We start from the raw sequence: 105120 nt of genomic DNA, 5'->3' as shown, positions 1-105120 counted from the left end.
TTCTTTCTTTCTTTCCTTCTTTCTTTCTTTCTTTCTTTCTTTCTTTCTTTCTTTCTTTCTTTCTTTCTTTCTTTCTTTCTTGTTGTATTTTATACAGTCTATGGGCTGAACAAGCTCCGAGCTCTGACTTCCTGTTACAGACCGGATGGCGTTGTGACGTATAAAAAACACTGAAAACTGAAACGGCTGGTTTCAGCACACATTTACAGAAAGGTGGAGAAATCAGAACAGGGGCAGAATGGAGTCTTTGACTGTTCAGGGGCTTTGTAGACAGGGACACAGATTTCAGGTAGAGAACCATTAAAAAGTCCATGTTGCATGATATGTCACCTTGAAGATCAAACGGACTTGTTTCAGAGTGATCATCATTTCCCACAGTTCTTAAATCTGAAGGAGAGTTTCCCTGCCCTCTGTAGATACAGCAGAGGTAACACTAAGCTACTCGGTAGATTAACCCAAACAGAGATGGTCATCAACACACATTTTAAACGCTGGCTCGGCCCCTCAAAGATGTTCGTTAAAAGGGCGACAATAAACCCCACAAACCATAACCAGATCACCCCGAAAATGGCCATAATGGTTAGAAAGGCCCTTCGCTTTGATTGGTCGACTCGCTCCTTGCCCTGCCTCCTGTCCCCAGGCCCTGAGCGAATCAAAACACAGAGAACAGACAGGCTGCAGAAAGAAACGACAGCTAAAGAGAGGAGCATGATGCTCACAAATAAGGGAACGGGTGTGCCCGGATAGAACATTGCTGTTGTCACCCCCCATGCAAAGCACAGAAACCAAACACACCCGACGATGATGTTCCTGATCCGGATCACGCGTGCCGTTCTCAGCCCCATGTAGGTGTGGGGGTGAACTACAGCCAGGTATCGCTCCACACAGGTCAGGACGTGGAACAGGGTCTCCCCACTGTAAGGGATGGCCACAATGATAATGCTCACTCTGTGCATCTCTTCAAACCGACTGTAGAAGCTGAACAGTAAGATGGCTGTTGAAAGAACGTTGAGTGTCTCCATCACGGCCAGGTGGAAGGTGAAGACGTCACAGTGGCTTGCTGCTGTCAGGGAACCCTGCTGCCGCCATCTTTGGTAAGCCAGGTAGAGGATGAGGACAGAGAGAGGAGTGACGACGATGGCTCTGATGACGTTGAAGGCAGCGTCACTCGATTTAATATCTGACATGGTCATACACGTGCTGAATACTAAACTGAGAAGGGAACCGTCGGGGGACGAGGAGTTACCCGACATTTCTAATGTTTGAAGATGGAGACCTGATGAAGACAGAAAGACAAAGAATTGTGCTCAAAGAAAGACATATTTTAGAGCTACTAGGGGGGAATTGATACGATTTTATCAATGTCAATGTCGATTCTGCTTATCAATCCAATGCCTTATCAATTCTCCTAACGATTCCTGAGGATTGTTTTGAGGGGGACCAAAAGGAACCATTTTATTGTTTCCAAAATGATGTCTGCACAAGACTGAACATGAACATATTCAACTTGGACATACTGAACAATAGGTCAGGGGGCGGAGCCACACAGTTTTGACTTGGGGGGCCAAACTGGGGCGCTGACTGTTGAAGGGTTGGCCTTACCTCAAACCTAGGAGGGTTACCTCCAATAATCACATCGACTTTAACTTCTTTTTATAAAATAATTTAACAAATGTTACATTTTTGTAGATTTCTAAGATTAACATTAAAAATGTAACTGGACAGAGTGTCAACATTTCAATCTGCTGAACTCTTTAAGGACTCAAAATGAAGATGATTGTTTAAAAAGTCAAAGCATCAACAAAAACAATATTCAAATCCACAGAAACTCCTGTCTCTGCAGCTCGCTGAAACACAACAGCTGATCTGAATATAAGTAATGCCTCTGACATGACAAACAGCCAATCATGTTCAAGAATTTCAGGGTGGATAATACGTTTTCAGAGGTGGACATGGCCACCTCCTGGCTCCGCCACTGCAATAGGTTGACCTCATTCTCGGCCGCCTGGAGGAAGGAGGTGTTTTACCCGCTCTCAGTGCCTCATTTTTGGCCATGTGAACTGGACTTAGCTCCTGGAGCCTGGAGGAAAATACTTTGAGTTTGGAGAGGAAAACGCTTTTCCTCCAGGGGTCATCGCAGAGGTATTTTACCCACTCTCAGTGCCTCATTTTCAGCAACGTGAGTCAGGACGTGGCCCCTGGAGCCTGAAGGAGCTCTGCGACGCCACGTCACGCCACGTCACGCCACGCCACATCACGCCACGTCACGCCACATCACGCCACGTCACGTCACGTCACGCCACATCACGCCACGCCAGATCACGCCAGATCACGCCACGTCACGCCACGTCACGCCATATCACGCCGTGCCACGCCACGCCACGTCACGCCACGTCATGTCATGTTACGCCACGCCACGTCACGTCACGCCACGTCACGCCACGCCACATCACGCCACGTCACGCCACGCCACGTCACGCCACATCACGCCACGCCACGCCAGATCACGGCACCCGTCATGCCACGTCACGTCACGTCATGTCACGCCACGCCACGTTACGTCACGCCACGTCAGGTCACGTCATATCACGCCGTGCCATGCCATGCCACGCCACGCCACGTCCCGTCACGCCACGTCCCGTCACGCCACGTCACGTCACGTCACGTCATGTCACGCCACGCCACGTCATGTCACGCTACGTCACGTCACGTCATATCACGCCGTGCCATGCCATGCCACGCCACGTCCCGTCACGCCACGCCACACCACGTCACGCCACGTCACATCACGCCACGCCAGATCACGCCACGTCACGCCACGCCATGTCATGTCACGCCACATCACGCCACGCCACGTCACGCCACATCACGCCACGTCACGTCACGCCACGTCACGTCACGCCACGTCACGCCACATCTCGCCACGCCACGTCATGTGACGTCGTGCTGGGAAATGAATCGTTAAGAAGAATCGATAACATTTGAGGTGTATGATTCTGATGGAATTGATCAATTGGAACCGGTTCTAAGTCGGATCCGGTTTTCGATTCCCACCCCTAGGAGCTCCATGAGAGATCACGAGCTTTATGAAACAACATGTAAATCTTTTAAAACTTTAAAACCTTTTATTCTTGCAGGAGGGTTTAGATTTTATTTATGACATGCAGCATTTTAACATGAACAAATTTGGATATGAAATATTAAAGGATGTATTTCTTAGTAGGACTGACACTTTGATCAGAGCAGCAATCAAACACAGTGTGACTACACTGACATGTACAAGTAGCACCCAAATGTTGGAAGAGTTTTTGTTCTAAATATTAAAATTCTGACCTGAAGTAACGGGAGCACACAAGCGGTTCTAAGTTAACTTGGCGTCAAGGTGCTTCAATAAAAATCTCATAAATCAGAAAGAAATGTATTTTTATTTAGTCAAACTAAACTTTAGCAGGAAACCCAAATGTTGAAGTTCTGAATGAAACACTCACCTGGTCAGCAGGGATTGTTTGGTGGTTGTTCTTCTCTGACGTCTCCAGACTCACTGCCTCTTGTTCCCCTGTTTCTATTCCAGATATAATATTAAACTCCTGTGTGTGTGTGGGTGGGTTATCGCTCATGCTCATGTGTCAGATTGATTGATGAGAGCAGGAGCGGTTTTGCATGTTGTATAACACATAAAACAACAAGTCCAAAAATCACAAAATGCAAATTTTCTTTCCAGTTTCTTGTCAACACGATCATCTGTCATAACCTGTTTAGATTGGAGTGATGGACTTCAGAAGTCACCCATGTTGATGAAGGGTTAGTCATGAGGCTGTCACTGTCACATTGGGAAAAACGTGAAGGAAGACCCATGTGCAGAATTACAAAGATTTAATCAACAAAAGAACAGAAAGGCAAAAGTTCAACAAAACCAAACAACTGAATCCAAAAGGTCCATCAATCCATCCATCCATCCATCCATCCATCCATCCATCCATCCATCCATCCATCATCCATCAATCCATCAATCCATCAATCCATCAATCAATCTTTATTTGTATAGCGCCAAATCACAACAAACGTTATCTCAAGACGCTTTTACAAACAGAGGAGGTCTAGACCACACTATGTCAAATTATGAACAGAGACCCAACACCAAGACAGGGTAAGACTCAGTCTGACCCCACCTTAATCCATCATGAGCATTGCACATCGCAGTATTTAGCTAGTTACAGTGGAGAGGACAAACTTCCTTTAACAGGCAGAAACCTCCAGCAGGACCAGACTCATGTTAGACAGCCATCATGCCTCGACTGAGTTGGGTCTGGAAAGACAGATAGAGGGGAGTAAGAGAGAGAGGTGATAGTGATGAGACGAGTCGTAGAAGCTGTTGCCGCTGGAGTCCAGCACGTCCGTATCAGCTGGAGTCCAGATCGTCCACAGCAGGAGGACGTCTACGGCAGCTCAGAGGAATCTACGAGACAATGGAGCTCAGGGACTCCAGAAAGGTCTATGGTTAGTAACTTTAATGGGACAGGCAGAGTTAAAGTAAGTGATGAGGGGGTTGGGGGGAAGAAGGTGAGCTAGGATCCCAGTGTGTCAGTGTGCCAGTTCCCCCGGCAGTCTAGGCCTATAGCAGCATGACAAAAGCTGGTCCAAGCCTGATCCAGCTCTAACTATAAGCTTTATCAAAAAGGAAAGGAAATCAATCCATCCATCCATCCATCCATCCATCCATCCATCCATCCATCCATCCATCCATCCATCCATCCATCCATCCATCCATCCATCCATTATCTTGACCGCTTATCCCGTTAGGGGGAGCCTATCCCAGCAGGCTTCGGGTGGAAGGCATGGTACACCCTGGACACAGGGCTAACACACAGAGACAGACAACCATTCACGCACACACTCACACCTACGGGCAATTCAGAGTGATCAATTAACCTGGTGAGCATGTTTTTGGACTGTGGGAGGAAGCCGGAGTACCCGGAGAGAACCCACGCATGCACGGGGAGAACATGCAAACTCCACACAGAAAGGCACCTGCCTGGCTGGGGATTTGAACCAGGAACATCCTAGCTGTGAGGCAACAGCGCTGTCCACTGAGCGGGGCTGTTAGTGCTGGTGTTAGTTCATTAGGTGATATTCGCCTTGAGGCTCATTTGCATAGAAAGAGGCCTGTTTTTGCTCCAACTGAACGCATAACGGCTCATTTAAATGTAAGCAAACAACACTGTCACACAGCGACACCACAGTTTGTGGAGCATTTAATCCTTTTGTGTTTCCTTTGTGAATCAGATGATGTCTCTGTGGCTCGTTTGCACAGGTTAATAAGCGAGCGCAAAAGCTGTGTAATCCTTAGCGAACCAGCCCCTGATGTGCTGTTTGTGCGCCTGGTGGAGTTCTTGATGGATGTGGTTGTTTCATGAGATCTGCAACCTTTAAAAGCCCTGCAACCACTTCAAAATGAGATTAAATTATGTGCCCTTAATCTGCTAATATAAAATAAGGATGCATATCAACTCAATCTAACAAACATGCAATCAAGTGAAAAATGGTGCACCAAAATGCTATCAGTCCATACTAGGCGTGGGAATGGATAAGATTTTATCAATGAACTATCAACGATTCTGCTTGGAGTTAGGGTTAGGGTTAAGGTTGAGGTTAGGGGTTATGGTTAAATTAAGGGTGAGGGTTAGGGTTAGGGTTAGGGTTAGGGTTAGGATTAGGGTTAGGGTTAGGATTAGGGTTAGGGTTAGGGTTAGGATTAGGGTTAGGATTAGGGTTAGGGTTAGGATTGGGGTTAGGGTTAGGATTAGGATTAGGGTTAGGATTGAGGTTAGGGTTAGGATTAGAGTTAGGATTGGGGTTGGGATTGGGGTTAGGATTAGGGTTAGGATTGGGGTTAGGGTTAGGGTTAGGGTTAGGGTTAGGATTGGGGTTAGGGTTAGGGTTAGGGTTAGGATTAGGGTTAGGATTGAGGTTAGGGTTAGGATTAGAGTTAGGATTGGGGTTGGGATTGGGGTTAGGATTAGGGTTAGGATTGAGGTTAGGGTTAGGGTTAGGATTGGGGTTAGGATTAGGGTTAGGGTTAGGATTAGGGTTAGGATTAGGGTTAGGATTAGGGTTAGGATTAGGGTTAGGATTGGGGTTAGGGTTAGGGTTAGGATTAGGGTTAGGGTTAGGGTTAGGGTTAGGATGGGGTTAGGGTTAGGGTTAGGGTTAGGATTAGGGTTAGGATTGAGGTTAGGGTTAGGATTAGAGTTAGGATTGGGGTTAGGGTTAGGATTAGGGTTAGGATTGGGGTTGGGATTGGGGATAGGATTGGGGTTAGGGTTAGGATTAGGGTTAGGATTAGGGTTAAGATTGAGGTTAGGGTTAGGGTTAGGATTGGGGTTAGGATTAGGGTTAGGGTTAGGATTGAGGTTAGGGTTAGGGTTAGGATTGAGGTTAGGGTTAGGATTGGGGTTGGGATTGGGGATAGGATTGGGGTTAGGGTTAGGATTAGGGTTAGGATTAGGGTTAGGATTGGGGTTAGGGTTAGGATTAGAGTTAGGATTGGGGTTGGGATTGGGGATAGGGTTAGGACGGTTAGGGTTAGGGCTAAAAGACCCCGGAACTCTTGGTCCAAATGCCCCTTTTGTGGGCTACAGGAGTCTCCAATGTGGGACAGTCTTTGGTTGCAGCCCTTGATTTGGGGACACAGCCACGGTGACCTGTCGACCCTTTCAGGGGAAGGTGTGGTCGTCAAATGTGCAAAAGCAGGAAAATGTGAAGCATCACATTTCTTGTGAGGGAACAGTAGCTGGACAAGAATTTTTGGGCACAGGAACCACCGAGTTCTGAAAGCAAATCAACAGTTTCCCTTCTCTCTGTGGATACAGCAGAGGCAGCAACACACAGCTGGGTAGGTTATAAATATCTGGAATATCAGTGGCACGACTAAACAAGACTCGATGACGATGCGTCCCTAATGACGGGGGAAAGGCTTAAAAAGTGGGCATGAAGCTTCTTTGAGCATCCTCTCCTGGGTATACCTCTTTACCTGTCAGGTCTGGTATGTTGGTCACACTGGTGCATTGGACGTCCATATTGAAGATGACAAAAGATATTAAGATGCATCTTATATGCCTGATTTTTTATTCAGGGGTTATAGAAGAATTATGTTATATATGTTGGTTTGGGACATCAGAATCATGGGAGAATCAATATTGCAGTTTCAAGTTATGTGGTTGTGAAGGAACAACAATTGTTTGGACGAATCAATGCACAGTGTTTCTAAGAGAGATTCAAAATCAACAAGATTTTCAGGATATTTTATTTATTTCTGCAGGGCACAGCAAAATCAATTTTAATATGCACAAGACATGATTACATTTTTAAAAAACTGTTGAAGCTAAGACATTTAAAGACAAAGACATCCAAACAAGATGCAGAATAATCCTGTTAACATTTGCAAACATTAAGAACATACAACAGTCCAATATTTGTCAGCTCATTTTAATGACATTATCCCACACATCTACACAACTACAACCTAATATCATCTACACACTGCTGGTATGCTCAATCCTTTGAACACATTTGTTTCACTGAAGTGTATTAAATATTTTAACCCTTGTTGTGAAAGCAAAGTGACAGCTTCCCTGCTCTGTGTAGAAACAGCAGAGGTAACACCAAACCACTGGGCAGATTAAACCAGAATAAGGATACCACCATGACACATTTAACGTCACTTCTTTCAGGAAGTATGGCACTAAGAACATAGGAAACAATAACCCCACCCAACCACAACCACTGCACCACCAGTATGGCTGTAATGGTGAAGAAGGCCCTTTGCTTTGATTGGTCAACCCGCCCCCTGTCCCGACCTCCATCCCCAGGACCAGGACGAATCAGAACACAGAGAACAGAGAGACAGCAGAAGGACAGCACAATCAGGCACAAGGCAAAGGGGACCAGAAACAGGATGGGGAACTTATTGTCCATGTATGTACCAACTAAGCCACTACTCAAGGAAGACAGGATCCAAACACACCCAATGCTGATGTTTCTGATCCTGACTCCACGCGAACTTCTAAAACGCATATAGATGATGGGGTGAACAGCAGCCAGGTATTGTTCCAGACAGGTCAGGACATTAATATAGTTCTCTCCATACCAAGTAATGCAAAGGAAATAGAATCCCACTGAGAGCATCCTTGGGTTAGTTGTCATAGCCGATATGTAAAAGCCTGCAGACAACAGCCAGATCAACTCAAAAGCAGCCAGGTGGTAGGTGAAGATGTCAGAGTGGCTTGCTGTTTTGAAGGAGCGTTGCTGCCTCCATTTTTGTGCACCCAGATAGAAGACTAAGATGTAGGGAGTAATGTGAAGAGACACTTTGCTGACATTGTAAGCAGTGCCGACAATGAATGAAAGTTTGGAGTGGATGCAGTCATCCTGTACTGAATCATAAGAGGAGTTGTTTGACATATCAGCCGTGTGCAGGTCCGGATCTGAGGGAGAGGAAAGATAGAGGATGAGGAACCGTGCTGTAAAACAACCTTTGAAAGTTAAGCAACTGGTTCAATGTTCAAACCCTTTTACATATGACTTGGACATTGTCTTGCTTTGAGCTGTGTCCATGTTGGTGTGCAGAATTTTAATGCAAACACACTGATGTCAGTGTTTTATTTAACTGTTCTAATACTTCCATTAGCAAGTTAACAGCTGTTGATAAGCATAACCCAGAGGAACATGTTACTGCTCAAGGTTTTCTCTTCTAAGTCTCTGAAGAGAAAATTGAGATTCTCACTTCAGCCTCATTCAAGTTTCAAATTGTTCTCATTGTTTCTCCTAAAACTCACTAGGAGAAATAGTTGAGACCATGACATGAGTCTTATTTGAGACTTCACTGAGAGATCTCATTAATGGATCATTTTCTTCTCTTTTTTTAAATATATTTTTTGCCTTTATTTGACAGGACAGCTGAAGACAGACAGGAAATGTGGGGAGTAGTGAGCGGGGGAAGACATGCAAGAAATCGCCAACAGGCCGGGAATCAAACCGGTGACCCCTGAAACGAGGACTGTAGCCTCTGTATGTGGGGCGCTTAGACCGCTAGGCCACCAGCGCCCTAAAGAATCCTCCCCTTTAATTATAATAATCTGGATAAATCTGGTCGGCCCTTTTGCGGCCCATATTTTAAATAAAGGGTCGGTCATACCTGGAGATATGAAATCTCTATCTTTAGCAGTTTCTCTCAAATCCACTAAATCTTTGTGAAGTGGTTTTGTTCCACACAGACTTGTAAAGGAAGGACCATACTGTGAAGTCAGAGAAGAGATCATTTCACATCTAAAGTCCTGATCTGAAGTGGTTCAAATGTTTTATTAATAATAATAATAATAATACATTTTATTTAGAAGTGCCTTTCTAAGCACTCAAGGTCACCTTACAGACAGATTAAAACACAATAAATAAAAACAACATGATAAAATAAATAAAAACAAGCAGTTACACCAGGTTAAAAATGAGACAGTGCAATTAGCCAGGGAATGCAGTTTGAAACAGATGAGTTTTAAGTTTGGATTTGAAGAGGGGTAGTGAGTCGGAGTTACGGATGTCCGGTGGGAGTGAGTTCCAGAGTTGGGGAGCAGAGCGACTGAAAGCTCTGCTCCCCATGGTGCTGAGACGGGCAGGGGGCACAGAGAGGTGGAGGGAGGAGGGAGCTATTTTAATGAGGATTTTAAGTTTGTGGACAATTACATTGAAATGTTAATTTTGCAGGGCTCTATAAATGTTCCTGAAAAGATGAGCTCAGGCTCTTTCTTTGCTCCATCTGAGCTCAACTTGAGACACAAAAACTGAGTCTGACTAAAACAAATGGATGAGGTTAGACTGAGAGAGCTCCCTGATTTCTCCACCTGAGCTCAAAAGGAGTCACAACACCTGAGAAATACCTGAGAACCATTTCAGATTCAGACCAGATCTCCTTTAGAACTGAAAGGGAGACTAAGCTGAGACTTAGTCTCTGGAGGCAAGAATGAGAAACAGGAGACATAAGCTATAGTCTCATTTTGCTTTCAAACAGATCTCCTTGTTGTCTAGGAGACAGAAATGAAACACTTTTGAGATCTCCTCTCTAAATTTATTATCCTATGGGAAAAGCAAAGTAGAGTCAGAGTGAGTCAGGTACAAGATGGAAAAGGAAGGAACCACTGCAAACAACGGCAAATCAATCTGCAAGGGCGCAACATCTCTGCACTACATTTTGAAGGTTATAAGACTGACAACAACTACTCTCACTAGATCTACGTTTGAACTTGTCTCAATGCATCATCTGAACATCAAGAAGTTATGAATGAACACTCACCTGGTCAGCAGTGTTTGGTAGTGATGCTCCTTCTACAGTGTTAACAGGTTGAATGGTGCCTCCTCACTGGTTTCAGGTCCCACTAAACATTTATACTGATGTGTTTGTGATTGTGGTTTGTACATGATGTTCATGTGTCAGAGTGATGGAGGGAAGCAGGAGCTGTTTTGCATGTTGGATAATATCTCTGATGGCTCAGGTCAATCAATCTCAGGAGGCAAATATTCCCTTCACTTTATTTATTCAGTCCATCTAATCATCCACACACACCTGTGTGAGGGGAGAATAACTCACACAGGATGACAGATTTAACATTTCTGTTCTCACAGTTTGTGGAGATTAACATGACGACTAAAAAAAGCACACCTTACAGATTCAACTCACAAAGTTTAAAGAAATTAAAAACATTGAAGCAAGCGAAGTCCTGAGTCTCAAAACTGGAAACTTGCACCAAATCTCTCAGAGTCAAACACAAGTTTGGACAACAGGAGAGAACAAATGGTGACAATCTATAAACTGTGTGTTTGGCTGTCTTCAGGATTCCCCACAGGACAGGACATCTGATCATAAATCATATTGAACATGTTTGAGTCTACAGTCTGAAATCTACGGTGGCCCTGAGAGCTCACAGCACTGCAACTGAAGAAAACACATGCAAAAAGACAAAACACAAGCAAGCTAAGAAAACATCTTCATCAATTTGACAACACATGCAGCATTTAGAAAACAGGCTGCAAAGACCACAGCACAACAGAAGTGTTTCCAGAGGACACTTAAAGGTGATGCACACATACGGACATGCTTGTAGTTTAACAGCAGATCACTGCAATAGGCTGAATCATGCGGTCACATTGTTAAAATAAATCAAGAACACTTACTTTTTAATCTCATTTTCCAACAACACTGACATTAAAGAGAACCTTAATATCGCTGTGACTCAACAACAAGTGTGTCCGGACGTGTGCATCACTTTTAAGTGTCCTCTGGAAACACTTCTGTTGTGCTGTGGTCTTTGCAGCGTGTTTTCTAAATGCTGCATGTGTTGTCAAATTGATGAAGATGTTTTCTTCATTTGCTTGTGTTTTGTCTTTTTGCATGTGTTTTCTTAAGTTGCAATGCTGTGAGCTCTCAGGGCCACCGTAGAAATCAGCCTGGGCGTGAAATTCCTACAGACAGATGGAGGGAGGTAAAATCACCTTTAAGGTACCTCACCTTTCAGGACTATCTCTTGAAATATGTCCCTTTACATCATTTCATTGACATTACTTTAACTCTTGTTGTGAAAGCAAAGTGACAGTTTCCCTGCTCTGTGTAGAAACAGCAGAGGTAACACCAAACCACACGGCAGATTGAACACGAAAGCACATGTCACTACCAGACATCTGACGTCCATGCTCACATGTGTTGAGCTGTTGATACTATAGGAAACAAGAACCCCACCCAACCAAAACCACAGCACCACCAGTATGGCTGTAATGGTGAAGAAGGCCCTTTGCTTTGATTGGTCAACCCGCCCCCTGTCCCGGCCTCCATCCCCAGGACCAGGACGAATCAGAACACAGAGAACAGAGAGACTGCAGAAGGACACCACAATCAGGCACAAGGCAAAGGGGACCAGAAACAGGATGGGGAACTTAGTGGTAAAGTCTCTATATGAGAGGCTACTACATGCCAAGGACAGGAGCCAAACACACCCAATGCTGATGTTTCTGATCCTGACCCCATGGGCGTTCCTTAACTTCATGTAGACAATGGGGTGAACAGCAGCCAGGTATCGTTCCACACAGGTCAGGACATGGAAAAAGTTCTCTCCATCCCAAGTGATGTTCAGGAGACAAAAGGCGAATAGCTTTATCTGTCTGGTGCCAGTGTGCAGAGTCCATATAAAAATGCCTGAAGCCAAAATCCAGACCAATCGGAGAGCAGTGGCGTGGTAGGTGATGATGTCAGAGTGGCTCGCAGTTGAGAAGGAATGTTGCTGCCTCCATTGTTGGAGACCCAGATAGAGAACCAAAGTGTAGGGGGGAATAATGAAGGCTACTTCAATCACAGTTATTACAATGCTGACCACAAGAACAGACTCATCGCACTTCTCAGGTGTTGAATTAAAAGAGGAGTTGTTTGACATTTCACCCGTTTGCAGGTTCAGACCTGAGAGAGAGAAGAAAGTAAGGAAATGAGATAAACTGTGCTGTAAGACAACATCTGGAAAAGGTCTAAGATGGAAGATGAGAGGAGCACTACGATGGTAGATCAGTCTGCAAGAGGGCAAGAGTTCCTGCTCCACATGTCATTACAATCTGTCCAAAAGCTTTCAAGTCAAGTCTCAATATACATCTGAACATCAAGAAGTTATGAATGAACACTCACCTGGTCAGCAGTGTTTGGTAGTGATGCTCCTTCTACAGTGTTAACAGGTTGAATGGTGACTCCTCACTGGTTTCAGGTCCCACTAAACATTAACACTTCTGTGTTTGTGATTGTGGTTTGTACATGGTGTTCATGTGTCAGAGTGATGGAGGGAAGCAGGAGCTGTTTTGCATGTTGGATAATATTTCTGATGGCTCAGGTCAATCAATCTCAGGAGGCAAATATTCCCTTCACTTTATTTATTCAGTCCATGTGATCGTCCACACACACCTGTGTGAGGGGAAAATAACTCACACAGGATGAAGAATAACTTCAGGAATATTAACTTTATAGCATACACACAAACACAAAACAACATGTCTGTGTTTAAAATATATTTCTTTGGTTGATTTCTTTGAATTCATTTCATCCTTATCTTTGGATTGTCACATACAGTTGTTCAGTTTGTCTTTCATGAACATTGGAATACATTTCTGATTAAAGAGACACTTCAGTGCAAAAATAGGTCGAAGAACAAAATAATTTACATGATTTTGGGTTGAAGTAATGAGTCCCTGACCCCTAGACTGAATGGCTCATGTTAACGGCCCCATAACACCATATTCCTGCAGAGCCCCCCCAGGGACACAGTCCTAGGCCTTCTTCAAGTCCACAGTAAACATGGGGCTGGATTGCCAAACTCCCATGCCCTAAAAAGCTGGTCCACTACATTTAATTACCAGAAAACAAATGACTGAGGAACTACTTGCTGGCAAAGACCTACGTGTGCCAAAGTCATTACTAATTAAACCGTTTCAACCTCTTCAAATACCCTACCCTACCCTACCCTACCCTACCCCACCCTACCCTACCCCACCCTACCCTACCCCACCCTACCCCACCCTACCCTACCCTACCCTACCCTACCCTACCCCACCCTACCCTACCCCACCCTACCCCACCCTACCCTACCCTACCCTACCCTACCCCACCCTACCCTACCCTACCCTACCCTACCCTACCCTACCCTACCCTACCCCACCCTACCCCACCCCACCCCACCCTACCCCACCCTACCCTACCCCACCCTACACCACCCTACCCTACCCCACCCTACCCTACCCTACCCCACCCTACCCTACCCCACCCTACCCCACCCTACCCTACCCTGCACTACCCTACCCCACCCTGCCCTACCCTACCCCACCCTGCCCTACCCTGCCCTACCCTACCCCACCCTGCCCTACCCTGCCCTGCCCTACCTTACCCTGCCCTACCCTACCCCACCCTGCCCTGCCCTACCCTACCCTACCCCACCCTGCCCTACCCTGCCCTGCCCTACCTTACCCTGCCCTACCCCACCCTGCCCTACCCCACCCTGCCCTACCCTACCCTACCCCACCCTGCCCTACCCCACCCTGCCCTGCCCTACCCCACCCTGCCCTACCCTACCCTACCCTGCCCTGCCCTACCCTACCCTACCCTACCCCACCCTGCCCTACCCTACCCTACCCTGCCCTGCCCTACCTTACCCTGCCCTACCCCACCATGCCCTACCCTACCCCACCCTGCCCTACCCTACCCTACCCTGCCCTGCCGTACCTTACTCTGCCCTACCCCACCCTGCCCTACCCTACCCCACCCTACCCTACCCTGCCCTACCCTACCCTACCCCACCCTGCCCTACCCTACCCTACCCCACCCTGCCCTACCCTACCCTACCCCACCCTGCCCTACCCTGCCCTGCCCTACCTTACCCTGCCCTACCCCACCACACATGATGAAGAATAACTTCAGGAATATTAACTTTATAGCATACACACAAACACAAAACAACATGTCTGTGTTTAAAATATATTTCTTTGGTTGATTTCTTTGAATTCATTTCATCCTTATCTTTGGATTGTCACATACAGTTGTTCAGTTTGTCTTTCATGAACATTGGAATACATTTCTGATTAAAGAGACACTTCAGTGCAAAAAAAGGTCGAAGAACAAAATAATTTACATGATTTTGGGTTGAAGTAATTCGTCTCCTTAGTTTAAAATGATTGTTTAAACACATCTCTGTATTATTTCAGTCATTAAGTGTCTTCAGTTTAGAGGACATGGGAAAGCGTTTTCCAGTTACTTTGTCAACTGTGTAAAAATGTCAGTCATTTTTTGAGTGAGAAGACAAACAAAATGCTGATTCAACTTTTAGATATTTGAGAACTTGGTTTGTCATTGTTCTCCTGACATGATGCAGCCGGTTGTGTACACACAAGCAAGATTAAACAGCAAATATATTCCAGGCCTCCCAGTTAAACTTCTCACCAATGATCTGAGCTACACGAGGGTTCATGATGTGAAGCAGCACGCATGACAGGATTCAAACGACCCATTAGTTAACCTGCTGCTCATGCAAATCTACCCCCCCTGTGTCTGCATGTTTATGTTGTTTTAAGCTGTTTGGACAAGAAAAAATCACTCAAAGTTTTGACTTTAAAGATCTATATATTTATTTAAATACATTTAAACACGTCAAACACAAACATTTAACAAAATAAAAGGAATATTGTACATAATCCATCATCATGAGTCAAGAGCCTGAAGAACAGAGGACTCAGAGGAGGGAAAGAAAAGCTCTAATATTTAAAAACATCAAAGCAAGCGAAGTCCTTAGTGTCAAAACTGGAAACATGCACCAAATCTCTCAGGGTCAAACACAAGTTCGGACAACAGGCGAGAACAGTTGGTGACAATCCACAAAGTGTGTGTTTGGCTGTCTTCAGGATTCCCCACAGGACAGGATATGTGATCATAAATTACTACAGGACAACTGCCTCTAAAACAACCCTTGCAATCAACATGATTAACTCTGAACTCTAAACACCAAGGAGTAGGCATGGCCCTTGTGTTGATTGTTTTTGGAATGTTACGTCTGCATGTACAGTTATGTTTGTATGTCTACTGTTAAATGTAATGTTGGAACCTGCAGCTGTACTGAAAACAAATTCCACCAGCTTGGCTGTGTGGTCATTAAAAGAATCAATCAATCAATCAATCAATCAATCAATCAATCAATCAATCAATCAATCAATCAATCAATCAATCAAATCACACTGAACATGTTCGATTCTACTATTTGAAATCAGCCTGGACGTGAGCTTCCTACAGACAGATGAAGGGAAGTAAAATCACCTTTAAGGTACTTCACACTTCAGAGATATATCTGGCGAGTTAAACTTACAGCAAAAATGAGTCAGTGAATATGAGACCTCATGTCGTCGCTCTGTCGTGTTTAGAGCGTGATAGTTTTCCTGCTCGTTGTAGGAACAGCAGAGGAAGCACCAGAGAGCTGGGGAGGAAGAACCAGACTAAACACCATCCTATCATACATAAATAAACTTGGCCTACTGTTGATATAAAACTCAACACAGTGAAAAGCAGATTGCTTAAAAATGTAAAGAACAGAGCTCCTGTTATAGCCGTGACGGTGATAAAAGCCCTGCGCTTGGATCGGTTAACCCGCCCCCCTTTACCGCCGACTTCTCCTGGCACTGGACGAAGAAGGACTCGGAGAACAGAGAGGCTGCAGAAACAGGTGACACTTAAGGTGAGGAGAAAGCACGTGAAATCTGAGATCACAGTGGAAACAACACCTAAGTTTGGTACAAATGGGACTGTAAAGCTAACTAGCCAAACACATCCAATGCTGATGTTTCTGATCCGGACCCCGCCTGACTGTTTCAGCCCCAGGTAGATGACAGGGTGAACAACAGCCAGGTAACGCTCCACACAGGTCAGGACATGAAAGAGGGTCTGCGCAGGCTGGATAATGTACCATAATTTCATCCCAATCGCCAGGGTAATTGAATGAGAAGTGTAGATTCCATGACAGTAGAAGCAAGACCCCGAGAAAGCAAAGAGCTCTATGGTCACCATGTTGAAGGTGAAGATGTCAGAGTGGCTCGACGTTTCTGACGAGGCACCAGAACGCCGTTTCCTCCATCGTTGGAAACCAATGTGCAAGACGAGAATGAAGAGAGGGAGGTAAAGGAATTTACCGACAAAGACGGCTGTGAAGAGAGCTTGGCATGTTTGGAATGATGACCAGCCACCAACGGAAAGGTTGTAGGATGAATTGACTGACATGTCTCTCTGAACGGATGACTGAAAAGAGAAGAACAAGAGAGACAGTCAGGATAAGATAACAGAACATGAATTTGTCAATCAACTTGCTGTTGTGAGGGAACGTTGCCTAACCCTAACCCTCCACTGTTGGAGACCCGAGATGACGAAGGCTACTTCAATCAAAGTTATCACAATGCCAACCACAGGAACAGACTTATTACACTCATCAGGTGTTGATTAAATCTGTGCAGATGTGCTGTAAGACAACATCTGGAAAAGGTCTAAGATGGAAGATGAGAGGAGCACTACGATGGTAGATCAGTCTGAAAGAGTTCCTGCTCCACATGTCATTACAATCTGTCCAAAAGCTTTAAAGTCAAGTCTCAATATACATCTGAACATCAAGAAGTTATGAATGAACACTCACCTGGTCAGCAGTGTTTGGTAGTGATGCTCCTTCTACAGTGTTAACAGGTTGAATGGTGACTCCTCACTGGTTTCAGGTCCCACTAAACATGAACACTTCTGTGTTTGTGATTGTGGTTTGTACATGATGTTCATGTGTCAGAGTGATGGAGGGAAGCAGGAGCTGTTTTGCATGTTGGATGATATTTCTGATGGCTCAGGTCAATCAATCTCAGGAGGCAAATATTCCCTTCAGTTTATTTATTCAGTCCATCTAATCGTCCACACACACCTGTGTGAGGGGAGAATAACTCACACAGGATGAAGAATAACTTCAGGAATATTAACTTTATAGCATACACACAAACACAAAACAACATTTCTGTGTTTAAAATGTATTTCTTTGGTTGATTTCTTTGAATTTATTTCATCCTTATCTTTGGATTGTCACTAACAGTTGTTCAGTTTGTCTTTCATGAACATTGGAATACATTTCTGATTAAAGAGACACTTCAGTGCAAAAAATAGGTCGAAGAACAAAATAATTTACATGATTTTGGGTTGAAGTAATGAGTCCCTGACCCCTAGACTGAATGGCTCATGTTAACGGCCCCATAACGCCATATTTCTGCAGAGCCCCCCCAGGGACACAGTCCTAGGCCTTCTTCAAGTCCACAGTAAACATGGGGCTGGATTGACAAACTCCCATGCCCTAAAAAGCTGGTCCACTACATTTAATTACCAGAAAACAAATGACTGAGGAACTACTTGCTGGCAAAGACCTACGTGTGCCAAAGTCATTACTAATTAAACCGTTTCAACCTCTTCAAATACCCTACCCTACCCCACCCCACCCTGCCCTGTCCTACCCTATCCCGCCCTGCCCTGCCATACCCTGACCTGCCCTGCCCTACCCTACCCCACCCTGCCCTGCCCTACCCTATTCTGCCCTACCCTGCCCTGCCCTGCCATACCCTGCCCTGCCCTGCCCTGCCCTGCCCTGCCCTGCCCTGCCCTGCCCTGCCCTGCCCTGCCCTGCCCTGCCATGCCATGCCCTGCCCTGCCCTACCCTACCCTACCCTGCCCCCCAACAGTGCTAATAAGGTGGCTTATGTACAGATAATAGAATTACACAGAGCTCCTATCTCGTGAAATCTGGGTCTCCTCATAGTCCACTGCCCGGGTGTTCCAACACTTATCTCGCCCTTGTATTTTGAAATCAAAAACACAGTTTCCCTGCCCTCTGCAGGAACAGCAGAGGTAACACCAAACTACTGGGCAGGTTTGAATAGAATGCACACGTTATCACCACACATTTAACCTCCTGGCTCAACAATGATGACTGGCGTAGAACATAGGTAACAAAGCACACTAGGAACCAAAACCACAGAACTACAGTTATAGCCAAAATGGTGAAGAATGCCCTCTTCTTGGCCTGATCACCCTGCACCTTATTCTTCCCCCCGTCCCCAGGCCCGGGACGTTTAAGGACACACAGAGCAGACAGACTGCAGAAAGACACAACAACCAAAGAAGATACCAAAGGACCAAGAATGGGGATAACAACAGAAGAGGGAAAGTAGAAAGCTATTGCAGAGGACCAAAGGACGAAGATCAGCCAAGAACACCAGATGCTGATGTTTCTGATCCAGACCCCACGTCCATTTTTATGCAGCATGTAGATTATGGGGTGCACAACAGCCAAGTATCGCTCCACACAGGTCAGGATGTGAAAGAAGTTCTCTCCGAACCAAGTGATGGATTGCAGAAACGTTCCTGTGGTTTGGAAACCAATATAAAAAAAGACTAAACCCAAAACCCAGATCAACTCCAAGGCAGCGACGTGGTAGGTGATGATGTCAGAGTGGCTTTCTGTTGCAAAGGAGCGCTTCTTTCTCCAGCGTTGGAGCCCCAGACCCAGGATGAGGATGGACAGCGGGAGATGGAGGAGGGTCCTGATGACGTAGAGGGCAGTGCCGATGGACAGACTAAGTGTGGAGATTGAACAAGGACTGAGGTCTGAACTCTGGGAGGAGTTGTCAGGGGAAGAGACGTTGACTGACGTATTCATTGTCTGCAGGTGGAAACCTAAAGGGGGAGAAGAAGAACATGAACCAAACTGGTGATCTACACTCCACATCATGAGCGCTCGTCCAGTTTGTCCACCCCTTTTGTGGTTGGTTTGACTGATTCAATATGTTGGGACCAGGGCTCTAAATTAACACCCGCCAACCTGCCAAATGCGGGTGAAAATTCATTTTGGCAGGTATTAAAAATAACTCACTAGCCAGCTTGGCCGGTGATAAATGAGGCACTTTACCATCTATTTCACGGGACACGGGAGCGCCATTTCTACGGGAACGCAACCATCGAGGCTTCCGTACTTGGGAGGTGGGCGTGGTTTCATCTACACTGGGTTGGAAAAACGAAAGACGCCAGTACAAAAACAAATACAAGTACAAACAAGACGTAACTGAATTAAACTTTAAGCATTTGAAATAGGTTGGGTTCGTTTTCTTAGAAAGATGATTGATGACAGGACTTACCATGAAGACTACATTTAATTACCAGAAAACAAATGACTGAGGAACTACTTGCTGGCAAAGACCTACGTGTGCCAAAGTCATTACTAATTAAACCGTTTCAACCTCTTCAAATACCCTACCCTACCCTACCCCACCCTGCCCTACCCTGCCCTGCCCTGCCCTACCCTGCCCTGCCCTGCCCTACCCTGCCCTACCCTGCCCTGCCCTACCCTGCCCTGCCCTGCCCTGCCCTGCCCTACCCTGCCCTGCCCTACCCTACCCTTCCCTACCCCACCCTGCCCTACCCTGCCCTGCCCTACCCTACCCCGCCCTACCCTGCCCTGCCCTACCCTGCCCTGCCATACCCTGCCCTGCCCTGCCCTACCCCACCCTGCCCTACCCTACCCCACCCTGCCCTACCCTTCCCTACCCCACCCTGCCCTGCCCTACCCCGCCCTGCCCTACCCTGCCCTGCCCTACCCTGCCCCACCCTGCCCTGCCCTGCCCTACCCTACCCTTCCCTACCCCACCCTGCCCTACCCTGCCCTGCCCTACCCTGCCCTGCCCTGCCCTACCCTACCCTACCCTTCCCTACCCCACCCTGCCCTACCCTGCCCTACCCTACCCTGCCCTGCCCTGCCCTACCCTGCCCTGCCATACCCTGACCTGCCCTGCCCTACCCTACCCCACCCTGCTCTGCCCTACCCTGCCCTACCCTGCCCTACCCTACCCTGCCCTACCCTGCCCTGCCCTACACTGCCCTGCCCTGCCCTACCCTACCCTACCCTTCCCTACCCCACCCTGCCCTACCCTACCCCGCCCTGCCCTACCCTGCCCTGCCCTACCCTGCCCTGCCCTGCCCTGCCCTACCCTTCCCTACCCGACCCCGCCCTACCCTGCCCTGCCCTACCCTACCCCGCCCTGCCCTGCCCTGCCCTGCCCTACCCTGCCCTGCCCTGCCATACCCTGACCTGCCCTGCCCTACCCTACCCCGCCCTGCCCTACCCTGCCCTGCCATACCCTGACCTGCCCTGCCCTGCCCTGCCCTGCCCTACCCTACCCTACCCTGCCCTGCCCTGCCCTGCCCTGCCCTACCCTACCCTGCCCCCCAACAGTGCTAATAAGTTGGCTTATGTACAGATAATAGAATAGACGCCAGTACAAAAACAAATACAAGTACAAACAAGACGGAACTGAATTAAACTTTAAGCATTTGAAATAGGTTGGGTTTGTTTTGTTAGAAAGATGATTGATGACAGGACTTACAATGAAGACGATTGTTTTACTCCTGATTAGGGGTGAGCCCGACTAAGGATTTACTTAGTGGAATCTGATTCATCAGATTTTGCCCGTAGTGGATGAATAGTGGAATGTTTGTTGTTTTTCCTTATTGACCCAAAGTCTGCATGATGGTGACCGCATGACAATATTACACATAACCCTTTACAATTAAGAGACTCAGAGCTTAAAGTAAAAGGGACAACAGAATATTATAAGTATAAAACTTTGAGTTTTTAAATCTATATTACAAAAACAACGAGGTGATGAAGGAGAGAAAACTCAAATAAGACCACCATCAGTTAAACATGGAACAACGCTCCACTATAGAGAAAGGAATCAGGAGATATTTAAACAGTGTTCACACAGCAGAGAGCAGCACTGCAGAGGGTAGTCTGTCCAACTCAAACCTGAACCAGCTAAAGGGTTTTTAAATCTCTTAACAGAACCTTTTAAAACAGTCTTTCATCTCGTCTTTGTCCGCTTGAGTCTTTTCAAACTGTACGTGAGGAAAACCATCGTGTGTACGGGCAGAAGTGCGCTCCTGTCTTTGTTGACTGTAAATCCTGTCTTTGAGAATATCCTCTCTGATGGTGTGGAGGTGGATGGGATGCTGTGGATTGTTTCTGAGGCTTCAGACAGCTTTGGGGTATCCCTCCTGGTTCTTTTGGCCCCGTACAGTTTTTGTGTGGTCCGGTAATCCTTGATCTCACAGCCCTCTTCATGAAGCTGCTCCTCATCTTCATCACTAGTTTTTAAGGATCAACTGAAGTTTTATTTCCTGACATTTTGAGCTGCCATGAACGTAGAAAGATTTAAAGACCAGCTGAGGTACGTCTGCTCCACAGGTCCTGCTAAATGGGAGAGTCCACCTTTAATTACCAGGGGAGATTTAATGACCACTTTAAGGAGATTTAACACTTCAAGAGCTGTTCTCAAAATTACATTCAATAAGTCTATATTTATATAAAATAGGATATATGAGACACTATTTTTACAGGAAACAGGAAAATAATGTAACATTAGACATTGAGCACCCCCATGGTTTGAATGGAATGATCCACGTTTCATATGCAAATATTCAACTATGAGATTGGCAGTCGACTAAGACTCGTTAGAACCAATCGTCCAATATTCCACTATTTGGGGTCACTCCTACTCCTGATTATTTCATTGAATGGATGGCGTGTGTGTGTGTGTGTGTGTGTGTGTGTGTGTGTGTGTGTGTGTGTGTGTGTGTGGCAGCTGACTATTTCAGAACGAAGAACATTCATTCACATGAGATCGGCAGGTCTGGGGTTATTAATAATTAATGTAGCGCTCCGGTTTGCCTTGTGTGTAATTACCCACAAGCCATTTCTTGCCCAGGCTACGTGATACAAAACGACCACAGTTGAAGTTGATTGAAAACAAATTGGAGGTTAACCTGTGTGCGTTCTACGATATTGAATATTTTCCATCATCTGCATGAGACACAGGCGCAGGTCCGTCTGTGTCTGTGCTGCCGCTCCCCCCTTACAGTGTCAGGCTGGGGTCTGAAGCGCAGCTTGTTTTGAAAGCGGCCACATGTTGTTTTTTTTATAGCGATCTTTAGGTCTGACATTTTCCCCCTGAATGTGAAGAATCTCTTTATTAAAGCCTCTAAAAGTTCCATATCCCGGATCAATAAGTTTGTTTTTAATGGAAGGATTTTTAAATCAAATGTTTAAACTTCAGCTGGAGTTCAGATTTCAAACCCACGTTGTTGACTGCTGCAGAGATTTCATCCAGACGTGTTTTTTCTGATGGGATAAAGGAACTGATTTAGATGGGGCTCTGAGTCACCGTGATGAGTGCCTGGACCATATTTTCTCAACTTTGGTGAAATGACGTGAAATAGGCGACCCCGTCCACAGAGAACATATCCTAGATTACCTGCCGGTCCTCTGGGAATGTTCTCATTAAAGGGGAAGAGCTCACCGGCACTTATTGTGGCTACCAGGAGCACTAGTGTACTGTAACTCATACGACCCCACTTCAAAAACACTGAAATATCCCTTTAAGATATTCCTTCGTGAATGAAATGTGTTGAGCTGATAGTGACATTACAGTGAGAATCATTGGATTACCAAAGTCTGTAAGAGTCAGAATGTGGGGATGATTAAAGTCAGTTCAGTTTACTTCAATCTGTACTAAACTCTGGAGCTTCAGCTCCTTCAGATATCAATGAACTCCTACCTTATCAGAAGTGTTCGGTGTTAGTCGTCCTCCTTCGACGGCAGCAGAAGACTCAATGACAGCTCTTCACTGGTTCCTTGTCCACATTCAAATGATCCAGGAGTTATTAATGATCTGTTGGAGCAGAAGCCACTTTGCATGTTATAGAGCGTATTCGTGATAGCTCTGGTCAATTAATCACAGGAGGCAAATTATCCTTCAACAGTCCACACAGCTTCCTTGTTTTTATGCAAAAACTTAACATCAAAATAAAGATTTCACATTCATTATTATTGGGATAATCTAATCCACTGAGTTTACCAAAGTGCTGCACAATAAAATAAGATCAAGCAAATAAGACGCTTTAAAAAATACTTGAAATCACTGTAAGAAGAAATAAAAATAAGAATGAAGAAGAAACAGTGACCACACAACTCTCATGCTGGGTTAAAATCCAAATAAGAACAATTAAAATATTAACAATTTAATGTATTTATTCACATTTCGACATATTAGCATGTGTCGTTATATGGAGCACTGGATATTTCTACTTTTCCACCAAATAAGTAGACAAATACATTTTAAAAAACCTCAGAGCTTTTACACTGAGATTTAAAAACCTTCACAGATTTAAAGACTGAAGAAATCAAACCGATGGGAAGTCACCTGCTTCCTTTTTTTTTTTTCTTTAATCTTTATTCAACCAGATAAAACCCTTTGAGATCAGGATCTCTTTCACAAGGGTGACCTGGCCAAGAGGTCAGCAGAACAGTTACAAGAAAATGACAGTACAAGTTAAAACATACAGTTTATAGATGCATAGTGTTTTACAGTAGGAATAAGAGGTGTGGAGGCTGTAACAAAACAACAAACAATAACTTAAGGTTTAAAACACAGGCCCTGTTCAGTGCTCTCACGCTGTCTGTCCCTCAGGATAGAACAGAAGGCTCCAAGTGTAAGAGGTTCAGAGAGGTTCAGGTTAGTCTGTAGAGCGCTCCATGCCATGGGGGCAGCACAGCTGAAAGCTCTTTTTCCAGATTCAGTCCTTACCTGAGGAACAGATAAAACAAGAGTAGTGTTGGAACGCAAAGTTTTGGGACCGATTTTTCTCTAGAGTGCACAGATAGTGAGGAATCAAGCCTCAAAGAGCCGTATAGATCAGGGTCAGACAGGGTTTGGATCTGTGTGCACTCAGAGAAGGAACATTTGATTTCACATACAAATCACAACGGTGGGTGAGACGACTACAGCCAGGGACAAATCTCAGTGCAGAATGAAAAACGGTGTCCAAAGACTGGAGACATTTAGAGACATAAAGCACGTCCTCGTAGTCAAGAACTGATAAGAAGGTCGCTGTCACTACCCATAGGAAAATACATTTAGAGAGGAGATCTCAAAGTGTTTCATTTCTGTCTCCTAGACAACAATGAGATCTGTTTGAAAGCACAATGAGACTATAGCTTATGTCTCCTGTTTCTCATTCTTGCCTCCAGAGACTAAGTCTCAGCTTAGTCTCCCTTTCAGTTCCAAAGGAGATCTGGTCAGAATCTGAAATGGTTCTCAGGTATTTCTCAGGTGTTGTGACTCCTTTTGAGCTCAGGTGGAGAAATCAGGGAGCTCTCTCAATCTAACCTCATCCATTTGTTTTAGTCAGACTCAGTTTTTGTGTCTCAAGTTGAGCTCAGATGGAGCAAAGAAAGAGCCTGAGCTCATCTTTTCATCAACATTTATAGAGCCCTGCAAAATTAACATTTCAGTGTAATTATCCACAAACTTACAATTCTCATTAAAACATTTGAACCACTTCAAGATCAGATATTTAGATGTGAAATGATCTCTTCTCTGACTTCACAGTCTGGTCCTTCCTTTACAAGTCTGTGTGGAACAAAACCACTTCACTAAGATTTAGTGGATTTGAGAGAAACTGCAACAGTTAGAGATTTCATATCTCCAGGTCTGACCGACCCTTTATTTAAAATATGGGCCGCAAAAGGGCCGACCAGATTTATCCAGATTATTACAATTAAAGGAGGGGCAGATTCTTTCCTGCATGTCTTCCCCCGCTCACTACTCCCCACATTTCCTGTCTCTCTTCAGCTGTCCTGTCAAATAAAGGCCAAAAATATATTTAAAACAAGAGAAGAAAATGATCCATTAATGAGATCTCTCATTTAAGTCTCAAATAAGACTCATGTCATGGTCTCAACTAATTCTCCTAGTGGATTTTAGGAGAAACTAATGAGAACAATTTGAAACTTGAACGAGGCTGAAGAGAGAATCTCAATTTTGTCTCCAGAGACTTAGAAGAGAAAACCTCGAGCAGTAAAATGTTCTTTCTGACCCTGAGAGAGAAGCAGGATCTGTTTCTAAAAAAGAACCCAAGCCTCACACCAAGTTTAGTATTCAAATTATTAATATGGGCTTTAAATGAAATCTCCTGATCTAGGATCAAACCCAAGTACTTGTCATTTAAAACCCGCTCTATAGGATCTCCTTTGGATGTAACAGTATTTGTAGTGGTCTGTGGTAGCCCCTTTGTGTGAGAGAAAACCATGAGCTTGGTTTTATCTGTATTTAAAACCAGTTTTAGATCATTCAGACGAGACTGGATAACATTAAAAGCAGCCTGTAAAGACTCAAAAGCCTGAGTAAATGAGGTTGAACAGCAATAAATAATGGTGTCATCTGCATAAAAATGATACACTGCATTTGACAAGTTGTTACAGAGATTGTTTATGTACAGTCATGGCCAAAAGTTTTGAGAATGACACAACTATTAACTTTCACAAAGTCTGCTGATTCAGTTTTTATAATGGTAATTTGCATATACTCCAGAATGTTAGGAGTGATCAGCTCAACTGCAAATAATTGCAAAGTCCCTCTTTGCCTTGAAAATGAACTCTATCACCAAAAACACATTTCCACTGCATTTCAGCCCTGCCACAAAAGGACCAGCTAACATCATTTCAATGACACACAGGTGTCACACACATTAACACAGGTGTGGGTGTTGATGAGGACGAGGCTGGCGATCAATCTGTCATGATTGAGTGACTGGACACTTTAAAAGGAAGATGGTGCATGACACCATTGTTCCTCATCTGTTAGCCATGGTTACCTGCAAGGAAACACGTGCAGCCATCATTGCATTGCACAAAAAGGGCCTAACAGGGAAGTTTAGAGCAGCGAGTAAGATTGCACCTCAGTCAACCGTCTATCCAATTATCAAGAACTTCAAGGAGAGAGGTTCAATTGTCGCCAATCAGGCTCCAGGGTGCCCAAGAAAGTCCAGCAAGCGCCAGGACCGTCTCCTGAAGGCGTTACAGCTGCGGGATCGGGCCACCACCAGTGCAGAGCTTGCTCAGGAATGGCAGCAGGCAGGTGTGAGTGCATCTGCACGCACAGTGAGGCCAAGACTTTTGGAGGAAGGCCTGGTGTCAAGGAGGGCAGCAAAGAAGCCACTTCTCTCCAGTAAAAACATCAGGGACAGACTGATATTCTGCAGAAGGTACAGGGACTGGACTGCTGAGGACTGGGGTAAAGTCATTTTCTCTGATGAATCCCCTTTCCCATTGTTTGGGGCATCTGGAGGAAGGCTTGTTCGGAGAAGACGAGGTGAGCGCTACCATCAGTCCTGTCTCTTGCCAACAGTGAAGCATCCTGAGACCATTCATGTGTGGGGTTGCTTTTCGGTCAAGGGAGTGGGCTCTCTCACAATCTTGCCTAAAAACACAGCCATGAATAAAGAATGGTACCAGAACGTCCTCCGAGAGCAACTTCTCCCAACCATCCAAGGGCAGTTTGGTGATGAAGAATGCCTTTTCCAGCATGATGGAGCACCTTGCCATAAAGCAAAAGTCAGAACAAAATGGCTCGGGGAACAAAACATTAAGATTTTTGGCCCTTGGCCAGGAAACTCCCCAGATCTTAATCCCATTGAGAACTTGTGGTCAATCCTTGAGAGGCGGGTGGACAATCAAAAACCCACAAATTCTGACAAACTCCAAGCATTGATTATGCAAGAATGGACTGCCATCAGTCAGGATTTGGTCCAGAAGTTGATTGACAGCATGCCAGGGAGAACTGCAGAGGTCTTGAAAAAGAAGGGTCAACACTGCAAATATTGACTTATTGCATGAATTCTGTGTAATTCTCAATAAAAGCTTTTGATATTTATGAAATGCTTCTAATTGTATTTCATTATACCATAGAAACATCTGACAAAAACACCTAAAAACCCTGAAGCAGCAGACTTTGTGAAAATGTAATATTTGTGTCATTCTCAAAACTTTTGGCCATGACTGTAGATTGGAAATAAAATGGGTCCCAGCACTGAACCTTGGGGCACCCCTTTTGGTAATGTCCAGAAAAGAAGAGGTAGTCCCAGCCAGTAGTTTTTCAGCACCAGTTTTGAAATTCACTGCTTCATTTATCTTTCCTCTTCGTGGTGGACGTATGACGGGATTAAAATCCCCCAGTAATAAACCTGCTGCTTATGCAAACCTGAGTAGCTGTGTGCTCGCTTAGTTTCCACATGTGTACGTGCCATCAACACATAAACATAGTGCACACTCCTAAAGAGGCCCCAGTTTAACTTCTCACCAATGAACTGAGCCACAGGGTTCATGATGTGAAGCAGCACGTATGACAGGATTCAAATGACCCATTAGTTAACCTGCTGCTTATGCAAATCTAGCTGTGTGCTCTCTGACTTCATGTGTCTGCATGTTTGTGTTGTTTTAAAATGTTTGGACAAGAAAATTCACTCAAAGTGTTGTCCTTTAAAGAGATATATGTTTATTTAAATCCAATTCAAACATGTCAAACACAAACATTTAACAAAATCAAAGGAATAAAACATGTGTACATAATCCACCATCTTTAGTCAAGAGCCTGAAGAACAGAGGACTCAGAGGAGGGACAGAAAAGCTCTAATCAAAGCTCAAATATTTCATTTCAGCTTAAATATAAAGGCACTTAGAGGAAAATGATAATAATAATAATACATTCTATTTATGGGCAGATTTCAGGACACTCTTTTTGCACAATGTAATGATGAAATGCAATAAAAGGCCCGTGTTACGTGTTAATGTAGTTCTAAAAAGGAGGGTTTTTAGGCTGGAATTAGTGTTCTCAACATATTACAAGTTAAAGCCTTCAGCCCGATCTAAAACATGATTATTTACAATCAATCAATCTTTATTTGTATCGTGCCAAATCACAACAAACGTTATCTCAAGACGCTTTTACAAACAGAGCAGGTCTAGACCACTCTATGTCAAATTATGAACAGAGACCCAACACCAAGACAGGATCAGACTCAGTCTGACCCCACCTTAATCCACCATGAGCATTGCACCTCACAGTATTTAGCTAGTTACAGTGGAGAGGACAAACTTCCTTTAACAGGCAGAAACCTCCAGCAGGACCAGACTCATGTTAGACACACATCTGCTGAGACCGTGTTGGAGAGAGGGATAGAGGGGAGGAAGAGAAAGAGGTGATAGTGATGAGACAAGTAGTAGAAGCTGCAACAGCTTCTACTCGTCTCATCACTATCACCTCTTTCTGAGTCCGGAGCTCAGAACGTCCGCAGCAGGAGGAACCTACGAGACAAGGGAGCTCAGGGACTCCAGAAAGGTCTATGGTTAGTAACTTTAATGGGACAGGAAGAGTTAAAGTAAGTGATGAAGGGGTTGAGCTAGGATCCCAGTGTGTCAGTCTAAGCCTATAGCAGCATAACAAAAGCTGGTCCAAGCCTGATCCAGCTCTAACTATAAGCTTTATCAAAAAGGAAAGTTTGAAGCCTACTCTTAAAAGTAGAGAGGGTGTCTGCCTCCCAGACCCTGACTGGTAGATGATTCCAAAGGAGAGGGGCCTGATAACTGAAGGTTCTACCTCCCATACTACTTTTAGAGACTTTAGGTACAACTAGCAAGCCTGCATGTTGGGAGCGTAGAGTTCTAGAGGGGTAATAGGACACTATGAGCTCTTTAAGATACGAGGGTGCCTGATTTTTAAGAGCTTTGTAGGTTAAAAGAAGGATTTTAAATTCTATTCTACATTTTATTGGGAGTCAGTGTAGAGAAGCTAACACTGGAGAGATGTGCTCAAGCTGCAGCGTTTTGAACTAGCTGAAGAATCTTTAGAGACTTATTGGGGCAGCCTGATAAGAGGGAGTTATAGTAATCTAACCTGGAGGTAACAAATGCATGGACTAGTTTTTCTGCGTTGCTCTGAGACAGGATGTGTCTAATTCTAGAAATATTGCGCTGACCTTGAGGTTTGTTGAATTTGGGAGTTGAAGGATACATCTTCATCAAATAGGACTCCTAGATTCCTAACAGACAAAGTTAGTCTCCTCTTTGTTCAATCCTTTGAGCTGCTTTTATTCTATTTTTTATTTTGAATCTTCAGCATCAGTTTTTCACGATGCAGGAATTTAAAACACCCAGTAAAGATTGTAAATTAAACGGCCTGCTGTGTTTCATACAACTCAAACACAGACCTCAAGTCGTCGCACTGTTGTGTTTAGAGCGTGATAGCTTCCCTGCTCGTTGTAGGAACAGCAGAGGAAGCACCAGACTGCTGGGGACGGTGAACCAGATCACACTCCATGTAAGTATACACTGATAATCTTGATTCTCTGGCATTCCAGCAACAGTTAAAACCAAACTGTACAAAAAGGTGAAGAACAGAGCTCCCGTTATAGCCGTGACGGTGATAAAAGCCCTGTACTTGGATCGGTCAACCCGCCCCACGTTACCGCCGACTTCTCCTGGCACTGGACGAAGAAGGACCCGGAGAACAGAGAGGCTGCAGAAACAGGTGACACTTAAGGCGAGGAGAAAGAACGTGAACTCTAAGATTATAATGGCAGAACCAAAACAGCCCTGAAGAACTGGGGCTGTACAGCTAACTAGCCAAACACATCCAATGCTGATGTTTCTGATCCGGACCCCGCCTGACTGTTTCAGCCCCAGGTAGATGACAGGGTGAACAACAGCCAGGTAACGCTCCACACAGGTCAGGACATGAAAGAGGATCTGTGCAGGCTCGCTAACGGTCCATAATTTCATCCCAATCTTCAAGTTAATACACTGTAAAGTGTAGATTCCATAACAGTAGAAGCAAGACCCCGAGAAAGCGATGAGCTCTATGGTCGCCATGTTGAAGGTGAAGATGTCAGAGTGGCTCGACGTTTCTGACGAGGCTCCAGAACGCCGTTTCCTCCATCGCTGGAAACCGATGTGCAAGACGAGAACGAAGAGAGGGAGGTAAAGGATGCGGATGGTGAAGGCGACTGTGAAGAGAGCTTGGCATGTTTCCAAAGATGGCCACTGACCAACAACGTTGCAGGATGAATTGACCGACATGTCTCTCTGAAGGGATGACTGAAAAGAGAAGAAGAAGACGGACAGTCAGGATAAGATAACAGAACATGAATTTGTCAATCAACTTGCTGTTGTGAGGGAACTTTGCCTAACCCTAATTAGGGGTGGGAATCGAAAACCGGATCAGACTTAGAACCGGTTCCAACACCACAACGGTACACCTCAAATGTTAACGATTCTTCTTAACGATTCATTTCCCAGCACGACAACACGTCACGTCGCGATACGTTGCATTACTTCACACACTCTGCGACGCAGAGCTCCTTCAACCATGAGGAAAGTCTTTTCCTCCAGGCTCCAGGGGCTACATCCGGACTCACGCGGCCGAAAATAAGGCACTGAGAGCGGGTAAAATACCACCGCGATGACCCCCGGAGGACAGGTGTTTTTTCTCTCTAAATTCAAAGTCTTTTCCTCCAGGCTCGAGGGGCTACGTCCTGACTCAGGCGGCTGATAATGAGGCACTGAGAGTGGGTAAAATACCTCTGTGATGACCCCCAGAGGAAAAGCGTTTTCCTCTCCAAATTCAAAGTATTTTCCTCCAGGCTCCAGGAGCTAAGTCCGGTTCACACGGCCGAAAATGAGGCACCGAGAGCGGGTAAAATACCTCCTCCATGACCCCTGGAGGAAAAGCGTTTTTCCTCTCTAAATTCAAAGTCTTTTCCTCCAGGCGGCCGAGAATGAGGTCAACCTATTGCAGTGGCGGAGCCAGGAGGTGGCCATGGCCACCTCTGAAAACTGATTGGCCACCCTGAAGTTCTTGAACATGATTGGCTGTTTGTCATGTCAGAGGCATTACTTATATTCAGATCAGCTGTTGTGTTTCAGCGAGCTGCAGAGACAGGAGTTTCTGTGGATTTGAATATTGTTTTTGTTGATGCTTTGACTTTTAAAACAATCATCTTCATTTTGAGTCCTTAAAGAGTTCAGCAGATTTAAATGTTGACACTCTCGAGTCACATTTTTAATGTTAATGTTAGAAATCTACAAAAATGTAACATTTGTTAAATTATTTTATAAAAAGAAGTTAAAGTAGATGTGATTATTGGAGGTAACCCTCTTTGGTTTGGGGTAAGGCCAACCCTTCAACAGTAAGTGCCCCAGTTTGGCCCCCCAAGTCAAAACTGTGTGGCTCCGCCCCCTGACCTATTGTTCAGTATGTCCAAGTTGAATATGTTCGTGTTCAGTCTTGTGCAGACATTATTTTGGAAACAATAAAATGGTTCTTTTTGGTGCTGAAGACTGAGTAGAACTATTTTTTTACCCCTCATAAAAATACTCAGGAGTCGTTAGGAGGACTGATAAGGAATTGGATTGATAAGCAGAATCGACATTGACAATGATAAAATCTTATCACTCCCCCCTCCCCCTAACCCTAACCCTCCATTATTGGAGACCTGAGATGACGAAGGCTACTTCAATCAAAGTTATCACAATGCCAACCACAGGAACAGACTCATTACACTCATCAGGTGTTGATTAAATCTGTGCAGATGTGCTGTAAGACAACATCTGGAAAAGGTCTAAGATGGAAGATGAGAGGAGCACTACGATGGTAGATCAGTCTGAAAGAGTTCCTGCTCCACATGTCATTACAATCTGTCCAAAAGCTTTCAAGTCAAGTCTCAATATACATCTGAACATCAAGAAGTTATGAATGAACACTCACCTGGTCAGCAGTGTTTGGTAGTGATGCTCCTTCTACAGTGTTAACAGGTTGAATGGTGACTCCTCACTGGTTTGATTGTGGTTTGTACATGATGTTCATGTGTCAGAGTGATGGAGGGAAGCAGGAGCTGTTTTGCATGTTGGATGATATTTCTGATGGCTCAGGTCAATCGATCTCAGGAGGCAAATATTCCCTTCTTATTTATTCAGGAGAATAACTCACACAGGATGAAAGGTTTAACATTTCTATTCTCACGGTTTGTGGAGATTAACACTCCAACCAAAAAAAGCACACCTTACAGATTCAACTCACAAAATTTAAATAAATTAAAAACATTAAAGCAAGTGAAGTCCTGAATCTCAAAACTGGAAACTCGCACCAAATCTCTCAGGGTCAAACACAAGTTTGGACAACAGGAGAGAACAATTAGTGACAATCCATAAACTGTGTGTTCGGCTGTCTTCAGGATAGAAGACTTCCGGTAGACATAAATACATCACGCCGGCCCCTGTCCAATCAGAACCCCTCCCAACCCCCAGACCTTAAGAGGAATAAAGAAGATTAAACATGTTTTCCATGTAAACACGAAGCAGAATACTTTGATTCAGAATTATTTACTTCTGAATAATTAATTCCAAATTAAAGAACATCATGTAACCGAGGCCACTGACAGTTTGTAAGAACTCCTTTCTTCTTGTTTCTGATGTAGTGAAACATCACCCAGATTCAGTCTTTGCTTTACAGCTTGGTAGTTTTCCTACTCTGTGCAGGAACAGCAGAGGTAGCACTAGACTGCTAGGCAGGCTGCAAAAGCCCAAAGACCACATCGCTATACAATTATCCCTGGAAACCCATGATGTATGTTTCACTGCAGTGTTGAACACTGTGGATGAGAATCTTAATATTAAAGCCCCAAATATGATCGTGATAGTCTGAAAAGCTCTTTTCTTAGAGGGGTCAACCCGATCCTTATTCCCCCCTGCGTCTCCTGGTCCAGGGTGAATCAGAACACAGAGTATAGACAGGCTGCAGAAGCAGACGACAATAAAAGAGAGGATTAAGAAAATGATTTCTAAACTAGTCTTGGTGTCTCGGTTTGGTACATAAAGGGATCCAAAACAAATCAGCCAAACACACCCGATGATGATGTTTCTGATCCGGACCACACCGGACTGTCTCAGCCGGAGATAGGTGATGGGGTAAACAACAGCCAGGTATCGCTCCACACAGGTGAAGATGTGGAAGAAGTTCTGCCCGGGCAAGATCAAGGCCCACAAGTACATTCCCACAGAAACTATAATGAAATGATTTCTTAATAAACCATAAATATAGAAGCAAGAGCCCAAGACCCCGATCATCTCCATGGTGACCATGTTGTAGGTGAAGACGTCAGAGTGGCTCGTCTGTTCTGAGCGCTGTTTCCTCCATCGACTGAAGCCCACGTACAAGACGAGGATGAAGAGCGGGAGGAGGAGGATGTAGCAGACGAAGAGGGCAGTGAAGACGCCAAAGCATTCCTGGTCCTTAAACCAGTCATTAAAGTGGAAGTCTGAAGACGAGTTTCCTGCCATGTCTCTGTGGATGACTGTGTGGACATGAAGAGAAGATAACAACAGAGAGGGAGAAACAGGGTCAATGTGAGATACAGAACATGGACACACCCCTGACCCTTGGAAAGGGTCAACAGGATCTATTGTTTGAGGAAGATTTCACACCACTATGGCTGCTTACAGTATCAAGTATGCTGCAATAATAACTAGTCATTATTGTCTTAATAATAATAATTATTACTATTATTATTAATGGTAATAGTGGTAGTAGTAGTAGTGGTAATAGCAGTAGTTGTAACAGTGGTGGTAGTAGTAGGAGTGGTAGTGGTAATAGTAGTAGTAGTAATAGAGGCAGTAGTAGTTGTTGTAGCAGTAGTAATAGTAGTAGTAGTAGTAGTAGTAGTTGTAGTAGTAGTAGTAGTAGTAGTAGTAATAGCAGTAGTAGTAGTAGTAATAGTAGTAGTACTAATAGTAGTAGTGGTAATAGTGGCAGTAGTAGTAGTAGTAGTAGTAATAGTAGTAGTAGTGGTAATAGTGGCGGTAGTAGTTGTAGTAATAGCAGTAGTAGTAGTAGTAGTAGTAGTAGTAATAGTAGTAGTAGTAGTAGTAGTTGTAGTAGTACTAATAGTAGTAGTGGTAATTAGGGCAGTAGTAGTAGTAGTAATAGTAGTAGTAGTGGTAATAGTGGCGGTAGTATTTGTAGTAATAGCAGTAGTAGTAGTAGTAGTAGTAGTAGTAATTGTGGCAGTAGTAGTTGTAGTATTAGGAGTAGTAGTAGTGTTAGCAGTAGTGGTAATAGTGGAAGTAGTGGTAGTAGTAGTAACAGTGGTGGTAGTAGTAGGAGTAGTAGTGGTAATAGTAGTAGTAGAACTAGCAGTAGTGGTATTAGTGTCAGTAGTAGTAATAGCAGCAGTAGTAGTAGTAATAGTGGTAGTAGTAGTAATAGCAGCAGCATTAGTAGTAGTAGTAGTAGTAATAGTGGTAGTAGTAGTAATAGCAGCAGTAGTAGTAGTAGAAGTAGTAGTGTTAGCAGTAGTAATAGCAGCAGCAGTAGTAGTAATAGTGGTAGTAGTAGTAATAGCAGCAGCATTAGTAGTAGTAGTAGTAGTAATAGTGGCAGTAGTAGTAATAGCAGTAGTAGTAGTAGTAGTAGTGTTAGCAGTAGTAATAGCAGCAGCAGTAGTAGTAGTAGTTATAGTTGTAGTAGTAGTGGTAATAGTAGTAGTAGTATTGTTGGTAGAAATGGTAATAGTGTTAGAAGTAGTTATAGTGGTAGTAGTGGTAATAGTGTTAGAAGTAGTTATAGTGGTAGTCATGCAGTCATCATTATCTATTATCCATCTATCTATTATATTCTGTTACTTGGGCTTTTATTTTGAAATATTTCACTTTGGAAAATAAAAAAATTTAATAAGAAACAAGCAAAAAAAATATTTTCAGCAATTTTTCAGTTTTCTTTTCTTCACTTTGGACCAATTATTTAAAAACATGAAAGAACTGTTTTTATTAATCATGTTAACTAGAGAAATGAAAAGGGGGTGTTACCTTGTTGCTTGTTAGGTTATATCCAGTCTGGCATAAAACTTTAGGTTCACACTCAGACAACATGAAGAATTAAAAATGATGGTCTGTTCAATCTAAACATTTAACAGAAAATAAAACCCATCGTTGATTGGTCTGAAGTTATTAATCAAATTAAAACATATTAAAATCATATTTGAAGTTATCACCCACCGTGTCAGCAGCTGGTGTTTCTAATGGTCCTTCATCAGAGTCCCCAACACCACTGACTGCCCTTCACTGTGATCCAGATATTTATGTGATTTAATGCTGGTGGGATTGTGTTTGTGTGAGTGTGTGTGTGCTTGTTGTATGATTTGTTACACTGACACATGCATCATAATGTTTTTTGCACATGCAAATCTGTGCTGTTTTCAGGACACCAGACCACAGTCCCAGTGAGGACATTTCACCATCTTTTATTGAGCCTATGTTATTTATACTCATCTGTTGAAGGGGTAACCATTGATTGAAGGAAATAAAATGACTTCTTCCACCTTTTTATTCGTATTTATTTCATGTTTTATTGAATGTTGTCACAAACACACTTTCCAGATGGCCTGCCTGAGCATGAGTAAACATCGTTGATGCACTGCACGAAATAATAAATGACTGTGAAAGACACACGATCTCATCATTAGCATGACCATTAGCTGCTATTACCTTTAAAAACACATTACACCTGTTTTGCATGAGTTCCTTATTCTTGTCATCAGTATACACGACACCACCGCAGAAAGATTTACTACTTTCTATGAGTCTGTGAAGGGTGTCAGTGACAGATGTTAGCTTAGTCCCTGATAGTCGTTAGCCTAGGACAGGAGACAGGATGGAGCTTTAAAGGTGACATATCACGCTTTTTTCATCAACATATATTGGTCTAAGAGGTCCCCAAAACATGTCTTTAAAGTTTATGCTCAAAAAAACACTTTGAAATCAGATTCTGGTCTGCCTGAAAAGTCCTCTTCTTCATTCCTCATCAGAACACTCTGTTTTCCCTCTGACCACGCCCCCTCAGGAAGTGGATGTGCCTCGGCTCTCCAGCACGTTGATCTAATGTTTACATGTTGGCTGAATATACACGGCTGCTCAGAGATCGCGTTACTTCAACCCTCTGAATCTGATCCTGACGGAGAGGCGCCTGCAGCAGGACCTTTCTGAACCATTGGTCACAGATTTAGTGTTTCTTGTTGTTTTATTTGTCAGTATGTAGACGTGTGTCTTGGTACACAGCTACGAACATTTAGCTATGTGGCTATGCTAACTAGCGCTAGCACTTATCCATGATAAATAAAAATCATCCACTAGATCTTCAAATCTGCAGACGTGGGGAGTAAAACCGACCTCTACCAGAAAGGCAGCAGGACCTTTTATGAAGGATTGGTCACAGATTTAGTGTTTCTTGTTGTTTTATTTGTCAGTATGTCGACGTGTGTCTTGGTACACAGCTACAGCTACAGCTATGAACATATAGCTATGTGGCTATGCTAATTAGCGCTAGCACTTATCCATGACAAATAAAAATCATCCACTAGATCTTCAAATCTGCAGACGTGGGGAGTAAAAGCGACCTTTGTGTTTATTAAGACAGCCTACAACTAGCATGCCTCCCTCCTAAGCTCCTTGTTAGCACACATGTGTGCAGGGAATGAAAAACGGAGGAGGGATTCAGTATTATTTTATACAGTCTATGGGCTGAACAAGCTCCGAGCTCTGACTCCACAGACAGGATATTGTTGTTACGTAACAAAAACACTGAAGTCTGAAATGGCTGGTTTCACACACATTTACAGAAAGGTGGAGAAATCAGAACAGGGGCAGAATGGATTTTTTTCATTCTCGGGGGGTTTGTAGACAGGGACACAGATTTCAGGTAAAGAACCATTAAAAAGTCCATTTTGCATGATATGTCACCTTTAACCGTTTCGTGAAAGCACAACAGTACAGCAGATCCAGTTATATGATACAGGAGACGGGTGGGTGTGTATGATTTCACTGAAGGATATTAAAAATATGAGCACCAACAATAAACGATAATCACAATCATTACACTGAAACAGACACACAGGCATTAAGAACTACAAAATAAAACAGGAAGCACAATAGAGGTGATGGTTACTTTATTTGTACCTGTAGGTAGATTTTGTTTCCAGTGAGTCAGCCTCATATTTTGAATTGAATAAAACACACAAGACATGGATCACTAATACAAGAGGAAGACATAGGATAACCTATAACTAGGGAGGAACCAAGGCATGAAACACAGAACTAAACAAGATGAACTCATGACGAGGAAACAGTGACAACAGCCCACGATGCTCTATTAACCACCAACACGAATCAGTCGGTCCTGTCTTAGTTGAACGTGTTTGAGAACTCTTCTCTATCCTTTCTGTTCACTGCTTACACCTCAGCCTGTTCCAGTCCTCTGCTTGCAGCCTGGCAGTTTCCCTGCTCTGTGCAGGAACAGCAGAGGGAGCACTAGACTGCTTGGCAGAGAGAGCCAGGCAGCAGACCATGTCATGAAACAATCATCACTCGTGCTTATTGCTGATAAAACATTCAGTATAAAATAAACCAAAATAAGGAAAGACCTCAGCAGAAGAACTCCCGTTATGGCCAGGATGGTGTGGAAAGCCCTCTGCCTTGCCGGGTCAACCCCTTCCCTCGGCCCTGGATGAATCAAAACATGAAGAACGGAGAGACTGCAGAAACAGACGACGGCGGAGGAGAGGAGCATGGTGATGAGATTCAAGACGAAAGCCGCCCAAACGGTCTGTGCTACGATAAGCGAAGCAAAGCAGATCATCCAAACGCCCCCGATGCTGACGTTTCTAATCCGGACCCCGCCGGACTGCTTCAGCCCCATGTAGGTGACGGGGTGAACGACGGCCAGGTAGCGCTCCACACAGGTGAGGGCGTGAAACAGAGTCTGTCCAGGTGCGATGATGGACAAAATGTAAAACCCCACAATCAGCAGAGTCAGGCGATCAGAGAAGGAGCCGTAACAGTAGAGGGACATCCCCGAGACGGCGACCAGCTCCACGCCGACCATGTTGAACGTGATGATGTCAGAGTGGCTTATCATCTCCGCTGTAGGGTTGGAGCGCTGCTTCCTCCACCGCTGGGAGCCCACACACAAGACGTGGATACAGAGAGGAAGGAGGAAGAGGACGGAGCAGGCGAAGAAGGACGCAAAGACCAATTTGCATCCTCGGGTTTGAAGATGATCGACGGAGGAGTTGGAGAATAAATGGACGAACATGTTTGTCTTCATGGACGACTGCATGAAGAGTAAAAAACAGAGGAAATGAAAATACGTCTTTTAAAAATGCAAACAAAGACTCTGATCTCTGAATTCAATTTATCAAGTGTTTTAAATAGTCAGCAACAAATTCAGAAGCTTTTAACTCACCTCCATGACGCCGACGCTGTTACTGTGTGTCCTTCAGGATCAGGGATATCTGCTGTCTGCTCTGACACGTATGTCCTACAGTGTGAGTTTGTGTGCATTGATTCATACGCTAAAAAGATGCAGGACTTCGGAGGCTTTTGCATATTGCAAATCATCTGCTGAGTGTGACATGGAGCGTAAACTGCAGCAGGCGAGTCGTGTTCATGGCGTTACTTTGACACAGCTGAGAGGTTATTCAAGTTTCATGTTACACTGAGGCGTCCAATAACAGCGTGGCGTCTCGAAAACGATGCCGTCAAATACTTCACGTCTCCATGTCAGCCTTAATAATGTTCTTTTTGTTAAATTGTGTTAACAAAGGGCTTAATGAGTCTAAGAGAGATCCCTCACACACGTGATGATGTGACAGTGGGACAGTCCTAAGCCCTCACGGACTCAGCGGGAACGCAACTCAAAGTCGGTGAGTGTGTGAGTGGACGTCGAGACGGAACTCCTGTGGAGAAGGGTTCCATGTGAACATGTTCGCGTCGGGGAGGCGAATCCCCGCCTGTCTCTCCCCTTTCAGAGTCGGGATGCGTTCCCTCAGGCTCAAGGGGCCACGTCTGGACTCATGCGGCCGAAAATGAGGCACAGAGAGCGGGTAAAATACCTCTGCACTGACCCCGAAGGAAAAGTGTTTTTCCTCTTCACATTTAAAGTCTTTTCCTCCAGGCTCGAGGGTCCACGTCCTGACTCACACGCCCGAAAATGAGGCACCTGGAGCGGGTAAAACACCTCCGTGATGACCCCCAGAGGAAAAGCGTTTCTCCTCTCCAAATTCAAAGTATTTTCCTCCAGGCTCCAGGGGCCACATCGTGACTCACACGGCCGAGAATGAACCACCGAGAGTGGGTAAAATATCTCCCCGATGACCCCCAGAGGAAAAGCATTTTTCCTCCAGGCTCCAGGGGCCACATCGTGACTCACACGGCCGAGAATGAACCACCGAGAGTGGGTAAAATATCTCCCCGATGACCCCCAGAGGAAAAGCATTTTTCCTCCAGGCTCCTGGGGCCACATCGGGACTCACACGGCCCAGAATGAGCCACCGAGAGCGGGTAAAATAACTCTGCGATGACCCCCAGAGGAGAAGCGTTTCTCCTCTCCAAATTCAAAGTGTTTTCCTCCGGGCTCCAGGGTCCACTTCTGGACTCACGCGGCCGAGAATGAGGTCAACCTATTGTTAGGTATGTTCAAGTTGAATATGTTCATGTTCAGTCTTGTGCAGACATCATTTTGGACAAAATTAAATGGTTCCTTTTGGTTTGGAAGACTGTGTAGAACTACTTTTTCTCCCCCTCAAAAAAATATTCAGGAATCGTTAGGAGAGCTGATAAGGAATTGGATTGATAAGCAGAATTGACATTGATAACATCTTATCATTTCCCACCCCTACCTGAAACACGAGGTAAAACTACAAACAACTACAGAGAATTATATCGTACAAAGACATGGGGGTCATGGGGGACTAAAACATACATTAGTGTCGCTAACAAACCTTTTGTAACATCGTCCTCTAAACTCATGGAGCGATCTGCATCCAAAGGTCGGACTACACACACATGCAAAAATGTAATCGTCCTGTTCACATGCTCTCCCCACACTCACGCAGCTCAATATGAAAATATATTTGGATCAGACTCCAGAGTGAAGCAGTCAGACGGTTTGGTGACACCGAGAAGGACGAGTTCAACAGACTTCCTCTGAGGTTGGTGCTTTAATCTGTTAAAATATATCAGAGAAGTGAACTTACACTGAAAGTGAACTTGTGCTTCTGTATCCAGGAATCTTTAATGTTTGGTGACTGATATTAAGTCTTTTATCTCTCTTTGAGAACTCACAGATGAGGATAGTTTGACACTAGGGGTGGGAATTGATAAGATTTTATCAATGTCAATGCCATTGGCGTTTCTGCTTATCAATCCAATCCCTTATCGATCCTCCTAACGATTCCTGAGGGGTTTTTTTGAGGGGGAGAAAAAGTAGTTCTACAGTCTTCAGCACCAAAACAAACCATTTTATTTTTTCCAAAATTATGTCTGCGCAAGACTGAACATGAACATATTCAACTTGAACATACTGAACAATAGGTTGACCTCATTTTCGGGCGCGTGAGTCCGGCGTGGTCCCTCGAGCCTGGAGGAAAAGACTTTGAATTTGGAGAGGAAAAACACTTTTCCTCCAGGGGTCATCCCGGAGGTTTTTTACCCACTCTCGGTGCCTCATTTTCGGGCGCGTGATACCGGACGTGGTCCCTGGAGCCTGGAGGAAAAGACTGAATTTGGATTGGAAAAACGCTTTTCCTCCAGGGATCATCGCGGAGGTTTTTTACCCGCTCTCGGTGCCTCATTTTCAGCTGTGTGAGTCCGGCGTGGCCCCTGGAGCCTGGAGGAAAAGACTTTGAATTTGGAGGGGAAAAACGCTTTTCCTCCAGGGGTCATCACAGAGGTATTTTACCTGCTCTGTGTCCCCCATTTTCGGGCGCGTGAGTCCGGACATGGTCCCTGGAGCCTGGAGGAAAAGACTTTGAATTTGGAGAGGAAAAACACTTTTCCTCCAGGGGTCATCCCGGAGGTTTTTTACCCACTCTCGGTGCCTCATTTTCGGGCGCGTGATACCGGACGTGGTCCCTCGAGCCTGGAGGAAAAGACTGAATTTGGATTGGAAAAACGCTTTTCCTCCAGGGATCATCGCGGAGGTTTTTTACCCGCTCTCGGTGCCTCATTTTCAGCTGTGTGAGTCCGGCGTGGCCCCTGGAGCCTGGAGGAAAAGACTTTGAATTTGGAGGGGAAAAACGCTTTTCCTCCAGGGGTCATCACAGAGGTATTTTACCTGCTCTGGGTCCCCCATTTTCAGGCGCGTGAGTCCGGACATGGTCCCTGGAGCATGGAGGAAAAGACTGAATTTGGAGAGGAAAAACACTTTTCCTCCAGGGGTCATCGCGGAGGTTTTTTACCCACTCTCGGTGCCTCATTTTCTGGCGCGTGATACCGGACGTGGTCCCTCGAGCCTGGAGGAAAATACTTTGAATTTGGAGAGGAAAAACGCTTTTCCTCCAGGGATCATCGGGGAGGTTTTTTACCCGCTCTCGGTGCCTCATTTTCAGGCGCGTGAGTCCGGACGTAGCCCCTGGAGCCTTAGGGAACGCATCCCGACTCCCAAAGGGGAGAGGTAGGCGGGAGTTCGCCGCCCCGACGTGAACATGTTCACATGGAACCCTTCTCCACTTCGGCCCGAGGTGTACAATTCCAATGGAATTGATCCATTGGAACCGGTTCTAAGTCGGATCCAGTTTGTTATTCCCACCCCTATTTGACATACAAGATTACTTCTGAAATTATAATTTTAAGATTTTGAGAACATCAACTGAAAATTTGACTTCTTAGAAATGAGCCTTAACAGTTGAGAGAATAAACTGATTTGATTTTAACACTGTGCCTCCTCTCTTACCTTCTCTTTCTCCCCTCCTTTCCTTTTCAAGCACGATGCATTCAGTCCTTTCTCTGAACTCCTCTGCCGGTCCTGATCTCCCTCCTCATCACTCCTCCAATCTGCTCTTTCATCTTATATTGGCATGCCTCAGCTCCAGAGCGAACACGTACCACCTCGTCGCCCTCTGCATCGCCTACTCCCTTCACCTCCCTCTCCTGGTCTTTGTTCTCTACCTGGGACTCAAACACCGGCGGGGGCAGAAGTCGAGCCACTCTGACGTCTTCACCTATCACTCCATCGCCATGCAGCTGACTGAGTTCCTGGGTCTTGTGATGCTTTGTTGTGGCAGATACACAGACAACCTGCTGGTTATGTATTCAGGGATGTTAATCGGCATGGTGACGTTACCTGGAAAGGCTTTGTTCCATCTCCTGACCTGTGTGGAGCGCTATCTGGCCGTCGTTCACCCCATCGCCTACCTTGGACTGAGACAGGCCGGCAGGGCGAGGATCGCCTACATCAGCATTGCATGTGTTTGGCTTCTCAGCCTCGTCTGTGTGCCTGTAACTTTCCACATCGAGTATTTGGCCATCAATATCGTGGCTTTCATATATTTGGGATTCTACTTAATCATAATCTCCTACTGCAGTGTTTCGGTCCTCTGTGTTCTGAAGCGGCCTGGGCCTGGGGGAGTGGGTGGGAACAGGGACCAATCAAAGCAGAGGGCTTTCTACACCATCGTGGTTATAATGGGGGTGCTGATGCTAAGGTTTGGGGGAAATCTGATTTACAATGTGATTTATGTTCTTCATGGTGCTGGTGACCAGTGTGTGTTGTTGACATTTATGTTCTGGTTAGATATGCCCAGCAACTTGGTGTTACCTCTGCTGTTTCTACACCGAGCAGGAAAATTAAAGTTTAGGAAATCAGGATGACAGCTGAGACTGACTTCGGACTTCTATCAGATCCGTCTCTGAATCCTCTGAATGTTCTCATTAAAGAGGAAGAGGCACTCATTGTGGCTAACAGGAGCAATAGTGTACTGTAACTCATATGAGAAAAAAACCCTGGAATATCCCTTTAATGTTGTATCAGATTTCCATTACATAATATTGGATAACTTTTGGAATACTTAGAGGGAAATGATGATGGAAATGATTCAGACACAAAGATGTACATGTTATTATAACACAGGTGAGCTGAGCTGAATGACAATATTCATTTGTGTACCAAACTCATTGTATTTGAATATTTTGAGTTTGTGTCACTTGTCTGTGTAAATGAGCCAAGCTGTTAACGACTCATTTACTTCCTTTTTTTTTATAGATCTTGGATGTTAATCAAAGTGTTTGGGTAGATTTTAAACTAACTTGTGTCTTATAATACTCAGTAACTTCATTGTACCCCATGATACTGTATAATGGTACCAAGGGATATAAGCAGGGACATGAAATGTTAAGTTTTAACACACTGTGTATTAAGATATAATAGGAATAGTGTTGTATCTATTTAAATAAAATAATAATTATAATTGTTGTCTCGTGTTTTAATGCATTGTTGCAGTTTCTTAATGTATCATGCTGAGGTGAAATATACTTCCTGTCACTAGTATAATCAATACACAGTTAATATTAATGTACATTACAACAGACGTTCAGACCAAGCTTTAAGTGTGTGAACTCTTTGGATGATGGAGTGAAGAGAACATGATCCCTCTTCATATCAATGGGCAGCTTTTTAAATATTAAATATTACTATAATGGACGAATTCAATGAAATTAAGTTCATACCATTATTGAGACTGTAGTGTGAGAAATGTTGTGTTGAACCAGAACCAGACTCTTAACCATCGATAAGCAGCCACAGTCTGAAGATAACACAGAAAACAAAAATCAATGCAATATTTGGCGAGCCGGCCAGGAGAAGAGGCTTCTGCTATTTAAGGTACCTCTGCACCAAACGTGAGCACATCTGTTCTTTGCTTTTACATCAGTGTACCCAGAGATGCTTTGGGGAGGCTGGTACGCCCATGAATCACCTGGAAAGGTTGTACATTCAGACTCAGACTTTTTCACTTTGTTGGTGTCATAATCAAATCTTTCACTTATTTCTTATAGCGATCCAAATTTTCACTTTTTTAAAGTTTTTTCTTGTCAAAATCAAAATTTTCACTTTTTCACTTTTTTCGTGTCGAAATCAAAATTGTCACTTATTTTGTGATTTTTGTTTCAAAATCAAAATCTTCACATTTTTTTTTACAATTTTCACTTTTTTCAAATTTTCAAATTTTTCAAATTTTCAAATTTTTCAAATTTTCCAAATTTTCACTTTTTTCAAATTTTCACTTTTTTCTCGATTTTCTTGTCAAAATCAAAATTTTCACTTTTTTCAAATTTTCACTTTTTTCTCGATTTTCTTGTCAACATCAAAATTTCCACTTCTCTCTTATAGCGATCCAAATTTTCACTATTTTCAAGTTTTTTCTTTTGAAAATCTAAATTTTCACTTTTTTCATGATTTTTGTTTCAAAATCAAAATTTTCACTTTTTTCATGATTTTTGTTTCAAAATCAAAATTTTCACTTTTTTCATGATTTTTGTTTCAAAATCAAAATTTTCAATTTTTCCATGATTTTTGTTTCAAAATCAAAATTTTCACTTTTTTCATGATTTTTGTTTCAAAATCAAAATTTTCACTTTTTTCATGATTTTTGTTTCAAAATCAAAATTTTCACTTTTTTCATGATTTTTGTTTCAAAATCAAAAATTTCATTTTTTCATGTTTTTGGATTCTCAAATGTCTTTCTGCAAATGCAAACACCAACTTCACCTGTTCTTAATGTTAAAATGTTACTTTCTTTCATCTGTATCCCTTTGATCTGAAACTGACTCTCTTTTCTCCTCATCCTCTCCCACATTCCTCCTGCTTCTCCTCCTTTAACTATAAAGACATGTCAGCCAACTCCTCTCTCCATCACCTTTCATGCTTCCAATCAAGAACAAGCATCTACAGCCTTGCAGCTCTTGCCGTCGCCTACACCCTGCTCCTTCCTGTCTTCTTCCTGGTCCTCTGCCTTGGCTTCCTGCGTGGGAGGAGACAGCGCTCCCTCTCCTCTGATACAAGAAGTCCCTCAGACCTGATCACCTATCACTCCATCCTCATGCAGCTTTATGAAATATAAAGCAACAAATGTTCAGCTTTTAAAGGAATTCTTTCAAGTGTTAAAAATATAAATATTGAAATGTGTGAAGAGCAATGATATCACTGTATTAAAATTAATTATTATGTTTGGTAATCTGAATATGTTAAGATCTTTACAGGCCTCCAAAGACAGCATGTGCAAAAGTTACTCCAGTAACGACGTGGGATATTCAAATAGCGGTGCTGCTGATCCTGTGGGAGCTTCATTTGCAAACTGTAATTTACTGTGAAAATAAACATTAAGTAAAGGTAAGTAAACATGCAAACACCTGTTCTTCACACGCAACATTATCATTAACGCCTCACACACTCAGCTTCATCACAGATTGGTAATGAAAATAAACTCAGATCAGACGACAGACGCAGACGTTGATCACACTGAAGACTGCTGAATTAAAGAAACTTTACTCAGGTGGGTTTTTTACTGAAATTAATTTGATTTTTAACCACAACTTCATTTAAAGTCAGTTATAATTTATTATAAAAACGCTGAGTTCACTGTAAGAACTGTGTTGAAGTTATAGTAAGAGATTCTCTTTTCTAACATTACTTCCCTTGATAATTTCGTTGGTTTTTAAAAGTAAACTTAAGACTTACCTTTCTAAAATAGCTTTTAACTTTAATTGTAATTTCCTTTTAGCACTGGCATTAATTATTACCAGTATATCCATTGTATTAGCATCATTTTTATTTATTCTATTTTATTCTAACTTATTATATTATAATTTTACATCATTTTATTTATTGATCTGATTTTATTTTATTGATTTTATTGTAATGAATTTAATTTTTTTCTAACTTTCTGATACTATGATGTTTAATCTCAATGAGTTTTTATTTCCTGGTTAAATAAAGGTCATATATATATATTTAACTCTAATTCAATTAAACTTTCTAAAATGTGATTTTTTTTTTTTCAAAACAGTTTGAACCATAAAAAAAAATTTCCTTGATAAATAGTTGGTGTTAAAAGTGAATCACCTTGAAAGGTTGTACATTCAGACTCAGACTTTTTCACATTGTTTTTGTCAAAATCAGAATTTTCACACTTTTTTCAAATTTTCACTTTTTTCTCGTTGTTCTTGTATAAATCAAAATTTTCAATTTTTTCATGTCAAAATCTAAATTTTCACTTATTTCTTATAGCGATCCAAATCTACACTTTTTTCAAGTTTTTTCTTGTCCAAATCAAATTTTTCACTTTTTCGTGTCGAAATCATAATTGTCGCTTATTTCGTGATTTTTGTTTCAAAATCAAAAATTTTCACTTTTTTTACGATTTTCATGTCAAAATCAAAATTTCATTTCTTTCTTTCTTTCTTCTTTCAAATTTTCACTTTTTTCAAATTTTCACTTTTTTCAAATTTTCACTTTTTTCAAATTTTCAGTTTTTTCAAATTTTCAGTTTTTTCAAATTTTCACTTTTTTCAAATTTTCACTTTTTTCAAATTTTCACTTTTTTCAAATTTTCACTTTTTTCAAATTTTCACTTTTTTCAAATTTTCACTTTTTTTTTTTTCACCTGCGTGGAGCGCTACCTGGCCGTTTGTCACCCCATCACGTACCTCGGACTGAGACAGGCGAGGGGCGCCAGAAACACGAACATCATCATCGCGTGTGTTTGGGTTCTGAGCTTTGCAACATTCGTCACCATCTCTCAGAGCAGCTTTGAGACCGGCTTCATCATGTTGGTCGGCCTGATGTCGCTATGTTTACTCGCCACCTGTTACTGCAGCGTGTCTGTCCTCTGCGCTCTGAAGCGCCCAGCGCCCGGGGAAGTGGGCGGGAACAGGAACAGGGAGCGGGTTGACCAATCAAAGCAGAGGGCTTTCTACACCATCATGGTGATAATGGGGGTGCTGCTGCTGAGGTTTGGAGGGAGTCTGAGCGTCTATCTGATGGTGAGTACAGGTAGTGGTGGTATCGGGTGTTTGGAGCTGCTGGCTCTCTTCTGGTTGGATCTCCCCAGCGTGTTGGTGTTACCTCTGCTGTTTCTACACCGAGCAGGTCAACTAGAAAAGCAATAATCTGCTGCAGATTCAGATTTGTGAAGTTGTACTCACTGCAACCCGACCCACATACACGAATCCAACGTATGACAAACGTATGATAAAGCAGGATTTGTAAGATCTCGTTGCAGTTGGAGGCAGGGGGGATTCAAGGATAGGATGTTTAGGGGTGCTGAGCCGTGCAAGATGCATTTCACTGTTTTGGACATTTTAATGCAATTTGATTCCCACATTTGTGAAAGAAAAGTATCACACTTTTTTGGGAAAGTCTGTGACTAAACCATTGAATCTGATAAAGGTTATTTAAATGCTGAGCCACAGAAAAAGAGGAATGGATTGAATCATAACAGAAACATGGTAACCCTCATTTCTGGGGAAAGATAACTCATGTTGATACAGCAGCTCCTCAACATACACATAAACAGTATGTATGTTTATGGAGTAAACCAGCCCCCTATAGGGAGGACCAAAAATACCACAAATGGACATTGGAGTTATTTTTTGGGACTTTCATTTGAATGCGATGCACAACATGTAAAACGAGGTGGAGCTGCTGTATTTTTGTTGTTAAAATATGACGTTTCAACCAACTACTGTATGGTTTAGAAACTTTTGTAGCTTGTTGAAAAGGACATACAGTAAAAAACAAAAATCTCTCTAATTTTAGGGGTGCTGGGATTCAATTTAGAGGTGCTTCAGCACCCCCCAAAAAATGGGCTAGAAACGCCTACGGTCAAAGGCATCACTTTGGAAAACACTCCCCTTTCTGGGACCGGCTCTCTTGAGGAATCTTCAATAAACAACAAATATGTGATTATAAAATGCTGTTTGCTGTTCATGAATCATGTGTTGATGTTAAAGGACTGTCTTACAGGAAGTCTAATAAACGATTGTGTCTTTGTTTCTACAAATAAAAATAAAGTTGATGACTAGATAAAGCTTTCAGAGTCAGTGACATCTTTTAAATGTCTTCTTAAGTCTACCTTTCACAGGCTTGCTTTTATGTGACTTCCCCTGTTTTTATTTATTTATATATATATTTTAAATTTTATTCTACTAATTTATTTATTTATTTATTTTCTGCTTTTTGATTTATAAATTTAAAGCTCATATTCTATCTGTTTTTATTTTCTAATAATAATTTTATATAATAAAAATAATAATATATAATAAAAATAAAGTTGATGACTAGATAAAGCTAAAGAGTCAGTGACATCTTTTAAATGTCTTCTTAAGTCTACCTTTCACAGGCTTGCTTTTATGTGACTTCTCCTGTTTTTATTTATTTATATATATATATTAAATTTTATTTTACTAATTTGATTTTATTTAATTGATTATGTATTGTTTTATTTTCTGCTTTTTGATTTATAATTTTAAAGCTCATATTCTATCTGTTTCTATCTTCTAATAATAATAATATATAATAAAAATAATATAATAATAAAAAAAATAACAATTAAAATAACATTTATTTATAAAGCTTTTTTTAAATAAAAAATAAACTAAATGTTAATAAATAATTATGTCCTTTGAGGCTTTTTTTAACCTCTAAACATGAATTTATTGTTCTACTGTTCCATGTAATTTATTGGGTTTAATTTGTGTTATTTTTTGTAGTGTTAACATTTCCACCCTCCTCTCTGTCTGTTAAAGGTTTATTCTGCCACGCTTTGTTGGTCTAAGCACTTTGTAAACATTTGTTTTTAAAGGTTATATAAATAAAAGTTATTATTATTATTATTATTATTAAAAATCTGATATTTTGTGTGCACTTGTGAAGTTATAGTGTACACATGCTGTGTAAGGAAACTCTGGAATAATAACATTTACAACATTTGAATTCAAATTGTCCTTATTATAAAACTTCCACACAGTTTAAGTAACCTTTAGAGAATCTGGGAATTATTCAAATAAAGGTGAGGCTGACCCTCCGGTCAGGTCCCCGTGTGACACGATAATGTTAAAGATTTGCCTGAGGTAATCAGGCGCAGAGAAGTCATTAGTATCAGAACACACCTCAGATACAGAGACTGATCAGACAGTGTTCGGACACGACGGCAGACGGTTCAGAATCTTTCCTGAGGTGAGTCTTAAAAATCTAATTTAAACAACTTTACTAAATTCTGTAATAATGTTTATTTATTGTTGGGACTGTTGATTTTTGTTAATTCTGTTCACTAGTGTTTAGAGAAAGAATACTACGTTGAATCCTTAATTTAAATCCAGGCGTTCAGATTCATTAGGCCTCCTTCACCAAACAGTCTTATGGAGATTTATTCAATTCTGGACATTAAAGGTGACATATCATGTAAAATGTTCTTTTTAATGGTTCTCTCCCTGAAATCTGTGTCCCTGTCTACAAACCCCCTGAAGAGTCAAAGACTCCATTCTGCCCCTGTTCTGATTTCTCCACCTTTCTGTAAATGTGTGCTGAAACCAGCCGTTTCAGTTTGCAGTGTTTTTCATACGTCACAACGCCATCCGGTCTGTAACAGGAAGTCAGAGCTCGGAGCTTGTTCAGCCCATAGACTGTATAAAATACAACTCAACCCCTCCTCCGTTTTTCATTCCCTGCACACATGTGTGCTAACAAGGAGCTTAGGAGGGAGGCATGCTAGTTGTAGGCTGTCTTAATAAACACAAAGGTCGCTTTGACTCCCCACGTCTGCAGATTTGAAGATCTAGTGGATGAGTTTTAGTTTTCATGGGAAAAAGTGCTAGCGCTAGTTAGCATAGCCACATAGCTACATGTTGGTAGCTGTGCACCAAGACACACGTCGACATGCTGACAAATAAAACAACAAGAAACACTAAATCTGTGACCAATGGTTCAGAAAGGTCCTGCTGCAGGCGCCTCTCCGTCAGGATCAGATTCTGGATCTGATTCAGAGGGTTGAAGTAACGCGGGTCTGTGAGCAGCCGTGTATATTCAGCCAACATGTAAACATTAGATCAACGTGCCGGACAGCCGAGGCCACGCCCACTTCCTGAGGGGGCGTGGTCAGAGAGCTCATTCTCATTTAAAGGCACAGACACAGAAAACAGCCTGTTCTGAGCAACTTTAAAGACATGTTTTGGGGACCTCTTAGACCAATATATGTTGATGAACAAGAGCAGAATATGTCACCTTTAAGAACACAGGTGAGAACAATCATGAAGTTTGAGAAACAGTTCAACAACTTCAAGATGAGTCTTAGTTAGTCTTAGAGTTATAGTCCTTGTCGCAGAGGTCGCCGGTTTGACTCCTGGCCGTGACCATATCCTGCATGTCTTCCCCCGCTCTCTCCTCCCCACATTTCCTGTCTCTCTTCAGCTGTCCTATCATAAAGCCCCAAAAATCTAACTTTAGAAAGATTCTCATTTAGATTTTTTGCCATGTACCTTCCATTTCTATAATCCGTCTCCTCTTCTGACCCTCATTCCTTCCTTTGTCCTCCTTCAGATCTTCATGTTTCCAAAAATGTCCGCCAGCTCTTCTTCGTCTTCCGATGACGTGCATCCTGACCTAGGTAACCTCTCCCTCCCGTCTCTGGACCACGAGTGTTTCAGGTCCAGCTTTGGTATCGCCTTGTTCTCTGCTTTCTCCATCACCTACATCCTCCTCCTCCTGCCGGTCTTCTTCCTCGTCTTCTACCTGGGTTACCAGCACTGGAGGACACGCCGCTCCATGCCGACAGCAGCGGCGGCGTTCAACTCTGACCTCTTCACCTATCACTGCATCGCCATGCAGCTGACTGAATTCCTCGCCATCGTGCTCCATTTCTGCGGCGGCTACAACGCGGTATCGGAGATGATGGAGGTCGGACTCTGCTTGTGGATTTTCACCACAATAGGACAGACCCTGTTTCACCTCCTGTCCTGTTTGGAGCTCTACCTGGCTGTGGTTCACCCCATCACCTACCTGGGACTGGGGACGCCCCGGGGCGTCTGGTTCAGGAACATCATCACTGGATGTGTTTGGCTTATAAGCTTCGGATGGCTGTCTGTGTTGTTCCTTGTCCACTCTAGGATCCCTTTCTTTTTCTATATGAGCGTGATTGTCGTCTTCATGGTTGTCGTCTCCTTTTGCAGCGTCTTCATTCTCTGCACGCTGAAGCGTCCCGGGCCGGGGGACGGGCTCGGGGGGAGGCAGCAGGCTGGACAGTCGAAGCAGAGGGCCTTCCGTACCATCGTGGCTATAATGGGCGTGCTTCTGTTGAGGTTCAGTGGCAGCCTGGTGAGCAATATGATGCATATGACAGATATGCAAGGCCCCCGTCAGGTCTGCGTGGTGTTCCTGTCTGCGTTCTGGTTAGACCTTCCCAGCAATCTAGTCCTCCCTCTGCGGTTCCTCCGCAGGGCGGGGAAACTACACTGCTGAATCTGAAACACTAACGCCGGCAACGAGACAAGATGATGATAAATATGATTGATCTTTATGGTTTGAAGCAACGGATGGAACTGGACTGGGAAAATGTTAAGTTGCGGCAGCCTTTCAAAGCAAGATCCACAACAAACTATGGGGCCGAATTCCACCAGATCCGTCTCGAATCTGTCTCCAGATCCATCACAGCACCAGATCTGATAGGTTTCTATTCTAGTCAATGTGTTAACTTCCACTGGATCCGCTCCGAATTTGCGTTGATAGTTCCTGGAGGGACTGAGATATGATGCTGCCAAGCGGACCAATCACATGCCTTGGGGTCCACATCGTTTCAATGCTTAGTTACTTTTTGGAGGAGGTGCACGTCAGGCCAGAAGTATAAACCGGGCTGAACTCAAGGTTTTGCAGTGGAACACGCTGTTGCCTTGCAGAAAGAAGGTTCCTGGTTCCTGGAACCCCCTGCTTAGGCCTTTTGAATATTTTCCCTGTGCATGCATCAGATCTCAGGCTCCTCCCACTTTCCGAAACTGCCCTGATTAGGCCAATCAAACCCTTTTAATTGCTCTTAAATATGTTGTGTTATTTAATATTGAATTTGTAGAACATGTAAATGAATATGCACATATATATGGATGTTTTTACTTCCTCACATATTTTAGGGGGTATTTTGTATATTGGTGTGGTTGCGGTATTATTTGTAGTATTCTGTTTCGTGTTGAATTATTGTTCTAAATATTTAACCTTTACATAAAATGTTTATGAAGCTTGAGACGGCAGTTTTTATATTCTATTTTAAACGTGTGTGATGAAAAAGAAAAACCGGGGAGTGAGGAGTAAGAGCACAGATTGAAGTAGAACCAGACATATCAAAACCCCAGTCCAGTCTTGTTTCTATCAGCTACGCAAAATCTCTCAGATCAGGCCCTTCCTCTCACACCATAACCTAGAAATCATCATCCATGCATTCATCACTTCCTGGTTAGATTATTGTAACTCACTGTACACCTGCCTAAACCTCTCAAAACTCCAGTTAGTCCAAAACGCTGCAGCCAGACTCCTCACACACACCAAGAAAAGGGAACACATCACACACATTTGAGCCTCTCTTCACTGGTTCATGTGGGTTTAGAATTGATTTTACGATTTTCACTTTTAAAGCCTTAACTGGACTGGCCCCTGAGTACCTAAGAGAGTGTCTAAGGATGTGTGTCCCCAACTGCCTGAGATCTTCCGGCAGGTCCCTCTAGGAACTCCTAAGGGTGAAGTTAAAACCCAGAGAGGACCGGGTCATTGCGGTCAGGGCCCCGTCACTCTGGAACGACCTGCTGGAGGAGATCAGGCAAACCACATCCTTGTCCTCTTTTAAACCTCTTTTAAAAACACACTTTTTTAAATGTGCTTTTATTTCTTAACTCATCACTGACTTTTTCATTTCTGCATGTTTTTATTATTGTTCTTACTTCACTCATTTTAGCTCTCCTTACCTTTTAGTGTTTTCACTCACTATGTCTTGCTCTCTGTAAAGCACTTTGTAAACATGTTTTTAAAAGGTGCTATAGAAATAAAATGTATTATTATATTATTATCATCATAAAGATTGAAGTGCATAAAAATGAGCCCTGAAAAAAAACTGTCATTATAACAAAGTTTGTTTGTCATGAATCAACATTTCCCGTCTGTGTTTGCAAATAAAAGAGCAGAACCAAAGCAGTGTGTTTCTTTACTCTCCTCTCTAGGCGTTCTGATTTTGTGTGTTCAGATTATAAAAATCAGTCCCTCCAGGAAGTTGCGATTTCGCGATCGCAACTATCAACGCAAATTCAACCAATCAGCGCGATTTTTTCGCGGCCTTGCAATTTTTTACAATCACCGCAACTTTCCCGCAAATTTGACCAATTACCTCAACCTCAGCCCCTGCATGTCATCGGATTTGTCATCAATTTGACTTCCTTGGAACATAAACGTAAGTCCTCACTTGATCGGCACTTTTCAACAACAAAACACGCACAGAGAACGGGTGAAGAGAGAGGACAGCAGGCAGGACAAGTGACCATGACAACGTTGTTATTTATAGATTGAGGGGCTCAGTGTTAGCTTGGTCTCTACCTGCAGCAGGTGTGCTTTATGAACCAGCTCTCCTCACCTCCATGCATCTGTCTCATCTTCATTGAGGATTTTTACCCCCCGGTGTGCGTTAGTGACAAAGACACAACCGGGGGGACGTCTGTTTAATATTTGATGTTTGACGTTGTTGCCGTGGTTACCGTAAAAAGCTCGGCGTCTGCAGCTTGATTTAATCCAGTTTGGTGAAACATCAGACACATTCAGTAAGTTTGGATCAACTCCTCCTCATCAAAGATGCAGATGCATTTCAGAGTGCCGTGAACTGACTGTGGGCGGGTTTTATGCAGGGGGGAGGGGCAGATGATGGGGCATTAGTGCACCAAGGCTCTCCCCCCCCTCTCCCGCCTCCCTTCCACCCCTTATTTTAATGCACCTCACTAGATACTGATATAGGTAAAGACATGGGGTGGGGGGTGTGGGTTGGGTGGACCGGTTTTATACTGGGGGGGGGGGGGGGGGGGGGCAGATTGTGGTGCAGTAGTGCGCTACGGCTCTCCCCCCTCTCTCCCGCCCCTCCATCCGCCCCCCCCTATTTTAATGCACCTCACTAGATACTGATATAGGTAAAGATACAGGGTTGGGGGGGCAGGTTTTATACGGGGGGGGGGCGGCGGATTGTGATGCAGTAGTGCACTACGGCTCTCCCCCCTCTCTCCCGCCTCCCTTCCTGCCCCCCCTATTCTCCGCGCGCCTGGTCCTGGTCCTGCCCGTCTGCCTGGCTGTCTGCTCCTGGTGCCGGGCCCCCTCGGCCCTGGTGGCTCCTTTGGCTCCTTTGGCTCCGTCTTGGGGGGCTGTGGGGGCGGTGTTGTGGGGGTGTCCCTTGGGGGGGCTGCGGGATCTCTCCCCCCTCGCCTCCCTTTCCTCCTACTGGGTGACCTGGCGGTCGCCCTGGGTGCTCCGGCGGTACCTGCTTGCTTCCGGTCTGGGTCCTTGGCTCGTCCCCTGGCCTGGGTCTCCCGCGGCGGGTTGGGTCCTTCGGTCTGACGGCTCTCGCGGCCCGGGTGCCGGGCCGTACCGCTCAGCTGATCTGACCCAAGTGGTTTCATCTGCACCAGTGGTGGTCTTGTTACACAAATAGAACACAGCACGGCGGCAACCCTCTGCGACCCAAGCTTCAGTAATGATTGTGGACACTAAGGGTTGCTTAATCATTAGTATCACCACACAGAGGTTTTTTTTTGGCATCATGGTGAGATGGTCCCTCTCCATCTAAGTGTGTTAGGTCTCTCTCTCCTTCTCTCTCCCTGTCCCTTTGTATATCCTTATGTAATCTTTCTTTCACTTTCTATTATTCTTTTATTTTTTTTTTTTTGGCCCACCTAGGTGTGCACGCCCTCTTTTACAGAACATGATATTAGTTGCCAATAAAAGATAGGCCAGAGTTCTAAGAGGGATGGTGATGGTCGCATGCACACAGTCACAAGCACAGAAGAAAAAGGTTTTCTTTCTTTTCTTTTGCTGCAAGAATAAATTGCATTAATATTTGACAGTTTGTGACAAACATGACACAAACCAGAAATATATATGCAGACAAGAGAAGAAAAAAAAAAAAAAAAAAAGAATGATTTCTAAAAACTACTGTAATTTAGTGTATCTATTTGCCCCTGAGATGTTATTGGGGGAAAAAAGCAAAAAAACAAAAATCACAACTTTCACCGCAATTTTTTCTAAAAGCTGTCACAAAATCAGGCTTTTTGGGGACGCAACAATCACACAAAAATCCCACGAAATCCTGGAGGGACTGAAAGATGGAACGGTTCATTATCACCCCTCTCTTGAAGAAAGTCAGACTGGCTTTTTGAACACTCCTTGTAAAAATGGCCTCTTACAGAAGCATCAGGGGGGTCGTTTCTCTGCACAGCGAACATATCAGCATGTGTCACACAATTCGGAGGTAACCTACCAGCAACACCATTAACAAGTCCTCATCCTTCAATGGAGGGGGGGGCAGGTGGTCCTCCACCTGGACCACGTTGGTGACGTTGGTGCTTGTTGCTCAAAGCCTCTTTCATGTTGCTGATTTTATTTTGTAGGTCTTCTACTGAGCGCGCTCAGAAACACCACACGCATTTACCCGGTTCAAGATCTGAAGCCAGACCTTTATTTCTCGTTTGTTCTCTTTGAGGATTGACTTGCTGATAACAGATGTTTGTTCATTCTAGATTCTTCTAATCAAACGTCCATTTCTTCTTGATCTCCTCTCAGTCACAGCGGGACCGCTCCCCATGTTTGTTGTTGTTTATGTGTAGGAGGCATGCTCAGTTTGAATCTGTTGGATCAGGGTTTTTCAGGAGGTTCCCTGGACATATGGCGTTTTGCTTCGCTTTCATGGCGCCATTACTTACTTGGCTGATTATTTGCAGTCGTGCATGCGGCTAACGCTACGGCTAAATGTGCCGTTCCATAACGGCACCTTAAGACTGATGGTCCCGTTTGTGTGACGGCTGGACGTGCAGACAGACCCTGGTCATTTACTGAATAACTTGAGGCTCAGACAGAGTCCTGTTTTTAATGTAACCATGACTTTTTATTCCCCAAAGACTCACACCAGGTGGTCCAGATAAGGAAGGTACCTTCGATGAAGCTTAGAGCTTGAAATGTACAGTCATGGCCAAAAGTTTTGAGAATGAAAGAACTATTAATTTTCACAAAGTCTGCTGTTTCAGTTTTTATAATGGTAATTTGCATATACTCCAGAATGTTATGAGGAGTGATCAGCTCAACTGCAATTCATTGCAAAGTCCCTCTTTGCCTTGAAAATGAACTTTATCACCAAAAACACATTTCCACTGCATTTCAGCCCTGCCACAAAAGGACCAGCTAACATCATTTCAATGACACACAGGTGTCACACACATTAACACAGGTGTGGGTGTTGATGAGGACAAGGCTGGCGATCAATCTGTCATGATTGAGTGACTGGACACTTTAAAAGGAAGATGGTGCATGACACCATTGTTCCTCATCTGTTAGCCATGGTTACCTGCAAGGAAACACGTGCAGCCATCATTGCATTGCACAAAAAGGGCCTAACAGGGAAGTTTATAGCAGCGAGTAAGATTGCCCCTCAGTCAACCGTCTATCCAATTATCAAGAACTTCAAGGAGAGAGGTTCAATTGTTGCCAAACAGGCTCCAGGGTGCCCAAGAAAGTCCAGCAAGCGCCAGGACCGTCTCCTGAAGGCGTTACAGCTGCGGGATCGGGCCACCACCAGTGCAGAGCTTGCTCAGGAATGGCAGCAGGCAGGTGTGAGTGCATCTGCACGCACAGTGAGGCCAAGACTTTTGGAGGAAGGCCTGGTGTCAAGGAGGGCAGCAAAGAAGCCACTTCTCTCCAGTAAAAACATCAGGGACAGACTGATATTCTGCAGAAGGTACAGGGACTGGACTGCTGAGGACTGGGGTAAAGTCATTTTCTCTGATGAATCCCCTTTCCCATTGTTTGGGGCATCTGGAGGAAGGCTTGTTCGGAGAAGACGAGGTGAGCGCTACCATCAGTCCTGTCTCTTGCCAACAGTGAAGCATCCTGAGACCATTCATGTGTGGGGTTGCTTTTCGGTCAAGGGAGTGGGCTCTCTCACAATCTTGCCTAAAAACACAGCCATGAATAAAGAATGGTACCAGAACGTCCTCCGAGAGCAACTTCTCCCAACCATCCAAGGGCAGTTTGGTGATGAAGAATGCCTTTTCCAGCATGATGGAGCACCTTGCCATAAAGCAAAAGTCAGAACAAAATGGCTCGGGGAACAAAACATTAAGATTTTGGGCCCTTGGCCAGGAAACTCCCCAGATCTTAATCCCATTGAGAACTTGTGGTCAATCCTCAAGAGGCGGGTGGACAATCAAAAACCCACAAATTCTGACAAACTCCAAGCATTGATTATGCAAGAATGGACTGCCATCAGTCAGGATTTGGTCCAGAAGTTGATTGACAGCATGCCAGGGAGAATTGCAGAGGTCTTGAAAAAGAAGGGTCAACACTGCAAATATTGACTTATTGCATGAATTCTGTGTAATTCTCAATAAAAGCTTTTGATACTTATGAAATGCTTCTAATTGTATTTCATTATACCATAGAAACATCTGACAAAAACACCTAAAAACCCTGAAGCAGCAGACTTTGGGAAAATGTAATATTTGTGTCATTCTCAAAACTTTTGGCCATGACTGTACTTTCAGTGACTCCATGAGTCTCTGTCTCTCTCCAGTAAACACTTCATCACACATCATAAAGATAATTTAACATTAACACGTTCACAGTTTAAAGTGGAAGTGAAGTAAAAGGCATGGATCTGGTCCATGGTTAGCGTCACGTCCCGGGGTCGCCCCCCTGGTGGCTCTTCATGTGCGTCTTCAGACAGTGACCCTGAGTGAAGGCTTTGTCACAGAGTACACACTTGTACGGTCTCTCCCCGTTGTGAGTCCTCATGTGGACCTTCAGGTACTTCTTGCGGGCGCACGCCTTCCCGCAGATCCCACAGACGAACGGTTTGAGTCCCGAGTGGACCGTCATGTGGTTGTCCAGGTGAACCTTGCGTTTGAAGGACCAGCCGCAATCCGGGCAGCGGTACGGCGTCTCCCCGGTGTGGACCCTCATGTGAACCGTCAGAGGCCCCTTGGTGGTGAAGCCTTTGCCGCACTCGCCGCAGTGGTACGGCTTCTCGTTGGTGTGGGTCCTCATGTGGATCTGCAGCTGCTTGCTGGTCAGGAACATCTTGCAGCACACGTCGCAGAGGTACGACCTCTCCCTGTCCGTGTGGATCTTCTCGTGTTGCCTCAGCGTGCCGAGAAGCTTGAAGCTCCTCCCACAAACCTGACAGCTGTGCGGCCTCTCCTCGATGTGGGTCATCTTGTGGCGGGACAAGGACCGGTAGTCGCTGAGGGATTTCCCACACACGCCACAGAGGTGCGTGTGAGTCATGCGGTGAGCTTTCAGCTGGGACTTCAGCTCAAAGATCTTACTGCACGTGTGACACTTATGCAGCTGTCCGTCCTCGTGGAGTCTCTGGTGGTTCTCCAGGGACGCCTTCAGGGCGAACCGATCCGGACAGACCTCACACTCGTACGGTTTCTCTCCTGAGTGGGCGGCCACGTGTTCGTCGAAGCTGAGACGACCACAGAGAGACTCCCCGCACAAGTGGCAGTCTTCAGTTCTGTGATCCCTGAGATGATGTTCCTTCAGCGCCTCAGCAGACTCTGAAGGATCCCCACAGACCCCACAGAGACTCTCTGGGTCCTCCACGTGACTCCAGGCGTGTTTTACAAGCGTGACTTCCGACTCCTGCAGAGCGCCACAAACCCTGCAGGCGAGAGCGTCGCCGCTCTCCGTCACCTTGACGCCACATCGTCTTGATTTGGGTTTCTTCGTTGTCTTCGCCTGCAGCTCAGAGTCGCTTTCCTTGAACTCCTCGTCGCTCTTCTCTGGTTTCCAATCGTCATCGCTCTCATCCACCTCTTCTTCCACCTTTCCTATTCGAGCACTATCGCCCTCTTTACTCTTCGCTGCACAGCAGGCCTCAAAGTCCTCACGTGGTCCTGATAATCCACCATCATCAGCGTCCTCTGCTTCCTTGTCTTGTTGGTTTGATGTGGAGGCGTGTGGCTGCTCCTGAAGGGGGCTGCTGTGGGGAACAGGAGCACAAGTTAAAGGGGTGCAGAGGGAATCATTGAGTAGATCACAGTGAGTACTAAGAGCTTAGCTGGGCCGGCAGTAGGGGTGGGAATTAATAAGATTTCATCAATGTCAATGCCATTGTTGATTCTGCTTATCAATCCAACTCCTTATCAGTCCTCCTAACCATTCCTGAGGATTATTTTGAGGGTAAAAAAGTAGTTCTACTCAGTCTTCCTCCAACCATTTTATTGTTTCCAAAATCATGTCTGCACAAGACTGAACATGAACATATTCAACTTGAACATGCTGAACAATAGGTCAGGGGGCGGAGCCACACAGTTTTGACTTGGGGGGCCAAACTGGGGCGCTGACTGTTGAAGGGTTGGCCTTACCTCAAACCTAGGAGGGGTTACCTCCACTCATCACATCGACTTTAACTTCTTTTTATAAAATAATTTAACAAATGTTACATCTTTGTAGATTTCTAACATTAACATTAAAGGCACTATGAGGAGTTTTTCACCAGCTGAGAAACAGACTGAAACCAACACTGATGCCTCTTTATGACCTTCAAAAGCAAACAAAAACATAAACAACAACACTGATACCTTCTCTGTTGTCATTTTTAATGGCTTAAACCACTCAGAGGGGGGTAGGTGTCTGACATAGACTGTAAAAAATATGGACGTAGGATCCGTGACGTCACCCATTGGTTTCTGAAGAGCTGTCTTGAGACCAATCGGCAGCGGCAGCCATATTGCTTCTGTGGAGCCAGTGTGACGTAAAGAGGCGGGCTTTGAGCCTCCTAGCCAACAGCTGCAGTGTTCCTGCAGGCAGCTGTGCCTCTCATTGGAAGACTAGTAATCTCAATATCTTCTAAATTACCGAATTAGAAAAAAATCAACCCCCCTCACAGTGAGAGGACATCGAGAAATGAGCTATTCAGACTACACTCATCTTTTGTACCAGGCTGTAAACATGTTTATTAATGCTGCAAAGATCGTCTTTTCCCCATTCATGTGTATGTGACTTCCTGTACTTCCGGAGCCAGCCTCTAGTGGATCCTCGATGAACTGCAGCTTTTAACACTTCCGCATTGGACTCATATTTTTAGACCGGAGGTTGCCGCTTGGTGTCAGACCACATGATTGACATTTGGCTTTAGAAACGACTGTTCGACTGTTTTCATGGCAAATAATCACATTGAGTGATACACCTGTCTGTTAAAAGACAGCAGGTGAGGTTTTTGTTGAAAACACTACTTTTGCATGTACAGAACAAGAGATAAGAGGTATCACTTTGTCCACAGGGGGGCGGCTAAAATTGATACAAATCAAAAGTTCCTCATAGCAGCTTTAAAAATGTAACTGGACAGAGTGTCAACATTTCAATCTGCTGAACTCTTTAAGGACTCAAACTGAAGATGATTGTTTAAAAAGTCAAAGCATCAACAAAAACAATATTCAAATCCACAGAAACTCCTGTCTCTGCAGCTCGCTGAAACACAACAGCTGATCTGAATATAAGTAATGCCTCTGACATGGCAAACAGACAATCATGTTCAAGAATTTCAGGGTGGATAATCAGTTTTCAGGCTCCGCCACTGCAATAGGTTGACCTCATTCTCGGCCGCCTGGAGGAAAAGACTTTGAATTTAGAGAGGAAAAACACTTTTCCTCCGGGGGTCATCGCGGAGGTATTTTACCCGCTCTCGGTGCCTCATTTTCGGCCGCGTGAGTCTGGACGTAGCCCCTGAAACCTGGAGGAAAAGACTTCCTCTTGGTTGAAGGAGTTCTGCATCACAGAGTGTGTGAGGTAATGTGACCTGACGTGACGTGCTGGGAAATGAATCGCTAAGAAGAATCGATAACATTGATTTGTACAATTCAGATGGAGTTGATCAATTGGAACCGGTTCTAAGTCAGACCCGGTTTTTGACTCCCACCCCTAACCGGCATGCAACCTGAACCATCCTGAGCACCTCCAGGATGAACTGGAGAAGCTAAACTGTGCGGTGGAATGGGAACATGGTTTTGAAATCTGTTTGAGCGGCGTGTTGGAGTACCTCGTGTGAAGCTTGTTTTTATCCCACATCAACACTTCAGAGTCGTTCTCTCTTGTCCGTAGAGGATCAGTGTCTTCCTCGTTCTTCTGGGTTTCCTTTAGCGTCTGAAAGATAAAGAAGTCCAACTCTTTCTGGGATCTTCCAAACATCAAAATACTGGATTATCCGTTCCCTCTTCAACAAAAGATCAAAACATCACCTTCAGCCGGATGTAGATGGGCGACTTCTTCCAGTCGGTGCAGCTGATGTTCCTGTGGATCTCCTCCGGCGTCACCGCCTTCAGCCGCAGAGGCCGTAACCTCCGCCTCTTATCCGACGTCAAGATGTCAAAGAGTCTGTCGTCTCCCGTCAGCTGAGGGAAGCTGGACCTCAGCAAGTCCAGGAAGTCCCCCTCCTGCAGGCCTCGAGGACACTTCAGCTTCAGCAGAGGACATGTCTCCAGGACTGTGAGGAGGAGAGACAGTGTTCATAGTTTGAAATGTTAAAGGGACAGTTCAGTGTTTTGCAATGGATGCTGCGACGCTCGGCCCCTGTATCGAGCTTTAGCTTTTAGCTTTTGTTGGATTTAGTTTTCTGATGAACTTCTTGAATCCATCATTTCTGGCGGTGCTAACAGGAAGCAGGTCTTTACTGTAAGATGAGATTTTAGTTTTAGTTTGTAGATTCTTATTTTTCTCAGGTTGTGGATATTTGTTGTTCACATTCAGCTCCGGACGTCTTTAAGCCCCGCCTACCTCTCACCCTGCGACATGATTGGCTGTCTTCTTCTTCTGTCTAATGTTGGGTGGCAAATGGCGTTTAAGGCACATTGGCGCCCCCGTTTCCAGTGGTTGGGGGGTGTAATTACAGGTTTAAATATATCAAATTGTTTAGGAACATTTCTCATATTTATATTGAGAAAAATTACATCATGACAATTATCATTATCTTATTATCGCTCAGCCCTAACTGTGAGCTGACTCCTCCCCCTCCTGTCCCTGAAACAGTGACTGATAACCTCTCATAGCCTACCTACTGACGAGCCTCTTCACATCCTGTCCACCTTAAGTCTGTCCTCCACCTCGTCCTCATCCAAAAATAGTCTTCATGCACGACCTCCCAAAGAGAACAACGCTCTTAAAGTGCACGCACAGAGGTTTTAAGGTTTAAGGTTTTAGAGCACTTTGAGCATTTTGAAACCCGACATCTTCACATCAGAGAACCTGGATACCTGCACACTTGTTTTCCTCACCGCTGTTTGAGAGCACACTGATCCCAGGGTCCTCCAGGATCCGGATCCTGAGGTCGACGTGGGTCTGCGTGACGCCAATCTGAGGTCTGCAGGGCTTCCTCTTCTTGAACCGACTTCTTTTGAAACGCAGAAAGAAAGAGAGGAGAGGATTAGAGACAGACCGTCAATAACTTTCATACGGATTAAATCTGCGCTTCCTTCCCTCACCCTGACGGAGCTGGACGAGCTGACTCTTCCTCCTCATCTTCACGCTCCTCTTCCTCTGAAGTCCTGACCCTCCTGCAGCGCTTCACACCTGGAAACAGACAGAAAGAGATCATTATCCTTGGGTTTGATCCTAGATCAGGAGATTTCATTTAAAGCCCATATTAATAATTTGAATACTAAACTTGGTGTGAGGCTTGGGTTCTTTTTTAGAAACAGACCCTGCTTCTCTCTCAGGGTCAGAAAGAAATGAGTGACCTTCTGACCCATTCTTGACTACAGGGACAAGCTTTATCTGAGTGAGTCCTCTAAATGTCTCCAGTCTTTGGACACCGGTTTTCATTCTGCACTGAGATTTGTCCCTGGCTGTAGTCGTCTCACCCACCGTTGTGATTTGTATGTGAAATCAAATGTTCCTTCTCTGAGTGCACACAGATCCAAACCCTGTCTGACCCTGATCTATACGGCTCTTTGAGGCTTGATTCCTCACTATCTGTGCACTCTAGAGAAAAATCAGTTCCTATACCTTGTGTTCCAACACTACTCTTGTTTTATCTGTTCCTCGGGTAAGGACTGAATCTGGAAAAAGAGCTTTCAGCTGTGCTGCCCCCATGGCATGGAGCGCTCTACAGACTAACCTGAACCTCTCTGAACCTCTTACACTTGGAGCCTTCTGTTCTATCCTGAGGGACAGACAGCGTGAGAGCACTGAACAGGGCCTGTGTTTTAAACCTTAAGTTATTGTTTGTTGTTTAGTTACAGCCTCCACACCTCTTATTCACACTGTAAAACACTATGCATCTATAAACTGTAGGTTTTAACTTCTACTGTCATTTTCTTGTAACTGTTTTTATGACATGTGCTGCTGACCTCTTGAAAAGGTCCCCCTTGTGAAAGAGATCCTGATCTCAAAGGGTTTTCACCTGGTTCAATAAAGGTTTAATAAAATAAAAAAAATTAGTAACACATGTAGACTTCAAAACACTGGATTTAAAGGTGACATATCATGCAGAATGGACTTTTTTAATGTTTCTCTACCTGAAATATGTGTCCCTGTCACAACGCCATCCGGTCTGTAACAGGAAGTCAGAGCTCGGAGCTTGTTCAGCCCATAGACTGTATAAAATACAACTCAACCCCTCCTCCGTTTTTCATTCCCTGCACACATGTGTGCTAACAAGGAGCTTAGGAGGGAGGCATGCTAGTTGTAGGCTGTCTTAATAAACACAAAGGTCGCTTTGACTCCCCACGTCTGCAGATTTGAAGATCTAGTGGATGATTTTTAGTTTGCATGGAAAAGTGCTAGCGCTAGTTAGCATAGCCACATAGCTACATGTTGGTAGCTGTGTACCAAGACACACGTCGACATGCTGACAAATCAAACAACAAGAAACACTAAATCTGTGACCAATGGTTCAGAAAGGTCCTGCTGCAGGCGCCTCTCCGTCAGGATCAGATTCTGGATCAGATTCAGAGGGTTGAAGTAACGCGGGTCTGTGAGCAGCCGTGTATATTCAGCCAACATGTAAACATTAGATCAACGTGCTGGACAGCCGAGGCCACACCCACTTCTTCCTGAGGGGGCGTGGTCAGAGAGCTCATTCTCATTTAAAGGCACAGACACAGAAAACAGCCTGTTCTGAGCAGGGCTGAAGAAGAGGGGTTTTACAGGCAGACCAGAATCTGATTTCAAAGTGTTTTTATGAGCAATAAACTTTAAAGACATGTTTTGGGGACCTCTTAGACCAATATATGTTGATGAAGAAGAGCACAATATGTCACCTTTAATATCTGTCGCCTAAAGTTGTGAGAGTAAATCATGATTTAAAAGTGAATAATAAAGTTTTAAATTAATTCCAGTAAAGCCGAATTAAACACAGAGTCCAGCTGATTGATAAAAGCTCTGAAGTTTTCAGATTAAATGTTAAATAAAATGCTTATTTTTGAGTTATAAGTAAATAACATGAATTATGAATGGGATTCAGCCCCTCTCTGTTTTAACACCCCCCTTTATTTCCTGTTTCTATATATTTAATTTAAGTGTATTTACATGATGAACTCACCTGCTCTGTCTGCTGTGACCTCAGGCTGCAGGAGAACCTCCAGCTGCTTCTTCTGACGGTCTATCTGCAGTCTGAAGCCCGACGCCTCCTCCTCATATTCGGATACGATTCTGTCAACAGCCGCTAAGATCTCCAGAGAGGCCGCAGAGAGTCTCTCTGAGATGAACCCCCTCAGGGAGGAACCTTTACTCATCTTAGAGACTAAACTCAAAGTACATCCACTGTTTGGTGACTGGAACCGCGCATCATTTGCAAACCTGAGCTGTTTTCGGTTTGGGTGCGCCAACAAATGTCTTCCGAGTAGAAACAGAGACCTGAGTCAAAGGTTCCACTTTTTTCCTCTCTTATTTTGGGTTGGATGGCAGATTTACCTTTTTTTTTTTTTATGAATGATCAGGAATTTTATTATAATTAAATTAAATTTTTACTTTTTACTTTATATTTTTTGCATTTTCACCTTTATTAGATTAGAACAGCTGAAGGGAGACAGGAAATCATCATATTATTTTAGTCTGTACATATTAGTCATGCCTTTTTGTTGTTCTTTGAATTTATAGCTGATATTATTATATTTTTATTTTTATTTGTATGCCTTATTATGCCTTTTACAAAGAGAGCACAGTTTACCAAAATCAAATTCCTTGTGTGTTCAAGCATACCTGGCCAATAAAGCTGATTCTGATTCTGAAATGGTCGATGGGGGGAGTCAAGCCAACCTCTGTGACTAGATTTAATTTAATTTAATTTAAATTTGGTTAATTTTATTTTAATATTGCTTTCATTTAATCTAATTCTAATTCATTTTATTTGATGTATTTTTAATTTTTTTTATTTTTGTTTATTTAATTGTGTTATTCATTTCAGTTCATCTAATTTTAATTTATTTTTATTCATGTAGTTTTGTTTTATTTCATTTTGTTTATTTTGTTTGTTCATTTGTGTTTATTTGTGGGGGGGTTGTTGTTTTTTTAACCCTTATTTTACCAGGAATATTCCCATTGAGATACCAAGTCTCTTTTACACAGGAGTCCTGGCTGAGAGAGCAGCATAAAAAGTTTCACCAAATAGAACAGGACAAAACATATAATGACAATTATTACAACAATGTATAGATGATCAGTGTTAAGCTCTAAAACATGAGCACAAGCTGATCAGATCATCCTCTATCCTAGTTTTAAAATCCTCCAATCAAATTAAAGGATTCAGTTTCAGGCCAATCTTAAGCTCAAAACCAAGAAGAGGGAGCAAAGACATTAAAAGCACTTTTACCAAAGACAGAGCGAGTCTGAGGAATGATTAAAAGAAACTGTCCATGGGACTGAAGATGACAGCCACTGACGGCTTTAGGAATCAATAAGGACATGAATAAGACAGCAGCTCCTGGAGTACGGCCTTATAAAGAAACATATACCAATGCTCCATTCTTCTGTTGTGTAAGGAAGACAAGCCGACCTTTTCATACAAGATACAGTGATGTGTGCAGAAACCTAAACCAGAAACAAACCGCAATGCATCATGGGACACTGAGTCCAACATTTTCAGAGAGGCTGAGGAAGCATGCATGTAAAGAGCATCACCAGAGTCAGTTACAGATACAAAGGTTGATGGAATGAGCTTTTAATGAGCATCAAAAGAAAAACAGCGTCTGTTTCTTTAAATGAAACCCAACTTCACCCTCAGTTTTTTAGTAAGACTCTCAATATGATGATTAAAAGAAAGATTTTCATCTCAGAGAAAAGCCAAGTATTTAAATGTTGGCACACATTCCATTTCCTTATTTTATTTTATTATTAATTTTATTTAATTGAATCCAAATTACTTTCATTTAATTTATGTTCGCTTTATTTCTATTACTTTCATTTAATCTAATTTAAATACATTTATTTAATGAATTTATTAAAATTTAATTTCATTCTATTTTTGTTTATTTATTTCTATTAGTTTATCTACTCTAAATTAAATCAATTTTATGTGATGTATTTTTATTTAATTTCATTGCTAATCAGAGAAGGTAGATTATAGTTCCTGATCTAACTTCCACACAAGTAGGTATTATTTTGAAAAATGTTAGATTTGGGAAGCCATGAAAATTCACAGATTAACAGAAACTACACTTATCCCAACTTTTAGAAGTCCAGCCTTGGAAAAAGTACTCTGACCCTCAACTTACGGACAGGTTAGGCATTTTACCCAAGCTTACAAAGTTATTAAAAGTTCACACGTTCATCAGCTTGATGAATAAAAGTTGAGGTTTTGCTGGAGTTTATTTCATCAACAGAGAATGAACACAAGAGGGAGCTCCTGCACAAGAGCAGCATGCTGTCACTACCATCCTGGCAGAGAGAGCGATGGCGTATCAGCGTAGACAGAATATACAAATTATACATATTATACATTTCTTCAGGACTCCTCCTCGTCCTTGTTCCCCCCCTCCTCCATCCTCTCTCTCGCTATTTTCACCGGCATACTCGACTTCCTTGACTTCTTCTTTGGCAGAGGGTCGCCTGTTTCCCACGGTCGCTGCTGATTGGTCAGTGGGACCAATTGTTTCTGTTCTGGGACACCATCGTCATGTGGCACAGGTTGACTCATGCAGCTTGTAATGGTGATGGAGGTGGGGTCAGGGAGGGGAGCAGGTGACGTGGGGTCTGGTTGAAGACCTGGGCAGCAGTCAGTTTTCTCTGGGGCTTGGGGCACCATGGGGACGAGGGAGGGCGGCGAGCCTGGTGAGGAAGCACTTTGAGGAGGTGGAGCCTGAGTTTGGAGGTCAAACCTGTAGGTGGAGTCACTCAGGGGGAAGTCCTGGTTGGTGTCTCCTTTCAGAGGCTGAGGAAAAGGAGGAGGGGAGTCAGCTTGTTGTGGGTCCGCTTGGCAGTTTAACCCTGTGTTCATGGTGTGTGTGTGCACAAGTGTGTGTGCATCTTCATCCTGTGGCCAAAGCGTGTTGCCGATCTCGTTCTCCCTGCAGGATTGTGTCCGAGCGTTGTTGTGCACGGTTTTGCGAACACTCTTGTGAATCAGAGTTTCTGAGTGTGCGCCCGAGCGTGGGTCCATGGTGGCGTTTCTGCCGGTGTGGACGTCTCTGCTGACCCCCGTGTGGAGCCGAGGGTTTGGGTTGGCGCTGTGTCTGTTCCGGCTCCGCAGGGAGCTGAACACCATGGTGCAGCCCGCCACTGTGCAGCGGTGTTTGATCTTCAGGTGGACGGCGTTGTAGTGGATCTTCAGAGTCCCTGCACAAACAGAGAACAGTGCTCAGGAACAGGAAGTCCTCCCCTGACATTCATCAAGAACACCTATCGCACCTCAGTAACAGTGACATCATTCTGTTCTTGATTGGACCCTCTGGAATCCCAAGACCAAGGACTAGTCCAGGATCTTGGACTAGACTACAAAGTGACAACAAGAGCTCTGGAACTCTGAACAGACAAGTTCTGACCTTGGAGATCCAAAGACACAAGACAAGTTTAGGATCTTGAATTTGCCCAATTGGAACACATAAATGGACTTAATGTAACACCAAGATACAAGATCAGATGGGGGTCACTTCTTTTGGACCTTGTGGAACACTCAACACAAAGATCTGGAGGACCTTCAATTAAACCCATTGGGACCTTAAGATGAGGGATCAGGACCTTGAATAAAAATCAGTGGAAGATTAGTCAAATATCTTGAATTGAGAACCGTGGAAGACTGAAGACCAGTTCAGGCCACATCCAGACAGGTAAGAACAGCCTAGGATCTTGAAAAGACCCCATGGAATGGCAAGACTGGAATCAGATAAAGATCTTGAATTGGATCCTTCCACTGGTTTGGCAGCTGGACTCACGAGACCAAGGATTTCAGGGTACAACCGGATCTGGTTGAACTGGATCCAGTTGTACCACAAGACATAAGATCGGTTGAGGATTTAGGATCAATCTGAAACTTGTAGAGCTCTTTGATGCAAGATCAAACTGGGACAAGATGTGTACTACACCGGGAACCTAAACATGCAAGACCAGCAGAGGGTCAACTTGACCCTGCAGAGCCTCAAGGTTCAAGATCAGTTGAGGACTTTGATCTGACTCTGATGGAACTTGAATTTACCCCAACAGACCTAAAGGCGTTGGACCAGATGTGGATCCCAAGTTGAAATGTTTGGAATCAGACAAATTATCACTTTAAGACATCTGATTGGACTTTTTGAACCCCTAAAATACAGAACCAGTTTGGGATTTGGACCACGTGGATCCCCAGTGGAACCTCCGGATCAACTAAGAATCAAGATCAGTAAAGAAAGTCAAATTGATCCTTGGGGAGTGCCTTGATACGAGTCCAGAAGAGGATAGCAACATCTGCAAAGACCTTGAACTGAACTCTGTCAAAGTCCAGGAAACAAAATCAACAAAAGGTCTCAGACTGATCCTTGTGGATCTCCAGACTCCACCTGAGTTCACGTTCAAGTAGAGGACCCACAGTCTTCCTACCTTTGTCATAGAAGCTTTTCCCACAGACGCCGCAGCACACCCTTCCTTTTCGACCTCCTGCCGGTGAAAGAGAAGGAAGGGTACAGAGGGAAGTCGGAAGAGGGTGCAATGAGGGCGGAGTGGATGGGAGAGGATGGAGGGAAGACGGAAATGAGGAGGTAGGAAGAGCTGAGAAGAAGGAGGAGGAGAAGGATGGAAGAGGACTGAGGGAGTGGGAAGACAAGCTTTGCAACTTCTGGGAATTCTTGAGGGAAGAGGAGGGAACGGATGGAGTGAGAGGAGGAGGAGAAATGGAGACGAGTGAGGAGTTTAAGGAAGGAGGGAGGGAGGAGGTGTTCTCCCGTTTGGAGACAAGATCCCTGTCATTGTGGAACCAAGGTTTCTGATGCCCAATGAACAGGGACGGGTTCGGCTTGTCGGGGTCTGCTTTGATTCTTATCGCTGGTTCGTCTTTGGATCGCTGCAGATTCGGATCGGTCTCTTGCGGTCCTCTCCGTCCCTCCTGCTTGGGTCTTTCAGCCAGTTTGGAATTGCTGGACTTTCGAAGGCATGGGACCTTACTTGGAGGAAGAAGCTCCTGAAAAACAAAAGCGGTTACACATTTAACTCACTGAGAACCCTGAGAGAGGAAGTGGAAGTTTGTTGGCTGTTTGACCAAAGAGTACCTTAGTGGGAAGGTGGAAGGCAGAGTTTGGAAAGTGGAAAGGTAGAAGCAAAGACAGTCCACCTGGGAAGTGCTCAAAGTGTTGGACCATGTTGTGGTCTGGAGGGCTGTTTTTCTTGAAGCGACACACGTCAGGAACTGAAGCAGGATCTCCTCTTGTGTTTTTAAACTCTCCTGGAGTCAGGGCTCGGCGTTCAGTGAAGGCGCTGAAGCTCTTCGAACCGAGACTCAGAGCCGGGTTTGAGAAGTGATTGGCAGCTGCCAGGCACTGAAGGGACATCAACTCCACGATCGGGCGAGTCTCACCGAAGCGAAGGAACTGTTTGAGGATGAGCAGCTCTTCTTCAGGAGACACCATCAACCAGCGGTCCAACACCTTTCCACTGGGATGCTGGGTGGAAATACGACCGAGCGTTAACAAAGGACAGATGGTGCTCAAATTTAGAGTTCAATATTTGAAAGCCCAGAAGCTAGGGAAACACACTTTGCAGATATCAGACCGGGCACAAAGGGCTGCTTGTGGGTTTTTCTTGCACCTACCTGCAGCTTATACCCTCTGACATAATCCCCCAAGCTCCATCCCAGTGTGTGCAGTATGTGCCCGACCTGGAACAGACAGTAATGCACATGAACATAACGCAAAACCCTTTTTTTAAAAATGCATCATAAGTCAGAAGTACCTGCTCCGGGGTCAGGATGCTGTAGAGACGGTCCAGCAGGATCTTCAAGCGAACGGGAATGGCCTGAGCTCCATACAAGACCAGGGAGCTCAGGTCGAACACCAGCCCAGGAAGAGCCACCTCAACTGGGCCACAGCTGGAGGGAGGCTGGGCCCGAAACTGGAGCTTCTCCAAGGCTGCAGAGACGAGGACAACAATGTTTGATTCTTGTTGTTGTTACATTGCCAAGGATTGCTACCCCAGAGAGCGCTTTAAGAGGCGGCTGTTTCCCTTTTTTAAGGAGGGCAGGAGAAACGATCAGATCTGAGATACAGACGATTCTGTTAAAACTAGTCGTTAAAACCGATACTGGGTTTTTCAACAGCTGATGCCGATAATTAGAGAGCAGGTCGGATGATTGGCGATATTTTATGCCGATATCATGTTGTTGTTTTTCCTTTCTGCATTCGACAAACAGAAAAACATTTGAAAATGAGGATTAAAAAATGCACTCCAGCTTCAGCACATTTCACTTCAGGTGGACGGCGTTGTAGTGGATCTTCAAAGTCCCTGCACAAACTTAGGAACAGGAAGTCCTCCCCTGACCTTCATCATGAAATCCTATTGCGTTCCCTTCTAACAAACACACGTGAGCTTACACTTTGGTCTTAAAGCACTTCAATAAAAGTGACATAATTTTGTTCTTGATTTGACCCTCTGGAATCCCAAGATTGAAGACGGTCCAAGGATCTTGGACTGGACTCCAAAGTAACAACAAGAGCTCTGGATCTTTGAACGAATGAGTTCTGACCTCTGAGATCCAAAGACTAAAGACGAGTTTAGGATCTTGAATTTGCTAAATTGGAACACGTATATATGGACTTAATGTAACCCCAAGATACAAGATCAGATGAGGGTCACTTTTTCTGGACCTTATGGAACACTCTGCACAAAGATCTGGAGGATCTTGATTCCCACCCATTGGGACCTTAAGATGAGGGAGCAGGTAAGAACCTGGAATAAAAATCAGTGGAAGATTAGTCAAATATCTTGAATTGGACACTGTGGAACCCCCAAGACACAAGACCGGTTTAGGTCTGAGCTCTGCTGGTAGAATGCGCTCCAAATGGACACAAGGGGGAGCGCTAACATTGCTCGTTAGCAGCCACACTGACGAGGCTGCCTGCAGTGTCTGCAGACGTTACCTCTTTATTCTTTAATCTGTCGTGTGATTGGAGGAATCGGCCAATGCTGTTATTTCAAATTAACAAAAAGACTGAAACCAATAAAAATGCAACGAGGGAGTTCACTGATGGGCTTCAGAGACGTGACAGGAGGAGGCGTGTGTGTGCAGATGTTCCCTCCAGATGCTAGCGGCGTTCTGATGACAGCGACACCTGACTTAGTGTCGCCTCAGTGACTGAACACATCTGCAGTGTGTCTGTGTGTGTGTGTGTGTGTGTGTGTGTGTGTGTGTCAGTTTGGAGGCTGAGGTCCAACATTGGGATGCCGTCAAACTGAGAAGTTTACAGACTCAGGAGGAACACTGAGACGACCATGACGAGAGATATAACCAGCGGTGACTTAAATAATGACGACAGACATTTTTTGAACACGTACATTATGGGGACATAATCCCCTGGAACAACTGCACAGTGGGGACTGTCTCATCGGTCCTGTGAAGGCACTAATCTTTGGCAGGTTGCAGGACTCAAACAACGTCAACATGACACATGTTGGGGACAAATATCTGTGATAGGTCTCAGGACACATTTCTTCAAACAACTGCTTTTTGAGAAAACATCTGTAGGGACATATCAGGAGTGGACACTTACATGACAAGGGGACATGAACATGTTTGGACCTCTACGTTATGGGGACGTAATTCGAACGAACACCAGCCTTTCGTGGACGCATGTGTTGTTTTGTGTTAACATTGATCGATAGACACAGAAATGTTAGCTGGCTTAATAAGACACAAGACAAAGTTTGACAATCTGTTGGTGGACAAACCAAACACTGACTGGGGCGACTGTGGCTCAGTGGGTAGAGTCGGTCGTCTATCAATCAGAAGGTTGGCGGTTCGATCCCAGCTCCGGCAGTCACATGCCGAAGTGTCCTTGAGCAAGACACTGAACCCCAAATTGCTCCCTCTGTTGTTCAGAGGTGTGTGAATGTGAATGAATGAGATTAGCTAACACTGATGGTCCCTCACTACATAGCAGTCTCTACCATCAGTGAGTGAATGGGTATGAATGGGTGAATGTGACGAGTAGTGTAAAAGCGCTTTGAGTGGTCAGACAGACTAGAAAAGTGCTCTATAAGTACAAGTCCATTTACCATCCATTCACTGGACACCCAACGATGACCTCGTGCATGTGAGGACGCCACAGGTGTGGACTCGAGTCATGTGACTTGGACTCGAGTCAGACTCGAGAAAAACACGTCAGAGAATATATGATACAAATATTAGATTGTATTATCATGTAATGATTAAATTGAAAGCTAACCTCAGTGTTGTAGTTTCAATTCACATTATTTCAAGTTAACAGTTATTTTCTGTTATCTGCGGCTGGAAGGCGGACAAATTCTGACATCTGTTTATATATCTACCACTTGCAGAGTAATAGCAGCAGATTAGAAGCCTCCTAAATGACCCTCAGCAGCCTTCAATCTTGCATTTTATTTTATTTTATTAAAAAAAATAAACAACTCAAAATGCTTTCATTGTATTTGTCAAATTGAATAGATGTTACATTGTTAAAATGGCATTTTATTTAGTAAACAGTCCTTATGACTTGTAAGGACTCGAAAATTTCAAGCCTATGACTTGGGACTTGACTCGACTTGTCTTGACTTGAGACTTGACTTGGACTTGACTTGGACTTGACTTGAGACTTGACTTGGACTTGGGATTAAAGACTTGGGACTTGCAAAACAATGACTTTCTCCCACCTCTGGAGGACGCACAGTTTTGGTGGATGCCTGTGTTAAGAGGACACCACATTTTGTAGGATAAAAAGAGTTGATGGACAGCCCGAGATATGGGACAGAAAATGTTAAAAAAAATAGAAACGCACTATTTTAAGGGACAATTTCAGGAGGACATCCAAGACTGGACATAATGCAGCTGAGTGTCTACGTCTGAGTCCCTCAGTGTTTGAAACTTTTGGACTCAGATCTCAAACTGCAACAATCTTTGCAAAATTTAAAATTCAAAAATCAATGATCCCGACACATTGAGGATGTTTTCATTCGTCTTACCGTGCGCCACCCAGCTGTGTCCACAGCGGTCACATGACCTGAGCTGGACCCGTCCAGGTTTGAAGCACACACAGCTGCAGGTGGACGCGGTGCACCTGATGGACTGACGGACAGGAGGACATGTTATTGATGTTTGTATAAATGTTGAGTTTGTTTGTGAATGAACAGAGATTCAGTTTGAATGTGAGGACGCAGAGAGACAGAGAGAGAGAGAGAGTCTGTACCTCCTCGGTGTCCGGAGTCATCCTCATGTCTCCGTCCTGCAGGCAGAGTTTAAATGATCAGTTGGACTCCTGATTGGACGAATGAAACATGAGTTATCTCCAATTTTTACAAATCTTAAAATCTATGATTTTTTCCTCAATACTTTTAAAGAAGTACGTTTTATTTTAGTGAAAAATGTATGAAAGGAAAAATGTTTCATTTCTATTCAACAATAATTATGCTCCATTTTAACATTAACTTCACATGAATTTATGAATCACTGATAATCACTGCGTCTCTATTGCTGTCTTTATTTTTGAATAAATAATAAATAAATATTTGTTAGTATAATAAAAAATAGTCTTAATTTCTCTAGAATAAATTCAGTTGAGCCACAATTCATAACTCAGCATACTAAATATAATTCAATTATTATTTAAAATATATTCATTTTTAATCCTTAAAAAAGTACTTTTTTTTACATTGGTGAATTTTATATTAAAATATTGTATTTATTTTAACATTAAGTAAATAGAAATGTATGAAACTCTTATGATCACCACATCTCTATCATTGTTTGAATCATTTTTGAATAAATAATTCATCAATATTTGTTGATGTAAAAAAAACCTTTTTGTTGAAATTTATTTTTTTATTTTAACTTTTAAATTTCTGCAGAATAAATTAAATATATTAAATATTATTTTATTATTATTTTAATTTTATAAAATAATTATTGAATATTAATTCACCTCATGGTGTACGAATACTATTAAAACTAATTTAACATTTTTATTTACTTCCATTTTAATCAATCTTTATGAAAACACAAATACAAATTAATCTTTGACAAATTTCATGATTTGATTAAATATTGATTAAAATAAATATTAAATTTAAAGATTAAGTTTCAGTTAAAATCCAGAACACAATTCTGAAGGATGTGAATGTTTTTAAAGTTTGATATGATTTATATTAAATCTTACTGACCGTCAGTTTAACGCCCGATGAAAGAAAAACAGCTTTCTCTTCTTCTTCTGTTAAATCTTCACGTCTTCCTCTCCTCCTCTGTCTCTCTCTTTTTATCGTCTCCCTGTTTGACTTCTCGTCCTCCTCATGTGAGTCTTCATGTCTTCATCCTGCTTCCTCCTCACCTCTCTCTCTTCCTTCATTTGCTCTGTCTCTTCTTCTCTTCACTTTTAAACATCACTTTCCCCCCCCCCTCTCTCTCTCTCTCTCTCTCTCTCTCTCTCTCTCCCCCTCTCTCTCTCTCTCTCTCTCCCCCTCTCTCTCTCTCTCTCTCTTCCATACATTCAGTATTCTTTCTTTTAAAGCCTCTCCATCTTTCGACTCCGCCCTCAAACTGCGCCAAACAGATGTGATTGGAGGAGGATTGATTCCTGGATGAGCGTTCACTCTTCTTCTCCTTTTTCTTCTTCTTCTTCTTCTCCTTTTTCTTCTTCTTCTTCTCCTTTTTGTTGTTCTCCTTCTCTTTCTTCTCCTTTTTCTTCTTCTTCTTCTTCTTCTTCTTCTTCTTCTCCTTGGTCCATGAACTAAACTGTAAATAATCATGAAGGTGAAGATGGAGTGAAGAAGAAGTGTCTTCTCCCAGATCGACCACATCGCTGAGCTCAAGCACAGAGGGGTCAAAGGTGACAGGTGATGTTAGACGAATTAGACCAAAGCAATAGAATCAGACCAAAGCAATAGAATGAGATCAAAGCAATAGAATGGGATCAAAGCAGTAGAATGAGATTGAAGCAATAGAACGAGACCAAAGTAAAAGAATGAGACCAAAGCAATAGAATGTGAGCAAAGCAATAGAATGGGATCAAAGCAATAGAATGTGATTGAAGCAATGGAATGGGATCAAAGCAATAGAATGGGATCAAAGCAAAATAATGGGATCGAAGCAATAGAATGTGAGCAAAGCAATAGAATGTGATCGAAGCAATGGAATGTGATCAAAGCAATAGAATGAGATCAAAGTAATAGAGTGAGATCAAAGCAATAGAATGAGATCAAAGCAATAGAATGAGATCAAAGCAATAGAATGGGATCGAAGCAATAGAGAGGTAGAGACAGTGGAAGAAAGTAAGATATATAAGTGTTAATATAGATGAAAGAAGTAGAATAAATAAAAGTCTGCTCTCTGTGACTCCGCCCCCTCTTCCTGCTCTCTGTGACTCCGCCCCCTCTTCCTGCTCTCTGTGACTCCGCCCCCTCCTCCTGCTCTCTGTGACTCCGCCCCCTCCTCCTGCTCTCTGTGACTCTGACCATCATTCACTGAATGAACATCAGGCTGTGTTGAAGAAGAAGAAACTAGAGACTGAGACCATAAACTCATTTTGGAACCAGAGGAGGCGCCCCCTGCTGGACGTTAAAAAAGAACTCGTGTTTTTGACTCGTCTGTACGTCTTCTACCAGGACATGTTGGAGCGTGTAGCTGTCCTTGGTGTGTCCATCAGCCCCCGTGTCCCCTAGGAAACAGCTCCCCTCTGGGAGGAAGGTTCCCCCCTGAGGGTCAGATTGAATCAGGGTGACAGTAGGGCACCTGGCACACACACACACACACACACACACACACACACACACACACACACACAATACACAAGGTTAAATTAATTCACAGCGTGGAGACATCTTTGTGCCCTCATTAAGGTTTTGTAAATGAGGACCCCGGCTGTAAAGAAAGAGTCGTCGAGCAGCAACAACGAAGAAAACCTGAAGAAACAACGAAGACAGAGAAACGTGAAAGAAATGACGACTTCACAGCTTCTCTCCCCGGAGCAGAAATGACCTGAAAAAGTTTTTGATATTGTTGATCAGAGGTGCACACACACACACACACACACACACACACACACACACACACACACACACACACACACACACACACACACACACACACACACACACACACACACACACACGCACAGTGAAGGTAGGGCTGTTGGACAGGCTGTGTGTCTGCTGGGAGCTGGAGGACCTCTTTCCTGTTTTGATGTCGTACTAATTAGAATATCTGACGATAGCTCTCAGTGTGTGTGTGTGTGTGTGTGTGTGTGTGTGTGTGCAATCATCACTGTTGGTTGACACACTTCCCATCCAGAACCACTCAGAGGAGTCTTGTTTGAAATACAGCAGCGGTACCACCTCCTCGCTGTCCTGAGAGTGTCTTTGTGAGAGTGTGTGTGAGTGTGTGTGTGTGTGTGTTTGTGTGTGTGTGTGTGTGTGTGTGTCTTTGTGTGTGTGTGTGTGTCCTGGTCCTGTATTCTTGGCTCTGTTTGTCTTTAACTCAATGAACCAGATCCCACAATAATCACAAAGCAGCAGCAGAAACTCTGACACCGATGAAGAACATCACAGTGTGTTCTCATGTTTTTAATGCAGTGACTTCCACTACAGAGTCATGTCTGTGTTTAATGCAGTGACTTCCACTACAGAGTCATGTCTGTGTTTAATGCAGTGACTTCCACTACAGAGTCATGTCTGTGTTTAATGCAGTGACTTCCACTACAGAGTCATGTGATTTTAATGCAGTGACTTCCACTACAGAGTCATGTCTGTGTTTAATGCAGTGACTTCCACTACAGAGTCATGTCTGTTTTTAATGCAGTGACTTCCACTACAGAGTCATGTCTGTTTTTAATGCAGTGACTTCCACTACAGAGTCATGTCTGTTTTAATGCAGTGACTTCCACTACAGAGTCATGTCTGTTTTTAATGCAGTGACTTCCACTACAGAGTCATGTCTGTTTTAATGCAGTGACTTCCACTACAGAGTCATGTCTGTGTTTAATGCAGTGACTTCCACTACAGAGTCATGTCTGTGTTTAATGCAGTGACTTCCACTACAGAGTCATGTCTGTGTTTAATGCAGTGACTTCCACTACAGAGTCATGTCTGTTTTTAATGCAGTGACTTCCACTACAGAGTCATGTCTGTGTTTAATGCAGCGACTTCCACTACAGAGTCATGTCTGTTTTTAATGCAGTGACTTCCACTACAGAGTCATGTGATTTTAATGCAGTGACTTCCACTACAGAGTCATGTCTGTTTTTAATGCAGTGACTTCCACTACAGAGTCATGTCTGTGTTTAATGCAGTGACTTCCACTACAGAGTCATGTTGTGTTTAATGCAGTGACTTCCACTACAGAGTCATGTCTGTTTTTAATGCAGTGACTTCCACTACAGAGTCATGTCTGTTTTTAATGCAGTGACTTCCACTACAGAGTCATGTCTGTTTTTAATGCAGTGACTTCCACTACAGAGTCATGTCTGTGTTTAATGCAGTGACTTCCACTACAGAGTCATGTCTGTGTTTAATGCAGTGACTTCCACTACAGAGTCATGTCTGTGTTTAATGCAGTGACTTCCACTACAGAGTCATGTCTGTTTTTAATGCAGTGACTTCCACTACAGAGTCATGTCTGTTTTTAATGCAGTGACTTCCACTACAGAGTCATGTCTGTGTTTAATGCAGTGACTTCCACTACAGAGTCATGTCTGTTTTTAATGCAGTGACTTCCACTACAGAGTCATGTCTGTTTTTAATGCAGTGACTTCCACTACAGAGTCATGTCTGTGTTTAATGCAGTGACTTCCACTACAGAGTCATGTCTGTGTTTAATGCAGTGACTTCCACTACAGAGTCATGTCTGTGTTTAATGCAGTGACTTCCACTACAGAGTCATGTCTGTTTTTAATGCAGTGACTTCCACTACAGAGTCATGTCTGTTTTTAATGCAGTGACTTCCACTACAGAGTCATGTCTGTTTTTAATGCAGTGACTTCCACTACAGAGTCATGTCTGTTTTTAATGCAGTGACTTCCACTACAGAGTCATGTCTGTGTTTAATGCAGTGACTTCCACTACAGAGTCATGTCTGTGTTTAATGCAGTGACTTCCACTACAGAGTCATGTCTGTGTTTAATGCAGTGACTTCCACTACAGAGTCATGTCTGTTTTTAATGCAGTGACTTCCACTACAGAGTCATGTCTGTGTTTAATGCAGTGACTTCCACTACAGAGTCATGTCTGTTTTTAATGCAGTGACTTCCACTACAGAGTCAGATCCAAGATGGCGCCACGGACGGTCGCCCTGGTACTGCGCTCTCTCGTACTTGTTGCGTTTTTCTCTTTTCTTGTATCTTTATGCTCCGCTTCTCTGGTTTCTTTTACCAGAGAAGAACTTGTTAACATTGGACAGTCCTCTGCCGAACTTTTTACACCGGTTTTCATTGAACCTTTAAGTTACACAGAGATTCTTGCTGGTGGAGCCGCAGCTCTCTATGGTCTTTGCCGGAGACGCCGGCGCCGGGGCAAGCGAGCAGGCGTGCTCGTCAGACTGAGACAGCGGGGGTTACGCAGTGCGCTCCCGTCCATTCACCTGGCGAATGTCCGCTCCCTGGCAAACAAGATGGATGAACTGCTGCTCCTCAACTCAAGAAACACGGACTTTTGCAGATCCGCCGCCCTGTGTTTCACTGAAACCTGGCTCAGTGAACACATCCCAGACAGCTCGCTGCACTTACCGGACTTTCAGCTCCACAGAGCGGACCGCGTAAAGGAACTCTCTGGGAAGGCGAGAGGAGGCGGAATCTGTTTCTACATAAACGAAGGTTGGTGTACAGATACCACAGTGTTGAAGAAGTCATGCAGTCCAAATCTGGAGACTCTTTTCATAAACTGCAAACCCTTCTATTCGCCGCGGGAGTTCTCCTCCTTTATTCTGGTCGGCGTCTACATCCCACCTCAGGCCTGCGTAACGGAGGCGTTACAGCACCTGGCTGACCAGATTACAGACGTGGAGAAAAAACATCCTGACTCTCTGCTCATCATTCTCGGGGATTTTAACAGAGCAAATTTAACCCACGAACTACCTAAATACAGACAGCATATTAAGTGTCCCACCAGGGAGTCTAACACTCTGGACCACTGCTACACAGTAATAAAGGACTCATATCGCTCTGTCCCCCGTGCAGCTTTAGGACTATCTGATCACTGTCTGATTCATCTCATCCCGACCTACAGGCAGAAGTTAAAAACGGCTAAGCCTGTAGTTAGGACTGTGAAGAAGTGGACGGAGGAGTCAAAGCAGGAGTTACAAGCCTGCTTTGATTGCACTGATTGGAGTGTTTTTGAAGCTGCATCAGGAAACCTCAATGAACTCACTGACACTGTGACTTCATACATCAACTTCTGTGAGGACATGTGTGTGCAGACCAGGACCTTCCGCACATACAACAACAACAAGCCCTGGTTCACACCTCAACTGAGGAAGCTGCGTCAGGCCAAAGAAGAGGCCTACAGGAGTGGGGACCGGGACCTGTTCAAGCAGGCCAGAAACAAACTGACGAGAGGGATCAAGGTAGCTAAGAGGAGCTACACTGAGAAGTTAAAACAGAGCTTCTCTGCCAACGACCCCTCAGAAGTTTGGAGAGGCCTGCGTGAAGTTACAAGCTACAGGAGACCCTCCCCCCACCCTGAAGGTAACAAAAGACTAGCTGACGACCTGAACAGCTTCTACTGCAGGTTTTCACACCCCACACCCGTACACTCTGATTTACCTGGCCCCCCCACAAGCCCCTCCCCACCCCCCTCTGACCCCCCACCTGCGCTGACGATCTGTGAAGATGAGGTAATCCAGCTCTTCCAGAGACAAAAGACCAAGAAGGCTCCAGGACCAGACGGCGTGTCCCCCTCCTGCCTGAGAGTCTGTGCTGAGCAGCTGGCCCCCATCTTCACAAAGATCTTCAACACATCGCTGGAGCTGTGTGAAGTGCCCTCATGCTTCAAAAGCTCCACCATCATCCCAGTCCCAAAGAAACCCACCATCACAGGACTCAACGACTACAGGCCCGTCGCCCTGACGTCTGTGGTCATGAAGTCCTTCGAGAGACTAGTGTTGAGCCACCTGAAAGACATCACAGGCCCCCTGCTGGACCCCCTGCAGTTTGCCTATCGGGCAAACAGGTCGGTGGAGGATGCAGTCAATATGGGTCTGAACTACATCCTGCATCACCTGGACTCCCCCAGGACCTACGCTAGGATCCTGTTTGTGGACTTCAGCTCTGCGTTCAATACCATCATACCAGACATCCTGCACCAGAAACTCACCCAGCTCACAGTGCCGGCCTCCATCTGTCAGTGGATCACCAACTTCCTGACGGACAGGAGACAGCAGGTGAGGCTGGGGAGCATCAAATCCAGCACCCGGACCATCAGCACTGGCGCCCCACAGGGATGTGTTCTCTCCCCACTGCTCTTCTCCCTCTACACCAATGACTGCACCTCAGGGGACCCCTCGGTGAAACTCCTGAAGTTTGCAGACGACACCACCGTCATCGGTCTCATCCAGGACGGAGACGAGTCTGCTTACAGACAGGAGGTGGAACAGCTGGCCCTCTGGTGTAGTCAGAACCATCTGGAGCTGAACCCGCTCAAGACGGTAGAGATGACAGTGGACTTCAGGAGAAGCCCCCCCCCCACTCCCCCCCCCTCACCATCCTGAACAGCACTGTGTCTACTGTGGACTCTTTCAGGTTCCTGGGATCCACTATTTCCCGGGACCTGAGGTGGACCTCCCACATAGACACAATCAGAAAAAAGGCCCAGCAGAGGATGTACTTCCTGCGTCAGCTCAGGAAGTTCAACCTGCCTCAGGAGCTGCTGATCATGTTCTACACCTCCATCATCCAGTCTGTTCTGTGTACCTCCATCACTGTCTGGTTTGGCTCTGCAACCAAACTAGACAAACACAGACTGCAGCGGACTATAAGGACTGCAGAGAAAATCATCGGTGTCGACCTGCCCCCCATCCAGGACTTGTACCGGTCCCGGGCCAGGAAACGGGCAGGTAGCATCACTGCTGACCCCTCACACCCTGGACACAAATTCTTCAAACTCCTCCCCTCCGGCAGGCGCTACAGATCACTGTGCGCCAAAACAACCCGCCATAAGAACAGTTTCTTCCCCCAGGCTGTCACTCTGATGAACACTAAACCATAACAGTGTCATACCTGTCAGATAAATACTCTCTGTAAATATACATGTAGATACACAATGCAACAATTCTCAAGCAGAATTCCATATTTCTATTTTTTGTATTATTTAACTTCTATTTTATAATGTAAAACTACCTCTGCAACTCACCACTGCACTTTATCATATTATTTTAGCCTGTACATATTAGTCAAGCCTATTTGTTGTTTCTTTGTATTTATAGCTAAGGTTATTGTTATTATATTTTCATTTTATTTTTTATTGTAGTTCTTATTCCTATTCTGCCTTGTACAAAGAGAGCACAGTTTACTGAAGTCAAATTCCTTGTGTGTTCAAGCATACTTGGCGAATAAAGCTGATTCTGATTCTGATTCTGATTCTGATGTCTGTTTATAATGCAGTGACTTCCACTACAGAGTCATGTCTGTGTTTAATGCAGTGTCTTCCACTACAGAGTCATGTCTGTGTTTAATGCAGTGACTTCCACTACAGAGTCATGTCTGTTTATAATGCAGTGACTTCCACTACAGAGTCATGTCTGTGTTTGATGCAGTGACTTCAACTTAAGAGTCATGTCTGTTTTGAATGCAGTGACTTCCACTACAGAGTCATGACTGTGTTTAATGCAGTGACTTCCACTACAGAGTCATGTCTGTGTTTAATGCAGTGACTTCCACTACAGAATCATGTCTGTTTTGAATGCAGTGACTTCCACTACAGAGTCATGTCTGTGTTTAATGCAGTGACTTCTACTACAGAGTCATGTCTGTTTTGAATGCAGTGACTTCCACTACAGAGTCATGTCTGTGTTTAATGCAGTGACTTCCACTACAGAGTCATGTCTGTTTATAATGCAGTGGCTGTTACTATCAGACCGATATGTTTCATGCATCCATAAAAACAACAGGTTTCCTGTCACTTCATATTTTGCGAGGCTGGTTTTTGGAGGAGCTCAGATGTGAGCCGGCCCCGCTCAGAGCTGGATTTCCCTCTCTGTCACTTGTGTGTCATTTGTCATCACAAACGTCGCCCGGCGGGCTCTGGAGGTGAATTTTACATGACACTAAAACCTCTGTGTGTGGTGAAGGTTTTTGCGTTCTTAAAGGGAGCTGTTAGGCCTCTTTAGGATGTTGTCCCCTCACATATGGTTTCACTGTCTGAGTGTGTGTGTCCTCTCTTTCTTCTCCTCCACTCTCCCCCCTCCTCCCCCTCTCTCCAGTCCCTTATCCCACCCTTCAGAGTCTGTGTGTGTGTGTGTGTGTGTGTGTGTGTGTGTGTGTGTGATCCCGCCCCCCTTTATATCTGTGTCATTACTCCACCCGAGAGCGAGGGTTTTTCTTTGTTATGAGTCCAACTTGGCACCGGAGTGGTGGCTGTTGGGAAAAGTGTGTGTTTAAAGTGTGTGTTTAAGTGTGTGTGTTGTCACAGGTACAACTAGGACAGCAGGCAGGGAGGAACAAGGACTGGCGGAGATGAAACATCAAGTTTTTGAAATAAATGGTGAATATTCATGAGGGAGATCCAGAACAAAAACAGGACACGGACATTTATTCATTTATTCTTTCAGTACTTTTGTTTTCTTTGGATGATCTCACTTTTTATTTTGACTCGTTTTCTAATGAGCTCCCAAAAACACGTTTGAAGATGACAGGAAACACGGTGTTCAGCGTGTGTGTGTGTGTGTGTGTGTGCGTGTGCGTGTGTGTCCACAGCTCAGCGTGGGGCTAATATTCAATGAGAGGACACCCCCTCTCAAAGTTTAATCCCGTTAAACTCTGGGAGTGAGTGGAGGATTAAAGTCCCCGCTTCAATAGTTCAGATGGAACAAAGTGGCATCATGGGATTACAGACGCGACTTTGGCGTTCTGGCAGCTAGCTTCAGATGTGTCACACAAACACGATCTGAGGAGGCGCCGCCGCTTCGTCAGGAATTAAAGTTAATCTGTCGTCTGAGAGCGGGACAAACTCGGACCGAGACGCCGGACGTCTGCCGCTGAATGCGCCCGTCACTTCTGTGGTTATCGGTGACAACTGGAAACGCCAGAGTCAGCTGTCCTGGGCTGTGATGCTAAGCTAAGCTAGCCATTCCATTGAAAACCAGTGACAGGAGAGTCAACAAATAAAGAGAGAGTTAGAGCTTTGCTGCTCTTAAATGTCGGACAAGTTTCTGAGAAAGATCGAGGAGAGGGAAAAATGTTCTGCTGCGATCTGAACTCCTCAACAGGAAGCAGAGAAACAGAGAGAATCAAAGATGGAGGACAAGAAGTCCAAGAAGAAGTGGAGATTTAAATTTGATCTTTTTCTCGTGACGCCTAAAACGTCACAAACACAGTAATGACCTAAATATAACAAAGGATCTTTCTTTCCTTTGAATACATCTGTAAACCTGAGATCATCTCACACTTTCGGTCCAGCGTGTCCGTCAATATCTGATCACGACAGTAGGGGGCGCCACTTCTCTGTACAGTGAGTACTGTACTCTCATGACAGAGGCCAGACGTCGCTCACAACCTCAGCAGCAGAGGGGATGAAAGATGGAGAGACTAGGCGATCGTCCAGAACAGATCCCCAAAAGTAGGCGGAGTTATTCTCCTGAAGTTGAAGGAGTTATTCTACTAAAAAAGGCAGAGTTCCTCATCCAAAGTAGATGTAGTTATTTCCCAAAAGTAGGCATTGTTCCTCCAAAAGAAGGCTTAGTTATTCTCGAAAAGAAGGCGGAGTTATTCAAAGAAAGTAGGCGGGGTTTTTCACTGAAAGTAGGCAGAGTTATTCACCAAAGGTAGGGGGAGTTATTCAATGAAAGTAGGCATAGTTATTCTACAAAAAAAGGCTAGGTTATTCCCCAGAAGTAGGTGGGGTTATTCTCCAAAAGTAGGCATAGTTACTCATCCAAAGTAGCTGTAGTTACTTCCCAAAAGTAGGCGTTGTTCCTCCAAAAGAAGGCTTAGTTGTTCTCGAAAAGAAGGCGGAGTTATTCATAGAAAGTAGGCGGAGTTATTCTCGAAAAGAAGGCAGAGTTAGTCTTCAACAGAAGGCGGAGTTATTCTTCAAGAAAGGCGGGGTTATCCATCAAAGGTAGGAGGGGTTTATCAGAAAAAGTAGGCGGAGGTATTCACCAAAAGTAGAAGCATTAAAACTCCAAATAGGCATAATTATTCTCCAAAAGTAGGCGGAGTTATTCATCAAAGGTAGTCTGAGTTTTGATCCAAAAGTAGGCAGAGTTACTCATCCAAAGTAGCTGTAGTTATTTCCCAAAAGTAGGCGTTGTTCCTCCAAAAGAAGGCTTAGTTGTTCTCGAAAAGAAGGCGGAGTTATTCATAGAAAGTAGGCGGAGTTATTCTCGAAAAGAAGGCAGAGTTAGTCATCAACAGAACGCGGGGTTATTCTTCAAGAAAGGCGGGGTTATTCATGGGAGGTAGAAGGGGTTTATCAGAAAAAGTAGGCGGAGTTATTCTTCAAGAAAGGCGGGGTTATTCATGGAAGGTAGGAGGGGTTTATCAGAAAAAGTAGGCGGAGTTATTCTTCAAGAAAGGCGGGGTTATTCATGGAAGGTAGGAGGGGTTTATCAGAAAAAGTAGGCAGAGTTATTCCCCAAAAGTAGGTGGGGTTATTCTCAAAAGAAGCGTGTTTACCCCCAAAAGTAGGCAGGATTATTCCTCCAAAGTAGGAGGAGTAATTCTTGAAAAGTAGGAGGAGGTATTCTCCAAAGTAGGCGGAGTTATGATGCTGATATTAAGATAATAGTTCAAATGCAGCAGAGACATTAAACAGCTGTCACTAAGCAGAAATACGGAGTCACAGAGTTTGATGTCAGATCATCTTAAACATTCTAGAAAACAGGATTTTATTTAACAGGTGTTAAACCAACAACCTTTCTTGTTTCACCCGATGTGTTTGTTCCACTTTAGGAAAGCGTTGGACGACATTTTCCTGTTTGGAACTCTTTAAGTCGGACGGAGCTCGTATAAATAAAGCGTTCCTCAGTTTGGGAATGAATTTGAGTTTGGAATTTGGCTCCTCAACAAAAAACAAAATCAGAAAAAACAGAAAACTGTGACGGGAGAGACACAGTGATGGAGTTAATGTCGGCAGTGTGACATATTTTGAAAAGTGTCTTTGAAAAGCTGATCTTTGATAAAGTTCTCTTTTATTTCATTTGACAAGTTTCAAAGAAACACGGAGAGGAAACAGTTTAACGCTGAAGTGATAACGAAGAGATGGAGACACGGAGGGGGAGAAGGACATGACGAGAACCTCCAGAGGAAAAGGAGAATCCTGTTCGGCTGAATCAGCACAAGCCTGTGTGTGTGTGTGTGTGTGTGTGTGTGTGTGTGTGTGTGTCTTCAACAAAGGGACTTAATCTGCTGTCACACACTCAGAGCCTGAGGGGTGTGTGAGTGTGAAGATGTTAATAGAAATCCACAGAGGCGAAGACGGACACACACGCTGCCTGAGGGCCAAACAAACACACACACACACACACACACACACACACACACACACACACACACACACACACACACACACACACACACACACTGTCGTGGTGCTGATGCAGCAGTAATAAAAATATTTGTTGTCTTTCTTCTTCTGGTCATAAAACTTTTTCTCACTTTGTTTCTTTATTTCCTGCATGTTTCTGAGATGATCTACAACTCTCTGAATTTAACTGAACGTAAGGAAATCAGTCTTTAAGGACGACTTAAAGACTCAATGCTAATCATTGACTTTGGACTAATCTGCATCATGATGTTGTTATTTCAGCAAACTTAAGACCCATTAATTACAAGAACATCAGTTTCTGTTTCAGGTTCATACCACTGAAGGAAGCCGGAGAGAAGACTCTGTGGAACTGTTTACAGTGAAACTGAGACTCACTTTAAAAAGACTAAAAGGCGCTCTCTGGCTGAACCTGTTCCTATTTTCAGATTATTGCCTCCAAAGGGACGGCTCTGTGTAACTTACTACTTACAGTGAAACTGAGACTAGCTGAAATAAGATACACCAACGCTCCTGGTTTGGAATCATGAGAAAATCTTGTTTCACTTTGCAGATCATAGCACTGAAGTGAAGCCTCGGTGTAACTTACTATTAACAGTGAAACTGAGACTCACTGCAAGTAAAAAGAAGGCAATCCTAGGTTGAATCATATATCACTTTACTGCCTCTTTCATTTACTATTAACAGTGAAACTGAGACTCACTGCAAAGAGAAGAAAGGCAAGACTAGGTTAACAATCATAAATCACACTCAGTCTCTCTGTGACTTGCTATTAACAGTGAAACTGAGACTAGCTGGAAAGAGATACACCAAGATTTGGTCAGAAAATCAGTCGGAGCTCACGAGTTAGGACAAAAATGTTTTTACTGAAGATTAAAATCTACTCATACAGTTTAACACACATCAGACTTCATCTTCTGTCCCTGTGTGTGTGTAAAAAATATATTTAAAAAATGACATAAAAAACTATTTTTTCCAATCTGATTTTATGGATTTGATTGTCTTCATGTTTGTTGACTCTCTTAAAGCCTTGTCAAAACTTTGCGTGACCTTCCAGACTTTCACTTCCTGGACAACTGTATTCAAGGATCTCCAGGATCTCCAGGATCTCCAGGATCTCTAGGATCTCCAGGATCTCCAGGATCTCCAGGATCTCCTGGATCTCCAGGATCTCCAGGATCTCTAGGATCTCTAGTATCTCCAGGATCTCTAGGATCTCCAGGTTCTCCAGGATCTCCAGGATCTCTAGGATCTCTAGGATCTCCCGGATCTCCAGGATCTCCAGGATCTCTAGGATCTCTAGGATCTCCAGGATCTCTAGGATCTCCAGGATCTCCAGGATCTCTAGGATCTCTAGGATCTCTAGTATCTCCAGGATCTCTAGGATCTCTAGGATCTCTAGGATCTCCAGGATCTATAGGATCTCTAGGATCTCTAGGATCTCCAGGATCTCTAGGATCTCTAGTATCTCCAGGATCTATAGGATCTCCAGGATATCAAGGAGCTCCAGGATCTCTAGGATCTCCAGGTTCTCCAGGATCTCTACGATCTCCAGGTTCTCCAGGATCTATAGGATATCTAGGATCTCAAGGATCTCCAGGATCTCTAGATTCTCTAGGATCTCCAGGATCTCTATGATCTCTATGATCTCCGGGATCTCCAAGGTTCTCTAGGATCTCCAGGATCTCCCGGATCTCCAGGATCTCTAGGATCTCTAGGATCTCCAGGATCTCTAGGATCTCCAGGATCTCCAGGATCTCTAGGATATCCAGGAGCTCCAGGATCTCCAGGATCTCCCAGATCTCCCGGATCTCCAGGATCTCCAGGATTTCCAGGATCTCTAGGATCTCCCAGATCTCCAGGATCTCCAAGCTTCACATTCTCACGTCATCAGAAAAAAAAAACTACTCCTGGTGTCTGTTCATTTTCTACCTACTCCGCTCTTCTTCACCGCCTTCCTCTCCTTCCTTTTGGCTCGAGGGTTTTTGGAGAGGGGCGATGAGGGGGCGGGTTTTGGCTGAGAAGGGGCGGTGCTTAAAGAGACGGGCGTCTCATTCGACAAATCAGAGAAGGGAAGAGGATGGGAGGATCCTGGGTCAGCAGGCGGAGATGTTTTGGGGATTTCAGCAACCTGGGACACAAAGACAGTGAAATTATTACATATTTATAAATATTTAAAATAATATTTTATATCTAAATTATAAATTATTTTAAATTCAGACATTTTTTTAAATCCTCACCTTCGAGGCCGTCGTCTCTGCAGCCTTCGTGCGTCCACTCAGACAATCGTTACACCTTTGAGAGACAGAAAAATGAGACCAACGACAACAGAGAGAGATAAAAGTGTGTGTGTGTGTGTGTGTGTGTGTGTGTGTCACCTGTTTGCACCCCTCAGCTCCTCCTCCACCTGCTGCAGCCTCTCCTCCAGCTGCTTCTTCTCCCTCTGAACCCCCGACAGGTGCTTACCCACAATCCTCAGCGAGCGCTCCTTACGTCCCGCCTCCTGCCGAGCCTGCTGAGGGAAGAGACGTGGATGTTCCCTCAGTCCGGACTCGCAGGTTTCATGGTCTGATCTACATCACCTGTGGTAGAGAAACTCACCTGTGCGGTCTCCCTCAGTGTGTGTTCCGTGTCGCTCTGCCCCGACGTGTGTGTGTTCGCTCGTTCTTGCAGTGTGTGCAGAGTGTGTGTCTGTTCCTGCAGGAGCGTCTGGGCCTCCTGCTCCCTGCTCAGCGCCTGACGGAGCTCCTCACACACGCTGTGGAACCGCTCTGCAGGGACCTACACACACACACACACACACACACACAGGGGGTCAGGTATGTTTGTGTTCATCAGACAGAGAGTGCTTGGTATGCGTGTGTGTGTGTTCTCACCGTCCTGCAGGTCTCGTCTCTCCCCCGCCTCAGCCCTCTCTTCAGATTGGTCACCTCCAGCCTTAAGCTCCGCCTCTCCACCTCAGCGGAGTGCAGGCGTTGGCTGAAGAGCAGGAAGTGCTGCTGGAGGGAGGAGACCAGGGCCTGATGGGAGGTCACACACACACGGGGGTCAAAGGTTAAAACTGTGTGTTTACAAGAGGGTCGTCAGTAATGACGAGTGTTTGAAGGTGACAACATGATGGACGCGTGTTTCTGTGAGACCTTCATGTCGTTCTGTGGAGCTCTCGCTCTGCTGGCCGTCTCCTCGTCCACTCTGCCCGGAGACAGGCTGCTCCTTGCGTCTGATTGGTCGAGAACGTGATCCAGGAGGCGGGACAAAGAGGAATGAGCTGCTGTCTTCAGGTCCAAAGGGGAGGAGCCTAAAGGTGAAAGAATTACATAAGTATATGGGCTCACCTCCCTTTATATACACCTACAGTTAAATCACCTGTGTGTGTGTGTGTGTGTGTGTGTGTGTGTATGTGTGTGTGTGTGTGGTTACCTGTGTCTGTAAGCGCCCCCTGCAGGTCAGACATGGAGGAAAGAACGATGGAGGAGAGGTGTTCAGAGTGAAGCAGGCGAGCACAGGCAGCTTCACGGCCGCCATCGTCACCTTTATCTAAAGAACAAATAAAAATGAGATCAAAGCAAGAGAATGAGATCAAAGCAATAGAATGAGATCAAAGAATAGAATGAGATCAAAGCAAGAGAATAAGATCAAAGCAATAGAATGACATCAAAGAATAGAATGACATCAAAGAATAGAATGAGATCAAAGCAATAGAATTAGATCAAAGCAATAGAATGAGATCAAAGTGATAGAATGAGATCAAAGCAATAGAATGAGATCAAAGCAATAGAATGAGATCAAAGAATAGAATGAGATCAAAGCTATAGAATGAGATCAAAGTGATACAATGGGATCAAAGCAATAGAATGAGATCAAAGCACTAGAATGAGATCAAAGAATAGATTGAGATCAAAGCGATACAATGAGATCAAAGCAAGAGAATGAGATCAAAGCAAGAGAATGAGATCAAAGAAATAGAATGAGATCAAAGTGATACAATGAGATCAAAGCACTAGAATGAGATCAAAGCAATAGAATGTGATCAAAGTGATACAATAAGATCAAAGCAAGAGAATGAGATCAAAGAAATAGAATGAGATCAAAACAACAGAATCAGAATAAAGCAATAGAATGAGATCAAAGCAATAGAATGAGATCAAAGCAATAACGTCCTCTCTAACATCCTGGACATTAGAGAGGATCAAGGTTTCAGACACACACCTGGGCCCTACCCTCCCTGCTCACCTGTGTTTGGTTCATCCTGACCTTTCTGTGACGCCGCGTTCGTCCCTCCACAGACGCACACGGCTGCCCCGCCTCCCCTGTCCACCCGCAACAACACAGACGTCTGACTGGCCAGCACACGCCACCTCCTCACCGCCAGCACTGCCCACACGCTCCTCTTCCAACGCCTCCTTCTCCTTCTTCTTCTCTCCTCTTCCTCTTCTTCCTCCTCCTCTCCTTCTAAAGCTCCCGCCAGCGTCCTCACGTCCTCCTCCAGCTGCTCCCGCTCCACCAGGCGTCGGCTCAGGAGGGTTTTCTGCGCGCAGAGGGCGAGCAGGCGGCGGTCTGCGTGTCTGAGCGCCCCGGCCAGGAGGGCGCAGGCCGACAGGAAGGAGGCGGAGTCTTTATGGCAACGTGAGAGGTCGGAGGTCAGGGAGGAGAGGCGGAGCTCCAGGGAGGAGGCGTGGTCTCGGAGGGAATTGCACTGAGAGTGAGAACGCTGAGAGTCAGAGAGAGAGAGAGAGAGAGAGAGAGAGAGAGAGAGAGAGAGAGAGTTAGAGAGAGAGAGAGAGAGAGAGAGAGAGAGAGAGAGAGAGAGAGAGAGAGAGATGGTCTTCACAACTTCTCAACAATCAAACATCCTGCAGACTCAGCAGATCGAAGAAGAAAACACCTGAGGGACCGGTGTGTGTGTGTGTGTGTGTGTGTGTGTGTGTGTGTGTGTGTGTGTGTGTGTGTGCGTGCGTGTGTGTGTGCGTGTGTTACCTGCAGCTCATTCTGCAGCTGTGTGATCGTGTGTGTGTGTTGGCGGCTCCACGCCTCCTCCCTCCTCCGTACGCTCTCCTCCAGACGTGACAACACACACTCCTGACTACGCTGCAGCTTGCGCACACACACACTCTTCTTCTTGCACACACTCTGCAGGAGGGCGATCTACGGGGAGAGAGAGAGAGAGAGAGAGAGAGAGAGAGAGAGAGAGAGAGAGAGAGAGAGAGAGAGAGAGAGAGAGAGAGAGGTTGTTGGTTATTGTTTTTGAGTATCATAAATTAGTTGTTCCACACTTCACAAACGCTGCTCACCTTCTCATTGGCCGTCCGGAGGTCAGAGGTCAGCTGGTCGACCTGCTCGGCGATGACGTCACACAGCTCCACCCAGGTGAAATTACCCAGAAGGCTCTGGGGCTGATCAAGGAGAACGCAGCCGGCAAGCAGGCGCTGGTAGAGACGGTAGAGGAAGGACAGCCGGGCCTGACACACACACACACACACACACACACACACACACACACACACACACACACACACAGGAGCTCAGTGTGAGGTGGGTTTATAGGATTTTCCCAGCATCGTGCACAGCTTCATTAAATGTTATCAGCGTGATCAGATTAACAGCTGTGAAGTGAAACAAACACACGAAGAAGAAGAGGAAGAATTAAAACACCAAAGTCACGCAAAAAAGGAGCAGAAGGAGTTAAAATAAAGAGTTAAGGCGTTTTTCAACCACAGGAACTTTACCCCTGAACTACGTGCGTTTGGACCGGTGGACCCAGGGTCTAAATTTAGTTCAGGGGTAGATAATCTCCCCCCTAAAAACCCCCTGCTAGGGGGGGTAGTACTTTTCAAAGGTCCCAGGACTTTCAGGGGGCGGGGCCTGCAATGCTGAACGTGTCTGATTGGTAGATTAACCTCAGTGTTTGTATTCCTCCCTCCGTCCACAATAACATCACACACATCTGTGATTCTCTTGATTTCTCTTTCTTTCATTAGTTTTATTTGTTCTATCTTGTTTGTATGTGTGTGTACTTTTCAAAAGAAGAAGCTGTGATTCTCTTGATTTAGCAGCTTGTAACAGTAGTCTTCTCTCAGCCCACCGTGAATGCGTCTCTCCTCCCGGTGTTCCGGTTTTAAAAGTGACCCTGCAAACTGGAGACCTTCAGCTGAACGTGTCAGTGTTTGTTTTGATTCATTCATTGCTTTTTCCATGTTGTTAACCACAGGCACAAAAATTTCACTTTTTCTTTGTGTTTTTCTGCACAATTTCAAGTTTAAGGAAAATAATTTTTTTTAACAGGGTCAATTTTTTTGTAAAAAAAAAAAAAATAGACAAAAAGGCAAAAAAATTTGTCAAATTTTCTTTTTTTTTTTTTTTTTTAATTTCAAATTTTCTTTTTTTTTCGGTCAATTTTTTTGTCAAAATTTTTTTTCGATTTTTTTTCAGTATTTTTTGTCAAAAAAAAAATTTCAAATTTTTTTTGTCAATTTTTTCTTTCAAATTTTTTTTTGCAAAATAATTTTTTTGCAAAATTTTCCAAAAACCATTCACAGTCATTGTTTTTTTTTCCATCTGTGATTCTCTTGATTTCTCTTTCTTTCATTCGTTTTTATTTGTTCTATCTTTTTTGTATGTGTGTGTACTTTTCAAAAGAAGAAGCTGTGATTCTCTTGATTTAGCAGCTTGTAACAGTAGTCTTCTCCTCCCGGTGTTCTGCTTTTCAAAGTGACCCTGTAAACTGGAGACCTTCAGCTGAAAGTGTCAGTGTTTGTGGAGTTTACACAGCTGTTGAAACACAGAGGGAGTTCCTGGAAAAAACTAGTTTAGTTTTTATTAAGATTTCAAAATATCCTCATCAGATATTTAATGATGGTCTAAAGACGTTTATGAGGGATCCATCCGGCTGAGAGACTCCAGTTAACAGGGTCGCCGTTTAAACCAAAACACCGGCCGATCTCTGCGATCACGGCTTTTTGAGTTCTAAAGGATTTTAAAGGCGTGTTGAATCGTCTTTGCTACTCTCACGTGTTGATTCAGTGAATCCATCTGTGATGAAATATAGCACCATCTAAAACAGGCTCTGGGTCAACTTTTTGTAAAAAATTGTATTGGTAATTTTTTCTTTTTAAAATTTTTTTTTGTCAATTTTTTTTTTCAAAAAAAATCTTTGTCAACTTTTTTTTTCAATTTTTTTTTTCAGTTTTTTCCAAAAACCATTCACAATCATTTTTTTCCATCTGTGATGAAATATAGCACCATCTAAAACAGCGCCAGCTGAGTCTCTTCATGCTAACAGGCTAACTGTTGTGTTGCTCAGAATGATACCTGCCTGTCCGTCTGCTTCTATGGTGTCATCTGTCATGAATGGCATTCCTCTTTGTGTTACTGCCCTCTACTGGTCTGGTGGTGTAGTGCATTTACTTTTTTTTCCTCCATACGTCACTGGCCTGATTTACACAATCTACCCGGGACTTCAGCCCGCGGTCGAAACGCAGACAACAATGGGGGACCAGGAACCTTTTAGTTCAGGGGGAAGTAGTTCTGGGGACTAATAGACCCTGGGACTCTTGGTCCAAATGCACCTTTAATAGATGTTTTAAATCACCTTTGACTCTTCCTGATAGTGCTCCATCATCTTCTGGACTTCTGCCACCCTCTCCTCTTTCTCTCTCCCCCTCTCCTCCCTCTCTTTCTCCAGCTCCGCCTGCAGACCTCGGCCCTTCACCGACCAATCAGAGCTCTCCCGGAGAAGCCGTGTCACTTCCTCCCGCAGTTTGATTGACTCCTGCTGCGACTCCTGGAGAGCAGACGAAGATAAAGAGTGACGTCTTTAAAACGCTCTTTCTTCTTTGACGGAGGTGTGGCAAAGGAATCGGACGCTCACCTCCATGTGTCGGTTCTGGTCTGAGGTCAGCTGTTGGAGGGTCTGGTTCTCCGCTTGTAGCCTCTCTGATTCTAACAGCAGATCCTGGACCTGTCGGGGAAACACACACAAACATACACACTGCTGACAAACTGCTGCATGAGTATGTGTTCATATCTGCTGTGTGTGTGTGCGTGTGTGTGTGTGTGTGTACCTGTTTCTCAGTCACTTCCTGTCTGTGTCCACAGCAGCTCAGTGTCGCCTTCAGCAGCTGCAAGGCTTCCTCAGAAGGACTCAGATTCCCATCATCCTTCACTGCTCCTTTAGAGACACACATTATTGAGCCTCTGAACGTGAGTGTGTTGTTTGTGACAGGTGTGTGTTCAGTGTTTACCTGTGCTGTCGTGTTGCTGCAGTGTGTCCTTGATGTGTCTCACAAAGTTCCTAAAGGCCTCCTCGGTGTCAGAGTGTCGCTGAGACGTCTAAACACAGAAGAAGAAAGAACACCTGCTGTTGCTCTCCATACAGACTGTTCCTTCCTGCTGACACCTGATTGGTGGATACTCCTCAGACTACAGACAGAGACCAGAACCCTCCTCAGACTAAAACCCAGACCCTGAGATCCAGATTCAACATGTCTCTGAATCAGAATCTGTAATTACAGGTTAGTTGTAGCTGAAAGTAAAAAGCTTTGTCAGGTCTGTCCTCAAGAGGAGAAGAAAACTACGTCTACAATGTTTGTTTGTTGAATGGAGGTGGGATCCATCATTTCTGATGCTGCGTTCAGGGAAGTCAGGAAATCTAAACGCTGATTGTCTTTAGTGACTCAGCATCAAGCAGATTAGTGTCTCAGTGTAAATGTTTGATGTAGAACAGATTGTTAGCTGCTCTTCATGCAGATATCTGTTTATAGAGAGTGTGTGTGTGTTACCTGCTCCAGTAGTGTGTTTGTGTCAGCGTGCCGTCTCTTCTCCTCCTCCAGACTTTCTCTGAGGTCAGAGGTCACCTTTCTCTCTGTCTCGGAGGTAATGTTTAGCTCAGACTTGAACGTCTCGAACTCTTTCTGCAAACTACAGAAAAATCAAGTGATCAAAATGTGTAAAATAAATATCATAAGTTAAAAACCTTGCTAGGAAACTCCCATCCATGATATCTTATGTTTTCTATAACAAGACAAGAATGATAAACATGAGGCTGACTGCAGTTCACTGATCCGCCACAGGGGTCACTATAGACAAGAGCTTTCTGTAGAAGTACTTTTCACACTTGTACCGGGACAGGAAGTAGAATAATTCAGTCCAAGCGGTCGGAGAAATGTAAACAAACAGTCAGCTGATCTGCCTCACCATTCCAGAGCGCGCTCAGTGCCGCCGCTCCTCTCTCTCTCCACGTTGTAAGCTCTCTCGACCTCTCTGAACTGAGCCCTCAGCAGCTGCAGGTCGGACTGAGCCTCCTGCTGGCTGGACCGCGCCATCGACAGCGCCGCCTCCAGGTCGCGCGCCCTTAACTGAGAGGTCACAGGATCAAAGTTTAGAAGATGGAACCATTTCAGCACTCATTTAAAGTGTGTGTGTGCGTGTGTGTGTGTGTGACCTGCATGAGCTCAGAGTTGAACTTGGACTCCAGGTGAGCGGCTCGCTCCGCCTCGATGCTGGACTCTAAAGACCTCACCCTCTGATCTGAAAGCTGCAGGGAAAAAGAAACACAGCTGACATCTCCATCTCCATCTCCATCACCTCCTCCTCCTCTTCTTCCCTTCACTGCTTCCTCATCTCCTTCCTCACCTCCTTCTCCCTCCTGCTCCTCTCCTCTCTCTCCGTCAGGTACTTCACCTCGTCACCTTGTCGTCTGTTGACCTCGGCCTCCTTCTCCGTCTCCTTGATCACCTCCACCACCCTCCTCTCAGACTCCTCGAGCGCCTCCTCCTGATCCTGGAGGAAGGAAACATCAACGTGATGACGCTTCTTCTGTGTTACATCTTATGTGCAATGTGTGTGTGTGTGTGTGTTTCTGTGTGTGTGTGTTTCTGTGTGTGTGTGACCTGCAGGACTCGGTGCAGCCGCTGGTTCTCTGAGCTGAAGCTCTGAATCAGTTTATCCCGCTCCTCCACTTCCTGCTGCAAAGCATGCTGGTCCTCCTCTCTGGCCTTCCCGGTGATCTGGAGGGATCTCTGCAGCTCCTGGACCTTCAGCTGGAGCTCTGCTGCTCGCTCTGACGTGCAGACACACAAACATTTGAACACAACAGCTTCACAGCTTCTGCTCATGCACTTCACTTCTTTCAGGGTGTGTTTGATTCGTTCACCTGTGAGCGTGTGTTTGTCTCTGCCGAGCTGCGACGCCCGGTCGGCGTCTCTCTGGCTGATGGTCAGCTGGTACTGCAGCTCCACCCGCTGAGCCTCTCCTTGCTCCACAGAGGACCTGAGCCGGGTCAGCTCGGCCTGCAGGAGGCACAGCTGAGGAGGGATCATAAATATCTGCATCACTTCACAGGAACATGTTCAAACTTTCAGAGCAGTCGTTTCTATCTCACCTCCTCGTTGTGGCTTGACATCAGCTCAAGCTTTTCCTTCTCCAGATGCTGGACTCTCGCTCTCTGCTCACCTCCGTCTGACGCCGCCCTCCTCCCCCTCCCTCTCTCTCCCTCTCCCCCTCCAGGCTCTCCTTTCCCCCCTTCATCAGCTCTCTCCTCTCCGCCTCCTGCTGCCGTCTTCCTGTGTTTCTTCATGGTGGTGAAGATCCCTGTCCTTGCCACGTCCTCCTCGGCTCTCTGTTGTGTCTCTCCGTGCCTCCCTCGGTCACGCTGCCTCCTCTTCTTTTCTGCTTCTGTCTGCATCGCTATGGTCTGGCGTTGGACTGGCTTCCTCAGCCCTGAAAGAACAATAAAACCTTCAGTTCATCTGAAAAACTCCTCAATGCAACCACACAGCAAAGACTTCAACACACAGTCTGATTCCTTTCCTGATAACATTCAGTGTTGGATCATTTATAAGATCTAAAATCCCTCTGAGGTTATTTAATCCATCTTTAAGGGAGGTGTCTCTGCAGCAGGGACTCTCTTGGTACCAGGGGAGGCTGGTTGCTTAGCTGCTGATGCCAACAGACGCCTCGAACCCTTCAACGATTCTCCATTTGCAATTCATCAAAGTCACTCCTCTCTGAATATTATCCATTTAATTCAACTTTAACAACAAGCTTTAACACACAAATTAACGATTAGACATTTCTTTACAATTCGGCGTCCATTAAAACAACTTATAGAGTTTATTACTGCGTTATTACAGCTAAGCTAACTCTCCGTGTACACACAGGGAAGCGAGCTATCAGAGGTCTCCATTATAAACAGATGAGATTATTATATTAAATAAAGAATGTAAGTGAATCTATCATCAGCCGAATTTAATAGAAGGCAGTAATGATTAGTTATATGACACAAGAATGTTGATATCATGTTTATATATTTAATAATTCGAATATTAGTCTCAGAATGTTTACTTTTGTTAAAGGGGTTTTGTTTACAGTCCCAACAAAGCCCCGTTTCACTCTTAATAACCAAAATTAACTTCTTTATTAAACCCAGACTAGTTTAGATCTTTAATATGATGTCGAATTAACTGAAGTATAAGACAAAACTGACCAGAAACAGGAGATAAAGTGTAATAAAGGTGTTATAAACACTTACTGAAATACTTCTACGTGAGCCGTTTGAATCTGACGCCATCTTGAGCGTCCTTACGTCACTTCTGTGGTCTCTCTGGATTGGCTGGAGAACCGGCCAATGGGGACAGCGCATTTATTCTTCTTCTTCCTATTCTTCTTCTTCCTCCTCCTCTTCTTCTTGTTCTTCTTCTTCTTCCTCCTCCTCCTCTCTTCTTCTTCTTCCTCCTCCTCTCTTCTTCTTCTTCTTCCTCCTCTCTTCTTCTTCTTCTTCCTCCTCCTCTCTTCTTCTTCTTCTTCTTCCTCTTCTTCTTCTTCTTCTTCTTCCTCCACTTCTTCTTCTTCTTCCTCCTCTTCTTCTTCTTCTGCTACTTCTACTACTTCTTCTTCTTCTTCTTCTTCTTCTCTTCTTCTTCTTCTTCTTCTTCTTCTTCTTCTTCTTCTTCCTCCTCTTCTTCTTCTTCTTCTTCTTCTTCTTCTTCTTCTTCTTCTTTTTCTTCTTCTTCTTCTTCCTCCTCTTCTTCTTCTTCTTCTACTTCTTCTACTTAATTTTTCTTATTTCATTTCATTTATGTAATTTAGTCATTATATATTTTTGTTTGTTTGTTTTGTTTTTTATTTATTTATTTGTTTTCTTAGAGAAGGTAGATCATAGTTCCCGATCCACCCCCAGTCCAGCAGTTGGCGGTAGTGCACCCATTCGTTGTTTTCCAACCACCAATAAAAACCCACGAAGAAGACGAAGGAAAACAACATGGCGGCGCCCTCAGAACACGTTGAAGCCGCTGCCTCAGAGACAGATCCTCCTGAAAGGGACGAAAAAGAAGCCCCAGAAACCACTGAAGACCCAGATACCTTAGACTCAGACCAGGATGCTCAGGATCCAGACCCGGATCAGGATGAGGACGAAGAGGACCCCCCAGAACCAAAGATCCGAGACACCCCCCAGGACATCAAGCTGGAGGCGATCGCCAACACAGTGGCTTTCCACCCGAGCCGGGACGTCCTGGTCTGCGGCGACATAGACGGGGACGTGTACGCGTACTCCTACTCCTGTACAGAGGGGGAGACTAAGGAGCTGTGGTCCTCAGGACACCACATGAAGTCCTGCAGACAGGTCCGGTTCTCCTCGGATGGACTGAAGCTCTACAGCGTCTCCAGGGACAAGAACGTCCACCTGCTGGACGCGGAGAGGGGTCAGCTGGTGACCCGGATCCGGGGGGCCCACAACGCCCCCATCAACAGTCTGCTGCTGGTGGACGAGAACATCCTGGCCACTGGAGACGACGTGGGCACCCTGAAGGTCTGGACCAGATGTGAAGCTTTGTAGAGTATGAGACTGTTAGAGCAGGGGGTTCCGAACTTTTCATCCTGTGACCCCCAAAATATAGGTCCCAAAGACTCAGGACCCCCCCTGTCCCTCAGAGGGATTTAATGTGTCTTCATTCAGCTGGTCTGCAGAAGGTGACCCTACCTATGAAGTAACCTGCTGATGCTTTAATAATAGACTGTTCACTAACCCTAAACTTAAGAGTCACCTGGAAACAAAGAAATGCAGAAAACTCATTACATTTAATATTTTCAAGGTTTTATTTCAAATTTAGCTTCTATTTGTGTCCATGTTTTTTACTATAATGGATACAATTTACTATTTTTAGATAACTTACAAAAAACAACATTCTGGAGGACATCTCGAGACCCCCCAGGGGGTCCCAACCCACACTTTGGGAACCCCTGTGTTAGAAGACAACATATAGGATCAGATGATTATTGATTCTCATTGGGAGTCTTTCTTTTGTTAAGATAAGAGAGATTCCTTTACTCGTCCCACAACAGGGAAATTCAAGTGTTACAGTAACAGAGTACACAAAGTGCAAAAGACATATATAAAGCAAACAAGAGCCTATAAATTAACAATTATTAAAAAGTTATTAGCAAATAAAATTAAAACCAAAGAGGTAAAAGATAAACATATCTTAAAGTGTTAAATTAGAATTACAATAAAGGTTAAAAAATAAAATATATATCGCAAATATAAACAGTTGCATTCAAAATCATTCAACCCCCCATTAAAAATGAGGTTTATTTGCAAAATGTAAAAAAGTTTCAGCTGTTTGAAATAAAGAAATCAAACATGAACAATTCAAACAGATCAACACAACTCATGTTTGGAGGCGTTTCCTCAAGTTTCAACAAAAAATGCCATTTTTATCAAACGGACAAACATCAAACAAAAGAAACAAACTAAATTAAAAATTAAAATTTTTTACATATATTTTAATTAAACCACAATCACTTATAAACGATAGCTCATTGTGCTACGTCATGAAGCTGCTGTTACATTTCTCTTTGTTGACTAAAACAAATAAATACAATATTTTTTCTGCATTTAAACACATCTAAAACAACAACGAGACGTACAGTACAAATGTTGTTAGCATATTTAGTTATTTAATTAAGACAGTAAAAACATCCAGACTATTACAGTCTCAAAATGATTCAACCCCTTAATACCATCTCTTTGAAAAGGACCCATTTGCACATCAGGTGTTGTCTCAAGCACGCCTAATGTAATTTATCAAGGGCTTCGATGGTTACATCATGTGTGGTTGAGATAGAACCAAGCGGCAACCTCTGGTCTGAAAACATGAAGCCCGTGCAGAAGTGTCATAAAGAAGAAGAAGAAGAAGAAGAACGTACTTTATTAATCCCCAGGGGGAAATTCAATTTGTTCACTCTTGTTATTTTTCGGTCATGCCACACACAGTTTTTGGTATATACATACAAAGCACACACATGCAGTGAACATGCTTAGGTAGAGATGTCAGAGTGAGGATGCTGCCATCAACCAGCGCACCCCAAGCAGTTGGTGGTTCGGTGCCTTGCTCAAGGGCACCTCGGCTGTGCCCAGGTAAGTGAACAGGCACCTCTCCAACCACCAGTCCACTTGCCAAACTTTGTCCATGCTGGGACTTGAACCGGCATCCCTTCGGTTCCCAAGTCATGTTCCTATGGACTGAGCTACTGCCCCCCCCCCCCCAAAAAAACTGCAGTTCCTTGAGCGTCCACTAGAGGCTGGCTGCAGGAACACCAGAAACCACATACACACCCATTCAAAGAGCCGATCATTACAGCAGAAATAACCATGTTTACAGCCTGGTTCAAAAGACGAGTGTAGTCTGGATAGCTTATTTCTCTATCAGCACACACTGCGTTAGAATAAATTCACCACCGTACAGCAGGCCAAATAGAAGACCGGCGCTCTACTGAGGACTGAACATGCTCATCATGAAGGGGTTGAATCATTCTGAGGCCTCAGGACTCACAGCTGTCCGTTTTTAGCTTGGTAGAGATCTGGAACCTGATGCATGATTGTGTTTCTGAAGGTGTGGGACATGAGGAGGGGGACGTCCTTCATGGATCTGAAACACCACGAGGACTACATCAGTGACATCGCCGTAGACCAGGCCAAGAGGATCCTCCTCACCACCAGGTGAAATAATCATGATGTTCTTCATGACGGCCGACTTCCATTAAATTATATTCATGTTCTTGCTAAGTCAGCTCCTTTGTTTGCTTTAATCCGGTCCAGTGGTGACGGCACCATGGGCGTCTTCAACATCAAGAGGCGGCGGTTCGAGCTCCAGTCTGAGTCCCAGAGTGGCGATCTGACGTCGGTGGCGTTGATGAAGCGGGGCAAGAAGGTGATCTGCGGGTCCAGCGAGGGGACCATCTACATCTTCAACTGGAACGGGTTTGGAGCCACCAGCGACCGCTTCGCCATTCAGGCCGAATCTGTGGAGTGCATCGTGCCCGTGTCCGACAACATCGTGTGCACCGCCTCCATGGACGGGTACATCCGGTGAGTCGGGTTCTGCAGATCCCCTGCCAGTCTTTTGAGAGTCCAGGTGGTCTCTCACAGTTTGTATGAATGGTCTGAAAGTCATAACTCTTTGGTTAAATGTCTCCATCCTCCACCAGAGCCGTCAACCTCCTCCCCAACCGGGTCATTGGCTGCATCGGGCAGCACGTCGGCGAACCCGTGGAGGAGCTCGCCACGTCCTGGGACAAACGCTTCCTGGCCAGCTCCGCCCACGACCAGCTCATCAAGTTCTGGGACATTTCCAGTTTACCGGATACGACGGTCAACGAATACCGGAAGAGGAAGAAGAAGCACGGTCGCATGAAGTCTCTCACGAAGAAAGCTCACGGGGACAACGACTTCTTCTCTGGACTTGTGGAGGAAACAGAAAAGAAAGAGGGAGAAGAAGAAGAGGAGGAGGAGGAGGAGGACGAGGATGACAGCGACAGTGGCAGTGATTAAAGACCTGTGTTTAATATTTGAATGTTTGTAAGTCTGACTTTTGGACAGATGTTGAACGTGAGTTCATGTGATGTTGGATCATCCAAAGTGCCTCACTCAGAAAGACTCTGAAGGAACTCTTACAGACTCACGCTGGTGTTGAACCCTGATCCTACGAGGTCTGACATCTGAGCGTAACCAGTCAGACAGTTAAAGAATGGAAACACGCACTATGTAATGGTTGGGTTATAAAACCAGCACAGTCCTCTGGTGTTGCCCAAATGTTAATACCAATACTGGAGGTTTTGGGCTATGCTCCATGGACAGCTGCTGAACACTGTTTCAGTTCATATCCAGATAATTCAGTATAATTATCTGTACCATTAAAAAAAGATACAATACATGTCCATGTTTAAAACCAACCAGCAGAGGAACATTTCAGTTTCAGGTGTTTCCTGTGTGTCATTAAAATGTTCTTAAATATACATGTGTTTATATTTAAATGACACCAAAAACATTTTACTGTAACATTATATTAATACTTATTTTTTGAACTGCTTTGTCTACACGCCCATTGACTTAGATTAAAATGTCAAACTTGCTGAAGACGTCCTTCTGTCTGGACAAGATGAACTGCTTTAATTATTTTGGTATTTTCTACAAGTAAACAAGACAAACCTGCTTCAGTCATTACAGTATGCTCTTATACACAGTATGTGAGAAAGTCAAAATATTAATAGAATGAAGGAATAAGATAAGATATAAATACAAATAAAATTAAATATAAATAAGGATGAAATAAAATTAAGATAAAATTAGAATACAATAAAATAAATAAGTATGTACAGAAGCTTAACTTGAAGAATATCAACAGCTAGGTTGGTAAGCACAGGAATAAATAAATTAACGCTTTATTTTTTTAAAACATTGAGCTTTACAGCGACTAAAAACAAGAAAGAAGCAGAAATAAAATAATGGCAAGACATTAAAAAAAAACAATTAAAAAAAAAAAAAAGAGACTAATGCACACCAACAACAATAAAATATGTGTCATTAAAATAAATTATAAAGTGTCAAATTAATATTAAGAATATAAATAGTTAAAATATATACATTAAAAAATGATAAGGATAAGAGTTGAGGATTAAATTAAAATAAAAAAGTCAATAAAACTGAGTAGATAAATAAAATAAAAAGAAGTTGTACTAGCTATTTTCCGCTCTGTATATACTTTAATATTATTTTATCTTTATTTTTATTTATTAATCTATTTAAATGTTATTCGTAATAATATCTAATTCTATTGCTTTCCGGTTTAAATAAAGTATTTTTGGTTCAGTCCGTTTTTTGGTTCAGTCCAACGGTGGGCGGGAATCCGGCGGGAATGCGCTCTACGTCACGTCACGTGACCCGAGCTGAGGATCCAACATGGCGTCGCCTAGCAGCGCGTAGCTCAGTGATAACATACCTGCAGGTCAGCCTTTGATCCAGAGAGAAGTCCGGGTCCAGTCTGAACCGGTCTGAACAGAGAACGCTTCAGAATCCGGTGAGTGAGCTTCATTCGGTCCCTGTAAACCCACATCCGGTCAAACCAAGACCGAGACCAGATTATAATCTCACTATTACAGTCAGAGACCTGCTAGCACATGTTAGCTTCAATGCTAACAGCAGTGTATTTGTAAACAATGAGAGAACGAGCTGCAGGAACCGAAACCACACACTGACTTCACTGACATCACTGAAGTAAAACCTCTTTAAGAGACTTCACAAGACCCCCAGACTGACTAACATTAAAACCTCTTTAAGAGACTTCACAAGACCTCCAGACTGACTAACATTAAAACCTCTTTAAGAGACTTCACAGGACCTCCAGACTGACTAACATTTAAACCTCTTTAAGAGACTTCACAGGACCCCCAGACTGACTAACATTTAAACCTCTTTAAGAGACTTCACAGGACCTCCAGACTGACTAACATTTAAACCTCTTTAAGAGACTTCACAGGACCCCCAGACTGACTAACATTTAAACCTCTTTAAGAGACTTCACAGGACCCCCAGACTGACTAACATTAAAACCTCTTTAAGAGACTTCACAGGACCACCAGTGAACTTACTAATGACACAATAATATGTGGTTTCTGGTTCAGTTTTAAGTCTTTAACATGCCGTCTTTGTGGTCCTGATGTAGAACCACAACAGATCAGGACTAGAGTAACCTAGAGGGGCTTTAAAACAGATGTGTTCTGCATCAGGACCTGGTCCCATGTGGTTCAGACAGATAAAAAGCCTCCTGTTTTCACACAGAGCAGCAGGATGCCCGGGAAGACGGGGGACCAGTTCAAAGCAGGAGACCTGGTGTTCGCCAAGATGAAGGGGTTCCCTTTCTGGCCGGCCAGGGT

At 44.1% G+C, this 105120-nt stretch overlaps 6 protein-coding genes across 11 annotated transcripts; 2 read left to right on the top strand and 4 right to left on the bottom strand.

Moving 5' to 3' along the window:
- Positions 1-37504: 37504 nt before the first annotated feature.
- LOC117809827 lies at positions 37505-39217 on the bottom strand. Its single transcript, XM_034679344.1, has 2 exons — positions 38800-39217; positions 37505-38667 (listed from the first exon to the last, which is right to left on the bottom strand). Exons 1-2 carry the CDS (start codon positions 38803-38805, stop codon positions 37795-37797), a joined length of 879 nt encoding a protein of 292 aa, XP_034535235.1. The 5' UTR covers positions 38806-39217; the 3' UTR covers positions 37505-37794.
- A 4-nt stretch (positions 39218-39221) lies between these two features.
- LOC117809826 (somatostatin receptor type 5-like) lies at positions 39222-43755 on the top strand. The gene is made up of 2 exons (XM_034679343.1): positions 39222-39259; positions 42320-43755. The coding sequence occupies exon 2, from the start codon at positions 42324-42326 to the stop codon at positions 43203-43205; it is 882 nt and encodes a 293-aa protein (XP_034535234.1). The 5' UTR covers positions 39222-39259; positions 42320-42323; the 3' UTR covers positions 43206-43755.
- Positions 43756-58140: 14385 nt separating this feature from the next.
- On the bottom strand, positions 58141-65440 carry LOC117809820 (zinc finger protein 502-like). Of its 3 annotated transcripts, none has more exons than XM_034679335.1 (6): positions 65147-65440; positions 63087-63174; positions 62880-62995; positions 61848-62092; positions 61649-61752; positions 58141-59590 (listed from the first exon to the last, which is right to left on the bottom strand). In XM_034679335.1, exons 1-6 carry the CDS (start codon positions 65337-65339, stop codon positions 58279-58281), a joined length of 2058 nt encoding a protein of 685 aa, XP_034535226.1. In that variant the 5' UTR covers positions 65340-65440; the 3' UTR covers positions 58141-58278. The 3 variants fall into 3 exon arrangements, with proteins under 3 accessions (XP_034535226.1, XP_034535228.1, XP_034535227.1); XM_034679337.1 differs by having other exon boundaries at positions 58141-59587; XM_034679336.1 differs by having other exon boundaries at positions 62880-62992.
- Positions 65441-67391: 1951 nt separating this feature from the next.
- LOC117809825 (zinc finger protein basonuclin-2-like) lies at positions 67392-75558 on the bottom strand. 3 transcript variants are annotated; one of them, XM_034679342.1, is made up of 8 exons: positions 75390-75558; positions 74424-74459; positions 74200-74302; positions 70957-71132; positions 70817-70882; positions 70278-70667; positions 69613-70189; positions 67392-68376 (listed from the first exon to the last, which is right to left on the bottom strand). In XM_034679342.1, the coding sequence occupies exons 2-8, from the start codon at positions 74448-74450 to the stop codon at positions 67547-67549; spliced, it is 2169 nt and encodes a 722-aa protein (XP_034535233.1). In that variant the 5' UTR covers positions 74451-74459; positions 75390-75558; the 3' UTR covers positions 67392-67546. The 3 variants fall into 3 exon arrangements, with proteins under 3 accessions (XP_034535233.1, XP_034535232.1, XP_034535231.1); XM_034679341.1 differs by having other exon boundaries at positions 74424-74492; positions 75394-75558; XM_034679340.1 differs by having other exon boundaries at positions 75394-75558.
- Positions 75559-87759: 12201 nt separating this feature from the next.
- Positions 87760-98573, bottom strand: LOC117809821 (coiled-coil domain-containing protein 171-like). 2 transcript variants are annotated; one of them, XM_034679338.1, is made up of 22 exons: positions 98441-98573; positions 97292-97629; positions 97064-97214; positions 96801-96970; positions 96544-96690; positions 96353-96445; positions 96106-96266; positions 95691-95829; positions 95154-95241; positions 94974-95080; positions 94781-94870; positions 94502-94693; positions 92205-92372; positions 91891-92058; positions 91147-91624; positions 90334-90450; positions 90054-90211; positions 89790-89933; positions 89515-89694; positions 89292-89428; positions 89154-89208; positions 87760-89044 (listed from the first exon to the last, which is right to left on the bottom strand). In XM_034679338.1, the coding sequence occupies exons 2-22, from the start codon at positions 97592-97594 to the stop codon at positions 88835-88837; spliced, it is 3456 nt and encodes a 1151-aa protein (XP_034535229.1). In that variant the 5' UTR covers positions 97595-97629; positions 98441-98573; the 3' UTR covers positions 87760-88834. The 2 variants fall into 2 exon arrangements, with proteins under 2 accessions (XP_034535229.1, XP_034535230.1); XM_034679339.1 differs by lacking the exon at positions 98441-98573 and having other exon boundaries at positions 88320-89044; positions 89292-89425; positions 97292-97402.
- A 479-nt stretch (positions 98574-99052) lies between these two features.
- On the top strand, positions 99053-103399 carry wdr55 (WD repeat domain 55). Its single transcript, XM_034679345.1, has 4 exons — positions 99053-99718; positions 101802-101908; positions 102008-102277; positions 102397-103399. The coding sequence occupies exons 1-4, from the start codon at positions 99170-99172 to the stop codon at positions 102737-102739; spliced, it is 1269 nt and encodes a 422-aa protein (XP_034535236.1). The 5' UTR covers positions 99053-99169; the 3' UTR covers positions 102740-103399.
- Positions 103400-105120: the final 1721 nt, after the last annotated feature.

The sequence above is a fragment of the Notolabrus celidotus genome, unplaced genomic scaffold, assembly GCF_009762535.1.
Source record: "Notolabrus celidotus isolate fNotCel1 unplaced genomic scaffold, fNotCel1.pri scaffold_45C_arrow_ctg1, whole genome shotgun sequence".
In the NCBI taxonomy this organism is placed as follows: domain Eukaryota; kingdom Metazoa; phylum Chordata; class Actinopteri; order Labriformes; family Labridae; genus Notolabrus; species Notolabrus celidotus.
The sequence above is the reverse complement of the archived record's forward strand: the minus strand, read 5'-3'. Positions and strand labels throughout refer to the sequence as shown.

Excerpts from the sequence above, each read along its gene's own strand:
- LOC117809826 (XM_034679343.1), top strand. The coding sequence starts at position 42,324 with ATGCATTCAGTCCTTTCTCTGAACTCCTCTGCCGGTCCTGATCTCCCT.
- LOC117809820 (XM_034679335.1), bottom strand. The coding sequence starts at position 65,339 with ATGAGTAAAGGTTCCTCCCTGAGGGGGTTCATCTCAGAGAGACTCTCT. Across the intron at positions 63,175-65,146 it reads GGTCACAGCAGACAGAGCAG|GTGTGAAGCGCTGCAGGAGG; the intron begins GTGAGTTCATCA and ends GTCTGTTTCCAG. Across the intron at positions 62,996-63,086 it reads GCTCGTCCAGCTCCGTCAGG|AAGTCGGTTCAAGAAGAGGA; the intron begins GTGAGGGAAGGA and ends GCGTTTCAAAAG.
- LOC117809825 (XM_034679342.1), bottom strand. The coding sequence starts at position 74,450 with ATGAGGATGACTCCGGACACCGAGGAG. Across the intron at positions 71,133-74,199 it reads ACACAGCTGGGTGGCGCACG|CCTTGGAGAAGCTCCAGTTT; the intron begins GTAAGACGAATG and ends TCGTCTCTGCAG. Across the intron at positions 70,883-70,956 it reads GCATCCTGACCCCGGAGCAG|GTCGGGCACATACTGCACAC; the intron begins GTACTTCTGACT and ends TGTCTGTTCCAG.
- LOC117809821 (XM_034679338.1), bottom strand. The coding sequence starts at position 97,594 with ATGCAGACAGAAGCAGAAAAGAAGAGGAGGCAGCGTGACCGAGGGAGG. Across the intron at positions 95,830-96,105 it reads ACTGAGCGCGCTCTGGAATG|TTTGCAGAAAGAGTTCGAGA; the intron begins GTGAGGCAGATC and ends ATTTTTCTGTAG. Across the intron at positions 89,695-89,789 it reads GAGACGAGACCTGCAGGACG|GTCCCTGCAGAGCGGTTCCA; the intron begins GTGAGAACACAC and ends GTGTGTGTGTAG.
- wdr55 (XM_034679345.1), top strand. The coding sequence starts at position 99,170 with ATGGCGGCGCCCTCAGAACACGTTGAAGCCGCTGCCTCAGAGACAGAT. Across the intron at positions 99,719-101,801 it reads ACGACGTGGGCACCCTGAAG|GTGTGGGACATGAGGAGGGG; the intron begins GTCTGGACCAGA and ends GTGTTTCTGAAG. Across the intron at positions 101,909-102,007 it reads AGGATCCTCCTCACCACCAG|TGGTGACGGCACCATGGGCG; the intron begins GTGAAATAATCA and ends AATCCGGTCCAG.